Raw genomic sequence first — 144,179 nt, 5'->3', positions numbered from 1 at the left:
TAAGGGGAATACCATCCCTTGTTCCTCTCCGCTACAGGCAGCAGTTCTATGGCGCCTTTCTCCAGCAGGGCTTGAATTTCCTGCGCAAGGAGCGGATCCGGACTCTTCAAAGAGAGGTTCCCTGGTGGATTGTCGTGAGGCCTCTGCCGAAAAGGAAGACAGTAGCCATGGGTTTTGATCTCCAGAACCCACACATCCGAAGTAATGGCTTGCCACTCTACAAGATGCTGCGCCAGCCTTCCCCCAACCGGCGAACCATGGGACCTGGCCTCATGACTGAGTGGTAGCGGCTGCGGCGTTGCCTGAGGGCAAAGAGGCAACTGCCCGAGCGGCCTTGGCACCTCGAGTACCCTGTTTTCCACCTCTGGCACTCTTACGATGGCCTCTGACTGCTAGCTCCTCTCGCTTTACTGAAGTACGAGTAATAGCGAAAGGAACCTCCCCTCCATTGCTGTACCCTAGGACGAAAAGGCGGAGGTTGGCGAACTGCAGCGCCCAATGACTTCGCTGCAGCTTTGGAGGTCTGCAACCTCTCAAGGCTCTCGTCAGCCTTGCTGCCAAAAAGGTGTTCACCGTCAAAGGGCATGTTGAGGAACTGGGACTGCACATCAGGAGCGAACCCAGACTTCCTCAACCACGCAAACCTGCGCATTACGGTGCTCGCCATCATGGATCGGCTGACACAATCCGCCAAGTTCAAACCCGACTGAACGGCCTCACACATGGCATCCTTGCCATGCTGAACCATAGCAATGAAACCATCCTGTTCGTCCCCTTCGGGAATATGATCAGCCGCTAATGCAACACAGTTCCACAGAGTGTGTGTTAAACGAGACAAGGCACATATGGAGTTGGCCGCCAGAAGCGCCATACCCCCAGAAGAAAACACTTTCTTCGCCCAGCCGTCAAAACGTTTGTCGTCCCTATCCGGAGGGATGGTAGGATACAATGCCTGCTTTGCCGGGGCCATTGCCGCCTGCACCACCAAACTCTCCGGGGTGGGGTGCCTAGACAAGTAGCAGGGGCGCTACTGGCTGGACGGTATTTTCGCGACAAAGACTTGCCCACTGCCGGGAGACTCTCCGGAGCAGTCCAAGCCGCCGCCACCCTTCTCTGCAGAGCCATATGAAAAGGCAAATTCGGGTCAGTAGATCAAGGATGTCCGTGAGATCATACTGAACAAACTCCCCTGGGGGAGCTGACCAACCTAAGTACTCGGTAACCCGAGACATAAGGCGACGATATGACGAATCGGCATGAGTGCCAGGCTCCGGCCGACAAAACTCCACCTCTGGAGAGGTGTCCAGTCCACTGGCATCATGCAGTGCCTGCCCAGGCCGCCATCAGAGCCTTCATCAACCTCTGAAATGTACTCCAGGCAGGGAGAGGAAGACCTCTGCGGACCAAAGCAGTGCCGGACCTTAGCCATAGCCTTTTTAGGGGCAAACCCTGTGCCACGGGGCCCCTCCGACACCACCGCCTTGAAAGGCGCCGAGGGCGCCAAGCGAGTCGGCGCCGAAAGAAAAGGCGCCGAGCGAATCGGCGTCATCGTCAGCTGTAACGCCTCCAGCATCTGCGGCGTCGACACAGTCCTCGAAGCCGGAGCTCCGAGTGTGTCTCGACAACCTGGGCGCCAACAGCGTCGACGACCCCCTCGAAGACGGAACCTCGAGAGAAATCGTCGACGACCTCGGCGCTACAGGCGTCGGCGTCTTCTTCGAAGACGGCACAGGATCACACGGTCTCGAGCACGTCGAGGACCGGGACCTGGAACGGGCATGGCGAGAATGGCTACCCTTGTTTGTCCGAGCGGGACCTCTCCCGCGAGCCGTGCTGACCACTCGAGCCCGAAGGCGTATGGCCCGTGTCTCTCGACCTGTGCCGTCCGACCCCACTCGGAGGCGCAGACGGACCGGTGCCCTGCGATTCCAGAATCACTAGCATCTGCTTCCCGAAGGAGGCCCATTCCTCCGGTGTTGCTTGCATGGAGGGATAAGCGACCTGCCGGCGGGCGGAGTCCTCGGAAGAAGACGGGGAAGGTGACCTATGCCGGCGCTTCCTGGAATGCCTAAAAGAGGCGGAGGAGTGGCGAGACCGACTGCTGGAAGGAGACCCACCGGACTTACGACGACGACGCGGAGAGTCATCGGTCGAAAGCCCTGCAGACCTCGACTTCCGGGGCTTAGACACCCGACCTACCGACAATTTCTTCTTGCGTTCTCGCAAGGCCTTCGCAGTGAGCGACTGGCAGTCGACACAGTCGTCCGTATCGTGGGCCTCCCCGAGGCAGGCGTCGTGCGAATCCGTGACCGACAACTTGGACCCACAGTCCCCGCAGTTCTTGAAGCCCGGACGCGGGGTCGAAGATGAGAAAGACATCGCCACGAACAGGTCTTCACACCAACCGAACTGAGAAAGAAAACAGCAACTCCAACCAGGGTCGGACTGGCCCTTTCGGTCTTTCGGCCCGTGGCCGAACGACTTTGGGGTCCCCTGGGGCCGGTTTTCCGGCAGCCACCTCTGGGCCGTTTTTTTTTAAAAAAAAAATGTCTTTTTTTTTTATTGGCAGGCCGGGCCAGTGGCCCCCCGGGCCCGGCCTAGGGTGTGTGTGGGTGCGCGCTGCAGTGTGCCGAGCCGCGGCGTCGCGAGTATTCGCGGCCTGCGGCCAAATCAGGGGATGGCCGGATGGGGGGGGGCCCTGGGCTGGAGGAGTGAGTCGCCTCGCCTGCCCTGGGCTGGGCGAGCCAGCCAGTCAGTGGAGGGCGGGAGGCGGGAGCCAGGAGGGGGGAGTGAGAGTCTGCTCTGCACAATCATCATAGCAAGGTAACACTAGTCAGTTACCTTGCTTTGATGAGTGCATCTGCAATGCATGTGCATAATTCACAGGCCGGTGGGCCTGGGGCCTGGCCAGGCCGGCGGCATGCCGCCGCCCGCCCAGTGCCACTCCAGGGGGCCGGTGCGCCTGTCGTCAGCTCACGAGCCTCTGGCCTGCGGCGGGCGCGGCCACAGAGAGAACAACTTGTTTAGTTGTTTAATCTGTGGTGGGACTCGGGAGCCGGAGGGAGGCAGGCTGAAGCAATTGCAAACACAAAGCAATTGTAACACCTGCCTCCCTCCTCCCCTCCTAGTCCTCCTGACCCTGGGGGGTGCAGCCTGCCTGCAGGCTGACTGAGGGCTCCGCTGAGCTGGGGCCGAGCCTGGCACTGTAAAACACAGTGACACATTTCACATTGCTTTCAACTTTGCTGCAGGAAGTAAGTAACACTTCTTTGCAAAGTTGAAAGCAACTGTCTTCAAATTGTGCGCCTGGGGGCTGGCTGGCCTGGGCCCCCCCGGCCGCCGGCGCCGTGGACGGATCGGACCCATTGACCAATGAAAATTCGGCTGGGCAGGCCGTGCCTGCCCACCCAATTTGCCGCCAAATCGGCGAAATCGCCAATGCATACATTATGCTTCTGGCTGGGCTGCTGCTATATGAGCCCCAGTGCCCCACAAGCACACACCGTCTGCAGTGGACCTCAAGACCGACAGTGCCAGTGCCCACAGCCACAGCCCACGCAGGACAGGAGGACCACAGCAGCACTGAGGCGGCCGGCCAGCAGACAGACAGTGGAGTGCCCAGTGCCGGCCACGCAGGCAGCAGCCCAGCCAACAGCCAGCCAACTGAGGTAAGGACTGGACTGGAGTGGGACTACTGTGAGCATTGAGCAACGTAAACATTAGGGCAGAGTCTAACAAGTGCCTGTGTGTCTCAGCCACACCGTCCCTTTTCAGGGGCTTTCCCTGCCATGCCATGCCATGTGAGTGTGCCTGGGGTGGGGGTGGGGGGTGCATGCAGGTCTGCTGTGAAGTGATATCCATTTCATACAAGAATGGATCACCATATGTATCATTAATATCAGCGCATATGGGCCAATTTACCAAATGACTGTGAATGCAAGCAGATGTCCAAGGCCAAATGATAATGTTGTGTTATTATATAGCACTTACTTGTAAGAGCTTCATATAGACCAAATATACCTACAAAGTCACCCAACCTGTGTTGGTACTCACTTATCAACCTCAGGAGGATAAAAGGCTGAGTTGACCTGACCTCTCTCTCTGGGAGCTGAACCTGCAGAGCACACGCACATTGCAGCAGTGAGCGCTGAACCCACTGAGCTATCTTACCGGCTATAGCTATCAGAAAACTAGCCACTTAAGAAACACAGAGCCACATGCTGCTGACCACAGCCCAGGAGCCCCAATTTTAAATTAGGGGTAGCAAGGGAGACCACAGGGGTAGCAAGGGAGGCTTCAGGGGTCACCAGGCAGACCCCTGGCAACCCCTACATGAGTTGACATCCCTGCCAGATGTGGTTTGATGTACAAATACCCGTTTCATAAAATGTGTATGCAATGGTCACCATATGTGCAGTGAGATAAATAATTGTGTCGGCTGACGCCTCACGTTCGGTTTAGCTATATTTTATTTTGCACAATGTTTAATTCCAGTGTCCTCCATAATACAAATAGAGTTCGGTTGTGCCGTTGACCAGGGCAATGATGTGTATTATTACATAGCACTTAATGCCGGACACCTCCCTGCTAAGGTGAGAGGCACTGCTGCTGCCCACTTGCTGCCTCTGATCCTCTGATCCTGGGTTTACCGTGCAGGTCTGCTGTGCCAGTGATGCGCACACACACTCGGCACTCGCACATCCCGCAGACCCATCCCTCTTCATTACCCTCGTGCCACGGAGATTAATGCATAATAGCGGCCTCCGGTTTGGACACAGAGAATCAAAGCAATTGGAGAACCAATTCATGACTTCCAACATGTTGGTCAATGGTCAGATGCCAATCCCTGGCAAAATGGCACTCTAGTAGGCTACTAGCACTCCCTAAAAGATGTGCATCTACGCTGTTTAATAATTATTAGATACTGATGTGCATTATGACAGACAGTGAAGCCCTCTGCAGAAAGGCAACTAACCTCTCTGTGGCACCAAAGGCAAACGTTATCATGCGATCACATGGATCCCATTAACTCAGTAGAACAAGACATAACACAGGTTTCTGATTGGCTTATGAATCCCAAATGCAGGAATGATGTGATGCACCCCCGCTTGAGCAGCTCGTACTGCCCCAGTGTGGTGTGGTCGTGCGGCTGCATCTGCTTGCTGGGTGCCAGCTCCAAGCAACTTGTTTTTCAAACACATTGCAACGCATAACGGCCAGATCTATAGCTTAATATTTAGCCTGGGATTCGCAAACCTTTCTTTAGTCACCATTCCATTATATGTGTAGGCGTAAGCAGCGCATTCCTTTCAATGGTGCATGACGTTACCTGAAGTGCCGGATGGGGCTCCCCAAGACCCTTGGGCTCGCCCCATACTCTGAGCCCCCTTTCTCAAACCCTTTCCTTCCCTCGGTTCATGCGTGTATACCTTCTGTAGACAGTAGACCCCTGCAGCCTGACACGGGGTGGTACCTCTGCCCCAGGGGCTCTCCCCGACACCGGAGCCCCCCTTTCCTCCTTGTTCCCTTCCCCCTCCCTCTCTCTCTATTACCCTCTCACCGAACAAACGAGTCGAATCTTCCCGAGTCGGGTAATTCCCCAGTCCTGGTCCCAATTCCAGCTCAAGTCTTTCCATCTTTCCTTCTTCTTTGACCAAAGGCTTTCTGTCCATTTGTTTTAAAATGTTCAATATTCTTCCTTTTCTCTCATCAAATGTTACTCCGTTTCCTCTGCACACCTGCCTTTTATAGTTTCCATCGTCTTTTAATTTCTCTCTCTTCAGACTCACTTTTTTTGTCCTTAAGCTATCTTGCAAACTTCTGTTTCAGTTTATTTTTCGAATTTTACCTTCTCTTTTGTGTTAATATTTATCAATTTCAAACTATTTTCCTACCCTGCTAAGTCACCAAGTGTTTGTTTATGATTTCATTTTCCTTTCATTGTGTATATCCCTACTCCATAGTCCAAACTTATTTTTCTTATTTTCCTCTGCCTGCATACACCCACTCTCTTTTTGCCTCCTGCCTGAGTACCAAAAGCATACCTGTGTTCTTCCCCAGCCCCCACCAGGGCCCATCAATCGCTCTTTTTGCACTTGTTTGCCCATCTAGAACTTGCCCTCCTCCCTAGGCTGCATCTCAGGTTCTGCCCTTATTGGCCTGCCTTGCCCCAGCCCAACTCCCCAGGCTCCATCTCTCCTCCTGCCCTTGTTGGTCTCTCCCGTGCCCCAGGGCAGGCTCTATCTCTGTGCACCTCAAATGTTGTGTATGTTTGTGTGTGTCCAGCATGGACTCTGCTATGTTTACACTCTGTTTCCATCATGTGACAAGCTGTTTCTGTAATTCTGCGCCACATTGTAAGTTTGGCGGTATCAACTATGGTAATACCGCTCAACTGAATTCCTCTTACTGCATGCAGCTACGATAATACTACAACTGATCTAGGGTTGGTGCAGTACAAGTTATTGCCCGCTTTTGAGGCCAATTGAACTGCATTGGGGACATGTGGTAATACTGCATGGGGCAAGACCTCCATTGAAGATGAGGCAACAAGCAGGCAGCATATGCATGGGCTGCAAAGGCCATTATTGTGTGTTTCGGCAAGATAGGCGCTACTCTGGAATGCCACCTGTTACCACCATACTTATAGTGAGGCCGACAGTGGCAGACTGGCCCATAAGTAACTTGGGAACACTCCAGAGGGGCCTATGCCTCTGGGGACCTGTCTGGGGCTGATCCAGTTACAAGCTTTATTTTTCCACCATCCGACAAGTATGTCATAATTTTTTCACTGGTCTATTGCAAGACTGAGCTCAGCTGTTCTTGGTGAGGGCAGCAGTCATGGGCCAATGTATTGCCCTACTGCCATGCTTTCATGCTTAGTCTCCCTACCTTTCCGCATCATTTTCCAGTGTTACATGCCTTTCGAAACGGAGCCTATAGTATGGACATTGTGAGCTAAGGGGGGTGGGGCTGGGCATGTTGAAGGCTATAGCTGTACCAGTTCCGGTGATGAGTGCGAGGAGTTTGGGTTGTAAAAGCTACTGGACGTGAGCAGTAGCTTGCTGTCCCTGTTAATGGAAATGGTGTTACCTTGCGCTATCTATTGCCTGACATATGTGGGAATTTGCTCCTCTACCTGTTACTAAATGGGTGCAGCAACGTTCACAGAGAATGATCAGGAGCCGATTGTGTTTGAACTAGCTTTACCATAGCTAGAGCAGGCTGTACCAGTTATGCTGTATGGCTCCTTGGGCATCAGAGCTGGTTGTATTTGTTGGGCAATGTGGGCATGAGCGAAATGTAACCGTATCCGTTTTGGAAGCTGGCTGTACCTGTTCATTGGCATGAATAGTTAGGTAAAGAGTATTGCATGCTGCTACATTGCTCTCAAAGCATTTAGGCTTCCTTGATAGAGATGGATTGTGGCCCTGCCCATGGTAAAACATGACTTTTTTTTCTGTGGGTAGGGGCTGCAACTGGGGGAAAGGATGAGGGAAAAAGTGTCAGTACTGAAAAGTCAGTTGAGCTGGGAGCAGACTGGGACTGGCCTGTAGGACTGTAGGCCCAGGGCCAACCAAAACACAAAATGCTGGTGTGGGACCGTTTTATTGGCCAAAGTGGGACCCTTGTTGGCCCATGTGGGCCAGTTTGATGAGTTAATTCACACTGCGACTAGTAGTTTTGACCAGTGTTGCTTGCTGAATAAATATTCTTTAAAATATACAATTTGCATGTCACTTTATCAAAAAGCTCCGCCTGGGTACTATTCAAACAGTATCACAAAAGGAATGAAAAGCCATTTGCAACTGCGGGCCACTTTATCTTTGGTGCCTGAGATAATTGCATGGCCCAGTCTGACCCCGGATGATAGCTAGCCTTTGTTGCTGACTGTGTGCAGTTCGGAAGCACCCCACAGTGTCTTTGTCGAGGGCATAGGGGCACTGGTATCCCGAAAGGGTCCACTTTTTTTGAGGCGAGGGGTGGGCCACTTTTTTTTTGTTGTCCGGGCCTATTTCTTGTCCCAGTCCGACCCTGACTCCAACGAGTCGAGGCGTACCGAGATTCACGAAGTGAACACGTTCGCGAAAAAAACGGAACTGAGGCTATGGGCGTCGTGCGTCCTACTTATCACATAGGGTGACGTCGGCTGTCGGAGGAGGTCCTCAGGGACGGCGCATCGACGCAGGACACCAAAGATTTTCCGAAGCAGCACAGCTGTGGACATTACCTGTCAGATATGGAATACGTCGGAGGACCCAATCCCCTCGAATGGGTTACCAAACGCATACAGTTCAGAAATAAGTGGGAAGTTGAAAACAGATTTCAGTCAAATAACGCGTTTAAAATTTACACTTTTGCAATTCCCGCCTAAAATTACCCAAACTGTTTTAAATCAAAACGGGTGAAATACACGGATTTTGAGTGCATTTTTTATGTTGGGGCATAGATATAGATCCCAGGTACCAAATGGAATTGAAAGTAAGTCTCTAGCTGGTAAATTGAAAGTTATGCAATATAGAAGGAGGCACGCTTTGAGTAAAATGAAGGGTGAAATTGGAAAGGAAATCAGTTTGTGAAAAGACGATTTACTTTAACTACATTTAAGGACTAAAAAGACGAACGCCACCCGTGAATTCTCTAGCTTACGTTGCAGATGTAACCCTTCACGCAGTGTACCTCTTTTCCTTAAGGAAAATTACTTTATTTAATCAAAATATCGCTAATGACATACGCTCTATGTAAGACAGAAATGGAAAGAAAAGTAGCGCTAATGCATGGAGATTAATGACAAATTGCACAAAGAATTCTGACAGTTGGACAAGTTATCAGGATAAGGATAGGATGACTTAAAGCAGGGAATACTGACAAGGCAAGGTATACTATAGATTTCTATGGGTTGATGAAATATACACAATCCACTCTTCAGTTTTGGGCTTTTGGACAGTCAACCGGGTCTGGTCACTACACGGCCGGGCAGCTGGCAAACAGCTGTGTGGTTCTGGTCGCCGGCTGGCAAGGACTGGACAGGAAATTCGGGTCGCTGGATACTAATATCAGGGTAGCAGGATGGCAGCAGCATGCAGTGAGTCGCAGCAAGCCAGGCTGGATCAGGATGCCAAAAGGTACCACAGCTTTCCCCTTGTTAATGGGAGATTTAGTGGGGATTTTAGATTTGAGGCCTTGCTGGGAATGGGACCAGCACTGCTTGGGTTTTACAGTAGACCCAGGATCAGCAATGCTTTGGCCTTGTAGTTGGAGTCTGGAAGATGACGGGAACAGGAAGGCAGCACAGGAAATCAGGAAGAGTGGGTGTCTAGTGTCTTGTCGGGGACCCTTATTTATAGTGCATAATGACATCATCAATGTATAGGCTGGGCAGGGTTAACTAAGCACACCTCCAAACTACTTGGATTGGACAGGGGTGCTAATATCCGCCTCACTCTCAACTGGTTGGATTTCCAAGGGAATGATGTCAGATGTATAATTCACAATGTCCAAAAACTCTTACATTTACTTTACTTAAAATCCGATTTTGCCAAAAACATACATTTAGACCATTGCAATCTCTTAGCAAATTATATAGGCAGGTTACATATTTTGTGCAGCACATATCAGTCCGGAGTTCATGCGCAGAGTTCAGTCTGCAGCAGTGGTGTTGCTGAGAGGAGCTGCAGCTACTGGGCTACTGGGCTTTTCGGAACTTTGAAACTTTATCCTTCTGTGCCTTTAAGGAATACAAGCTCTGCTGCCTTTAAATGCTCAAGGCAAGCGCGGAGCGCGTGCGCAGAGTTCAGTCTGCAGCGAAAGCAGAGGTAAGCCCTAATACATGGCCGAAAGTGGGCCGTTGACTCGCTCGAAACTAAAACTGCAACTGTTGCATTTCCGTGACAGTCCTTTGACTGAAACCGTGTTGTATTTACAAGATGAAGAACCGGAAGAAACAAATCCTATCTGTAATCTGTGGGTTGGGGGGGTTACGATTTGTCAAAAGGACAGGTCGTGCAGCGAGAGATGTCGCAGCACAACATTGAAAGTAGCTGTTTTTGTGAATTTACCATCCTGTCCCTTGCTCGATTAGCTCGACTGGTCCACATGCGACCAAGCTGTTGTTGAAGCAAATAACACCGAAAGCCCCATTTAACGTTGACATGCCTGCTGAAGATCATGCAGCAAATGTTATGGCGAACCCTCCGTGTGCAGAGGCCGCTGAGCACGGGGGTCCGACGCCGCCCACAAAACAGTTGCAAAAGTTAACACTGATACAAATGAGGACGGGAGATCAATAGTGATTGAAATTGACATTGCAGCAGTCTAATCTCCGTTTGATGTAACTGACATCAAGCTCTTGGAGATGGAAGCGCCGCCGTCACTAATGGATGCAAAACTTCTTAAATTTAACTTCCCTGACAAGGCGAGCCGTGAAGCTAATGCCACTATGGCGCCGGCTGGCGCACGAAACCGATCGAAAATCGAGTACCTTAAGACCTGTGCTAAAACGGTCTCCCTGAATGTCGACAAGGAGGCAACAGCATTATTGGAGAAAACTACTGGAAGAACAAATGGCGAGGCAGTTATAGGTGCCTCAGAGCTCATTGGAAAAATGGCACATGTAACTCCAAGTGTTTCAATGACTGAAATCATTGGGCTGGACTTGGCTGGGCGGGAAGCTAGATTAACGGAGCGCTTAAAATCTGACTTCGAGAAAATGAGAGAGAAACTGACCGAGAGCTTCTATAAATCTACTAAAAAAATGTCACACAGACAAGTGCGAGGCTGGATGCTGACCTCGGTCAATCGCCTGAAGGAGATAACTCACTGCAATGTTTACAAAAACACAGATATTCACAAGGACAAAATGGAGCGGGTATACATGCTTTAGAGCTTGTGCCCGACTGTTTATTTACACAAGATGCTAAAACAAAATCACAGTACAACAGAATAAATTTGCCCTCACAATGTACTTTGGAAAAGCACTTACCGACAAAACCCTTGGCACACTGTTCTACTCCGAAAATTAGGACAGCCGTGAATGAAGTGGGGCAGCGGTCTATGGGCTCTGCTGGGCTCGAATTTCAAGACGCCAGTGAGCCGAAAAGTGTGCATAAAGAAAACCCACGAACACGGGCTGAACAAGAGGCCTCTTTAAAATCGAATCTGTCAACTGCTGCAGCAACACAGATCCATAATAATGTATTGGCGGCGACGTCACTGGTGTTAATTCCTTTCACCAAGCTCTATGAAAATCTAAATGAAGCAACTGTCAACAATGGAGCAATTCTGGGTCGATTAAATGAAAAAATAACAAAAATGGAACTGATAATTACACTGCTGCAAGCACGATTGGAAAATGAGGCGGCAAATTCTGCAACTTGGCAAAATAGCAAAAATGATGCTGCTATGCAGGATAGTACTGAAAAAAAAATCTTAATGGAGGCAGTATTAAGATGCTTGGAACAAATGACGGCCGACAAATTGAACAGGCCCACGACGGAGTCGTGAGGGAGGCGCAACGAAATAAATGTTTCAATACAAGCAAACCTGCAAGAAGAGGTGCCGCTGAGTAATCTTTACCCGAAAGCTCAAGGAAGTGCGGCTCGATGCGCAAGTGTTTTACCGAAGTCAAAGAGAGGATTCAGCTCCGTGTATGCATGTAAATCTTGCCAGCGCCGGTAGTGCACGACCTGGGGAAAGTGTTGATAAAGTGATCATTGACATAACCGGCGAAAACCCTAAAATGGTGAATTTAGAAAAAGAAAACCTGCCAACGTCCCCTGCAGTAGCACACTGTTCAACCTCAAAAATGACATTTGGAATATTCAGTGGCGCAGCAAAAACTCTTAACAGCAAAAGCCAAGTCCAAAAAGGTGGACGCTGAGCTAGTTAAAAAAAAAAAATGTTGTCAAATAAGGAAACGAGCAGTTTAAGAAAGTTTATAAGAAAATTATCAACACCTGCAAAACCATGTCTGTTTGAGCGAGTCAAAACTGCGGCGCCTATCAAGTCTGGGAAAATGGATGGGTCGAAAAAGGATGCTGACGCTTCAACGAAAATTATCGCTTCAAACCCCAAGAAAAGAATGAGATTGTACTCAGAGACCCCCTCAACTCAGTCAATGACATCATCTGAAGACCTATGTAATTTATCAACTTACTCTGACGAGTGCGAGGGTGGCGGTAGTCCAGAGTGTCACGAGTTGAGCACTGCTTGTCATACTGAAAAGGATAGCCGAAAGACAGGCTTTGAAAAGTCAACAGCAAATCAAGTCTCTCATAAATACCAAATAGACCAGAAACTTAGGGAGCTACACCTTTGGCAGCACTGCAAGTAAGACCTGCAGCAAGACAAGTAATCGCACCTATGGCAGACGTTCAAAGAAGACCTGCCGAAAGCCAAGGAAATGCTGCTGCAGATCAGAAAAAGATGTCTCAAGAGAGATTAAATCCAAAATTAACAGCAGCACAACGACCGAAAGAAATAAAACAATCAGTGTATCAAATTCCAGTGGACTCTAATAATTTGGCCTGGAAAATCCGAATTGTGAATGTATTTGCAGATGAAAATGACATCAATCTAAATGGAGGAAACGTTATTAGTCTCCTGCACTCAGTACCTGCCCTGAGGACAGTGTCTTCTGCGGACATAAGCATTGTCGAATATATCTCTGAAGAACGTGCAGAGTCTATTTGCATATTAAATCGCATGCACTAAGAAAGACTATAATGGCTGCAAAAGAAGAATTGCTGTTCTTGGGTTTTGAGATCTTGGAAGAAATGTGTGAACCACACAAAGAAATTCAAGACAAATAACAATGAGCAGGATGCAGCCTCAAATGAGCAGCGCAGAAAAGAGCTAAGGCAGCACTTGAATACTGCGCAAAATACAAAAAACGCACCTGGTAGAAGTGACATCACAATGAGGAATCAATAGCTAAATCATATTGCCACCGAATCACTGTTCACTTTGATATCCTGGAATACACGAGGGTTTCGACATTTATACAAGGATTTTCCAGTGGATTTGAGCAACAATCTGTTAATATGCCTACAGGAAATGTGGCGGAGGACTCCACCGGTGAAAGACGGTTATACGATCCTCTTAAATCCTGCAGAAAAAAACACCCAGGGATGGCCGTTCTCAGGGCTATTAACAATGATAAACATCGGGACAAACTGGGAAGTGGTGGAATCAGAATACCCCAACAGTTTCGTTCAAAGTACATTGTTGCAACACACTAACAGAAAATCCACGAAAGAGAAACACTTGCTGTTACTTAACGTATACTGGAATCCAGTGAAGATAAATGCGGAAAAGTTTATATCATCTATAATGGCGATTATAGATAAACAATCCATCACAACCTTTATATCATTGTATGCGGGGATATGAATATCACATGGTTTGACGAAAATAAAGCCCCCATAAAAGAAAGTAAAAACGAGATGCAAAAACTCCAGTGCCGAAGAACAAGATGGGAGGCCGAAATGGAGGCACGAGATTGTGACATGGCCAATGGACAGGTAAATGGTGATATACCTGCGAATTACACCTGGCACAATATGGGATATGAAAAGACAGTGGACTACATTTGGGCTTCTAAAAACCTCTGGAATAAAATTGAGAGTCTGAATATAACAGCAACTACTGAAAGCGACCATGACGCTTTGGTGTTGTACATAAAGTCGCCTCGTAAATTCGATTTCGAGCCAAATACTTGAGGTAAATAATGGGCGAAGCAGGCTCAGAGTAAGTGAAGCACAAATAAAAAAAATTGACCATGGTCTTTCAAAGCCTCGATAAATCCGACCATGAATCGGTAAACTATATGGCACTTCTACCGTGCCAAAAGGTGAGGTCACTTCTAAAGATACAAACTACAAAAATACATACGCTTGAGGTTAAACGTGGAAAACAAAAAAATGCTCAAGGACATAAGAAACCTTAAAGCTAAAGGAGGCACTGGCATGCAAGGGTAGATCAAACAACGGAAGCAAAAATATCGAAACTGGGTTAAAGCTTTCTCCTCTTTGCGAGATCAAGAACGGGGAGAGACGATGATGTCTTTAATAAAATCAAATGATTCCAGGGAAATTTGGTGCATCTTGAACAGAGGATTCAGAAACCAAGAGGATACGATGGCAAATGGTGTCTCCGAAGGTTATTGGAAAAAACACTTCAATTAAGTGTTCTCAAAGGGAAAAGAAATAATCCTGACAGTTCCAGCAGAAGCTGCTGTAAGGTGGGACATAGTTGAGACTTCTGAGGACATAAGCGATGCAATTACCCGATTAAAAAATTCAAGAGCCGCTGGGCCTGATGGCATATCCAATGTGATGCTTAAAGGACATAAATCTGAGTGGTCCATATTCGTTGCAAAGTTGTTCTGTAGAATTGCTGACCTTGGCATAATACCATCTTCTTGGACAACGGCGATAGTTGTTCCGATTTTCAAGAAGGGTAATCGGGCTGATCCAGCAAATTATCGCCCGATTGCCCTTCTTGATACAATCGGTAAGATATTTGCTACTTTCCTGCAGCAGAAGCTGACGAAATGGGTAGACGAGAGGAATATCAGACTGCCGTCAGACTGGTTTTACAAAGGGCATTGGGACTGAAATCAACTTGATGCTGGTAAACCCTTTGAAACTAGACGCTTTGGAAAAGAAGAGCAATCTCTTTGTGGCATTTATCGACATGCACCAAGCCTTCGATACCATAAATCGGGAGATGCTGTGGCAGAAATTAAAAAAAATGGAAATGCCCAGAAAATCTTTTACAGCCGATCAAAGCTCTCCACACTACGACATCAATCAGAATAAGGTTAGATGAAAAAGGCGAACTATCTGATGAAATTAAGACCTATTAAAGGGGTAAAACAGGGTTGCCCCATTGCTGCATGCCCGTTTAAGTTGTTCATTGCAGATGTACTGGTGGCTTTAAATGAAGTAAAGTGTTTCCCTCCAAAGATTAATGGACATCATATCAGCTGTCTAAGCTATACTGATGATTTAGTTCTGGTTGATTCCACTCAGATAGGGCTGCAACGTTTGCTCCTAAAACTGCAGTCTTACATGATTGACAACAAACTAAAAATAAACATAAAAAAACACAATTCATGAGAATTGGCCCAACAAAAGGAAGAAAAAGAATTTCGCTGGAGGATCGATAATGAAGTGATCGATGAGATCGTGGAAATTCGATATTTAGGGGTAATGATCAACAAATCGATAAGAGAATGGAGCTGGGTGCAAGACATCGTTCGAAGAATGAAAACTTTTGCATTACAAGGGGCCAGAATTCATAGTCTATATGGAAAATGTACCTTGCACCCAGTACGGATCTTTTACCGATAAAAGTGAATACCTGCAATTACGTTTGGAGCTGAAGCAGGATGGAATCTAGACTATAGTATCTGGTCCCAGTTAGAGGGGGCGTTTTGGAAAAAAGTATTAAGGCTGCCAAAATGTATTTCAATGACAATTATAAGACATGAGTTGGCTTTGGATGAGCTGTATGTAACTTATGTGGAAATCTACATATGCTGGCCTAATAATGCAATGGTTCCAAGGGTTAAATGTGATCCTGCAAGAAGCTGATATACCAATGGACACTCTGCTGATGCAGCCACAAATTGCAAAGAGAAAGCTTAAACAGTGGGCATGGATTCAAAATGTAGCAAAGTTTGAAGAATTGGCAACCGCCCCAAAGCTTGGTCTAACAATGAACAAACTGAACATAATGCCTTTGTATCTACAACAATTTCCATCGCAACATCATCGTGATGGATTCCTCCGATTGCGATTGAATGCCGTAAAATCCAAGGAAATGCTGATAAGACATGACCAGGATACAAATGATGGTTGTAGATTCTGTTTGGTCGAAACGGAATCCATAAAACATCTTATAACAGAATGTCGGGTGCTCAAAGATCTTAGAACAATCCATCTTGGTAAATTTGTACCTATAAATATGAACATGGACGATTGGTGGAGTCGTATTTTAAGTGGGAGTTCGGTGCATCTAACATGTTCAGTTATACATTTTATGGACAAAATTCTGAACTGAAAATGGAAAAAGAAAGAAAATTGTTAGACCTATAGTGATGGAATGTGAACGCAATGTAAGGAAAAAGTTGTAATAAAAGTTTGTAATAAACTATATGTTACAATAAAAAAAAGAAAAAAAAATAGTCCAATCCTCCAGTCTGTGGGGGCTTGAGTTACATTTTGGTAATTTTGAGCATTAAAGATTCGGCCTAAAATTCCATATCTTTATACACAGATGCGAATTACCCCAAGGGATCTATGTACAAAAATATATGTTTGAAACATTGATACTTTTCGATTTATCCTCAATACTTTGCCCTTTCTGTCCCCAAGGTGTCAGTGATTTCCATCACGTCTCAAAAGAAAGCACAAAAATATCACTTTTAAACTGCAAAGTTTTTACAATTTTCAAAGTCTTGCTGCAGAGACAGAAGTCTTTAAAGTTTATTCCTGAAATAGTCTTTGGGAACAAATGGCAGTCCCTTTGTCCCTGGGTCATCATTTTTTTTCTTTCCTTCAACTGCTGCCAACTGCTATTTCCTTCAGAGCACGGTGGGGGTTTCTTCCCTGATTGAAGTTACATTGCCCCTTCACACTTCAGACTTTAGCTTCATTGTCAGGGTCCCAGCAGAGACGAAAGTCTGTTCAATCCCGTAATTATCAGGGGGCTATTAGTATCTGCTGAGAGCGAGCCCTCCTTTTGGTACCACCCATCAAAGCAGAAAACCTGTTTTTCAACTTGCAGCTCCAGCCACCATAGTTTTAACCTTTATTTTCTGGTCTTAGATCCAGAATAAAAATAGGCCTGTTGCACAAAACAACCCATGTTATATGGTCTCACCAGCAACAAACCTCTTCATATTGCTAAAGACTGGCAGGCTTTCATTCACCAGTGGACTATTCCAAAACACAGGCATTTGTTTTTCTTTACTTTGCGAAGGCCCATTTTTAAAAATTTATTTTTACACGTGGTGCAGCTGGCCTTCCGTCTTAAATTCAACTTTCCATCTCCAGCAGGTTCACACACTGTCTTGCAGCTATAGTTATTCTCTTGAAATGCTGGAGTTGGTCTTAAGCATGGATACTTTGAAACAGGGATGGCTCAGCTAGTTAGAGTCTCTCTCTGAGCAGCTGAGTTTTGGATACTTTAGCAAGGAAAATTAACGTGTTTCCCGTGTCAGTAAAAATAAAGTTCCTGGTTGATTTTTTTAGAGTTGGTTTGACAGGGCTTGTCAATTAAGCGTCATGCCTGGTTTTGCTGAGGCACAGTACGACACACATGGCTTGGTAGGGCTTATTAATCACAGTGGCTTTAAGGAACAGAGAGAATCAGCATCACAGCAGACTTTTTTTGTTAATGGTGAAAAAGGGTCTCTTTTCAATGGAGATTTCGGCTTTGCAGCACAGCAACACTGCTTTTTCCACTTTCTTCCTTTTGTTTCTGTTGGAACCCACTGGCAATCTCCTTCAATGGGCCTCCTTGTTCCATCCTGCCCGATGTGTGCTTTGGCAGGACGGTGCGGCCATTTTTGGTTGTTGTTGCAAAATGCAGTTTGGAGCCATTGCGCTCACAGTAGCCGATGCAGCCATTTGGCTGTTTCTGCGCAAATGCAGCTTGGTGATGTGGGGAAATGCTATTGAGTGGGTCTATACATCCCACACTACGGGTAGAAAAGAGGATTCCCTCCTGGCCGGCAGGAAAACTCTTGCTCTGGAGGCCGTTTCCTGTGAACCTGCATCAACGGCCTTCGCCAGGGATGCCACCACGCCTTCAATGGACGTTTTCGCCGGGTGAACCTGGTCCTTCACGACCTTGGTCGTGCCTTCGGCCTTCACCGTGGGGGGAGGGTCAGCGCCACGCTCCCCTTTGGCCTTCTGCATCGGAGCCGGTTGCTCCGACGACTTCTTCGCCGAGCCGGACCATTGGCTCTTGGTCTAAGGTGCCGGAGATGCTGCGCCCGCCCTGGCTGCCGAGGAGCCGGCCCCAACGGTGCTCCCGGTGCCCGCAGACTCACGGTGCTTTGCCTTCTGTTGGACCCCAGCCGCCGTAGCGCCCTCAAAGGTCATAGAAGACTGCTTGGATTTCTTCTTGCGGCTGGGTGACCGGGGCTCACCCGACTGGAGCCACTTTTTAAGCCGCTCGCACCGGTCCTTCATGGTGCGGGGCGCCATATCCTTGCAGCACGCACAGGCCTCCTCTACATGCGTCTGGTCAGTATGCAGGCAGTAGAGGCACAGGGAATGCCCATCATCCAGGAAAATGTTCCATAGTCCGCATCCAGCACAAATCCTGAACACAGGCGTCGAGTCTCCTATCTTCAGCCATGTCCACGCGGCGTAGGCCTCCAAGAATCTTCTGGAATCCCCCAATAAGTGAACTCGACGAAAAATCCCCCCTTGAGGGGTGTAGAAAGTTCTGAAAACGGGTCCACGTTAGTCGGATGATGGAACGATGGACCTTGAGGCTCGATTGACCGAAAAAAATAGAGCAAACTAAGAAAAATCACAAACGCAGTAAAAGCTCGAGAGTTATAGCACGAGGACTCCCAACACTTGAACGTGCGGTAAAAATCTGAATATGGCTGCCAGAGGAGGGGCTTAGGTAGCAAGCAGTCATTGGCTGGGCGCAGTAGGAGTCAGAGACCAGTGATTGGTTGTTAGGTGAAAGACAGTTCAGAAGTGAAAGTGATTTTTTCTTTACTGAGGATTCCCAGCCTGACAACACGGAAATATTCATGAGCATGTGAATACATGCCAGACCCCATGCTGGAGAATAGTGAGACCCTCAGGAGATAAAGAATGGGCCAGGAAAAACTGGTAAGTCTTCAGCAAGCAACATAAAAGCTTACCGCTCTTTTAGGGTCAAGACAGTGGAACCGCTCTTCCTCTTTCAAGGAATGTGGTGGAGGGTAAAAGACAGACAAATCAATAGATTGAGAGAGGTGAAACTCCGAAACTACTTTAGGAAGGAAGCCAGGTCTGACATTGAGAGAAACTTTCTCTAAAAAAAAAACGTAGAAACCGAGGTTTGCAGCACGATGCTTGCAACTCACTAACTCTCCTGGCTGATGTCAATGCAACTAAGAAGGCTGTTTTAGGAAACAACAGCCCTAAGAGCCACCATCAAATAAGTCAAAACCAGATTAAGATCCCAAACTGGGAAAACAAAGGAAATTGGCGAAAACGTATTGCGAAGGCTCTTCAGGAATTGGAACATGCCCGGAATAGTGAAGGAAGAACGTTGATCAAGGGACCTTTTGAACACAGACAAGGATGCCAAATATCCTTTGACTGTGGTAACCTGAAGGTCTGCTGAGGCCAGTGACAGAAAGAACTCCATCATTGTAGTGCTGGGTCAAGAGATGGAGTCAATCTTGCGTTCCCTGCACCACGCCTCAAATCTTCTCCACCTGCACGCGTACAGTGATCTTGTAGAAGGTCTGCGTGCAGCCAGCAACACCTCAAGTACCTCCTCAGAGAGGTCCCAGTCATCATACCTCATCCTCTCAAGAGCCACTCATCTAGGTTGAGGGAATCTGGGGTCGGGTGAAGCACTCGACCCTCCGTCTGGGTCAGGAGATCCAGACGCTGAGGCAACCAGTGAAGTGGACAGATGGTTAGATCCAAGAGATCGGAGTACCATGTTCTCCTTGCCCAGTCCTGGACGATCAGGATCGCTCGAAATTTCTTCAACCTCTTGAAAACCCAAGGAATGATGGGAGTTGGGGGGTGGGGCGGGTCAGGGCAGTGGAGAGGGAAAGTCCAGTCCCCCAGAAATGCGTCCTCCACTGCGCCGCTCCCTGGGAATTACCTTGAGCAAAACTGGGGTACTCCAGAGCGAGAAGACCTCTTCTAGGACTTCCTATCACACTTCCCACTCATGTGAGACCGTGCTTTGTCTGCTCCGAGCATCCGCCAAACCGTTCGCTTTTCCCGCCAGGTGAAATGCAGACCGAGATCCAGTTCTCCAGTAACCAGAACCATAGCAGCATCGCTGCTGTGCAGAGAACGGGAGCGCACGCCACCTTGTTTGTTCAGTTAGTGCATGGCCACTGTGTTGTCCGTTAGAATCTGGACATGCTTCCCCTAGATAGACAGGGTCGAAGGCCCCGAGGGCTAGCCTGATGGCTCACAACTCCAACCTGTTGAGGCGGAGGAAGGAAGGCGCTGGTAAAGTGGCGTGGTTCAGGAATAAATGTACCATCTGTTTTATGCTTTCGGCTATCTCTTTGGGAAGGAAAGTGTTAGGCAGAATCCTGTGCAGTGCCCTTAGGGACCACTACACACAAATAGGACTACAGGTGGCAATACAAGTTTTACCTTTGGTACAAGCCTGTACTACTAAGTTAAAGTGGAAGCAGTAGCGGAGCAGCCAGGCTCATCTCAAGAGTATATGAGCAGTAGCAGAGATTACACAAAGGGACCACAATTACTATGACTCAAGCAAACACTGACTCAAGGTTTCAGGTAAAAAATATAAGTACATTTATTTTTAAACCGTTTGTTATAAACACGTAAAATACACTACAACTAATTCACTTTGTACGGTATAACTCAATGTTTTAACGGACCCGTATTGTGAAACAAGAAAAGTTACCGTGAATACATATTCAATCACTTTTTAACAGTTCGATCTTACTAAATAAACGCGTATCCGCAGCAGGAAATGTTACCGGGGCAAAAACACACTTAGCACCTGAGATACCGAGAGAGAGTTGGGGGCAAAAATCATAGGCAATACTTTTGTCAAGGCAGACAGAATCAGAGAACACTCATGGACAGAAATTGAAGAGTCAATAGGCCGGAGCCAGTGTCAAGTGGAACCGGGTTCCTGTTGTCAAGGATCACACAGTCGGACAGTTCACGATTCAACGTAGCCAGGAGTACTTAGATATTGTCAATGGTGGAAGCAAAAGTTATAAGAAGGAGGGAAGAGGAGGACAAGCCTTGTAGTAGGAGAAAAAGGGATTCACCCGAATTCCTCAAGCAGAACACGGTACCTTATTCAATGAAGAAGCTGGTTCCACGGCAGTTGTTCCTGGTAGTTTCCTGCAGACCCACGGTTCTTGGAGCTTCGGCAAGAAGGAGGACGTCGAGAGGGGTCTGCACCACACAGGGCTGAAGCCGGCAGAAGCAACGGTGAATAAAAGGTGCGCTCCTTAAAAACAGGAGAGGCTCTTCAGATGGCTATCCGGACCACTACAGCAGTGTGCAGCGATTTCGACCACGAATAGGATCCTCTGGCTGTAGAGGATGAGCTGGTTATCCCCACCAGGCTCAAGGGAAGAAGACTCCAGACTTGATCTTCTCTTAGTCGTTGAAGAGTAGATAGCTCAAGACTGCAGTAGGGCTTCATCGGGACGGGATAGTTGCAGCAGCCGACTTCTTCTCCACTCCTCTTCGGTTCCTTGTAGTTCCAGTGGCGAATCTGACTTCTAGCCCAAGAGTCCTGCCTTTTATGCGAAAATCCCCCATTCACACAGCCTGGCTGTCAATCACTCCAGCCTGGACAACCACCTCAACCAATCACGGCAAAGTGCAACTTGGGTTTCCTAGGATACCCTGTGCAGGGGGTGACTACAGCCCTCCCTCACATTCAGCCCACCTAGACACCCAGGCGCCTAGATGAGGGCTTCTTTGCAGAAGCCCGCCAAAAGACAGTGAACAATGAAGGCAAACCTGGTTTGTCGCGCAAAGTAAAACACAAGAAATGGCGAATAAACCCGACCGGAGCCAAAAAAGTATTTGGTCAAGCGGGTTTAAGTTCGAGGCTAATATAATAGCCTACAACAATACCACGTTTATATAATATAATCGCGGTAGAAAAGTTAGGGTAGATACCACTGCCACCAGCCAAGTCTGAATGTTAAAAGAGTGAAACAATTCTCTAGGAGGTACAGATAAGGAACAAGTTACTTACCTGTAACTGTTGTTCTCCAGCATGGGTCTGGCATGGATTCACATGCTCATGAATATTCCCCGTCGTCAGGCTGGGAATCCTCGGTAAAGAAAAAACCAGTATCAGTTTCGTTTCTGATCTGTCTTTCGTAGTAATAACCAATCACTGGTCTCTGCGTCATACTGACCACAGCCAATGACTGCCCTCTACCTAAGCACCGCCTCTGGCAGCCATCTTCAGATTTGGAAGCACGTGAAGTGGCAGTATGACCAAGTGAAGAGCCGCAGAGGGGTAGGTGGGAGGGTTCGCATGTGAATCCATGCCAGACCCATGCTGGAGAACAACAGTTACAGGTAAGTAACTTGTTCCTTCTCCAGCATGGGGTCTGGCATGGATTCACATGCTCATGAATAACGAATACATAGCAGTACACACATGCACAACCACGGGAGGTGGCAAAGGCTCAACATTAAGCATTGCATCAAACTCTACATTAAGCATCTTACCTCCTCACCAGGCTCACCTCAGGCGAACAGGTTGCGCAGCACTGCTTGGCCGACCCTGGACTCCTCCCTGGAATCCCGATTGACGCAGTAGAATTTCGTGAAGGTGTGCGTCGACCTCCACGTAGCAGCCCTGCATATGTCCAGCAGGGGCACACCAGAAAGGAACGCTGTGGTAGCTGCGATCGCTCTGGTGGAATGGGCTCTCGGACGGCCAGGCAGCGGTCGGTTTGCCAACCGATGACAGTACATGATACAGCCGGAGAGCCATCTGGAAATGGAAGCCTTCGAGAGAGCCTTCCCCTGATTGACAGGTCCAAAGTTCACAAAGAGTTGTGACGTCTTCCGAAAACACTTTGTGCGGTCCACGTAGAACTTCAGCGCTCTAGCCACATCCAGCGAGTGCAAAGTCCTCTCAGCCGGCGACGAAGGCGACGGGAAGAATACAGGCAACACCAAGGGTTCGTTGAGGTGGAAGTCCGACGGTACCTTGGGCATGAAGGAGGGGTGCGTCCTGAGCACTACCCTCGTGTCGTGAAAAGTCAAGTACGGGGCCTTGCAGGAAAGGGCCTGGATCTCTCCCACCCGTCGTGCGGAGGTGATGGCCACAAGAAACGCTGTTTTCCACGACAGAAACTTCAACGGGGCCGAGTGCAGAGGCTCGAACGGAGGTCCCATGAGCTTGGTCAGCACCACGTTGAGCTCCCACGCCGGGGCCGGAGCCTTCACCGGCGGGAACGATCTGAACAGTCCCTTCATGAACTCTTTCACCAGACGATGAGACCACAAGGACGTCCGCCTCGTGGTTCTGGTGTATCGGGAGATCGCAGCAAGATGAATCTTGATGGACGCGTGTGCCAGTCCAGCTTTGGCCAGCGTCAGCAGGTACGGCAGTACTTGGGGAGCCGTAATCCGTAGAGGGTAAATCTTCTGTGCGTGGCACCAGACAGAGAACCTCTTCCATTTGTGTCCGTAGCATTTAAGAGTCGAGGACGCCCTGGCCTTTGCAAGAACCTCTCTGCAGTCGGCCGGTATGTCGTATCCTCCAAACTCTAGCGCTGCAGGAGCCAGGCCTGCAAGTTCAGCGATTTCGGGTCGTGGTGGAGGATGGCGCCTCCTTCCCTGGAGAGCAGATCCGCGTCCACCGGCAGCTTGAATGGCGGGGACGCTGACAAGTCCAGAAGGTCCGGGAACCATATCTGCCTCGGCCACGCAGGTGCGACGAGGATCATCCTGCACCGTGACCTCTTGAGCTGGTTGACAAGCCGGATTAGCAGTGGCAAAGGAGGGAACGCGTAGAGGAACAGGCCCTCCCAGGGGAACGAGAAAGCATCGCCCATGCTCCTCGCCTGGGGAAACCTGCTGGCGAACCTCCGGCACTTGGAGTTCGTCGCCGTCGCGAACAGGTCGATCTGGGTTGTGCCCCACCGTCGGAAGAGGCCATCCACTAGATCCTGCCGTAGTTCCCACTCGTGGCACGAGCGCAGCTCCCTGCTGAGTGAGTCGGCGATGGTGTTTTTTATCCCTGCCAGATGAAACGGCACCAGAAACATCCCTTGGGCGACTGCCCAATGCCACAGGTCCTGCGCCTCCTTGGACAGTGCTGGGGACCTTGTTCCGCCCTGTTTCCTGATGTAAAACATGGTGGTGGTGTTGTCGGTGAAGATCCTCACCACCTTGCCCTTGAGGGACGGAAGGAAGGACCGGAGGGCCCAAAACACTGCACGGAGCTCCAGGACGTTGATATGTAGGGATTTCTCCGTCGGGAGCCAAAGGCCTCTTGCGTGCAGATTTTCGGTGTGCGCTCCCCACCCTTCCAGGGAGGCATCCGTGGTCACTGTCTCCTGGTGGGCTGGGGTCTGGAAGTCCATGCCCGCCGTCAGATGCGCGCGGGTGCCCCAACACCGGATCGCTCGTCGGAAACTCTCGTCGAGTGTGATCCTTTCCTCGAAGCTGCCCGTCGTTTGGATCCAGCGCGCGTCCAGGAACTCCTGCAACGGGCGCATCCGGAGCCTGCACATGGGAATGAGGTAGATGCAGGAAGACATCATTCCGAGGAGGGACTTGATGGACCTCACCTTGGCCGCGTCGGCCACCAACATCCGCTGCACCTTGCCCAGGATGGTCCTGGTCCTCTCCTCCGACGGGGAGGCCAGAAGGGACACTGTGTTGAGCCTCGCTCCCAGAAACAGAGCTTCTTGCGCGGGCACCAGGTGGGATTTGGCGTAGTTCACGGAGAATCCCCGGTCCGTGAGAAGTTGGACGGTCCTTGCCGTGTGAACCACGGCGAGCTCCCTTGTCTTGGCTCGGATGAGCCAGTCGTCCAGGTAGGGGTAGACGTGGATCCCTTTGCGGCGCAGCTGAGCCGCCACCGGTGCGAGACACTTGGTGAACACTCTGGGTGCCGACCGTAGACCGAAGGGGAGGGCTTTGAACTGGTAATGACGCCCTTGGACCACAAACCTGAGGAATTTTCGGTGCCCCTTCAAGATGGGAATATGGAAGTAGGCATCCTCCAAATCCAACGACGACAGGAAGTCTCCTTCCTCAAGCTGACCCAGGACGTTCTGGAGGGTGACCATCCGGAACTTTTGCGCCTTGATGAACTTGTTCAGACGTCGCAGGTCCAGGATGGGGGCCATCCCCCCGTCTTCTTCTTCACGAGGAAGTATCTCGAGTAGACTCCGGAGCCCCGAAGCCTCTTTGGGACGAGTTCGATGGCGCCCTTCTTGAGCATCGCCTTCACCTCCAGGAGAAGTTGAGGGACGTGAAGTTCTTTCCTGGCCACGGGGGGGACGCGCGGACACTTTCTTTGAAACTCGAGCACGTGGCCCCGGGCCAAGGCGTCCAGCACCCAACGGTCGGTGGAGATGGACTCCCACACGCTGACGAAGCTCGCCAGCCGGCCTCCCACCGGGGTGCTTCGGTGGGGGCCCGACCCCCCGGCCGGTTCAATCCTGCTTCGACGAGGCTTTAGCGCCTTGTCCTTGGCGACGAAGGCGGGGTCCGCCAGACTTGCCTCGTCCTCTGTAGGCCTCCTGAGACGACGAGCAGGCTGCTTGACGGTAGGAGGAGAAACCGCCGCCGGAACCTTTGGAGGCGCCCTTGCCTCCGCTGCTCCGAAAGGGCGTTCGTCGTTGTTGCAGAACTCCAAGGGCCCGGGCCGTCTCGGTGTCCGCTTTAATGGCCTGAAGGGAATCGTCCACTGTTTTCCCAAACAGGTTGTTCCCATCGAAGGGCATGTCCAGGACTCTGGTCTGAACGTCTTGACGGAAGTCCGTAGCCTTGAGCCATCCACGCCGCCTAAGGCAAACGCCGTTGCCCAACTGGCGGAACCCAGTGCCGGCGATGTCCGTCGCAACGGTAATGGCGTGGTCCGAAGCCACCTCACCTTCCTGCAGGATCTCCAGGGCCTCTGCCCTCTTGTCGTCCGGCAAGAAGTCCAGCAGGGGAGCCAGTTTGTACCAGAGCTCCCTGTCGTATCGGGCCACGATAGCCAAGGCGTTGGCAGCTTTAATCGTCGTCGCTGCAGACAAGATGACTCTGCGTCCCATAGCGTCCAATTTCTTTCCCTCGCTGTCCGGTGGGGAAGTCGATGTGGAGGCCGCACCCCCCCCCGCTTTTTTCCTGGCCGCCGCGGAGACGACGGAGTCCGGGGTAGGCTGCGCCCGGAGGCACAGGGGGGCCGTGTCCGGGACCCGGTACTTTTTCTCGTACCGGTCTCTTCTAGCTGGCGTCGTGGAAGGGTTCTTGAGGAGGGTGAGGCCCTCATCCCAAATGTCGTCCAATAGAGGCACCGCGAGGGCCGTCTTCCTCTTGGCCTCGCGCTGCTGATAAAGGAAACCTTCCTTCTTCTTCTCCTCAGGGCAGAGTTGGAAAAGCTCGGATGCCCTGGCGATCATAGAGTGGAACGATCCAATCTCGTTGGGCGGAGAAGCCCTGGTGGGAGGCAACGACGGTACATCCTCGTCGTAAACCTCGTTGTCCGTACCCGTCGCTGCCGTGTCAGTCCCCGTATCATCCCCTCGGGTGGACGGGGAGGAGGGCTGGAAGGGGCGCGACGGCTGAAAAGGAGGTGGAGGGTGGATCCTTCTTTTCTTGGTAGGGGGAACACCAGAAGGTCCCAGTTCTGGGTCCTCCGACGGGAGAGGTTCCGTCGGCAACGGTAGTCTCGTCCTTATCTCTGAGCATAAGGACTGTATAGCCAACAAAATGGCCGCCGAGTTGTCTCGCGGCACTGGCAGAGGGGAATCCGACGGGCGATCAGGGGCCCCGTCGGTACCCTCGACGATGTCGTCCCCTGCGTCGGGATCCATCCCGACGGGCCGGTCTTCTTCCACGCCGAGGCCGTGGCTTAAGACCTCGACCAGCTCCTCCTCCGAGGTTGAGGCCGAATCTACGACGACGCCCTGCCCCCCCTTTTTCTTCCCCACGGGGGATTTCACGGGGGTCCTATCGATGGGCACAAAAGAGGACTCCCTCCGAGGTGGCAGGGAGACTCTGAGCCCCGAGGTCGCCACCACTGGTGTAGCCTCCACAGGCTGAGCCAGGGCCGCCGCGACAGTTTCGATAGAGGGCTTGGCCGGATGGATTAAGGCCTTCACCACCTTAGGTGCGCTCACCGCCTTATCCTTGAGGGGGGGGACACTGCCTCGCTCCCCCTCCGCCTTCGAGCTCGACCGGGGCCTCTCCAGGAGCTTCGCCGGGTGCTCGGCCTTCCTCTTACCCGACCCAGAGCGTTGGCTCGTGGTTGATGGTGCCGGGGAGGGTGCGCCCTGCCTGGCGCCCGTAGAGCCCGACCGTTCGGCGCTCCCGGTGCCAGCGGACTCGCGGTGCTTGGCCTTATGTTGGACCCCCGTCGCCGGGGCGTCCTCAAAGGTCTTAGAAGACCGCTCGGATTTCTTCCTCTTCTTCTCGCCGGACGGGCTCTTCCCTTCTAGCCAGCTGGAGAGACGTTGATGGCGGTCCTTCATGGTCCGCTCCGACATGTTGCCGCAAAACGCACAGTCCTTCTCCACGTGCGTCTTGTCCTCATGTAGGCAGTAAAGACAAAAAGAGTGTTCGTCCTCCTTGAAGACGTTCTGCAGCTGGCATCCAGGGCAGACCCTGAACAGCTTTCCGGGCGTCGAGCTTCCCTTCTCCTGGGCCATGACCGGGCCTGAGAAACTTCTGGAGTCCTCCAAAAGCGTAGCTCGACGAGATCTTCACCCTTGAGGGGCGCAGACGAATCCGAAACGGGTCCCCGTTGATCGGATGGAGAGTCGGTGGAGCTTGAGGCTCTTTTGACCGAAAAAACGAAGTTTTTGAGAAAAAACGTGAAAAAAAAAATAGCACTAACGCTCGAGAGCAATAGCACGAGGATCCCAACACATGAACGTGCGGTAAAAATCTGAAGATGGCTGCCAGAGGCGGTGCTTAGGTAGAGGGCAGTCATTTGCTGTGGTCAGTATGACGCAGAGACCAGTGATTGGTTATTACTACGAAAGACAGATCAGAAACGAAACGGATACTGGTTTTTTCTTTACCGAGGATTCCCAGCCTGACGACGGGGAATATTCATGAGCATGTGAATCCATGCCAGACCCCATGCTGGAGAACCTGGGTGGCGACTTTAATCCGAACGGCAGGGCTCTGAATTGGTAGTGGCGTCCCTGAACCACGAACCTGAGAAACTTTGTGTCCTTTTAGAACGGGGATGTGGAAGTAAGTATCCTCCAGGTCCAACGACGATAGGAAGTCGCCCTCCTCCAGCTGTCCCAGCACGTGCTGAAGGTTAACCATTCTGAATTTCTGCGCCTTGATGTACTTGTTTAACCGACGCAGGTCCAGGATGGGGCGCCAACCGCCTGTCTTCTTTCTGACGAGGAAGTACCTTGAGTACACTCCGGAGCCCCGGAGCATCCTGGGGACGAGCTCGATGGCATTTTTCTTGAGCATCGCCCTTCCCTCCAACAGCAGTTGAGGGACGTGATTCTCCTTCCTGGCAATGGGAGGAATGCGGGGACACTTCTTTTGGAATTCCAGCGAGTGCCCGTTGGCCAGGGTGTCCAGCACCCAACGGTCGGTGGAGATGGACTCCCACACGCTGACGAACTTCGTCAGCCGGCCTCCCACCGGGGTGCTTCGGTGGGGACCTGATGCCACGGCCGGTTCAGTCTTGCTTGGAGGAGGCCTTGCCGCTTTGGCCTCCTTGACGATGGCGGCAGGAACCCCCTGCTTGCCGCGACCTCTGTAGGCCTCCTAGGATGAGGAGCGGGCCGCCTGGCAGTATGTAGAAGAGCCACCGCTGGATCCCTTGGAGGCACCCTGTCTGCCTCTGGAGCTCCGAAAGGGCCGTTGTCGTTTAAGTACCCCTAGGGCCTGGGCCGTCTCCGAAAGTCCGTCGCCTTGAGCCATCCTCGACGTCGGAGGCAAACCCCGTTGCCCAGTTGGCGAAATCCGGTATCGGCAATGTCCGTTGCCACCGTTATGCCGTGATCCGACGCCACCTCTCCTTCCTGCAGAATTTGTAGTGCCTCCGCCCTCTTGTCGTCCAGTAGGAAGTCTAACAGGGGAGCTATCTTGAACCAAAGCTCCCTGTCGTAGCGGGCCACGATCACTAAGCCATTGGCCGCCTTAATCGTCGTCGCCGCCGACGAGATGACTCATTGTCCCATGGAGTTCAACTTCTTGCCCTCGCTGTCCGGTGGGGAAGTGGAAGTTGAAGCCGCCGCACCCGCTGCTTTCTTCTTGGCCGCTGCCGAGATGACAGAGTCCGGCGTGGGCCGGGCAGTGAGGCACCAGGGGGCAGCGCCGGGGACTCGGTACTTCTTCTCGTACCTGTCCCTCTTGGCGGGTGTCGTGGAAGGGTTCTTGAGGATAGCCAGCCCCTCGTCCCAGATGTTGTCGAGCAACGGCACCATGAGGACAGTCTTCCTCTTGGCCTCTCGTTGTTGGTAAAGAAACCCTTCCCTTTTCTGTTCCTCAGGGCAGAGCTGAAAGAGCTCGGATGCCCTGGTTATGACGTGAAAGGAGCCAATTTCGTCGGGTGGACAAGCCAGAGTGGAGGGCCAGGGGGGCGGTATGGGGTGGGGTTGATGACGGGATGTCCGTTGTGTCATCGCCGCCGTCCGTCCCCGTATCCGTCGCCGTATCCCCTCTAGGGTCCGGCGAGGGGGATGAGGGGTCCACAGGCCTCGCAGGCACGAAGGAAGGAGCGGGGTGGACTCTCCTCCGCTTGTTCGGAGGCCTTCCCGACGGGCCTGGTTCTGGATACTCCGTCGTGGTCCGTGGTAACCTCGTTCTTATCTCAGTACATAAGGATTAGATCACCCAAAAAATGGCCGCCAAGCTATCCTGGCGCTCGGGTAATGGCCGCGACGGACGGGATGGCTGCTCCACTGGGCCCTCTTTGTCGCCATTGTCGCTATCTTCGATTACATCAGCGGGAACCGTCCCCTGGGATCGAACCTTCTCGTTGAGGTCTATGAACGTTTCGTTGAGGCCATTCCCGGTTTCCATCAGATACTCCTCAAAGGCTGATTCCGAGACTATAATGGCCACTGGCCCCCCCTCTTTTTCCGCCGGGGTCTTAACGATGGGCTGGAAAGAGGATACCCTTCGCGGTGGCAGGGATACTCTGGGCCCAGAGGCCGTTTCCACTGGCATAGTCTCAGCCGGCTTCGCCAGGGTCGCAGCGACCATTTCGATAGAGGCCTTTGCCGGCTGGATCAAAGCCCTCACCACCTCAGGGGCGCCCTGGGCCTTCGCCTTGGGGGGGAGGGTCAGCGCCTCGCTCCCCCTTGTGTCCCTTCGAGATTGACCGGGCCCGCTCCAGCAGCTTACCCGGGTTCTCTGACTTCCTCTTCCCCGAACCAGAGCGCTGGCTCGTGGTTGAACGTGCCGGGGAAGTCGCGCCCTGCCTGGCAGCCTAAGAGCCCGACCTTTCGGCGCTCCAGGTGCCCGCAGACCAGCGGTGCTTGGCCTTCTGTTGGGCCCCCGTCGCCAGGGCGCGCTCACAGGACTTAGAAGCCCGCTCAGACTTTTTGTTCGCCTTCTCACCTGCTGTGCCCTTCTCCAGCCAGGCGGCGAGGTGGGAACGACGATCTTGTTTGGTCCGTTCTGAAAGGTTCTTGCAGAATGCACAGTCCTTCTCCACGTGCGTCCTGTCCTCATGAAGGCAGTAGAGACATTGCGAATGCTCGTCCTCCTTGAAAACATTTTGTAATCCGCATCCAGGGCAGCACCTGAACAGCTTGGACCCGGACGTCAAGCTTCCCATGTCCTGGGCCATGTCTGTTGAGGTAGGCCGCAGATCTTCCATAATCCTCCAAGAAGCGTAAACTCGACGAAACTTTACCCTTGAGGGGCGTAGAAGAATTCCGAATCTGGTGGCGATTTGGAAGTGGCTAACAGCGTACCGGCTCTCTTGCATATGGTAGTCACTAACTGGTAATCAGGTTTTAAGTGACCCATAGTAAACAGAGGGTCTGTGGGTGCCTATGCACAGGTTAACTTCTCTAGTTAGGGCAGATGTAGAAAGGGAAGGAAAGAGGTGCCTTTTGACGGACTATAGTAATGGTATGTTATGGACCTATTTGCTTCTTCTCGTTGAGGAAGTTGTCAATGAAGTCAGAGTCCTCCTCTGACTCATGTGTGTCTATTTAAAACAAAGAAAAAAAACTGCTGCTTTCTTAAGAAGGTCATTAAAGGACCAGCTGGTCGTCAATCGGCTAGGTTGACACAGGGTCTTGTATCAAATCTGGGGATGGTACAGTGTCATTATCTGGGTCATCAGGGTCTGTGCCAGGGTTTTCAACTAGTTCAATTTCAGACTCCCCATAGGTGTCAGTTTGTTGTAACCTAGGAAACAGAGTCTCCCCTGTGCTCTGTGAAATAGGCTTACTCTTGATGGGTTGATTATTTAAAAAGTCCATAAATGAAGCAATTCTTGTCCATGGTAATTTCAAACCCATCTCTAGTCCAGGGGCCAGGAGAGGGAAAGACTATTTCCTCATGTTGCACTGCATTAGATTTTCTCTGAAGCGCCTCCAGTGTATCCTGACCTTAGGGCAGAGGTCTTCAAACTGTGGGGCATGTCCCCCCAGGGGGGCGCGACCGCATCCCAGAGGGGGCGCCAGAGCCCAGCATGAAATAATAAAAAAAAAAATAAAATAATATATTTTTTTTTAGATTGGAAAACACGACAGAACACACGATAAAAAGTAGTAAAGGATACGGAGGCCCTGTCCCTCCGATGCATTTCCAGCATCACAGTCGCCCACCCCCAGACTGAGGTGGAGGGTGCCTAATCTCCCACGGGATAGACACCCTCATCCACACGGTCAACATACCTTCTGGAAAGGCCATCTGCATTATCGTGACTCTTCCCTGGTCTGTGCTCTATGGTGAAGTCTAGCCCTTGCAGGCTAATGGACCACCTGAGCAGTTTCGGGTTCTCACCCTTCATTTGCATAAGCCACTTCAGGGGCTTATGATCTGTTTGGATCTTGAAGGTAGACCCCGTAAGGTAGGGCCTAAACCGCCTAAGGCTCCAAACTATACTAAAACATTCCTTTTCAACAGTAGCCCACCTAGATTCTCTACCCTCGAGTTGTCTACTGATGAATATGATAGGATGTTCGCTCCCTTTGTCATCTAACTGGGACAAGACAGCTCCAATTCCGGTGTCGCAGGCATCCATCTGGACGATAAAGGGTCGGCTGTAGTCAGGCGCACACAACACGGGTGCCCTACACAGACTTTCTTTCAAGCCATCAAAGGCCCTCTGACACTCTTCAGTCCAATTAACCTTCCTAGGCTGCTTGAGTGAAGTCAGAACTGTCAGTAGTGCAGCTATGGTTCCATAGTCCACCATGAAATTGCGATAATACCCGGTGAGGCCCAAAAAGGCTCTCACCTGGGTTTGAGTAGTGGGAGTCTCCCAGTCCTGTGCATCCTGTACCTCATGACCAAGATATGTGACTTTCCCCTGAGCTACGTGACTTTCCCCCGAGCTATCGGGCACTTGGTGGCCTTGATAGTGAGGTTAGCCCTTTTTAAGGCCTGCAACACTCTACGCAGATGTGTCAAGTGCTCTTCCCAAGTGGAACTGTAGATGGCAATGTCGTCTAAATAAGCCACACAAAAGGCTCCCAGCCCACTGAGAGCATGATTGACCAATCTCTGGATGGTGGTAGGGGCATTCTTTACCCCAAAAGGCATGACCCTAAACTGATAGAGTTCCTCTGGTATTGAGAACGCCGTCTTTTCCTTGGCATGGTCCGTCAGAGCTATTTGCCAATAGCCTGAGGTGAGGTCAAAGGTGCTAACAAATTTGGCAGCACCTATGGTGTCCACGAGCTCATCAGCCCTGGGCAATGGGTGCGCGTCAGTTTTGGTGATGGCATTGACTCCTCGGTAGTCCACACAGAACCTCCAAGCCTTGGTACCGGCCTGGGAACTTGCCTTGGGAACAAGGACCACGGGACTGGGCCAGGGACTGGTTGAGGGTTCAATAACACCCAGATCCAACATCTTGGCGACCTCATCCTGGAGGTGGTTCTGAACCGTATCTGACATTCGGTAGCTCCTGCTCTTGACAGGCACGCTGTCACCAGTGTCAATCTCGTGCTTACACCACGGTGTAAGGCCTGGCATCAGCGAAAACAGAGAGGCATACTGTTGGAGCAAAGTCCTGCAGGCCATCTGCTGCTCGGTTGTCAAATCTGGAGAGCTGCACTCCCTCAACGGAGCCATCCTTAGGGTTGCTATGCAGCAAATCAGGAAGGGGCTCACTCTCATCCTCTTCTTGCTCTGAAGCTAGCAAGAGATTTGAGACTTCTGCTCGCCTGTGGAAAGGCTTGAGCCTATTGACATGGAATACCTGAGGGACTACCCCTGGGACTCCCATGTCAACCAGGTAGTTGACCTTGCCCATCTTGGAGATTATCCGGTAGGGTCCACGCCATTTATCTGCCAATGCCCGAGGCTTGGTAGGCTCCATCACGAAGACCTCCTGTCCCGGAGTCCAATCCACTTGCGATGCTTTAAAGTCATGCCAGTATTTGTTCAATTCCTGGCTGGCCTTGAGATTCGCTGTTGCTTGACCCATCATCTGTGTCATCCTCCGTCTGAGGCCTAACACATAGTCCCCCACTTGCTTGGCGGGACCGGGAAGGGTGGCTTCCAAACCTTCTCTGATCAAGGCGAAGGGCTCCCTCACGGGATGTCCAAAGAGTAACTCAAAGGGGCTGAAACCAACACCCTCTTGAGGTACCTCTCTGTAAGCAAACAGCAGGCATGGCAGGAGGAGATCCCATTTCCTCCTTAGGGGCTCTTCCAAAGCACCTAGCATGCCCTTGAGAGTTTTATTAAATTTCTCAACCAGACCATTGGTCTGGGGGTGGTAAGAGGTGGAGAACTTGTAGGTTACCCTACACTCTTTCCACATGGATCCTCGGTCAGAGACAACCTCCTTGGGGAATCCAACATGGGTGAAAATGCCCAGGAGGGCCCGGGCAACCACCTTGGCAGTAACAGTCCGAAGGGGTATAGCCTCAGGGTACCTGGTGGCATGATCGACCAAAACCAGGATGAACCGATGTCCACTTGACGTGGGAGGGTCAAGGGAACCGACAATGTCGATGCCCACCCTCTCAAATGGTGTGCCAACCACTGGCAATGGCTGCAGTGGGGCGATGACACTGCCTCCAGTCTTGCCAGACAACTGACAAGTTGGGCAGGTCCTGCAGTGGGACTCCACTTCTACTCCCATCCGAGGCCAGTAGAAATGGGCAGAGAGCCTCTGCTTAGTCTTCTTGGTACCAAGATGACCAGCCAAGGGCACCTCATGCGCCAACTGCAGTAGGAAGGGCCTTTAAACCTGGGGTACCACCAACCTCGTGAGGGCACCAGGTTCAGGCTTAGTGGGCTCACCCTCCCAATAAATCCGGAAAGTCCTAGGCACTTCTCCTCGTGCCTGGGACAGGGCCTGTTTCCTCAGACCCTCGAGAGAGAGGGACACTCTCTCTGTCCTTTACAGAAGTCCGCCCGGGAGGGTACCCCTTCAGCTAACAAGCATTGAAGATCGGGATGATCCTCCGGGTTGAAAACCTCTCCCATAGGAGAGCCTTCTGGCTCTTCTCCCACAGGAGTTGAGATGGGGTTTACCACTGGACTCAGCCCGTCCGGAGCATGGATCCCAATGGGGACTGTAGGAACAGCAGGAAGAGAAGGAGCTCCCTCCACAGATGTGGCCTTCTTGATCTTCCTTCGTCTTGCCTTAGGCCGCGCCTTCGGCTCGGGTACCTGACTCACAGCCAGACCCGGTGTCACCTGTGATCTAGTGACCGAAGCAGCAGTCATGGGAAGACCATCCGCGAGAGGACACTTCTCAAAAATCTACGGGTGTTCTGTGGGATAGTCGCCAGTACTTCCGCGCACTGGTCCCAGGCCCCAAGGGACACTAAGGAAATCTCTACGGGAGCACCAAAAGTGATTCCGGTAGAGGAGGGGAGGACAGTGCTTCCACCTCAGACATGGGGTAAGGGTAGGTCAGGCTGACAGCCTGTACTCCGAGTGCCTTACCTTGTGATCCAGAGCCCCACAGTCCCAACAAGTGCCGGGAGTGCGGGGTACGGTACTGGAACCACCGGGAGCCTGCTTTGCAGCAGGTGGACCACTACTCTTATTCCCACCCACAGATGACTTATGCCCACTAGATTTTTGGGTCTTAGGAGAGGAGGTTTTAGGTTTATTCGACTGACTGCTTTTGAGACTCCTCAGCTTTCTGAGAGGCCCCCTTTTCTTTGTCCTTGTCCTTCCCACTGGAGTCCTTACTGGACACCCGGTGGGAGACCCACTTGTCAGCCAACCTAGCCAGCTTAAAGGGATCCAAAATGTTCTGGTCAGCAACATACTGACGCAGCTCTGGCGAACAGGCTTCAGAAAAATGCTCAAAAAACAACAGGTGGGATAATTCAACAAAAGTTTTCACCTTGTAACCATCAATCCACCCCATCATATTCATGTGCGCAGCACTCACCCAGTCAACCCAAGACACATTCTCTCTTTTCTTAAAATCCCTGAACCCCTTAAGGTATTGGGTAGGTGTCTTGCCAAACTTGGCATCTGCCTAGCAAACACTTAGCCCAATCTCTTTTGTCAACATCATGAATTGCACAAGCCATTTCAAACGCTTCAATCCATTGGAGGATATCAGAACCCCCCGAAAAACAAACCAACCAAATCCTTCATAAATTTAGTTGCTGGGGACCTGACACTCTCACTGGGTTTCGTTGAAGTCTCCACTCAAGCTTTCTCTAGCTGGATTCTCTGACATTCAGTGTCCTTGTCTTTGAGTTCAAGATCCCTATTCTTGAGTTCAACTTGTTGAGCCAGCTCCTCTTTCTTAAGCTCAGCATCTATTTCCAACTTGCATCCTTAATAAGTCAAGTTCCAAGGAATTGCTGGGGTTCGGAACAGAGGCAGCAGGAATGGTGGCATTCCCATAAACAGATGCAGTAGAAACCCCAGGGGCAGAGGCCTCATTGGTTGCATCCCCCCCCTCATCAAGAGTTTCACCATCGGTCTGGTAGTCCACCTGGGCAGCTATCAGCTCAGCCCTAGACTTATCCACAAAGTCTAACTCCCTGGCTTCACAAGCACTCTGGAGAGCCTCTAAGCTCATCCGAGTCAATTTACCATTCGCAATAGACTCCATTGCATGTAATGCAGTTATTTTGTACACACCCAAACCTTAATCTAATAAAGTGCAGATATTTTGTAAGTGGCACGGTTATACACAGTCTTAAAACCATAAGCATCCCACCGCTGCCACCAGTGTAAAGACTGGTAAGGGGTGTCTGTACTTCTGCTCTCTATATGGTAGAGGAGAGGCACAGAGGACCCCAGCCAAGATTCTCTATAAGGTAACAATGGACGAGCAATCAAGGCCTAGCTTCTCAGGAGGTGATGCAGGCTGGTTCTTAAGTACAGTGTAGTCCCCGAACCCCCACAAAGGAATGTCCACATACTGTATTAGTGAAAACACAGTCTTTATATAATTAATATTCAAAGGTATGTACACGATCACAATAACGCACTTTGTACTCGGAAGTCAATAATGATAAATATATACAATTCTAAAGTGGTACCACCAATGTTATCGAATCTCATTAAAGTGCATCAACTGTACGGTTAAAATGTCACACAGATTAATAATGAGAACGCAAGATGGTTATAACAGTAGGCAGAATACTGACCCCTACCACGAGGCACAGTTCTGAGTGGAGATCCCCCCCCACCTGGGCAACCTGTAAAATAAGGATATATCGCACAAGCCCAGTCCATATGTTCAATAGTCTCACTTCTTCCTATTAAGGTTTTATCCCCCAATGTACCTGGTGGAGTAGAGTTCTCCGACGCTGCGTCGACCGATCCTTCTGGAGTGCCTCCCTTTCAGGCGAGAGCCACGGATCGTCGAGAGGTGTCGGGGAACTTGGCGTTTGGTGTCGGGGAATCGACGGCCCTTCTTGAGTGCCCTCCCTTTAAGGCAGGGCAGTGGCAGCTTCGTTCCTAGCGGTGCTCGTCGACGACAGAGCGTTGGCGTCCTGCAAGGAAGAGGCGTGCGGGGCACCTCGGTGGCGATAGTTCTGGACCGCAAAGAGATGATGAATAACTGTGGCCCAGCAAGGGCGTCAAGTCGTCAGCGTCTCTGTGGTCTTTAGGAGGCGGGAAACCCACCGGTGGATGCTCCTCAGCGCGTCGACGGTCGGGCCTTCTCAAGCGGGAGACAAGCGGATGACGATGCAGACGAGAGCGTCTGATGATCAATGGAAGTTCTTAGGCAAACGGGAGCATGGCGGCTCCGGTTGGCAACGGCGGTCGTCGACAGTGGCGGACAACAGTCCGAGTGCTTCTCCTTGGAGTTCTGCAGCAGTCCCCGTATCGGGTCAGCAGCCTGTCCAAGGTCTGTTTACCAGGGAGCGTTGGCAAAGATCAGCTGTGCACGATGGTCCCTCGTAACTCGGGAAGAAGGCGCCTTACCAGGTCCTCTCTGGGTCAGTCCTTGGAAACACAGCGATTGCGAGGGAGAACCACAGCACTCCTTCTCGTCCATCGGGGGTTTCAAGATCAAGCGTCAGTTACTCCAGTTACTCGGTGTAGTGGACTTCAGCTTCTGAACACGATCCCTAGCAGTTAGAGGTCCCCAGATATACTGTTGATCTCCCATTCATTCCGCTGGGTCACACTCAAGCATCCAATCACGACTACGGGCATTCATGCAGGCAGGCTGCCAATCAGGCACACAAGGTATTCAGGCCATTCACTTCTCTCCAGACACTCACAACAAGTTATGTGTATTGGGACAAGTACCGAGCCATTCAACACTCCAAGCTGCATTCATACCAGTTTCGGGCAGGGCTGTCTCAGTCATTGTGTCAACCACCAGATATCCACAAAACAGAATGCATATTCGTCACACACTCTATTCACCCAGGTCCCACCCACAGGAGGTACCCACAACATACATCACCGGGAAGGCTCCAGCTAGTCTGGCCGGGCATTCACAACACCACCATATATGGCATTTCCACCCAACAGCCAGTCAGGGGGAAGGGACAGAGTCAGGGCTTCCCAGGACTTTGGGAAAACAAGGTAATGGGTAATAGAAAGCAAGAGGCCACCGGGGCCATCTTGTTTTCCATCAGGAAACAACTGATCCCAATGGCAGGGCCGGGGTATCCCAAAATGGAGGATACTCCGCGCACCTGTCAAATTCAGCATGGAGCTGCCACCAGCCCATACCCTGCTCTGTGGGCCACCCACAGGTGCCCAAAAACATACACTAGGGGCACAGGGTAGTACCCCCACCCAGGAGTGCCATAAGGGTATCCCACGGGTCCGTTCACCAAACCAAAAGAGAAAGAGCTGCACCGCCAGGAGTCCCACTTGAACTCCTGTACGGAAAACACGACAGAACACACGATAAAAAGCAGTAAAGGACAAGGATACAGAGGCCCTGTCCCTTCGATGCATTTCCAGCATCACAACCACAGAGTATTGCAGCTTGTCTTTCGGGGACGGAAAGGGGACGTCGGCATAGGCATGTCTGTAACACTATCCCTATCGTGACGTGTAGTGTACCCAAAATCTCTTACGCGCCGCGGTCCCTCTGATTGTATTTTTTCTGCTAAGAGGGAGCCGAAGGCTATTCTGAGTGAGTACATGAAGAGAGAAAGTAATAAAACGTCTATGTTCCTTCCACACCGAGCGGGGAGGTAGGGAGGGCTCATTGTGAATCTAAGCAGATATAATCATCAGAAATGCTATTACGGTGAGTAATGCAGGTCTTCTCATGCTTGTTAATCTGCTTTGAATCACATGCTGTGCATAGACTAGCGAGCAGTACCCGGAGTTGGAGGTGGGTTGTGAAAAGGAACAGTAGTGAAAAGATGTCTTAATACTGCTTGTCCCACCTGAGAATCAGATCTAGAATGTGGGTCTAGGCAATAGTGTTTTGTAAAGGTGTGTACAGAACTCCAGGTTGCCACTTTGCAAATGGACTCAAGGGGAAAATTTGCAATGAAAGCTAGGGAAGCCCCAGTGCCCAGAGTAGAGTGTGCTCTAGGCTTGAAGGGCAGTTCTCTCTTAGCTAGAGTGTAACATAGTGTGATGCATTTGACAATCCACCTTGAGAGAGCTGCTTTAGAAACAGGATCCCCTTCTCTACCAGCAGCCACTGTAACGAAAAACTGGTTTGTGTTCCTCAGTGGTTGTTCTTTCTAGGTAAAACATGACTTCCCTGCGCTCATCTAGTGTGTGAAGGCTTCTTTCTGCCATGCTAGTGGGATTCTGGAAGAAAGTGGGTAGTTCAATTGATTGGTTCACATGGAAATTTTAAATGTACTTAGGCGCAAACCTGGGATGAGTGCGCAGAACCACCTTATCCCTGTGGACTGTAACAAAAGGGTCTAGGACTGAGAGGGCCTGTAGTTCGCTAACCCTTCTAATAGAAGTGATAGCCACTAGGAAGGCCGTTTTATGAGTAAGGTCTTTTAGACTTGCTTTATGCATTGGCTCAAAGGGAGATCCCATGAGCCTGGTTAAAACCACATTTAGGTCCCATCCGGGAGCTGGGTGAGAAATGGGGGGGATGAATTCTCTTAACCCCTTCCATAAAAGCCTTAATAACAGGCATATTCCACCACAACACATTCTGTTGTGACGTAGTGTAGGCTGAGAGAGCAGCTAGATGGACCTTTAAAGAATTAAAAACCAGTCCTGAGTCTAACAAATGAGTTAGGTACAACACTGTGTGTAGGCGAGCAGTCAATGGGATTGACGCCCTTGGCATTACACCAGACGACAAAGCGTTTCCACTTACTGGAATAGCAATAACAAGTGTTAGGTTTTCTAGCTTCCCCGATATGTCCATGCATCTCCGAGGGAGCTGAAGGTGTCCAAACTATGACCTTAAGAACCAGGCCACTAAATTCAGGGTTTGCGGGCATGGGTGTAGCGTCCCCCCCCCCCCGTGCCTGAGACAACATGTTGTACGGGCAGGGTAGTCTCACAGGCGGGGAGAGGGACATTTCCATTAGATGAGCGAACCAGGGTTGGTGGGCCCACATGGGGGCCACCAATATCATGGTGACTGGTTCCTGGTGGATCTTGTGCACTATCTTGTTGAGTAGGGGAGGGGAGGTGCGGGGGGGTAGCGTAAACAAATTTCCCTGACCATGCTATCCAGAGTCTGTTCCACTTGGAGCGGTTCTGGGGATACCTGGAGGCGTAGTCTTGGCATTGGGCGTTCTCCTGAGTTGTGAACAGGTTGATCTCTGGGAAGCCCCATTCTGCGAAGACGTTGAAGACGATGTCTTTGTGTAGACGCCATTTTGGCATATTCTAAGTGCAGTGGGAAATCTCTGCTGAGCGCGTCCGCTAGAAGATTGAGTTCTCCTGGAAAGTGTTGGGACAGCAGGAACATCTTGTGTTTGAGAGCCCACATCCAAATATTCTGGGACAGCTTGGATAGCCCTGAAGAGTGTGTGCCCCCCTGTTTGTTTAGGTAATACATGTCTGTGGTGCTGTGTCTGTCTGTTTGTCAGGACCAGAACTGTTTTCCCCTGTAGCTGAGTCTGAAAGGCCTTCAGTGCTTTGAATACTGCTAATAGCTCTAACAGATTTATATGGTTGGATGCTACTTGAGTGGACCACACTCCATGCGCTGTCTGCTGAAGCAGGTGAACATCCCACCCCGTGAGAGATTCGTCTGTCACGAGAGTGGCTTCTACTGCGGGGGTGGTGAGGTTTTCCCTCGACCACAACTGCAGAGAGAGAACGACGGCTGGCGAGACAACTAGCAGATCTTCCCATTGTCAGTTGAGCCATTCTTGCATGGGATGCATGCGCAGCCGAGCGTGGGGAACTAAGTAAATGCATGACGCCATCATACCTAGCAAGTGCATGGCCTTGCGTACCGTCACTTCCCGACTAGCTATATACTGAAGGATCTGAGAAAGCATGTTCTGAACCCTCTCGTCGAGACCGTCCTTTGTCCGAATCGGAGCCCCTAGAAATTGCTTGACTTGACTGGGGTCTAAGCTGGATTTCTTCACGTTGATGGAGAATCACAGAATGAACAGGAGGTCTATTGTTTTCTGAATATTCCCTAGGCATGTTTCGTAAGAGTCCTCTGTTATGAGCCAGTCGTCGAGGTAAGGGTAAACAGGGACGGATAGTCTGCACAGGTGGGCTGCTGCCACTGCCAGGACCTTCGTAAACACCCTTGGCGCCGAGACAATGCCGAAGTGGAGTACTTTGAATTGATAGTGCTTGTCCTCTATCATGAACCTTAGATATTGTCTGTGCGCTGGCAACATTGAAATATGAAAATATGCATCGTTCATGTCCAATGTTGCCATGTAATCCCCCTGTTTCAACAGTGGGATTACTTCCTGTAGGGTTACCATACAAAACTTGAGGTTTGACAAATTTGTTCGCTGGGCGTAAGTCTAACACAGAGCGCATGGTGAGGTCCTTTTTGGGTACAAGGAAGGACACTGAATACCCTCGTTTACCTGAAGAATAGGGACGGTTTCTATGGCGTCCTTTCACAGAAGTGCCTCTACTTCTTGTATTAGGATTCGCAGATGGTCTGGCGTCGTGCTCTGGGCGGTCAGAATTGTGGGGGTCGGGCGAATTCCACACAGTACCCATGGGCGACCATTTTTAGAACCCACTGGTCTGATGTAATCCCCTCCCATGCCGAAAGGAAAGGTAAGGTGTTAAGTGCCCCCCGACCGGGGTGACATGGGAGGGGACCTGGATCCGTAGGTCATTTCTGACCAGAGGCTGTGGCTCCCCTGGAGTTGGGGTCTCTGCCTTTCCTGCGCCTCTGACCCCTAGGTGGATAGTTGGCCGGGGTGCTTGATGCTTGTCCTGAGTTACAGTTGTTTCCTGTGTTGTACATGTTTTGGGCAGAACAGGATTGGCCTTGAAAGGACTGGCGGGATTTGTGTGATTTGCTGCAGGGACTTAAGAGTCTTGTGCTCTTTTTGGCAGTACAGAGCATCGTCGACTGCTTTACCAAAAAGATTCGACTCCTCGATAGGTTTGCTAATAAGATCTGCTTGGGTTTCCGACTTGAAGCCCGAGTTTCGGAGCCAGGCGTGCCGTTTAAGCAGTGTGCCCTGAGCTATGGATCTTCCTGCCGTCTCTGCAGTATCCAGAGTGTTTTTTAATACATTTTTGTTGACCTGCCTACCCTCGGCCACGATGGGGGGTAATTTGGTTGTATAAGGTTACATTGTGCATCAGCGTAACTGGCAAGCAACGTAGTGTTGTTTGCTATGCGCGTGGTAAAAGCAGCTGCCGTGGTAATACGCTTACCCAAGGCATACAATCTTTTTGACTCCTTATCGGGAGGTGCCTCTACCGTAGCAAGGGGTACTCCAACCCGTTTCTGGGTGGTGGTAACCACTAGGGAATCAGGGGTGGCGTGGCTTTTAATATATTGAGGGTCAGTAGGCGATGGCCGAAATCATTTCTCCGCCCTTGGATTTACTGCCCTGGTCTGGGGCTGGTGTGAGCCAACCTCTTTTTAATGGAATTTAGGAGAGGAATGGCTTGACTAGAGAGGGGAAGGGGGGGGGGGGGTTCTTTAAGAATGTCCTCCACGAAATCTTGTTCAGGAATGGCCTCTTGGGTAGCGATCTGAAAATGATCAGCTGCCTTCCTTAAGATGGCATTAAAAGCCATCTGATCTACTGGGCAAGCTTGGCGGGCCGGGGTGGAAGGAGGGGAATCCAAACATAGGACATCTGTGTCCTGATCATGAGTAGGGAGCGCTCATGGCTCCGTCTCAACCTGATGAGTGTCCTCCCAGTTGTTCATGGCATCCGCCTGGTCATCTTCAGTGTAGTCCTGTAGGAAGGTAGCATCTTCTTCCTCATCATAGATGTCTTGATAAGTGTCCATCTGAATTTCATCTTCAGGGTGGATAGAAGTGAAATGTTCCTGAGAAGATTCTAAATTTCAAGGAAATCTAAGTTGACTCAGAGAGACGGTCCTCCCGAGGTCACTCGGTGGTATGGTGCTCTGAAAGCGAGACAATCCTTTCCAAGCGGTGCATGCACCCTTTGAATTTTTCCCTGGTCCATTTAGACGAACCAGAAGGGGCAAAAGGTGGAAAATCTTAATTGTCTTCCCTTTGGTGCCGAAATTTGTTACTAATAGTGCTAGACAAAGGCTCACGACTGTCTTCGTAGTCTTCGCGAGCATCGGTGTGCTGTGGCGCGTCTTTAGACCTGTCAGCGGCACTCTCCCTGTGTTCGTCGACTCGTTAGGATCCGCCCCACTGCCAAGTAATCCTTGCAATGCTTTCGGCGATGACCGGCGAATCGGGGCATGCCGTACGACTAGGAGGCCTAGCGGTAGATTTTTCGCCTACCGGGGATTTAGGGGGCATCGGGAGCGGCAGCTGAGAGCGCTTTGCTGGCCAAATGTGATTTTGAAGTAGCGCCCTTAGATTTCGAAGGCGCAGTCGCAAGACGCTGATGTGGATGCGGAGAAGGCTGTTGATCTTCAAGATCAGATGATTCCGTCAAAATCTTCGGCGGTCCTGTTGGCGCTTTCACCCGTTTCGGCGGAACCGTCAAAACCGGAGATGGGATTGTGTGCTTAGTGTGGGTGTTTGTACGAGCCTGTCGCCGGGTGTTGTCTCCGTAGCGTGGCCTGTGTCAGGCCTAGAGGGGTCGGGGATGGGCGTGGCAGACCTAGAAGTGTCCATCGTAAGGTCGATGGCATCCGATACGGATGCTTGGTCATCACTAGTGCTCCCGTCACTTTCGGCAGGGGCAGGGGAAGAAGATCCAGCCCGCGACATGCCGTAGGCGGCCGACTGCTTAACGCGGCGCCCCTTAAGTGTTTCAGGTCAAAGGAGTCTACATCCCATGCACCGCGCTTCGTCGTGGTCAAGGGGTAGACAATTATTGCACTTATCGTGCTTGTCCTTCCACGGGTATCTGACCCTGCAAGAGGGGCAAAACCTAAATGGTGTCCTTTCCATAGCGAAAGGTAATGAAAATAATGATCAGCCCTTGAGGGGAAAGAGGAGAGACCTAGCGGAAGATATGACCACCCCGACCCCACTCCTCTTACTGTATAGGCCTGTCAGAGGGCCCGGCCACGTGGATGGCTCTGCCGCCGGATCACAGGTGTCGAGGTCCACCGCTGTCGAAAGTTCCTGCAGTCTTCGCCGTAGTATTTGAAACACCGTCGAAGTAACTTTAGGGGAAATAACCGACAAAGTCGGTAAACAAGGATAAACAATGTCTCTTATGAAGAGCTCTGCAATGGGGCGACCAGTTATCTGGGCGGAAAAAACCAATCTGAGGGACCTTGGCGCATGAGGGATTTTGGGTACACTACACGTCACGATAGGGATAGTGTTACAGACACGCCTATGCCGACGTCCCCTTTCGGTCCCCGAAAGACAAGATGCAATACTCCGCGGTTACCACTGGATGTCGGACCATATGCACAGCATGTGAATCTAAGCAGATTAACAAGCATCAGAAATATATATATTAAAAAGACTGCAGAGAATTTGGATCTGCGTATGCACACCACAGTGGAGTCTGGCTCTTATTCCAAACTGCAAATAAAATGGTTTAAGTCAGACCTATTCCCACTCACTGATTTCACTCTTTGCCCTTGGTAAGTTTGGTGAATATTTGTAGTCCCTGACACCATGACCAATCTGAGTGAAACAGTTGTTGAAGCCATTGTACTTATTTCAGAACATTCTTGTTTGGAGCCATTCAGGAATTCTTTAAGCTATTTTTAAGTTATAATCTGGTCATAATGTTTGGAGTTATAATTTTGGATGCTTTACCCCCTCAATGGAGGAGGTGAGCATCTCTTCTAGAGAGGATCATGGTAACAGCAATAGGGGAGCCGTGGGTATTTAGATCGGCTTGCATCCCCCCTAATCACCCCCCCCCCACTGCAGGACATTCTTGGTCCAGGCATTGTTTTTCACAAGAGGAAGATGAACTCATCAGCAATTATGTTGCAATGCTGAAATAAAGAAGTACGAGGAGTGACAAGAAGGTACGTCAACAAAAAGGTGCTTCATTACGAGGAATCCAGGTAGAAGGCTAGATATATGGGCGATGTGACCCATCAGTGCCTAAAACCCAGGCTAACTGCTCACACTCAACGTTGGTAGCTTAGCATACAGGACATTCCACTCGTGCAACAAAACAAAACATCCGGCAAGAGACGAACAAGTTACTTTCTTACCTGGTAACGTTCTTCCGAGTTCTTTCAATGGGATGGTCTGACGACGTATTCCATATCTATGACAGTAATCACACCACAGCTGTGCTGCTTCGGAAAATCTTTCGGCGTCTGCATCCTGCGTAGATGACTTTGATACGCCGTCCTCGAGGACCTCCTCCGACGGCCGACGTCACCGGATGTTATAAGTAGGACGCATGACGCCCGTAGCCTCAGTTGTAGTTTTTTCCCCAGAACGTGTGGCACCAATCTTCTGCCAGTATGAAAACAGAAAGCCTTGCGGAAACGTAAGCTGCAATCGCATAAGAAATTCTGTAGCGGGGTAGGCAGGGAGGGAGCGATATGGAATACGTCGTCGGACCATCCCATCGAAAGAACGTTACCATGTAAGAGAGTAACTTGTTCTTCGAGGGGATTGGTTCCTCCGACGTATTCCATATCTATGACAGACTCCCAAAGCAGTACCAACGTAAGGAGGTGGGAAAAGAATTTAGAAAATACAAATTTAGAATGCCCAATCAAATTGCAGTGTAAAGGACCGCCTTGCCAAAGGCTAGATTCTGCCCCCGGATAGAATCGAGGGAGTAGTGACGTACATAAGTATGGACCGAAGCCCAGGTGGCTGCATCACAGATGTTACGAATAGGAACACCCCTCTGCAGGGCAGTAGAGGCAGCCATACCCCTGGTAGAATGGGCCCGTAAGCCTACCGGAGGGTCCTTACCCACCAAGCGGTTTCATTTGGAAATTGCCAAGATGATCCATCGAGACAAAGTCTGCTTAGTAACAGCTTGTCCCAAACGCCTTCCAGCGTAACCAATAAAGAGTTGATTGTCCACTCTGACCCGGGACATGCGTGAAATATAAAAGCTTAAAGCTCTCCTAGGATCCAGCCTATGGAGCCTCTCCTCTTCCTTACCAGGATGCAGAGGAGGATAAAATGCCTGAAGAATAACCTTCTGGCTTAAATGAAATTCCAACACCACCTTCGGAAGAAAGGAAGGACGAACTCTAAGGACAACCCTGTCCTTGTGAAACACAGTGAAGGGTGGCTTTACTGAAAGTGCCTGTAACTCACTGCAACTAAAAATACAGTTTTAAGAGTTAACAGTCTCAAAGGGCAGGAATGCAGAGGCTCAAACGGAGCACCCATTAGAAACTTGAGAATAAGGTTCAAATCCCAACCGGGCACCTGGAAAGGTGACAGCGGGAACACATTAGTGAGCCCTTTTAGAAACTGAGAAATTAAAGGAATTTTAAGATGAGAACACTCTTCAGATGAGAGCTTAAATATGGACAGCGCCGCCAGGTAAACTTTAACGGTACCCACTTGCAGGCCTTTGTGGGCCAAAGAAAGCAAAAAAGACAGGCCCACAGGAATGTCACATGAAAAAGTATCCACATTCTTAACCCTGCACCAGTCGCAGAACTTTCTCCAACGTCAACGGTACAGGGACTTTGTTGCCGGCCGTCTGGCCGAAAGCAACACCTCCATCACGTCTTCAGGGAGGTCCCAATGCTTCTACCTCAACCTTTCAGAAGCCAAGCGTGAAGGTTGAGGGATCTGACCTCTGGATGGAGAACCTGAACCCCCCTCCCATGAGAGCAGATCGTCTCGGTAGGGAAGACGACGTGGAGGGCAGATGGACAAGTGGAGAAGGTCCGGGTACCACGTCCTCCTGGCCCATGCCGGAGCAATGAGGATCATCCGGGAACTGAACCTCTGTAACGTCTGCAGCACTTGCGGAATGACGGGGACTGGAGGAAACGCGTACAGCAGTGGGAATGACCACTCCACCACGAACGCGCCTCCTAAGGCTCCTCTTGGAGGAAATTCCTGCGAGCAGAACCTTTCGCACTTCCGGTTGACACTGGAGGCGAAGAGATCCACTTGAGGGGTCCCCCAAAGGGCGATGATCTCCAGGAGAATCTATTGAGCCAACTCCCACTCGTGAGAGATCGTGCTCTGCCTGTTCAGAGCGTCTGCCGTCTCGTTTTCTTCTCCGGCCAGATGAACTTCTGAGACCGAAATTTCCTGCTGGATTGCCCAGAACCAGAGCTGCATCGCCTCCCTACACAGAGGAAGTGACCCTGCCCCCCCCTTTTTGTTGAGGTAGTGCATGGCCACTGTGTTGTCCGTCAGAATCAGGACATTCTTCTCTCGCACAGTCGGCAGAAAAGCCTTCAGGGCAAGCCTGACGCCCTTCAGCTCCAACAGATTGATATGGAGTCTGGACTCTGACGGAGACCAACGACCGCTGACTGTCAACTCGTTGGCATGAGCTCCCCATCCTGTGAGGGATGCGTCCGTCACGATCGTCACCTCCGGCCAGGGTAGCCAAAATGGAGCCCCCTTCATCAGATTGCCTTTGACGGCCCACCACAGAAGGTCCTGGGCGACCGAGGGCAGCACCTGAACGGGGTCCGACATCCTGCCGGAGGACTGAGACCACTGGAGCTTGAGTGCCCATTGCAAAGATCTCATCCGCAACCCGGCCTCTGGCATCAGAAGAATGCAGGATGCCATGAGGCCGAGCAATCTCAAGAACTCGAACGAAGGGAGACTCCGGGCATGTTGGAACTTTTGCACCATCTGCTGAATGTGATGAGCCCTCACCTGGGGAGGAAAACACTGCCCCCGGGACGTGTCGAGCACTGCTCCGATGTACTGGAGCCTCTGAGTTGGAGTCAAGTGGGACTTCTTTAAGTTGAGGGAGAAGCCCAGCTTGTGAAGGGAGTGGCAGGTGACGGACAGATGATCCAGGACTTGCTCGGGAGAACGCGCCCTGATCAACCAATCGTCCAGGTAGGGGTAGACGTGAATCCCCCCTTTCCTGATATACGCTGCCACCACCACCATGAGCTTGGTGAAAACCATCGGCCGGAGGTCAATCCGAACGGCAGGACCCGAAACTGAAAGTGCGAGTCGCCAACCGCGAACCTCAGGTACTTCTTGTGCTTGGGATGGATCGGCACATGAAAATAAGCGTCCTTGAGGTCGAGAGACACCAACCAGTCCTGAAGTTGAAGGGCCTGGAGGACTTGAGAGAGAGTAACCATCTTTAACTTGTCCTTCCTGAGGAGTTTGTTCAAACCGCGCAAGTCCATGATGGGTCTCAATCCCCAGTCTTTCTTCGAAATCAAAAAATAAGGGGAATACCATCCCTTGTGCCTCTCCGCTACAGGCATCAGTTCTATGGCGCCTTTCTCCAGCAGGGATTGAATTTCCTGCATAGGGAGCAGATCCGGACTCTCCAAAGAGAGATTACCTGGTGGATTGTCGCGAGGCCTCTGCCGGAAAGGAAGACAGTAGCCGTGGGCTATGATCTCCAGAACCCACACATCTGAAGTAATGGCACGCCATTCTACAAGATGCTGCGCCAGCCTTCCCCCAACCGGCGAAGCATGGGCCTCATGACTGAGCAGAAGCGGCTGCGGCGTTGCCTGAGGGCAAAGAGGCAACTGCTCGCGCGGCCTTGGAACCTCGAGTACCTTGTTTTCCACCTCTGGCACTCCTATGGTTGCCCCTTTGACTTGCAGCTCCTCTCGCTTTACTTAAGGATGAGTAATAACGAAAGGAACCTCCCCTCCATTGCTGTCCCCTAGGACGAAAAGGCCGAGGTTGGCGGACTGCAGCGCCCAACGACTTCGCTGCAACTTTGGAGGTCTGCAACGAACAACTTACTTTCTTACCTGGTAACGTTCTTTCGACGGGATGTTCCTCTGACGTATTCCTTATCTTTGATATATGTTTCCAGCTTGCTGGCCTCGGAAATTTTTTCTGTAGAGGGCACTGCGCGTCGACGTCCGCCGAGTCGATGTCCTTCGACGGCCACCGTATCGGCGCCGACGTCACCATGCCCATAAATAGACATGCGTCCGTTGCTCAGTTCCGTTTTGTAGTATAAGAAAAGACATGCCTGAATTGGTTAGTAACCTTGAAGGAGCAAAAGCTGCAACCACAAGGGAAGTTATCACTGTGGGGATGGATGGGAGGGGCGATAAGGAATACGTCGGAGGAACATCCCGTCGAAAGAACGTTACCAGGTAAGAAAGTAACTTGTTCTTCGAAGGGATTGTGTCCTCCGACGTATTACTCACCTTTGATAGACTCCCATAGCAGTGGTATGTAATTGGAGGAGGGAGTGATAGTGTTATGTATCCCTTTAGGGATGGACCGAGTGTAATACGGCTTTGCCAAATCTGGTCTCTTGAGCAGTGGAGGAATCCAGATTGTAAAATTTTGTGAATGTATGTGCGGACGACCATGTGGCAGCCGCACATATGTCCCGGACCGGTAAACCTCTCTGGAGAGCCGAAGAAGCTGCGATACCCCTGGTTGAATGAGCCCTGAGGTTTTGGGGTGGCTCTTTCCCTGCTAGTCTATAACATTCCAGGATGGCCAAGATAATCCACCTGGAGATGGTTTGTTTTGTTATGGGTAGTCCCAACTTGTTGCCTGAGTATCCCACAAACAGCTGGTCTGCTTGCCTGATTCTAGCCATTCTGCTGATGTAAAAGCTGAGAGCTCGCCTAGGGTCCAGCTTGTGTAGCCTTTCCTCCTCTTTCCCCGGATGGGGAGGAGGGTAGAATGAAGGAAAGGTCATTTTCTGAGTAATATGGAATTCAGAAACCACCTTTGGGAGAAAATTAGGGTTCACCTGGAGGACAACATTGTCCTTGTGGAAGATTGTATGTGGGGGTTTACAGGAGAGAGCTTGTAGCTCACTCACCCTCCTAGCAGATGTTAGTGCTACAAGTAGGACAGTTTTGTGTGAGAAATCTTAATGCGCAAGAGTGAAGTGGCTCGAATGGAGTGCCCATTAAGAAGTTTAAGACTAAATTTAAGTCCCATAATGGAACCTGGAATGGTTTTGGAGGGTAAACAGTCAGACCCTTGAGAAATTGTACCACTAGAGGAATTTTGAAATACGATGGTTCCTCCGCAGTGCGCTTGAAGATAGAAAGCGCTGCAATAGCCTTTTACAGTGCCAACTTGAAGGCCTGAGTTTGCCAAGTAGAGTAGAAACGATAGCACCGTTGGTGTATCACATGAAAAAGGGTTGATATTCTCTTCCCTACACCAGCTGCAAAACTTGTTCCAACGGCAGCGGTATAAAGACTTTGTTGCTGGTCTTCTGGCCGAAAGCAACACCTCCATGACGTCATCAGGGAGATCCCACTCCTTGTACCTCAACCTTTCAGAAGCCAAGCGTGAAGGTTGAGGGTTTGGATGTCTGGATGGAGAACCTGACCTCCCTTCTGCGAGAGAAGATTCTCTTTGAGTGGAAGACGGATTGGAGTACAGATGGACATATCTAGAAGGTCCGGGTACCACGTTCTCCTGGCCCAGTCCGGGGCAATAAGAATCATGGTTTTACAGAATCTTCTCAACCTCCTGATCATTTGAGGAATAACAGGGACTGGTGGAAACGCGTAGCGGAGTGGAAACTCCCAGTCCACTACGAACGCGTCTCCCAGAGCTCCTCTCGGGGGAAATTCCCTTGAACAGAACAGATCGCACTTCCTGTTGACACTGGTGGCGAACAGATCCACCTGAGGGGTTCCCCAAAGGGCGAAGATCTCTTGAAGGACTTCCTGAGCTAGCTCCCATTCGTGGGAGACTGCTCTGCCTGCTCAGAGCGTCCGCTGCCAAATTCTTCTCTCCAGCTAGTTGGACTGCTGATAGAGAGATTCCTTCCCGAATTTCCCAAAACCAGAGCTGCATTGCCTCTCTGCACAGTGGCAGGGATCCTACGCCTCCTCTTTTGTTGAGGTAGTGCATGGCCACCGTGTTGTCCGTCATTATCAGGACATTTCTCCCCTGTACTGATGGCAGGAAAGCTTTCAGCGCTAGTCTGATCGCTCTCAGCTCTAATAGGTTGATATGTAGTCTGGACTCCGATGGAGACCAACGACCGCTGATGGTCAAGTCGTTGGCATGGGCTCCCAACCCTGTGAGCGAGGCGTCTGTGACTACTGTTATCTCCGGCCATGGTTGCCAAAACAGTTCTCCTTTCAAGATGTAATCTGAATAGGCCCACCATTGAAGGTCGTGGGCTACCTTGTCCGGAATCCGGAGGAGGTCTGGCATTCTCCCTGAGAATTGTGACCACTGACTTGTCAGTGCCCACTGAAGAGATCTCATTCTCAGGCGAGCCTCTGGCACAAGGAAGATGCAGGATGCCACGAGGCCTAGCAACCTCAAAAAGTCGAAGGCTGGGAGACGTTGGGCATTTTGAAACTTGGTGACCATCTGTAGAATATCTTGAGCCCTCACCTCTGGTGGCGAGGCTTTTCCCAGGGAAGTGTCCAGGACCGATCCAATGAACTGGAGTCTCTGAGATGGTATCATCTGTGACTTCTTTAAATTGAGGGAGAAGCCCAGTCTGTGAAGGAAGAGGCAGACATAATCTAGTTGGGTCCGGGCCTGTTCCGAAGATTCCAGCCAATCGTCCAGGTAGGGATAGACGTGGATCCCTTCCCTCCTTAGGCTCGCCGCCACTACCGACATCAGCTTAGCGAAGACCCTCGGGCGGAGGTCAGCCCAAATGGAGGAACTCGAAATTGATAATGAGAGTTGCCAATTGTGAACCTCACGTATTTCCTGTGCTTGAGATGGATTGGCACATGGAAATAAGCATCCTGAAGGTCCAGAGATACCAGACAGTCCTGGAGCTGGAGGGCCTGAAGGATCTGAGAGAGAGTTACCATCTTGAACTTGTCCTTCCTGAGGAACTTGCTCAATTCTCTTAAGTCCAGGATGGGTCTCAGTCCTCCGTCCTTCTTTGGTATGAGAAAGTAGGGGGAGTAGCAGCCCTTGTTCCTGTCCGCTACAGGTACCGGTTCTATGGCACCTTTCTCTAGCAGGTCCATAATTTCCTGCAAGAGGAGCGGATCTGGAACTTTTAGGGAGCTGTTCCCCGGTGGATGACTCTGAGGGATGTGTAGAAAGGGTAGGCAGTAACCTTGGGCAACTGTCTCCAACGCCCAAGCATCTGACGTTATAGCCTGCCATTCCGTCAGATGGCGAGTTAACCTGCCCCCTACAGGTGTCTTGTGTGCGAAGGCTTCAGAGTGGTTTGGGGGCGGCTGATGCAGATGCCAAGGGTAAAGAGGCACCTGCTGCTGCTGCAGTCTTAGTACCTTTGACCTGTCCACCTCGGGTGGATCTTCTTTGGCCTCTTTGAGCCGGCTGTCCTCTGCCTTTTCCAAATGCGGAATAATAGCGAAAGGACTTTCCTCTCCCAGAGGTTCCTGAGGGGCGAAAAGGAGTTTGGCGGATATCAGCTCCTAAGGATTTTGCTGCTGCTTTAGAAGTCTGTAACTTTTCCAGACTGTCATCAGCCTTTTTTCCGAATAACGAAGAGCCGTCAAAGGGCATATTCAAAAGTCTGGCCTGTACATCTGGAGCAAAGCCAGACTTTCGCAACCACGCATGCCTGCGGATTGTTGTACTAGCCGCCAAGGCCCTGCAGATACTGTCAGCGGAATCGATGCCAGTTTGAAGAGACTCGCACATGGCATCTTTGCCATCTTGAATGATGTTAAGGAAGGCTTCCTTCTCCTCTCCATCGGGCATGCAGTCAGCCGCTGATGAAGCACACTCCCATAATGTGTGACTGAACCTGGTGAGCGTACAGGGGGCGTTGATGGACTTCAACGCCATACTACAGACAGAGAAGACTTTCTTTGCGAGAGTCGTACCTCTTGTCATCCCTGTCCTGTGGGACAGTAGGGTAAGCAGTCCTACTGCTGGATGAAGTTGCCGCTTGAACCACCAGGCTCTCTGGGGTCGGGTGTTTTGACAGGTATTCAGGGTCAGCAGCCGCTACCCTATACTTTGTCGACAGTCTTTTATTGACTGCTGGGATGACTTCGGGAGTCTCCCGATTGGATGTAATTTTTCTTTGTAGGGCTGCATGGAAGGGGACCACCGGGTCCTCCTGTGGGCCTTTGTCCAATATATCCGTTAGATCATCCTGTTGGAAAACAGGTGAAGGCGCAGACCAACCCATAAACTCAATTATATGGTGTTTCGACATGTTCCCCGGGGTCTGGCTTTACAAATTCCACTTCTGGGGAAGTGTCAAGTCCACTGGCCTCATGAAGTGAGTCCTGTAGTTCCTTCAGCCTCCTTTCTTCAGAGGTGAAATCCTCTGCAGTAGGCAGTGAGGATCTCTGTAAACCAAAAGTTTCTTGGTCAAAGTCTTCTCTCTCTTCATAAGTTGAAGAAAGACCAGGGTATTCTGATCTCTGAAATGGAGTAAAGCCCATCTCTAGGGCCGAAGGAGCCAAACTCGTCGTTATTGGACGAGAAAATGTCAAAGTCGTCGACGCCGATGTAAACGGCCTCGAAGGCGCCGAAAATGGCGTCAAAAAACTGGAAGGGGCCTCGAAGAATTCGAGAGGATCGGGATCCTACTCGAGGGCATCGACAACGGTCTCAGCGTCGTGCCGGAGGCCCTTGAAAACACTGTTGGCTGTAGAGCCTTGGTCCTCTCTTTCATCGGCGTCGAGTCGATCGACCGATGCGTCGAGGAACCCTTCAACAACGGCGCTGATGGCGCCGACCCGTGCGAAGACGATGCCTTCTTACCCAAAGGCTCATGGCGCTCTCGGGTGGAATGTTTTGCCGGGTGCTGCGACTCGCAGCGTTTTGATTTTTTGGGTTTTTCACCCGGGGTATCACCCTCAGCTGTCTTCGAGGGGGTCGAGGCCGCGTTCTCGAAGACGCTTAACATTTTCTTTCTTAATTCCTCCCACTCAGCTTGAGAACTGCGTTTGGTGGGACAGTAAACTCTTTCTGGGGACACCAAAGACGACAAGGAACGGGACCTTCGACGTCTCTTTTTTGAGTGTCTAGATCTCGACGAATGGTGGGAGCTGCTTCGAGATCTAGAGTGGGAGCGTTTTCGACAGCAAGGAGACGAATGTCTCGACCGACGAAACCTTCGAGGAGGATTTGGCTGACTAACCTCTATCTCGAGCTTCCCCTTTCGCTCCTTCAGGGCTTTCGCCGTCATGGACATGCAGTCCTCACACTCCGAACAATGGTGCTCGGACCCCAAGCACCATAAACAGACCCTGTGTGGATCCGTTATTGACTTTTTTTTTACCGCAGTCTCAACATTTCTTGAAGCCGGATCGCGGCGTCGTCGGTTCTGATGAAGAAGCCATCGAGAACGATAAGGAATATTAGTTGAAATAGATTTAGATAAACCTGACTGAACTGAGCAACGACGTTCCGAGGCCCCACGAAGCGCGGAAAAACGGAACTGAGCAACGGACGCAGGGCGTGTCTATTTATGGGCATGGTGATGTCGGCGCCGATACGGTGGCCGTCGAAGGACATCGACTCGGCGGACGTCGACGCGCTGTGCCCTCTACAGAAAAAATTTCCGAGGCCAGCAAGCTGGAAACGTGTATCAAAGATAAGGAATACGTCGGAGGACACAATCCCTTCGAACTCAAGGCTCTCCTCAGCCTTGCTGCCAAAAAAAATGTTCACCATCAAAGGGCATGTTGAGGAGCCTGGTTTGCACATCAGGAGCAAACCCCGAATTCCTCAATCATGCAAACCTAAGTATTACGGTGCTCGCCGCCATGGACCGCCCGACACAGTCTGCCATGTCCAAACCCGACTGAACGGACTCGCACATGGCATCCTTGCCATCCTGAATAATAGCAAGAAAACCATCCCGTTCATCCCCTTCGGGAATATGTTCAGCCGCGAAGGAAATACAGTTCCACAGAGTGTGCGTGAAACGTAACAAGGCACATACAGAGTTGGCCGCCTGAAGAGCCATACCCCCTGAAGAAAACACTTTCTTCGCCCAGCCATCAAAACGCTTGTCGTCCCTATCAAGAGGGATGGTAGGATACGACGCCTGCTTGTTGGGGCCGTAGCCGCCTGCACCACCAAACTCTCTGGAGCGGGGTGCGTGGTCAAGTAGCAGGGGTCACTACTGGCTGAGCGGTATTTTCACGGCAAAGACTTGCCCACTGCCGGGAGACTCTCCGGAGCAGTCCAAGCCGCTGCCACCCTTATTTGCAGAGCCATATGGAATGGCAGTAACGGGTCAGTGGGTGGACCTTGGTCGAGGATATCCGCCAGGTCATCCTGCACAAAATCAACTGGGGGCGCCGACCACCCCAAGTAGTCCGTGACCCTCGACATAAGGCGCCGGTACGATGACTCAGCATGGGTGCCAGGCTCAGGCCTACAGAACTCCACTTCCGAAGAGGTGTCCAGGCCACTGGCGTCATGCAGTGACTGATGCAGGTCCTCAATCTGGCTATGACCAGAAAGAATCTCATCTGGTACTGTGTCAGGTACCAACCCATCTTCAGAACCCTCTTCCACCTCGGAAATATACTCCATAGGCTGAAAAGTGGGCATTGAATAAGGGAGAAAGACATGTTTTGCCTTGGCCAGAGCCTTTCTAGGGGGTTACCCCGTGCCACGGTGTTCCTACGACACCACAGCCTCGAAAGGCGTCGAGGAAGTAGACGGAATCGGCGTCGGGCACGGCGCCTACAGCATCGACGGCTTCGACACAGGCCTCGAGGGTGCAGCCCAGAGCGCGTCCTTCAACAGCCTGGGCGCCGACGACTTCCTCGGAGACGTAGCCTCGAGAGTCCGTCGATCTCGGCGTAGACGTCTTCTTCGAAGACTTCACAGGTGCATACGGACTCGAGCGCGTCGAGGACCGGGAACGGGCATGACTAGAACGATTCCCCTTGTCCGAGCGGGACCTCTCCCGCGAATCGTGCTGACCACCTGAGCCCGAAGGCCTACGAGCGGTGTCTCTAGTATGGTCACGGCCGATCCCTCTCGGAGGCGCGGACAGACCGGAGCCCTGCGATTCAAGAATCGCCAACATTTTCTTCCCGAAGGAAACGGGATAAGAAACCCGCCGACAGGAGGAGTCCTCGGATGAGGATGGCGACCTATATAGGCGCTTCCGCGAGTGCCTCGAAGAGGCAGGAGTGGTGGGACCCACTCCAGCACCAAAACCCCTAGACTTACGACACTGATGCGGAGAGTCACCCCTCGAATCGTCCATCGAAAGCCCATTGAACCTCGCCTTCCGGGGCTTGGACACCTTACCGACCGACAGCTTCTTCTTACGTTCCCGCAAGGCCTTGGACGTAAGCGACTGGCAGTCGACACAATCATCCGTGTTGCGGGCCTCCCCGAGGCACCAGAGGCAGGCGTTGTGCGAGTCCGTCACCGACATCTTGGACCCGCAGTCCCCACACTTCTTGAAGGCCGAACGCGGGATGGAAGAAGAAGACATCCCGATAATACTTCACAAACGAACAGGTTCGAAGAACCAAAAGAACAGAAACTCCAAAGAGTCGAAGCGCGCCGAGATCTCCGAAGCGAACACGTTCGCGGAATAAACGGAACTGAGGCTACGGGCGTCGTGCGTCCTACTTATAACATCCGGTGATGTCGGCCGTCGGAGGAGGTCCTCGAGGACGGCGTATCGACGTCATCAACGCAGAAAGATTTTCCGAAGTAGCACAGCTGTGGTGATTACTGTCATAGATATGGACTACGTCGGAGGACCCAATCCCCTCGAATGACACTAATTCACCCATACCAGCATTTCGGAGACACACACAGAGGAAAAGACAGAGAAGACTCCCGCAGCTTTCTCTTGTGGGTCAGACTTTGAGAGGGGTTAATCGCTCTCCTGGCTGCTATAAGGCTTTGAGTGAGTGGTCTACAACCAACGTATAAGTCATCTACTTTGTTTTTCAGTGTTACATCACCTCATGTCACCCGATGTTGCATGCCAATAGACTTGTGAGCTTCTACCAATTGTTTTTTTCCCTGCCTGCTTCTTATTTCCAAAACAAAATTGCCATTGGAATCAAGTGATTAAAAAGTAAGGAAATGATCTCTGGATACTTCCAAGTGCAGCACAAATCTACGTGGTGCTGAGTTAGATCTTCTTAAAAAAGTGACACGAAACATTAGCACTGAGAATTTGGACTGTACCTTGTACTGCTAGAGCTTCTGGGTTACATATTTACACTTGCCTATAACAGCATAACAAACAGAGCTACTGAATACAACAATGGAGTAGGAGATCACATTAAAATAACAGAAAAAAAGATAAAAAAATTGAGAGGTATTAAAGTAGGGCAGAAGAGGCGGGCAAATACGGATAAAAAAAACAAAAAACTAACACAAATAAAATCCAAATTGTGATATTATTTTAATGGACATGCTGAAGGACTATATTATTATTTATTGGAGAATAATTTGAGATCTGTTTAGCCCAGACAATGCAGCAATCTCACCTGTTCATCTGTGAAGTAAACCCCCATCTTTTTTAATGTGTTTCTCCCTCTCAGCAGGTCAACCTCCCGTAACCAGGCTGTGGCCTGCTGCTTTGCAGATATGAATTTGATAAGTGTGCGGAAGGACAAGGAGTCAGCAGGCACTTCCAATACAATTAGGACCTTACTGTTTAAATCTGATGAGATGGAACAAGAGAAGGACAGTTCACAAACACTTCCACAAGTAAATCCACATAGCCACAGTCGGCAAGTGAATTATAGCCATCACAGAATCTTTATATTAATATTCACAAGCAACGAATAGCTCTCAGTATAACAGAACACTTAACAATATAAACTAAATTTAAAATGCCTTTACAGTTAACATTGGTCTTAATTTACTGATGAAAGGTGGCGTACACCACGACAACCTTTAATTTCTGAATATAGCTACTTGGCTGCTTGGTGAGGTTTAAGTTACTTACCTGTAACTCTTGTTCTCCAGCACAGGTCTGGCATGGATTCACATGCTCATGATATTCCCTATTGCCAAGCTTGGAATACTCAGTAAAAGAAAAAAGTTTCACTTTAGCTTTAAAACTGTATTTCTCCTCTAAACCAGTCACTGTCCTCTCCCTAAGCTCCACCCCTGGTGGCCATCTTCAGATTTGTTAAGCACATAAAGTGGAATATGAACCAATAAGAGCCACATAGGGGAAGGAGGGAGAGTTTGCATGTGAATCCATGTTAGACCCATGCTGGAGAACAAGAGTTACAGTTAATTAACTTAAACCTTCTCCGGCATGGGGGTCTAGCATGGATTCACATGCTTATGAATAACGATTGCATAGCAGTACATATATACATCCCCGGGAGGTGGCAAGGCTCAACAGAAGCAATACACTCATCCCTGGAACAGACTTACCTCAAATGTACATGTTGCGTAATACTGCTTGGCCGACCCGGGACTCCTCCCTGTAATCCGTGTCGATGCAGTAGAACCTCGTGAAGGTGTGCATGGACTTCCACGTAGCTGCCCTGCAAATGTCGAGTAGGGGTATACTAGAGAGAAACGCTGTTGTTGCTGCAATCGCTCTGGTGGAGTGGGCTCTCGGTCGGCCTGGAAGAGGCCTGCTAGCCAGCCGATGACAGTGCACGATGCAGCCAGAGAGCCACCTGGAGATGGAAGGCTTCGACATAGTCTTACCATGATTCACAGGTCCAAAACTGACAAACAATTGAGAAGTCTTTGAAAACTCTGTGCGTGCCACGTAGAACTTCCAAAGCATGAGCAACGTCCAGCAAATGCTAGGCCCTCTTCTCAAGCGACAACAGAGTTGGGAAGAAGACAGGCAACACCAAAGGCTTGTTGAGGTGGAACTCAGACGGAACCTTGGGCATAAATGTGGGGTGTGTGAGCAGTACCACCTGTGTAGCGTGGAAGGATAAGTACGACTGCTTGCAGGACAGAGGCCTGTATCTCCCCAACCCACTTCGCCGAGGTGATCACCAACAGGAAATCTGTCTTCCACAAAAGGAACTTCAGGGGGGCCTGATGCATCGGTTCAATGGGTGCCCCCATAAGTTTAGTCAATACCACATTGAGTTCCCAAGCTGGAGCCTTCCCTGGCGGAAAGTTATGGAGAGGCCCCTGATGAACTCTTTAACAAGCCTGTAAGACCACAGAGAAGGCCTATCCGGAGTCCTGGTGTAATGGGATATGGAGGCCAAGTGCACTTTGATAGAAGCACGCGTCAGTCCAACCTTGGCCAAGGAAAGCAGATGTAGCAGGAGCTGCGGGGCCGTGACACGCAGGGGAGTCATCCTCTGCGCCTGGCATCACACAGAGAATTGCTTCCATTTATGGCTGTAGTACTTTAACCTGGCACAGGCCCAGGCCAGGAAGTCCTTACATTCCGCTGGAAAAGAATAATGTCCAAATTCTAAGGCTGCAGGTGCCAGGCCCTGAGGTTCAGAGAGGCTGGGACGTGATGTAGAATCGCTACTCCTCTAACGAGAAAATCGTTCAGTAGGGGCGACCTGATGGATGGCGCCGCCGACAAATGTATCAGGTCCTAATACCATATCTGTCGTGGCCACACCGGAGCGTCAAGAATCATCCTGCAGTGACATTGTCTGAGTGAGTTGATCACTTGTATGAGTGGGAATGGAGGAAAGGCGTAAAGAAAGAGTCCCTCCCACGGGAACGAGAAAGCATCCCCCATGCTTTTCGGGTGCTGCAAACTGCTGGCGAACCTCTGACACTTGGGAGTTCATCACCGTCGCAAAGAGGTCGATCTGGGGCTGACACAACTCTTGGAACAGAAGATCCACCTGGTCCTGGCAAAGCTCCCACTTGTGGCCAGAACGTAGCTCCCTGCTAAGGGAGTCTGCAATGGTATTCTTGGTGCCCACCACGTGGAAAGGGACGAGAAACATGTCCTGACGAAAGGCCCAGCGCCACAGCACCTGCAGTGTGGCCCACAGAGCAGGGTATGGCTGGTGGCGGCTCCATGCTGAATTTGACAGGTGCTCCGAGTATCCTCCATTTTGGAATACCCAGGCCCTGCCATTGGAATCAGTTGATTCCTAATAGGAAACAAGATGGCCCCAGTGGCCTCTTGCTTTCTATTGCCCGTTACCTTGTTTTCCCAAAGACCTGGGAAGCCCCGACTCTGACCCTTCCCCGACTGGCTGTTGGGTGGAAGTTCCATATATGGTATTGTAGTGAAGCCCAGGCCAGACTGGCTGGAGCCTTCGAAGTGACTGTATGTTGTGGGTACACCCTGTGGATGGGACCTGGGTGAATGGAGTGTGTGACCAATATGCACTTCTTGTTGCGGATGTCTGGTTTCTGGTAGGAAACGCAATGAATGAGACAGCCATGGCCGAAACTGGTATGAATGCAGCATTTAGTGTTGAATGGCTGGGTTCTTGTCCCAATACACATTCCTTGTTGCGATTGAATGAGAGGGAGGAGAATGGCCTGAATGCACTGTATGCCTGATTGACTGACAGACTGCTGAATGCAGGTCTGAGTGATTGATTGCCTGAGTGTGACCCAGTAGAATGAATGGCAGATCAACAGTATATCAGGGGGCCTCTCACTGATAGAATTAGTTCAGAAGCTGAAGTCGAAACTGATGCTTGATCTCGAAGCCGAGCCCGAAGAAGGTGGTTGACTGCAGTTACCTTCATCGCAATCTGGAAGCCGCTGTGATGTCAAGACTGATCCGAGAGAGGACCTGGTAAGGGGCCCTCTTCCCGAGCTCCAAGGGATCATCGAGCACTGCCAACCTTTGCAGAAGCTCCCTGGAAATCAGACCCTCGACAGGCTGCCGACTGGAGACGGGGACCGCCGAGGAGAACGAAGAGAAGCACCGTACATTCCGTCCACTGTCGTCGACCAGGGTTTGCTATAACCACCGGAGGCCCGTCAAAGCCGTGTTGCCCAGAAGCAGGGACCGCTTGATGCTGTGACGTCGGCGACCAGAGCCGCAACACTTCATTGGTTAAGACACTCGAATCGAAGGAATCTCTCGACCACCCTGCCGACTGCTTTGAACCGCCGAAGAAAGTCAAGGCCGCTGACGTGCCAAGGAGAATCCGCCGGTGGGTTTCCTGCCACCCGAAGAGACGCCGGATGACTCGATGCCCTTGCTCTAGACATCGAGGTGCCCTGCGCGCCTTATCCTCGCAGAACATCTTCGACTCGTCGTCGACGAGCACCGCCGGAACCGAAGCTGCTGCCTCGACACCACCGAAGTTTCCATCAAGGATCATCGACGCCAAGTTCACTTTCTTCTAGGCCACTCGATCCGTGGCTCCTGCTTAAAAGGGAGTCACTCAAGAAGGATACCTCGACGCCTCCGCGAGGAACTCTGCTATTCCTGGTACATTGGGGTGGTAGAAACACTTTAGAAGGAAATAAGACTAATTGAACAATATATGGACTGGGCTTGTAGTATATCTTTATTTTACAGGTTGCCCAGGTGTGGGGGATCTCCACACAGAACTGTGTCTAGGTAACGGGCCAGTATTCTGCCAATTGTTCTAACCAACAGCTTTCCTCCTATGTCTATTGTTGGTTACCTTTATTAATTGATTGGTGTGACATTTGATCAGAGTACAGGTGATGCACTTTAATGAAATCTCATAATAATTGTGTTACCACTTAGAACTGTATATATTTGCCATTGTAGATTAACTGAGCACAAAGTGAGTTATTGTGATTGTGTATATAACTTGAGGGAACAAGTTACTTACCTGTAACTGTTGTTCTCCAGCATGGGGTCTGGCATGGATTCACATGCTCATGAATAAAGAATACATAGCAGTACACACATGCACAACCACGGGAGGTGGCAAAGGCTCAACATTAAGCATTACATCAAACCCAACATTAAGCACCTTACCTCCTCACCAGGCTCACCTCAGGCGAACAGGTTGCGCAGCACTGCTTGGCCGACCCTGGACTCCTCCCTGGAATCCCGATCGACGCAGTAGAATTTCGTGAAGGTGTGCGTCGACCTCCACGTAGCAGCCCTGCATATGTCCAGCAGGGGCACACCAGAAAGGAACGCCGTGGTGGCTGCGATCGCTCTGGTGGAATGGGCTCTCGGACGGCCAGGCAGCGGTCGGTTTGCCAACCGATGACAGTACATGATACAGCCGGAGAGCCATCTGGAAATGGAAGCCTTCGAGAGAGCCTTCCCCTGATTGACAGGTCCAAAATTCACAAAGAGTTGTGACGTCTTCCGAAAACACTTTGTGCGGTCCACGTAGAACTTCAGCGCTCTAGCCACATCCAGCGAGTGCAAAGTCCTCTCAGCCGGCGACGAAGGCGACGGGAAGAACACAGGCAACACCAAGGGTTCGTTGAGATGGAAGTCCGACGGTACCTTGGGTGCGTCCTGAGCACTACCCTCGTGTCGTGAAAAGTCAAGTACGGGGCCTTGCAGGAAAGGGCCTGGATCTCTCCCACCCGTCGTGCGGAGGTGATGCCACAAGAAACGCTGTTTTCCACGACAGAAACTTCAACGGGGCCGAGTGCAGAGGCTCGAACGGAGGTCCCATGAGCTTGGTCAGCACCACGTTGAGCTCCCACGCCGGGGCCGGAGCCTTCACCGGCGGGAACGATCTGAACAGTCCCTTCATGAACTCTTTCACCAGACGATGAGACCACAAGGACGTCCGGCCCGTGGTTCTGGTGTATCGGGAGATCGCAGCAAGATGAATCTTGATGGACGCATGTGCCAGTCCAGCTTTGGCCAGCGTCAGCAGGTACGGCAGTACCTGGGGAGCCGTAATCCGTAGAGGGTTAATCTTCTGTGCGTGGCACCAGACAGAACCTCTTCCATTTGTGTCCGTAGCATTTAAGAGTCGAGGACGCCCTGGCCTTTGCAAGAACCTCTCTGCAGTCGGCCGGTATGTCGTATCCTCCAAACTCTAGCGCTGCAGGAGCCAGGCCTGCAAGTTCAGCGATTTCGGGTCGTGGTGGAGGATGGCGCCTCCTTCCCTGGAGAGTAGATCCGTGTCCATCGGCAGCTTGATTGGCGGGGACGCTGACAAGTCCAGAAGGTCCGGGAACCATATCTGCCTCGGCCACGCAGGTGCGACGAGGATCATCCTGCACCGTGACCTCTTGAGCTGGTTGACGAGCCGGATTAGCAGTGGCAAAGGAGGGAACGCGTAGAGGAACATGCCCTCCCAGGGGAACGAGAAAGCATCGCCCATGCTCCTCGCCTGGGGAAACCTGCTGGCGAACCTCCGGCACTTGGAGTTCGTCACCGTCGCGAACAGGTCGATCTGGGGTGTGCCCCACCGTCGGAAGAGGCGATCCACTAGATCCTGCCGTAGTTCCCACTCGTGGCACGAGCGCAGCTCCCTGCTGAGTGAGTCGGCGATGGTGTTTTTTTATCCCTGCCAGATGAAACGGCACCAGAAACATCCTTTGGGCGATAGCCCAATGCCACAGGTCCTGCGCCTCCTTGGACAGTGCTGGGGACCTGGTTCCGCCCTGTTTCCTGATGTAAAACATGGTGGTGGTATTGTCGGTGAAGATCCTCACCACCTTGCCCTTGAGGGACGGAAGGAAGGACCTGAGGGCCCAGAACACTGCACGGAGCTCCAGGACGTTGATATGGAGGGACTTCTCCGTCGGGAGCCAAAGGCCTCTCGCGTGCAGATTTTCGGTGTGCGCTCCCCACCCTTCCAGGGAGGCATCCGTGGTCACTGTCTCCTGGTGGTCTGGGGTCTGGAAGTCCATGCCCGCCGTCAGATGCGCGCGGGTGCCCCACCACCGGACCGCTCGGCGGAAACTCTCGTCGAGTGTGATCCTCTCCTCGAAGCCGCCCGTCGTTTGGATCCAGCGCGCGTCCAGGAACTCCTGCAACGGGCACATCCGGAGCCTGCACATGGGAATGAGGTAGATGCAAGAAGACATCATTCCGAGGAGGGACTTGATGGACCTCACCTTGGCCGCGTCGGAAACCAACATCCGCTGTACCTTGCCCAGGATGGAGCTGGTCCTTTCCTCCGACGGGGAGGCCAGAAGGGACACTGTGTCGAGCTTCGCTCCCAGAAACAGTGCGTTTTGCGCGGGTACCAGGTGGGACTTGGCGTAGTTCACGGAGAATCCCAGGTCCGTGAGAAGTTGGACGGTCCTTGCCGTGTGCTCCACGGCGAGCTCCCTCGTCTTGGCTCAGATGAGCCAGTCGTCCAGGTAGGGGTAGACGTGGATCCCCTCGCGGCGCAGCTGCGCCGCCACCGGTGCAAGGCACTTGGTAAATACCCTGGGTGCCGACCGTAGTCCGAAGGGGAGGGCTTTGAACTGGTAGTGACGCCCTTGGACCACAAACCTGAGGAATTTTCGGTGCCCCTTTAGGATGGGAATATGGAAGTAGGCATCCTCCAAATCCAACGACGACAGGAAGTCTCCTTCCTCCAGCTGACCCAGGACGTGCTGGAGGGTGACCATCCGGAACTTCTGCGTCTTGATGAATTTGTTCAGACGTCGCAGGTCTAGGATGGGGCGCCATCCTCCCGTCTTCTTCTTCACGAGGAAGTATCTCGAGTAAACTCCGGAGCCCCGAAGCCTCTTTGGGACGAGTTCGATGACGCCCTTCCTGAGCATCGCCTTTACCTCCAGGAGAAGCTGAGGGACGTGAAGCTCTTTCCTGGCCACGGGGGGGGGACGCGCGGGCACCTTCTTTGAAACTCGAGCGCGTGGTCCCGGGCTAAGGCGTCCAGCACCCAACTGTCGGTGGAGATGGACTCCCACACGCTGACGAAGCTCGCCAGCCGGCCTCCCACCGGGGTGCTTCGGTGGGGGCCCGACCCCACGGCCGGTTCAATCCTGTTTCGACGAGGCTTTAGCGCCTTGTCCTTGGCGACGACGGCGGGGTCCGCCAGACTTGCCTCGTCCTCTGTAGGCCTCCTGAGACGACGAGCGGGCTGCTTGACGGTAGGAGGAGAAACCGCCGCCGGAACCTTTGGAGGCGCCCTTGCCTCCGCTGCTCCGAAAGGGCGTCTGTCGTTGTTGCAGAACTCCAAGGGCCCGGGCCGTCTCGGTGTCCGCTTTAATGGCCTGAAGGGAATCGTGCGCTGTTTTCCCAAACAGGTTGTTCCCATCGAAGGGCATGTCCAGGACTCTGGTCTGAACGTCTTGACGGAAGTCCGTAGCCTTGAGCCATCCACGCCGCCTAAGGCAAACGCCGTTGCCCAACCGGCGGAACCCAGTGTCGGCGATGTCCGTCGCAACGGTAATGGCGTGGTCCGAAGCCACCTCACCTTCCTGCAGGATCTCCAGGGCCTCTGCCCTCTTGTCGTCCGGCAAGAAGTCCAGCAGGGGAGCCAGTTTGTACCAGAGCTCCCTGTCGTATCGGGCCACGATAGCCAAGGCGTTGGCAGCTTTAATCGTCGTCGCTGCAGACGAGATGACTCTGCGTCCCATAGTGTCCAATTTCTTTCCCTCGCCGTCCGGTGGGGAAGTCTATGTGGAGGCCGCCCCCCCCCCCCCGCTTTTTTCCTGGCCGCCGCGGAGACGACGGAGTCCGGGGTAGGCTGCGCCCGGAGGCACAGGGGGGCCGTGTCCGGGACCCGGTACTTTTTCTCGTACCGGTCTCTTCTAGCTGGCGTCGTGGAAGGGTTCTTGAGGAGGGTGAGGCCCTCATCCCAAATGTCGTCCAATAGAGGCACCGCGAGGACCGTCTTCCTCTTGGCCTCGCGCCGCTGATAAAGGAAACCTTCCTTCTTCTTCTCCTCAGGGCAGAGTTGGAAAAGCTCGGATGCCCTGGCGATCATAGAGTGGAACGATCCAATCTCGTCGGGCGGAGAAGCCCTGGTGGGAGGCGACGACGGTACATCCTCGTCGTAAACCTCGTCGTCCGTACCCGTCGCTGCCGGGTCAGTCCCACTATCATCCCCTCGGGTGGACGGGGAGGAGGGCTGGAAGGGGCGCGACGGCTGAAAAGGAGGTGGAGGGTGGATCCTTCTTTTCTTGGCAGGGGGAACACCAGAAGGTCCCGGTTCTGGGTCCCCCGACGGGAGAGGTTCCGTCGGCAACGGTAGTCTCGTCCTTATCTCTGAGCATAAGGACTGTATAGCCAACAAAATGGCCGCCGAGTTGTCTTGCGGCGCTGGCAGAGGGGAATCTGACGGGCAATCAGGGGCCCCGTCGGTACCCTCGACGATGTCGTCGTCCACTGCGTCGGGATCCATCCCGACGGGCCGGTCTTCTTCCACGCCGAGGCCGTGGCTTAAGACCTCGACCAGCTCCTCCCCCGAGGTTGAGGCTGAATCTACGACGACGCCCTGCCCCCCCCCTTTTCTTCCCCACGGGGGATTTCAAGGGGGTCCTATCGATGGGCACAAAAGAGGACTCCCTCCGAGGTGGCAGGGAGACTCTGAGCCCCGAGGTCGCCACCACTGGTGTAGCCTCCACAGGCTGAGCCAGGGCCGCCGCGACAGTTTCGATAGAGGGCTTGGCCGGATGGATTAAGGCCTTCACCACCTTAGGTGCGCTCACCGCCTTATCCTTGAGGGGGGGGGACACTGCCTCGCTCCCCCTCCGCCTTCGAGCTCGAACAGGGCCTCTCCAGGAGCTTCGCCGGGTGCTCGGCCTTCCTCTTACCCGACCCAGAGCGTTGGCTCGTGGTTGATGGGCCGGGGAGGGTGCGCCCTGCCTGGCACCCGTAGAGCCCGACCGTTCAGCGCTCCCGGTGCCAGCGGACTCGCGGTGCTTGGCCTTATGTTGGACCCCCGTCGCCGGGGCGTCCTCAAAGGTCTTAGAAGACCGCTCGGATTTCTTCCTCTTCTTCTCGCCGGACGGGCTCTTCCCTTCTAGCCAGTTGGCGAGACGTTGACGGCGGTCCTTCATGGTCCGCTCCGACATGTTGCCGCAAAACGCACAGTCCTTCTCCACGTGCGTCTTGTCCTCATGTAGGCAGTAAAGACAAAAAGAGTGTTCGTCCTCCTTGAAGACGTTCTGCAGCTGGCATCCAGGGCAGACCCTGAACAGCTTTCCGGGCGTCGAGCTTCCCTTCTCCTGGGCCATGACCGGGCCTGAGAAACTTCTGGAGTCCTCCAAAAGCGTAGCTCGACGAAATAATCACCCTTGAGGGGCGCAGACGAATCCGAAACGGGTCCCCGTTGATCGGATGGAGAGTCGGTGGAGCTTGAGGCTCTTTTGACCGAAAAAACGAAGTTTTTGAGAAAAAACGTGAAAAAAATAGCACTAACGCTCGAGAGCAATAGCACGAGGATCCCAACACATGAACGTGCGGTAAAAATCTGAAGATGGCTGCCAGAGGCGGTGCTTAGGTAGAGGGCAGTCATTGGCTGTGGTCAGTATGACGCAGAGACCAGTGATTGGTTACTACTACGAAAGACAGATCAGAAACGAAACTGATACTGGTTTTTTCTTTACCGAGGATTCCCAGCCTGACGACGGGGAATATTCATGAGCATGTGAATCCATGCCAGACCCCATGCTGGAGAATGGCCTGAATGCACTGTATACCTGATTGGCTGACTGACTGCTGAATGCCCTTCAGAGTGAGGGATTGCCTGAGTGTGACCCAGCAGAATGAATGGGAGATCAACAGTATATCTGGGGGCCTCTAACTGCTAGATTTCGTTCAGAAGCTGAAGTCTAAACTGATGCTTGATCTCGAAGCCGAGCCCGAAGAAGGTGGTTGAGTGCTGTTACCTTCACTGCAATCTGAAAGCTGCCGTGACGTCGAGACTGATCCGAGAGAGCACCTTTTTAGGCGACCTCTTCCCCGAGCTCCGAGGGACCAGCACCGCTAACCTTCGCCAAAGCTCCCTGGAAGTCAGACCCTCGACAGGCTGCCAACTGGAGACGGGGACCGGCGAGGAGAACGAAGAGAAGCACTGGACATTCCGTCCACCGTCATCGACCAGGGTTCGCAGGTTTGTTATAACCGCTGGAGGCCCGTTGAAGCCGTGTTGCCCAGAAGCGGGGACCGCTTGACGCTGTGCCACCGACGACTGGAGCTGCAAGGCTCCATTGATTAAGATATTCGAATCAAAGGAATCTCCGCCTGCTTTGTCCCGCCAGAGAATGTCGAGGCCGCCGATGCGCTGAGGAGAATCCGCCGGTGGGTTTCCTGCCACCCGAAGACCGCAGAGACGCCGGACGACTCGACGCCCTTGCTGGGCCAAAGTTCTTCTGTTAGGGAGAATTCTCGTAAATGGCTAGTTTCCCTTACCTACTGAGTCCCTCAGCAGCTTTGCTGGATTTCTAGGATTTATTTTTTTCACCTGGTAAGAGTGTGAGCCCTTTTCCCACTCTTACACGTGTTTTGTTGAGTGTATTTCTACTTTTTGTGTGATCTTGGGCACTGGAGCCTCACCTACTCCAGAGCACCATTTTCTTCATGTTTGTTACACAGCACCTTCAGTGCAGTGACATAAGTTGCCATTAACTTTATTTAGTCACTTTTACCATAGATCCAGTACACCCCATCTTAAATGGAGTATTGGAAAGGGTTAATTCTTATCCCTTTTTATCTGTGTCTCTTGGAGCATTGTTTCGCTCCCTTTACACTAAGACTTGGCTGGTGGCAGTGGTATCTACCCTATTTTTTCTACTGCGGTTATCTTAAATAACCATGGTATTGTTTTAGGCTATTATATTAGCCTCAAACATAAACCCGCTTGACCATATATATTTTACTCAGGTTCCGGCTGGGTTTATTTGCCATTTCTTTTTGTAAATGTCTTTCTTGTGTTTTACTCTGCGCGCCAAACCAGGTTTGGTCCCTTTGTTCATCGCCTTTTCGCGGGCTTCCACGCAGAAGCCCTCCTTTAGGCGCCAGAAAGTATGGGTAGGCAGGATTCGAGGGAGGGGTTTTAGGATCCCTGCCATGGGTTCCCTTGGCAACCCAAGTCGCACTCCTGTTTGATTGGCTGGGTGACTGTCCTTGCCAGTCTACGGGCTCAGCCCTGCGGGAGGTTTGTCCTCTGCCGCCGGATGCCTGTGAGCGACCTCTGTAGGCCTCTTGCATCTTGGAGTGGGAAGGTTGTCGATAAGGGGTGTGTGAGAAACCTGAAGGTGTCCCCAGAGATCTGTCATCCAGGTGGCCATGACACGGCCATCACTATTGGACCCAGTTCCTGGGGCTGAACCAGTGGGGGAGGATCACCTGGGCAAGGGGTCTTCGGGGAGTGGAAGCAGGACACAAAGGGTGGAGACGCGGTATTCCCTTCCCTCTAACACTTTTTCCATATCCTACGCTGTAGGATATTTAGAAGCTCTACCCCCCCTTTCCCACACAAGCAGTTTCTTACACTGTAACAGACAACGGACTAACACTAGAGCCATTTACCTAACATGTCCCAGCAGTCAGGCAATTTATAATAACCACGCACACCTGACGGCCCTTTACCTTCCTCACAGGGATAAAAGCAGAGCACGAAAGCACACTTCGAGCAAGGCCGAACACACAAGGAGACAGCAACACCAAACCAGCGGTTAAAACGAGATGAAAGGCGGTGATACCTGCTAGGACGACAAAGGGGAATTGCCCTTGCCAACTCATGCCTGCGAAACCTCAGAAAGGGAAATCATAAAACCGGGAGTTACAGCTGGCGTGTGGAGCAGAAGATGTCAACGGTACACAGGGGCCTCCTGCATTGATAACGCAGGCGGAGAGGCAAGCTGGCTACCGTGGTACTATCCTTGGCTCCAGAGATCAGAGAAACCAACGGGTTCAGCACAGCCGGTGAGTCGGAGGATACTGATAGCAAACCGAACTGTGTTGAGCCTAAGGTTGCAAATAGCAACATTTTGAACGCCAGGAATTCGCAAGACAAAAGAACCTGTGTGTGTGTTGAATTTTAAAGAAAGCTCAGTCAAGGTCCAGGTACAGAGGAGTCCGGCGCCATGTGGGCACTCATTCGTAAGGCTCTGATCGGGACCTGTTTTGAAACCACAAAAACCAGAAGGCCCTAGGAAAGGGTGGCGTCAGGCGTCAGAGTGGTCCTACAAGGGTTACGTCAAATCCCTTGTACAATCCAAAGTCTCTGACCCGTTGCCAAAAGGAAAGCTAGGGGAAGGGAATCCTGCTTTCCAATAAAGTTGTGAACTGTGGAATGTGGCAAGTGTGAACCAGACAGAGGGATGCCGAAAAAAAGCTAGACAAAGAATAACCTTGCTTTCTAATGAAAATGAGCAATGCATGAACTGTGTTAAAAGTACATGAACTGTGTTAAAGAAAGTCTGTATGAACCCAACGGAGGGAGGCCCAAACTGCGGGGAGGATCTGACCCCGACGGAGGGAGATCCTGGGGCGAAGAGCAATCGACCAAGGTGCAAGATCACTGAGAGAAGATTTTGTTTGTTTGTCAGTGTGAAACACCACAGGCCTTCTAAGGGAAGAGACTTTTGCAAGAAGGAGACTTGGAATTTCCCCCACGAATTCCCCCCCCCCCCTCCGGCACCTCACCTCAGTCCCCTTTTAACACACTGGACGCTTAAATATATTAGCTCCTGGCATACAAGCGGGGGAAGGTGGATGGGACGTTTGGAAGAAAGGGGACTATTAGGATTACTGTAGTCACTACAGTGAGTAACTTTAATTACTCATACGTCCCATTCCCTTTCCTCCATCCTTGTGGATGATTCCACCGAACAAGACCAAAGGTTGGAGCTGTGACAACCTGCCTCATATCTAGGGCGAGGCCCTGACCCGACAGTCATCTAGATAAGGGTATAAGTGATGGCCCTCCAAGCGGAGGAGACCAGCATTCATCAGCTTTGTGAACACAAGAGGAGCCAAATTGAGGCTGAAAGGCAGCACCTTGTACTGGACGTGGTACGACAATTGTGGACCGCAGACATTTCCGATGCCGCTGGTAGATGGAGACATGAAGGTACGCAGAAGTAATCATCTTGAAACGTTTGAGCGTTAAAGACAGGTTGAGAAATGACAGGTCCAGGACTACCCTCAGGCTAGCCTGGTTGTTCTTGGGTACTGCAAAAATCATGGAGTAGAAGCTGAAGCCCCTGCCTGACTGAGCAACTGGTTCCACTGCCTGCATCTCCAGAAGAGAAAGGATCTCCTGTAAAAGGGCCGGAGAGCCTATCTGACGTAGAGGAGGGGTGGATGGTAGAGGAAAAGGAAGAGGAACACTGAAGCCTGTGTAGACTGTAGAAAGGATCCAAGGACTCTCGAAAGAACGCTTCCAGCTGTTCTGGAATAGAGCCAGCCGTCCCCTACATGCAATCCGTGTTCCCTGAACGTGACATCACTGCTTCTTGGCATCTGAGGCGGGAAGTCACAGCTTCTGGTTTGCCGTGGCCAACAGGGCGTCAGCATTCGCCTGCTGCAAATGCAGCCATGAGATGCCATTGCACTGTTAAAAGACTCAAGAACCTTGTACTCTTTGGACAGGTAACTGGAGGTGGCTCCTGTGGAGGAAGACAACGAAGACAATGGTTTATAATACAGCGAGGCCGCGGGCACCCATCCAGCACCCTGAATCTGCTGTCTAACTTCTAGTTCATCTGGGCGTTGGCCATGGACTTCTCCAAGACCTTCCTCACCCACTGCAGGACATCCTTTTGGAGAGGAATGTCTGAACGGCTCGTGGTGCGCTTGCCCAAAACCTCTGATAGCACTCCCAATTCCTGGGCAGCCTCCTCTGACTCGGAGACCGCCCAAGAACTCTGTCATGAAAGGCCTTTACAGAGGCTGAGGGTTTGTCGTCATCATTGCCGTCAACGTCCCACCCCCTGTTTTTCCAGACAGAGGGGAGTCCGGGCTCTGGAACAGAGGGGCCTCTGAATGGTCGAGGGGGAGGCATTGGTGGCACAGGAGGAGGAGGTGGTGTCTGGATTACCGGAAGGGCCAGGACTGGAGGAGGGACAGGCACAGGTAGCGTCTGAGGAACCGGCGAGGGGAACCCAGAGGTGGAGGCACAAGGGGGCCGGCCCTCAGAGGCACTAGGCCTTTGTTCCTGATCGAAGCGCCGCTGTACCATAAAGTCCACTGCCACTGCCAGAGGGAGTGGGACTGGGACCTTTATGCATGGCCCATTCAATGGGTGAAAGGAGAGGAGGGCCCCGATCCGAATCCACGATGGCCCGGGTCTAGCAGGGTCAGCCACGTGCTTATCTGCCATCTTGGGGTCTTGCACCACGTCCTGGGTGGGAGGAAACGAATGCCACGTGCAGGTTCAGACACGGAGAACACGCCTTGGGACTTGAACCTGAATCAGAAGCCTCAACCTCAGACTGCTCAGGTAGGCCTCAAGCCCTCGGCCTCCTGGTCAGCAGTTGAATGACCCTGGGTCACAACCTCGGAGGTGGCTCCGGTAGGCTGTGCACACTCAGAAACAGCATTGGTAGTCGTGCTGAATCGTGCCAAGGACTGACACTTGGAGGTAAAATTCGACACTCCCATGCCCACATGGGCCAAAGAGAACGACAAACTTGATCGCCCCTCTGTGGACTGCCCGGCAGAGCTCCTCGACTTGGGAGCCGGTAGCCTTAGCGGCCTCAGCTTTGGCCACGGATCACCGGTAGAGCCCTGGGCCCCTCGGCTTGGGTGCCTGTAGCCATAGCGGCCTCAGGTCTTCCAGAACCAGAATCTAAGGTACCCTTGCCCGTGGGAACCTCTGGGAAGGAGTCTCTGTGCTGAGGATCCGTACTAAACAAAGGGCCTACTTTGTCTTGTCGTGGGGTCCTGGAAACAAACTCTTTCAGATGACCTGGAGGAGAAGTGTGGAAGATCTCCCTCCAGCATGACAAACGATTCTTCAATGCCTGGGGACCGAGAGCTCTGCAAGACGTGCACGCTTCCCAGTGGTGGTCGGGCCCCAGGCACTAAAGAGAGTGCATGGTAGTCGGAAGCCGGGAACAAGCAGTCGCAGGAAGCACATCTCCTGAATCCTCCAGTAGCCGACATGCACGGGTGGAGGCCGATGCACCGAAGGGAGGTGAAGAGGATTAAAAAATAAAATAATGGAAGCAAGTGGAAAGTTAAAGTAATCTCTGCGCCTAGCAGCCAGGTCCGAGAGCGTCCCTGTGGAAAAAGGGACTGAGGTGGAGTGCCAGAGGCTCACAAGGTGGCGCAAAGGCGTTCCCACGTCCAGGGCCGCACCCTTGCGCGCTTTACTAAATTTTCAACGGAAGCTCAATTTTTTGCTGCCAAAGGTTCCGGTACCGTCCCCATGTTGGGGTACGCCCAAACCGATGGAGGAAAGGGGACAGGACGTATGAGTACATTGCCTACCCTCAAAACCCATCTGATATGGAAGCAAGGTGTACCTTGATTAAGGAATATGCCAATACGTCATGAGCCAAAGATAGAAGGTAACACAAAACGTACTGATCTTGCAAGCGGAAGGGGTTGATTCCTTGGACAGCACACCAAACAGTGATGCGTTTCCACTTGCTCTTGTAGCAGGAAACCGTGCAGGAACCTTGGGCTTGGTGAAGATATCCCGACCGCCTGAATGCTGGACATATTCATTGAATGCTGGAAACGGGCCGTCAGGGTTGAGAGAGGCAGTGTTGCGTTGCAGCACTGCTCTGCTGTCACTGGACAGCAGTTTCAAGATTGGGGGCAGCTTGATGGAGACACCAAGGAGGGACTGAGGATTTCTGCGCACCAGAATTGTCTTGGCCAGACCACCGCCCAGCAAGATAAGTCTGGACCAATGCTGTGTGAAAACGTTGAGGACTCGCATAACGAGAGGAAACGGGGTGGGGCACATAAAGAACCTTCCCGTCCTGCAAGAACGTGTCCCCCCCAGGCATCCCGCATGATGGAAACTATTGACAAATGTTGTGCATTTCCCGTTGGCTACGGCAGCAAAAAGGTCTATTCTCAAAAACTGCAGGACTGGGCTTACCTTTTGCATGAAGAGCACCTATGATCGGCTCGTCTTGAACGCCCTTCTCTTTTATACTTGAGCGATTGGTGCTCCTTGAAGAGACGTGGTCTGTTCCTCTCAGCAGCCACAATGCCAGCCTAATGAAACAGGCTAGACACAATGGTCCACTTTAGGAACAGCCTTCTGGAGGAAAAAACGTTTCTGGATGTAAAAACCTCAAAATGACTACTTTGGCAGTGGGTAATTGATTCAAAACTGTGTTGCAGTAAGTCCAAGCTGACAGGCAGTATGCACAGAGAGTGTGAAAAAAGGTAAACAACTGGAGGTTTAAAGAATAACAGAAAGGCAGCTTTGATGCGGACAGTGAAGAGGAAGGCAGCGGGCATCTGAGAGGACCTAAGAAGGAGGCAATGCAAGGTGTTAGGGAGAATTCTCTGTTTAGGCTGAATTTCCCTACCTAGTGAGTCCCCCAGCAGCTTTGCTGGATTACTGGGGTTTATTTTTTTCTCCTGCCAAGAGTGAGACTCTTTTACCCTCACTCTTGGGCATGTTGAAGTGTGTTTTCTTGGGTAAACCTTGTGTTGAATGGGCTATGGGGTCTTTTACTCCATAGGGCCTCATATATTTTTGTGATGTGGGTTACACAGCACCCTCTGTGCCGTAACCCAGGGGTGTCCTAGGGACTCCCCAACATAGACTCCATACCCTGGGACTGACTACTGTCTCCCAGGGCATGTAAAGTCACCAAAGACTTTACTAGTCTTAAATCCTGAACAGAACCAGTACAAACCATCATATTGTGGACGTACTGGCTGGGGCAATTCGATTGCCCCAGGGTCTGTTAGTCGAGGGGGCACGTCTCCGTCCCCCCTGATCGAGTTTTGGCTGGTGGCAGTGGAAACTACGTTTTATATTCGACCGCGAATATTTTCCTATGGGATTTCCCATTGTTTTAGGCTAACACATTTAATTATTTATTTACGGTAGCCTTAAACATACCGCCGGTTTATATATTTATTATTGTAACTCCGGTTGGGATTTTTTGCCAAAACTTGATGCTAAAATGGCGTTGGCATTCGCCTCTGTAACTCTGATCCAAAGTGGAGCCCTTTGTCCCACTTTTGGCGGGCTTCTCCACAGAAGCCCTCCAAAGTGGTGCCACTCTGTCTGGGGTACTTAGGAGGGGTGGAGGGGGATTTAGGCACCCTGGACTGAGTTACCTAGGTAACTCAAGTCGCACTCCGTCCTGATTGGCCCAAGTGGTGAGCCGGCCGGCTCACCACTTAGCATGTTTGAGTGACAGCTAGGCTGGGTGAATGGGGGTTTGCTGCATAAAAGCAGGGGTTTGGGGACTGGAACTTCAGAAGTCGCCACAGGACCTAAGAATCCAACGAGGGACGAGCTGAGCTGATCTGCTACGACGACACCGCCGGTGGAGCCCTGCTGAACCATCTCACCACTTTTCCCGACGACCGAGGAGAACTCTTAACGGAGTGGCTCCTTCCCTTGACTGGTGGGGACAACCAGTTTTCACCTTCTTTCCGCTCTTCGAGGTATCTCGTGGCCGCCTTGCCAGTGCCAAGCACCCCGGCAACCGGAATACCCACCACTTTTACCCCAACCGCGAAAGTCGGTACGACCCTTTAACCGGAGGACTCCGCGGCTGGTTTTTTCCCGGGCAGTGCAACGACCTTCTTCTTCTGCTCTTCAGCGAGATCTTCTTCTCCCCTGACCGACGTCGAGCCTTGCTGCCACTGCCTGGAACAACTGCCCCCGCTGGAGGATCCTTTCCGTTAAGGTATCGTGTTCCGCCTGGCTTCCCTTGCCACCGACTGTACGGGGTAGTTTTAGCCCCCGGCTTTCGATCCTGGGATTGCCTGGGACACTTTGGCTAGACTTTCTAAGCCTCTCTAACTCTTTTCCGAACTCTTTTGCAAGACTCTGAATCCCTACCAACTGTGTGATCTTGGGCACGTTTTCGCTCTGTCTGCTCTAAGAGTGGGCCCTGCTTAGTGACTTTTGCTCACCTGTGACTTTGTGCTTCTTTGAGCTTACAAAAAGTGTTCTTAACCTTAGAGTGGTGTGTTTATCCTAATTCTGCTCCTTCTCCCTTCTTTTTACCTACTAGAGTGTCATCTAACGTTAAGCGCTCACCTCTGTTTGAATTATGTGGTGTTAACCTAGAATTGTCTAGATAGGAATAAGGATTGGGACTGCTTTCCATATAACTGTGTTTAGAGTGTTTTACTATATTTTGCTAGAGTGTTTTCAACTTATGTGTTCTTGAAAATAAATAACTATATACTTTTGAAACCAAGCTCTGGTCAGTGTTTGCTTGTGCTATTGTGTCTGAGTACATATTGTGTATACTTTGCATACTGCCTAACTCTTCTTGAGGGAAGTCTGACTGCTCAGCCACAGCTACCAGGTAAATCTGGGTGGTGCAGACTGCTACCAAGTGGGTTTACTGCTATACCTGTAGTCTTAAATCTTTTGCAGTGTTCCCCAAGGGAACTGCACAGGTTTCTGCCTAACACAAGGCAACGCGTGCCAAAACGGAAGGGCAGCAGAACAAAGAAACCAAGGAGGAAGGAAGGCAGGGTGACCAAAAAGGGGAGCGGAAAAACTAGCGTCTTACCTAAAGCAGGAACTAACAGGGTTGCAACGCTGTGGCACTGCACAGACTCAGTGAACAAATAGGACGCGAGCGCTGTGTCAACTTACAGAAAAAATAAATAGCCCGACCAAAGCCAAGTTGGAACAAATGTGACGGAACAGAAGTGTGTATCTATTTCCATCGCCACGCCATGACAGTATAACCCTTTCCCCTCCAGGGGGGTCCAGGGTTCCAAGAATGGGCAAGATGGAAACGCTGAAGCAGACGAGGAGCACCAATGTGTGAATATGGTTCTCATGATCTCTCTGATTGAGAGTAACCCTTCCCATGGACTAGGTACTGTAGAGTACCTCGAAAGTAGCTGAAGTCACAGATCCTGGACACATCATATTTATCAGGCTCATCAGGAGGTGGTGTAGTGTGTTTGGATATTCTTCTACCATACCTACCAGGAAGGTAAGATTTAAGAAGCGAAGAGTGGAACACCGGGTGACTACGTTTCCAACTTATAGGGCGACACAATTTGAAGACCGCAGGATTGATCTTGAAGACTTCCTCAAAACGACTGACATACTGAAGTGCCAGTTTAAAGGGACGCATCCAGTGAGCTAAGTATTTGGTAGATATCCAAAACGTGGATCCCACCTTTGAATCAGGGTCTCCTCTTCTATGCTTGCCAGTGTACGTCTGGTTAGCCCTCTTGCTCTGCTTGAGATTGTCATAGGCGCTGCAGTGGTTCTGAATAATACTGACAAGGAGGCAGTCCACAGAAGGCAATTTTGTGGGGGGCAAGGCATGGACGGTCTCTCGGATGAACACTAGTAGTACAAAAAAAGGACTAATATTGGTGGCTGAGCGAATGGTGTTATTATATGCAAACTCAGCTGTGGGCAATAAGTATACCGAATTATTTTGACTGAAAATAGAAAAACACTGAAGATATCGCTCCATAGAACGGTTAACCCTCTCCATCTGGCCGTTGGACTGCGGATGGTAGACACAGGCGCATCCAAAAGCAGGATGTATATTTTGACCCCCTATCAGAGAATATGGTCTGGGGTAACCCATGTAATCGGAATAATTCCTTCAGGAAAATGTTAGCAATTTGTGGAGCAGTTGGAACAACTGGTAATGGAGTAAAATGGGCCATCTACCTAAAAGAAACAATGGTAACCATGATGGCCTGAGAGGGCGGAAGCTCAACAACAGTCGGTGGAAATGTGTAACCAATGTGCCAATCCTCCTCAGTGAGCCAGAGGCATCTGGCGTGAGTTTGTCCTGTGTGAGCCCCCAACCCCCCAGAGAGGTGTTGGTAGTGACCGTGGCCTGGTATGGAGAGATCTGGAAAGAAGCTCCTTGAGTCAGATGTGGAAGAGCCGAACGCCAATGAAGAGCTTGACGGAACGTCTGATTGAGGCTGATTTGGTCTGTGCATGCACCTGTGGCTTGCAGCAACCTGGTGTCTAAGAATTCCAGAAGAGCCACATCTGGAGCCTGCAAAAGGGCACCAGATGGATGCAGGAGGACATCATTCCCAGCAGGGATTTGATGGACAGAAATGTTGCGATGGATGCTGTCGACCGTCACTGAATCTTCCCTAGGATGGCTTTCACACTCTGCTCCGAGGGGGTCGCTAGACACACGACCGGTATCAGCCAAGTCAGAATGTGTATGGTGTTCGGCGTGTGCTGTGTCGCCAGTGTGTGAGAGCGGGAATGAATGAGCCAGTCGTCCAGATAAGTGTAGATGTGTATTCCCTTGCGCCGTAGGTGCGCCTCTATCGGGGCCAAGCACCTTGTGAACACCCTTGGAGTTGATTTCAGGCCCAAGGGCAGGGCCTTGAATTGTGTTTGCGATGAATGGGGATGTGGAAGTAAGCCTCCTCGAGGTCATTAGTGGTTTAGAAAATTCCCTTCCACCAGCTGGTCGAGCATGTGGTGCAACGCGACCATCCTGAACTTTTGGAACTTTAGGTACTTAAGTTCAGGATCGGAAGCCACCCTCCTTTACCAGAAAGTATCTGGAGTACACTCTGGAGAGTCGGGGGGTGCTGAGGGACTGGTTCTATTGCCCCTTTTCACAACATAGCCTGAACCTCCAACAGTAGTTGGGCCATGTGAAGTTCGTGACGTGCGACCGGAGGAATGCAGGGTCACCCGTCTTGAAATTCTAAAGCGGGCCCCTGCCCAAGAACACCCATTTGTCTGTGGCGAGCTTTCACCACTGCTTGACAAATCTCAAAAGCCGGCCCCCACTGGTGTGTGAAAGTGGGGGTGCGCGTCTACGGCCGGTCCAGGCCTCCTTGGGAGTCTGCATCCAGAATAGAGGACTGCAACAACGTTGGCCTCCACTGCCACAGGCATGGTAGCGGCCCCTGTAGGCTTCCTGGGAGGTGGAGCGAGAGGTCTGATGAAGAGGGGTAGTGTACCCCAACCTGGAAACTCTCCCTCTCTGGGAGTGAAAGGACGACATCCTTTGCTGCAGTGTCGCCAGTGGGCATGCTGTTTCTGTATCCGTCTTGATGGCCTGGATAGTGTCATCCACGGCCTTCTCAAACAAGTTGTCACCGTCAAAATGGCATGTTGAAAATGTGTGGCCTTCAGCCAACCTTGGTGCCGAAGGGCCACACCAAGCATTCCCCATCTGGCAGAACCCTGAGTCTGCTATGTCAAGCGCGATTGTAATGGCATGATTCGATGTCACCTCCCCTCCCCCTTAAGGTTGTGGCGTAAATGACGCACTTGCCAGCCGCATCCAGCTTCTTGCCCTCCTGGTCCGGAGGCACCATGGAAGATGACGAGGGGTTGGATGATCACTTCCAGTTTGCGGCCGACGCCACTGAGTCCGGCAAAAGGCTGAAACCGGAGACACCCGAGGGTCAAATCCGTGACCCGGTACTACTTCATTCTGCCAGGCTTCGAGCCTTCATGATAGCCAAACTGTCTTCCCAAAGGGGGCTGACACAACGGTTTTCTTGGAGGACTCTGTTGAAAAAGGAGGGCTTCCTTCTTTTTCTCTTCTGGCACCAGATTGAAGATCGAGATGATGGAATGGAATGAGCCAAACTCGTCTGGTGGTGAAGCCCTGGCGGGCCAGTCAACATCTGACGGTTCCCCATCACCAGGAAAATAATCCTCATAATCAGCAGTGTGTGTTGTGGTAGTATCAGTGTCAATGCCAGTGTCTGCGCAAACTGGCTCCTCATTCACAGGGGACAAGCCCCCAAGCAAAGGTCCAGGAGTGACAGGCGCCCTACGGGGTGGTGTTGGCTGACGCAGAATCAGCATTGGAGGACTTCTGGAAGGGCCAGGTACAGGAGCAACAGGCAGCCACTGTTGAATCTCCACCACCAAAGTACGCAGGGTGGTCAGGATGTCCAGTGACATATGCCTTGGTGCAGGAGAGGATGCAAATGGTGCAGCCTGGTTAGGTAGGAGCCGGGCTGCAATACCTTGGAAGGTCAAACGGGTGGTAGGGCGCATGAGACGAATATCCCCCTTCAGACACAAATCCGTGGCCCCCTTCATAATCTGGGTACAAGTCTTCTGGAAGAGCGTCGTCAAAACTTGTATAGATGTGCAGAGATTTCCTTGGAGATCCCACGGGAGCCAGAGGGGACAGCTTGGCAGGCCTGGGCAGGTAATCCATAGGTGGAAGCAAGTCCCTCACTCGAACCGCGTCCTGCGGGAAGGAGGTTACGATGGGGATCTGCAGAACAGGCACTGCCGCTGTGACCGTTGAAGAAGGTATCGGAGGGAGAGAGACCCTTGGAGTAGTCGACGGTGTGAAGGTTAAGACAACAGTCGCTGCGAAACCATTCATTCATCGACAAAGGAAGAGCTTGTTACCTCGATTTCATCGAGTGGAAGCTCGTTGACGAAGCGATCGTGGCCTGTGATGCTGGAAATGCCTTTTGGAGGGACAGGGCCTCCTAGTCCTACCACTTCTCTGTGTCCGTTTTCCTTATGTTTTCTGCCACTCGGGTTCAGCCTGGACCTCTGGCAGTGCAGCTCTTCAGTTTTCCTTTTGGTGATCAACACCCATGGGATACCCTTATGGCACCCATCTCTCCCCATGAGTGTTTTTAGGGCACATGTGTGTTTCCCACAGACCTGGGTATGGGCTGGTGGCAGCTACATGCTGACTTGGCAATGGCTCTTGAGTGTCCTCCATTTTCGGGAATAGGGTGAAGAGTGGTATGGTTTTAGATGGCTGTGGTAGGGAAGAGAGAAGTGGGGGCAGATCCTTGTGCGCACTTGTGCTAATAGAAAATGAAGCGAGCAGTGGTGCTTGTGAAGTCGACAGCGGTGCCGTAGATGCCAATGCCGCTGATGCTGGCCTTGGATGCAGAGCAATCCTGGATACTGTCGCCGACGAAGCAATGTGGACAGAGTGGTTGTCGACAAGGTGTTGGACATTAGTCTACGGGACTGCCCATGAAGTAACTGGAATCATCAACGATGTTCGCCTGTGGCTCGTAGATGGGGTAGACGATGTGATCGTTGATGGACCCCTTGTCTCAGAAGAGTGAGATGGATGACTGTTTTGTCGTCCCTGTAGTTGTGATTGTAGAAGACTGGCCGGAGATTGGGCCACTGGTGATGTCGAAGGGGATGAGGGGGCGGTAGTTGAAACCTATGTCCCCCTTTTAAATTTCTTCCCACCGGAAGTGTTCTCATGGAAACTCAACCTCTTTGTAGAGGGAGTCTGATCTACGGGTCGGCAGAGGCATGACTCCAAACGGAGGCAGAGTAAGGCCCTGGCAACTGCTTCCAGCTAAGCCACGTGGCTTATATGGTAATCCTTCCGAGTCTTCGTGGAGAGGCTTGGCAAATGGGGCAGTTGCCCGCTCCGTGCGGGTGCAGGCAGTAGATGCATTTCTCGTGTTGATCACCCACCAAAATGTTCTTGAGGCGAAACTTAGAGCAGGGCCTGCGTGGAGAGGGTCTGAAAATGGAGAAGAGGGCTTCTTCGAGAAGAACGTTGAATGTTCAGAAAATCGGATGTTCAGATCTTTACCGGCAATAGATCCCTGCCACCGGAAATTTCAAGGAGCGAAATAACGAGGACTTGCAACATGTAAACGTGCGGGCAAGATCTGAAGATGGCCACCAGGGGTGGAGCTAAAGAGGTCCACTGCCATTGGCTGGGACAGTCTGACCCAAAGTGACAGCAATAGGCTATACAAGTACCAAGCAGTTTTCAAGTTGAAAGCAAAACGGCTTTATTACTGAGGATTTCCAGCCTGAAAACAAGGAATATTCATGTGCATGTGAATCCATGAAAGATCCAATGCAATAGACCGTTGTCGTCAGGCAGTGAAAAACGAATCCTAACTGACCCTACCACTATTCTAACACAATAAGGACAGGAGGATGTCTCCCTTCTCCATATTGTCTTTCCTCACAAGGTTTCTCCTTGGCTTCAAACTTATTAGTAGGTTCATTTCAAATAGTCTCTTGCCCTCTTCTGTACAAGTTCTTGTAACACTTTCACAAGCTCTTTGTGTTTTCCTCCTCCTTAGGGATAGTTTTCCAGGAATCCCTTTAAACGGTCTTCTCTTTTGCTCCACAGTGATGTGCCTTTTGTATTTCTGTAACATATACTTTCTTAGCTGTGATATGCTTTCATGGTAGTTAAAGTTCCCCCTTTCCTGGGGTGGATTGGTTTGTGCATCTTTTCTCTAATGGGCCTCACTTGGCTTCCCTTCCTACAATAATTCTTCTGGTTTACAGTCTTTGACTCTTATAATATGCTGTAATTTCCCCTCTTCCGAGGGTATCTGTGTCCCAGTCTTCGTCTCTTTTTGAGCTTTTATCATGATTCGCTTCTTTTTACAGTTCCATCTCATGGACTTTAATTCCACTGTCTCATCAATTCCACAGAGACAAGTTTCTCCTATTTAATAATGATTTTCTGGTGGCCTCCAGGTCCCCACGTTACCTCGGATTCTGAGGGGGAATGTCTCAGGTGCCTGTGTTCACTCAAGTTATATTCGGTCATTCGCCTTCTCCAGTGTCCCGCTCGCGATGCCCTCTGTGTTGCGGGCATCCGGACGGTTTGCTGATTTCACAGCGTAGTGGATTTCCACGGAATCGTCGTGGTCATGTCACAACCGCCTTCTCCTAAGTTTCTCTCACCATATGGACACTCAGGATCTGGCATTTTGCTCTCAGAGTAGTTCCAAAAGTGCAAGCTCCACAGCTCTCCTTGTGTCACAGAGGGTAGCCGCCGGTTTAAATTAGTACATACTCTTAAATGTATGTGTTCTTGTTCAACAAGATTGTAATAGTGGTGATAAAGTCATCAATGACCCATACTTTAATTAGGAGTATTAAGGTACAGTGATAGTGAAGGTTATTGGTAGTTCTATTGACTGGTTTACGTGGAATTTCGAGATGAATTTCGGTGCAAACCTTGGGTGTGTGCGTAGAACCACCTTATCCTTGTGAACTGTTACGAAGGGGTCTAGAACAGAAAGAGCCTGTAGTTCACTTACTCTCCTAATGGAGGTGATAGCTATTAGAAAAACAGTCTTAAGAGTGAGGTCCTAGAGAGTTGCCATGTGCATGGGTTCAAATGGCGAGCCCATGAGTTTGGTAAGTACCACATTTAAGTCCCATCCGGGAGCTGGGTTAGCTATCGGAGGGTGTATTCTCTTTACCCCTTCCATGAAGGCCTTGATAACTGGTATCTTCCACCACGACACTAAATTGGGAAGTGGTGTATGCAGAAAGTGCCACCAGGTGGACTTTAATGGAATTGAACACTAGACCTGAATCCAATAAATGGGTCAGGTACAGAACAATTTGTGTGGGAGAGCAGTCAACCGGGTTGATGCTCTTTCCTCTACACCAGATGACAAATCTTCTCCACTTGCTAGAATAGCAGTGGCGATTATTAGGTTTTCTGGCTTCCTGAGGATGTCCATACATCTCTGCGGGAGTTGTAGATGTCCAAATTCTATGATCTCAGGAGCCAGGCTGCTAATTAATTTCGGTGCAAACCTTGGGTGCGTGCGTAGAACCACTTTATCTTTGTGAACTGCTACAAAGGGGTCTAAAACAGAGAGAGCCTGTAGTTCACTTACTCTCCTAATGGAGGTGATAGCTATTAGGAAAGCGGTCTTAAGAGTGAGGTCTTTAAGAGTTGCTTTGTGCATGGGTTCAAAGGGTGAGCCCATGAGTCTGGTAAGTACCACATTCAGGTCCCAGCCAGGAGCTGGGTTTGCTATCGGAGGGTGTATTCTCTTTACTCCCTTCATGAAGGCTTTGATAACTGGGACTTTCCACCACGACACTTTAAGCTGGGAAGTGGTGTATGCAGAAAGTGGCGCTAGATGGACTTTAATGGAATTGAACACTAGACCCGAGTCCAGTAAATGGGTCAGGTACAGGACAAAGTGCGTGGGGGAGCATTCAACTGGGTCGATGCTTCTTCCTCTACACCAGATGACACATCTCTTCCATTTGCTAGAATAACAGTGACGAGTGCTAGGCCTTCTAGCCTCCCTGAGGATGTCCATGCATCTCTGCGGGAGTTGTAAGTGTCCAAATTCTATGATCTCAGGAGCCAGGCTGCTAAATTCATGGTCTGAGGGCATGGATGCAGTGTCCTGCCCTTGTCCTGGGACAGCATGTTGTGTGGGCAGGGAAGTTTCACTGGGGGAGATAGGGACATCTGCATCAGGTAAGCGAACCATGGCTGCCGGGCCCACATAGAGGCCACTGTTATCATGGTAACTTGTTCCTGGTGCATCTTGTGCACAATCTTGTTGAGAAGGGGAGCCGGGGAAAGGCGTAAGCAAATTTCCCTGACCATGGAATCGATAGACCGTTCCCCTTGGATTGGTTCTGGGGGTACCTGGAGGCGTAATCTTGGCATTGTGAGTTCTCCAGAGTTGCGAACAGGTCTATTTCTGGGAATCCCCATTGTGTGAAGACGTCGAAGACTATGTCTTCGTGCAACTGCCATTCGTACTCTGAGGCAGATTGAGTTCCCCTGGTACATGTTGCGACAGTAGGAACATGTGTTTGAGAGCCCACTTCCAGATATTCAGGGCCAGCTTGGACAGTCCTGGAGAGTGGGTGCCCCCTTGCTTGTTGAGGTAGTACATGGCTGTGGTGCTGTCCGTAAGGACCATCACTGTCTTCCCTTATAGGGGTTTCTGGAAGGCTTTTAGTGCCTTGAACACGGCCAGTAGCTCCAGTAGGTTATGTGCTTGGATGCTACGCTCGGAGTCCACACTCCGTGAGCAGTCTGATGGGATAAGTGAGCCCCCCATCCTGTGAGGGATGCGTCTGTGGTTAGAGTGGCTTCCACTGCGGGTGTGGCAAAGGGTTTCCCTTTTACCAGGTTTTCCTTTGTCCACCACCGTAGCAAGAGAACCAAGGCCTGCAAGACCACCACTAGATCTTCCCATTGTCCGCTGGCCTGACACCACTGGCTGTTGAGCCACTCTTGCATTGGGCATGCGCGCGTGAGGTACCAAATAAATACATGACGCCATCATTCCTAGCAAGCGCATCGCTTTGCGCACCGTCACCTCTCGACCGGTCACATATTGAGGGATCTGAAACAGCATGTTTTGGACCCTCTCGGAGGGGAAGATGAGGCCGTCCTTTGTTTGAATTAGAGCCCCTAGGAATTGTTTGATTTGGCTGGGGTCTAGGCTGGACTTCTTTTCGTTGATGGAGAAGCCCAACTGGAACAAAAGGTCTACAGTCTTTTGGGTATTGGAGAAGCATGTTTCGTAAGAATCCCCTGTTATGAGCCAGTCGTCGAGGTAAGGGTAAACTGGGATGGACAACCTGCGCAGGTGGGCCGCTGCCACTGCCAGTACCTTCGTGAATACCCTTGGTGCCGATGCTATGCCGAAGGGTAGCACTCTGAACTGGTAGTGTTTGCCCTCAATCATGAACCTGAGGTATCTTCTGTGCGCTGGCAACATTAAAATATGAAAGTATGCATCTTTCATGTCCAATGTTGTCATGTAATCTCCCTGTGATAGCAGTGGGATCCCTTCCTGTAAGGTCACCATACGAAACTTCTGGGGTTTGATAAACTTGTTCGCTGGGCGCAGATCTAATACAGGGCGCATGGTTAGATCCTTTTTGGGTACAAGGAAGTACACTGAATAAATACCTTCCGTTGAGGCACGACCTCTATGGCTCCTTTTTCCAGCAGTTGTTGTACTTCTTGGAGAAGGATGGCAAGGTGTTCCGGTGTCATGCGTCGTCCCCTCGGGGGTCTATGTTGGGGAACTGTTGAATTCGATGCAGTATCCGTGGGTTACGGTGGCAAGTACCCAGCGGTCTGACGTTATGCCCTCCCATGCTGGAAGAAAGGATGTTATCCGGCCCCCGACCGGTGTTGCATGGGAGGGGACGCGAATCTTCGCGTCACTTGGTGTTGTTGGGGGCTTGGGAGCCTCTGGGGGTGGACCCCCGACCTCTCCCTTTGCCCCGGCGCTGGCCTCTTTGGCTGTACTGCCCACTATTGGTCTGGTAATTGGTGGCAGGGTACTGTTGCTGCTGATTCTGCTGTTGGCGTTGGCCACGAAAAAAGCGTTTGTTGCCATAGCCGCGTCTGGTAGTGGGCTTAGAGATCTGGTCAAGAGTTTTGATAGTATCAAACTCTTTTTTAGCCATCTCCAGAGCCTCATCCACCGCGTTCCCGAAGAGGTTAGAGTCTTCAACAGGTTTATTTATTAAAGACGCCTGTGTCTCCGGTTTGAACCCTGAGTTGCGCAGCCATACATGGCGTTTTAGGAGTATTCCCTGAACCAGGGAACGTCCCGCTGTCTCTGCAGCATCCAGAGAGTTCTTTACAATACTCTGGTTGACCTGGGTTCCTTCGCCAATAGTTGATAGCAGGCGTGTACGTAGTGGTTCCAGCGCTTCTTCGGCGTCTTTGCGCAGTTTGGCCCACTGCGCGTCCGCGTAGCTAGCTAGCAAAGAATTGTTGTTCGCAATTCTTGCCGAAAGGCAGCCGAGGATGTGACTCTCTTTGCAAGGGCATATAACCTCTTGCCCTCCTTTTCAGGTGGTGCCTCGCTGGTGGACAGCGGAACCCCTGCCCTCAACCTTGTATTAGTTACCACAAGGGAATCCGGAATGGAATGTCCCCTGATGTACAGCGGGTCTGAGGGTGAAGGAGTGAAAAGTTTTTCAATTCTTGGATTAACTCCTCTGATTAGTGCGGGTGTGGATAGCGAAGGGATGATTCTTCTCTTCACTGAAGCGAGGAGGGGAATGGTCTGGCTGACCGGGGGTTTCTCCTTAATTACTCTTTCCACAAAGTCTATTTCAGGAGAGATCTCCCCAGTGTCCAGTTCGAAATGTGCTGCTGCTCTGCGCAACAGGGCATTGAATGTGGGCTGATCGTCAATGAAAGACGTGTTTCTAACAGGTGAATTGTCAGGAGGATTTAGGTTTAAGACATCAGTGTCCGAATATACTGATGGGGATTGCCAGGGATGAGAAGGTCCTTCTTCTGGATTTTCTCCGAAGTCTTCTCCTACCATGTCTGGGCTGTCTTCCAGACCTTCCTCCTGGTTCTGTCCCTCTTCATTGTCCACAAATTCATCCTCCTCCTCCAAGTATTGTTCCTCACCAGTGAGGTCATACACATTATGGAAATCTGAGGCTGTGTCTTGCTGGGGATTGACTAGCCTCGGATATTTGGCCCTGGGGTCCTCCTGAGGCCCTTCTCTTGTTCTCTTGGGAGTGGGAGGGTTCTGGGTCTTCATAAACCTCTCCACGCAGAGATGGAGCCTTTCCATGGTTTCATGGGGTACCCCTGAGCGGTCAAGCGGGGGAAAATTAATGTCATCTAGCTGAAAACGGCTCGACCTCTCCCATAGCGTTGAGGAAAGTGTCCCGTCACCTTCCGAAAAGCCTTCCGGTGTGCTGGGGTTCCCCCGACTGAATGGGGTAGTCCCTGTCTTTCTTTGGGCTTTTTCGGCGTGTCTTTCGACCTTTGCGTAGCGCTCGACGAGTCCTTCGGCGTACGCTTCTGGGCGTCGGCTACAGCGATCCTCGCCAAGCTCTCTGCGACTTGTTTGTCAGCGGAGGGCTGTGGTTTCGACGTTACGGGTGTCGATCGTTCTACGGCGGCGTGCGCTCTCTGCTGGTGCGCGCCGGCCGATGGTTTGGGGCCCTTATTTGCCGAAAGCCCAGTCGCTGGTCGCGGCTGCGAGAGCGGCTTCGAAGCTGAACGGTCCGAGGAGGCCGCCGGTGGAACCTGCGTCTCCTTGGGCGCTGATGCTTTCTTCGTCTTCGACGAAGAAGAGCCATGGGTTGTGTGCTTATGTGTGGTATCGTGTGCGTCAGTGTCGCCGGGGTGTTCATCCCCATAAGCAGGGCGTGAGCCGAGCCCGTCGGGGCCGGGGACAGACGACGAAGAGCGCAAGCGCTCTTTGGAGGGGTCTACGACTTCCGTAGCGGAGGTAGTGTTATCACGTTCCTCGTCACTGTCGGTGGTAGCAGCGGCGGGTGAAGAATCGGCCTTCGACATAGCGTAGGCCGCCCACCTCTTGACCCTACGGTCTTTTAGAGTCTTTGGCTTAAGAAGCCGACAAGCCGTGCAACTCTCCTCTTTGTGATCGAGGGGCAAGCACCGGTTACACCGTGAATGCTTGTCCTTCCAAGTAAACTGCCCTTGCAACGCGGGCAAAACCTAAATGGTGTCCTCTCCATAGCCGAGGCAATAAATCGTGAAAACGACCCCAAGGGAAAGGAAGAGGAAAAGGAAAGGCATTCTCAGAAAAGAACCAGAGATCTTCCACGACCCCACTCTCCCTACTGTATTTGGCCTGCGAGGCCAGGCCACGTGTCCGGCAACGCCGAAGGATCTCCTCCGCTCGTCCCCTCCGTCGAAGATCTTGCTCGGCGGAGACTGCTTCATAACTGCGTCGAGGGAGGGATCGATATGTTATATTTTAAATAGGAAAACGACCAAAGGTCGAGGAGATGAAATCTGCAATGTCTCTCGAGGAGCTCCGCGTAAAGGCGACCAGTAGCTGGGCGGAAAAAAACAATCTGAAAAAAAAACAAGCGTGAGGGATTGTGGGTACAACGCACGTCACTATAGGGATAGTATTTCAGACACGCCTTGTCGACGTCCCTTTTCGACTACGAAAAACAAAATGCAATACTCTGCAGTGACCACTGGATGTCGGACCTATGCACAGCATGTAATTCTAAGCAGATTAACAAACATCAGAAAATGAATTACGAAGTAACCCCTTGAACCCTAGCCTGATGATGTCTGGACAAAGGGGCCGGGCAATGCCTTCTAATGCTGTGAAGTTTGCTATATATGTGCCTGTTATACTTGTGCTCGGGCTCTCTCTCCTCACAGTGTCCGCTTCTTACACATCATGGGGCGCTCTAATCCATTTGATGAAATGCTATTATTGAATAAATATATTTGACTTTGGATCCTCGTGACTCGTGTGTCATTAGTATATGGTTGGATGCCTTAATTCCGGTCTTTGATCCGTCATCCTGATCTCAAGAAAGCCCTCATCGGTACTTCGACCCCTTGACCAGTTGGAACAACCAGCCTCAACAGCCTTGAGGATCTATGCCTACTGAGTCATGGGAAGTGTTGATGGACCAAGCAATGCACTGATCAGGGCTCTCCGGGACTACCGTGCTGCAGCAGTCGCTGTTCTGAATACATCTTTGGAACTGCAGGATCTTCAGCTTGTACTACAAGACTTGTCTCGTATCCAAACATCCACAAAATCTAGATGAACATTCTTGGTTGTCATCACAACAGAACGGGCATACACTTGTGCCTGTGTCGAGATTTAGTCAGTTTAAGTTCACGATTAAAGTTTGAGGAAGCTCAGTGTTGGATGATTGAAGGCAGTAGGTCAAATAACAAGATAAAGACTTCCCCAAAGAAGAATTTAAGTTTTGTGGTGGACAAGCAGGCGAGAGTAAGTTAGCCTTTGGGGCACCCTCAGCATATGGCCGTTTCACTCCTTTATTAACCTTTAAATGCTTACCTTAAATGGAAGTCCTCTAAATGCTGGTAAATTATTGGTGGGTAGTAATTCAAATACAGATTTTTATTAATTGAAATGACACCAGATTTAAGCATATACATAGAGTAAGGTTAGCATAGAAGAAGAAATTGGAAAGTAAAAAAGGTGAATTTATGTTATAGAGCAGATTAGGAAGAAGATGCAGCACCTCACCTGTGCACTTCTCATGCATCCATAGGCTAAAGAGGCTGCGGGAGACTTCAGCGGAGATGTGGAGGATCAGATAATACAGCGGCAGGCAAACCTCGCAGTGAAGCACACTGCTGAACAGAAGGGAGAGAGCTGTACCATCTGTGAAAAAACATCCAAGCAATAAAGAATAATCACAAACTCAAGAACATTTAATTGAAACTAAAACCCTAGTGTTTTGTTTGATAACTTTAAAAGGTAAACAGCAGTTTACATGACTGTCTTCGACATCATAATATAGATGATTTTCTGACTATCTTTTTAATCAAAAGTTCACTAGTAAAACTTAACACCAAGAAGTGGTAGGTCAGTCACAGACTCTCCTGTTCATAAATAAGTAACGTTATACATTTCATAGCATCCTAGATTTCCATTTGTCCAATGTGCCCCATCTAAATCATTTCTGGCTAAAAAAAAGATCAAGTTTTGATTCAATCTTATTGTTTTAAACGTGATTACTGCAAAATGGACGGGTAACATTTCAAAGGACAATGTGTAGGGCAGATGTGGAGGATTTACTCTACTTGATTTTTTTCTGTCCTGCAAACATCGTAGCCCGCCATCACTTCTTGATCCGACTCCTCAGGCCCCAGGCTTTCAGACAATGTCGACCAGCTTTATTATATCTTCTAAAAGCAAGTTCCCCATTAACAGCTTGGTCAATTTTAATGTATCTGAGGTCATCACTGTATATGAGAGCCGGCATGCTAAAAATGAGATAAATAAACACATGCCGTGGTGAAGACCTAAGTACATATTAGGAATAAAGATGGGTCTTCAATTAATAAAAGATTGTATAACGACTGGCATAAGGAACAAGTTACCTACCTGTAACTGTTGTTCTCCAGCATGGGTCTGGATTGGATTCACATCCTCATGAATATTCCCCGTCGTCAGACTGGGAATCCTCGGTAAAGAAAAAATCAGTTTCACTTCTGAACTGTCTTCCTCCTATCAATCACTGGCCTCTGGTTCATACTGCCCCCAGCCAATGACTGCCCTCTACCTAAGCCCCTCCTCTGGCAGCCATCTTCAGATTTGGTAGCACGTTAAGTGGCAGTAGGACCAAGAGAAGAGCCGCAGAGGGGTAGGCGGGAGGGTTCACATGTGAATCCATGCCAGACCCATGCTGGAGAAACACAGTTACTGGTAATTAACTTGTTCCTTCTCCAGCATGGGGTCTGGCATGGATTCACATGCTCATGAATAAAGAATATATACTAGTACACACATGCACAACCACGGGAGGTGGCAAGGCTCAACATTAATCATCTCTTACCCCCTCACCAGGCTAACCTTCAGGCGAACAAGTTGCTCAGCACTGCTTGGCAGACTCTGGACTCCTCCCTGGAATCCTGGTCGACGCAGTAGAATCTCGTGAAGGTGTGCAGTGACCTCCACGTAGCAGCCCTGCAGATGTCCAGCAGGGGCACACCAGACAGGAACGGCGTGGTTGCAGCGATTGCTCTGGTCGAGTGGGCTCTCGGACGGCCAGGCAACGGTCGGTTTGCCAACCAGTGACAATGGGTGATTCAGCCGGAAAGCCACCTGGAAATGGAAGCTTTGGAGAGGGGCCTTCCCATGGTTCACAGGGCCAAAGTTCACAAAAAGTTGTAACGTCTTACGAAAACTCTTTGTGCGGTCCACATAGAATGTCAGCGCTCTAGCCACGTCCAGTGCATAGTCCTCTCAGCCGGCAACGAAGGTGTCGGGAAGAATACAGGTCACACCAAGGGCTTGTTTAGATGAAAGTCCGACGGCAACTTGGGCATGAAGGAGGGGTGAGTCCGTAGCACCACCCTCGTCTCATGGAATGTCAAGTAAGGTGGTTTACAAGAGAGGGGCTAGATCTCTCCCACTCGTCGTACAGAGGTGATGGCCACAAGAAGAACAAGTTACTTTCTTACCTGGTAACGTTCTTTCGATGGGATGTTCGGACGACGTATTCCATATCTACGATAGGTGATCACCACAGCTGTGCTGCTTTGGAAAATGTTCGGCTCCTGCGTCGATACGCTGTCCTTGAGGGCCTCCATTGAGCCGACGTCACCGGATGTTATAAGTAGGACGCACGACGCCCGTAGCCTCAGTTATAGTTTTTTCCTCAGAATGTGTGGCACCAATCTTCTGCCAGTATGACCACAGAAAGCCTTGTGGAAACGTAAGCTGCAATCGCATAAGAAATTCTGTAGCGGCGCAGGCAAGGAGGGACCAATATGGAATATGTCGTCGGAACATCCCATCGAAAGAACGTTACCAGGTAAGAAAGTAACTTGTTCTTCGAGGGGATTGGTTCCTCCGAAGTAATCCATATCTATGACAGACTCCCAAAGCAGTACCCACGTATGGAGGAGGGAAAATAATTTAGAATGTAGAATGTATACATTTAGAATGCCCTATTAAATTGCAGAGTAAAGGACCGCCTTGCCAAAGGCCAGATCCTGCCCATGGATAGAATCTAGGAAGTAGTGTCTTACCAAAGTATGGACCGAAGCCCATGTGGCTGCTTCACAAATGTTACGAATGGGAACACCCCTCTGCAGAGCAGTAGAGGCAGCCACACCCCTAGTAGAATGGGCCCATAAGCCTACCGGAGTGTCCTTACCCGCCAAGTGGTAACATTCAGAAATTGCCAAGATAATCCATCTAGACAAAGTCTGCTTAGTAACAGCTTGTCCCAAACGCCTTCCAGCGTATCCAATAAAGAGCTGATCGTCCACTCTGACCCGGGACATGCGTGAAATGTAGAAACTTAAAGCTCTCCTAGGATCCAACCTATGGAACCTCTCCTCTTCCTTACCAGGATGTGGAGGATAGAACGACGGAACAATGACCTCCTGGCTTAAATGAAATTCTGATACAACTTTCGGAAGAAAGGAAGGACGAACCCTAAGGACAACCCTGTCCTTATGAAACACTGTGAAGGGTGGCTTAACAGAAAGTGCCTGCAACTCACTAACTCTGCGAGTGGAAGTGACTGCAACAAACAATACAGTTCTAAGGGTGAACAGTCTCAAAGGACAAGAATGTAAAGGCTCAAATGGAGCACCCATGAGGAATTTTAGAACTAGGTTCAAATCCCAACAGGGCACCTGGAAAGGCGACGGTGGAAATACATTAGTGAGCCATTTCAGAAACTGAGAAATTAAAGGAATTTTGAAATAAGAACACTCCTCAGACGAGCGATTAAATATGGACAGCGCCGCCATGTAACCTTTAATGGTACCCACTTGCAGGCCTTTGTGGGCTAAGGAAAGCAAAAAAGACAGAACCACAGGAATGTCACATGAAAAAGGATTCACATTCTTAACCCTGCACCATTCGCAGAACTTTCTCCAACGGCAACGGTACAGGGACTTTGTTGCAGGCCGCCTGGCCGAAAGCAATACCTCCATCACGTCTTCAGGGAGGTCCCAATCCTTATACCTCAATATTTCAGAAGCCAAGCGTGAAGGTTGTGGGACCTGACCTCTGGATGGAGAACCTGACCCCCCTCCCGTGAGAGCAGATTGTCTCGGTAGGGAAGACGGCGTGGAGGGCAGATGGACAAGTCGAGAAGGTCTGGATACCACGTTCTGTGGGCCCATGCTGGAGCAATGAGGATCACCCGGGAACAGAACCTCCGAAGCACTTGCGGAATGACGGGGACTGAAGGAAACGCATACAGCAGTAGGAAGGGCCACTCCACCAAGAACGGGTCCCCTAAGGCTCCTCTTGGAGTAAATTCCCACGAGCAGAGCCTTTCGCACTTCCGGTTGAAACTGGAGGTAAAGAGATCCACTTGTGGGGTCCCCCAAAGGGCGAAGATCTCCAGGAGAAACTACAGAGCCAGCTCCCACTCGCGAGAGATCGCACTCTGCCTGCTCAGAGCGTCCGCTGTCTCGTTTTCATCTCTGGCCAGATGAAATGCTGAGATCAAAATTTCCTGCTGGAAGGCCCAGAACCAGAGCTGCATCGCCTCCCTGCACAGAGGAAGTGACCCTGCCCCCCCCTTTTGTTGAGGTAGTGCATGGCCACTGTGTTGTCCGTCAGAATCAGGACATTCTTCCCTCGCACAGTCGGCAGAAAAGCCTTCAGGGCAAGCCTGACAGCCCTCAGCTCCAACAGATTGATATGGAGTCTGGACTCCGATGGAGACCAACGACCGCTGACTGTCAATTCGTTGGCATGAGCTCCACATCCAGTGTCCGTCACGATCGTCACCCCCGGCCAGGGTAGCCAAAATGGAGCCCCCTTCATCAGATTGCTTTCGACGGCCCACCACAGGAGATCCTGGGCGACCGAAGGCGGCACCTGAACCGGAGGATTGAGACCACTGCATCTTGAGAGCCCACTGCAGAGATATCATCCGCAGCCTGGCCTCTGGCACCAGTAGAATGCATGATGCCATGAGGCCTAGCAACCACAAGAACTCGAACGCCGGGAGACTTTGGGCATGAGGGAAACACTGCCCCAGGGATGTGTCGAGCACTGCTCCGATGTACTGGAGCCGCTGGGTTGGTGTCAAGTGAGACTTCAAGTTGAGGGAGAAGCCCAGCCTGTGAAGGGAGTGGCAGGTGACGGACAGATGATCCAGGACTTGGTCGGGGGAGCGCGCCCTGATCAACCAATCGTCCAGGTAGGGGTAGACGTGAATCCCCCCTTTCCAGAGGTACGCTGCCACCACCACCATGAGCTTGGTGAAAACCCTCAGGGCGGAGGTCAATCTGAACGGCGGGACCCGAAACTGAAAGTGCGAGTCGCCAACCGCAAACCTCAGGTACTTCTTGTGCTTGGGATGAATCGGCACATGAAAGTAAGCGTCCTTGAGGTCGAGAGATACCAACCAGTCCTGAAGTTGAAGGGCCTGGAGGACTTGAGAGAGAGTAACCATCTTTAACTTGTCCTTCCTGAGGAGCTTGTTCAAGCCATGCAAGTCCATGATGGGTCTCAATCCCCCATCTTTCTTTGAAATCAAAAAATAAAGGGAATACCATCCCTTGATCCTCTCCGCTACAGGCACCAGTTGTATGGCGCCTTTCTCCAGCAGGGATTTCATTTCCTGCGCAAGGAGCAGATCCGGACTCTTCAAAGAGAGATTCCCTGGTGGATTTTCATGAGGCCCCTGCCGGAAAGGAAGACAGTAGCCGTGGTCTATGATCTCCAGAACCTACACATCTGAAGTAATGGCACGCCATTCTACAAGATGCTGCGCCAGCCTTCCCCCAATCGGCAAACCATGGGACATGGCTTCATGACTGAGCTGAAGGGGCAGTGCCCGAGGGCATAGAGGCAACTGCTCGAGCGGACTTGGCACCTTGAGTACCTTGTTTTCCATCTCTGGTACTCCTACGTTGGCCCCTTTGACTTGCAGCTCCCCTCGATCTACCAAAGGAAGAGTAGTATCAAAAGGAACCTCCCCTCCATTGCTGTACCCTAGGATGAAAAGGCGGAGGTTGGCGAACTGCAGCGCTCAACGACTTTGCTGCAGCTTTGGAGGTCTGAAACCTCTCAAAGCTTTCGTCAGCCTTGCTGTCAAAAAGCAATACCCCCTGAAGAAAAGACTTTCTTCGCCCAACCATCAAAACGTTTGTCGTCCCTATCAGGAGGGATGGGAGGGTATGATGCCTGTTTTACTGGGGCCGTAGCCGCCTGCACCGCCAAACTCTCCGGAGTAGGGTGCATGGACAAGTAGCCGGGGTCGCCACTGGCTGGGCGGTACTTCTTCGGCAACGACTTCCCCACTGCCGGGAGACTCTCCAGAGCTGTCCAAGCCGCTCCCACCCTTTGTTGCCGAAGCCATATGGAATGGCAGTACCGGGTCAGTTGGTGGACCTTGGTCCAAGATATTTGTCAGGTCGTCCTGCAGAAAATCTACTGGTGGCGCAGACCACACCAAGTACTCTGTTACCCTTGGCATCAGCCGCCTGTACGAAGAGTCAGCATGCGTACCGGCTCGGTATGAACCATGCGTGCCAAACTCAACCTCCGGGGAGGTATCAAGACCACTGGCGTCGTGCAAAGACTGACACAAGTCTTCAATCTGGCTATGATCAGACAATATCTCGTCAGGAACCTCATCCGGAACCAAACCTTCCTCAGACACTTCCTCCACCTCAGAAATATAATCCAGAGGCTGGAATTAATCCCTGGAGGAGGGCACAGAAAAAGGTTCAAAGATAGGTGTTAGGGCGAATTCTCATTTCATGGCTAATTTCCCGTACCTAGTGAGTCCCTCAGCAGCTTTGCTGGATCTCTGGAGTTATTTCTTTCCACTTGGTAAGAGTGAGAGCTTTTCCCCCACTCTTACTTAAGTTTTGCTATGTGTTTCTACCCGTTTTTTTGGGATTTTGGGCTCTGGAGCACACCACTTTAGTAGCCCCCTTCTTTGTGTGCGTCACAAAGCACCTTTTGTGCAGTGGCACAGGGTTGTCGTTCAGACTTCCACCGACTCCATTTCTGAGGCAACTACTGTCCCCCAGAAAAGGGTAAAGTTGCCATTAACTTTACTTAGTCAAATTTAACCACAGATCCAGTACACACCATCTTACATGGAGTGCTGGAAGGGTTAACTATTAACTCTTTATCTGTACCTCCTAGAGCATTGTTTACCTCTTTTAACATTTAGACATGGCTGGTGGCAGTGGTATCTACCCTGATTTTATCTTATATAACCGTGGTAAAATCATAGGCTATTGTGTTAGCCTCAAACTTAAACCCGCTTGACCAAATGCTTTTTCTTTTGGCTCTGGTGCGGTTTATTCGCCATTTCTTTTTGTTAAAATCCTTCTTGTATTTTACTTTGCGCGACAAACCGGGTTTGCCTTATTTGTTTGCTGTCTTTTGGCGGGCTTCTACCTAGAAGCCCTCCTCAAGGCGCCTGGGTATCTAGTTGGGCTGAATGTGAGGGAGGGTTGTAGTCACCCCCTGCACAGGGTATCCTAGGAAACTCAGGTCGCACTTTGTCACGATTGGTCAAGGTGGTTGTCTGGGCTGACAACCCCCCTGCTGGGGGATTGACAGCCAGGCTGTGTGAATGGGGGTTTTGCGCATAAACGGCAGGTCTCGTGGGCTGGAAGTCAGAGAGTCACCACTGGAACTACAAGGAACCGACGAGAAGTGGAGGAAAGGTCGACTGCTGCAACTACCCCGTACCGGTGAAGCCCTGCTGCAGTCCTGAGCTATCTACCCTTCAACGACTAAGAGGAGATCCAGTCTGGAGTCTTCTTCCCTGGAGCCTGGTGGGGATAACCAGCCCATCTTCTTCAGCCAGAGGGTGCCTTTGTGGTCAAAATCGCTGCACACTGCTTAGTGGTCCAGATAGCCACCTGAAGAGCATCTCCTGTTTTTAAGGAGCACACCTTTTATTCTTTGTCGCTGCTGCCGGCCTCATCCCTGTGTGGTGCAGACTCCCTCATCATCGTCCTTGCTGAAGCTGCAGGAAAGCATGGGTCTGCGGGAAACGAACAGGAACAACTGCCGTGGCACCAGCTTCGTTCTTTGAGAAAGGTACTGTGTCCTAATCGAGGAATCTTGGGTGAAATCCCTATTTCTCTACACTAAGGCTTGCCCTTACTTTTCCCTCCTTCTTATAACTTTTGCTTCCGAACATTGACAATATCAAAGTACTCTCGGCAACGTTGAATCTCGAACTGTCCGACTGTGATCCTCGACAACAGGCACCCGGTGTCACTTGACTTTGGCTCCGGCCCTTTGACTCTTGAATTTCTATGTGTGTTCTGAGATTCTGTCTGCCTAACCAACATATTGCCTGCGATTTTTGCCCCCAATTCTCCCTGGGTATCTCGGGTGCTAAGTGTGTTTTTACCCCGGTAGCATTTTTTGCCCCGGATACGCGTTTATCTAGTAGACCGAACTGTCAAAAGTGATCACAATTGTATTCACGGTAATGAGTTCTGTTTCGTAACACCGGTCCATTCAAACACAGGGTACTTACCTCAAATAATACTGTACAAAGTGAATTGGTTAGTTGTAGTACGTTTTACGTGTGGTTTTCGAATTAATAGAAGTGTTGTGTTAATAACAAATGGTTTAAAAATAAATGTACTTATATTTTTTACCTGAAACCTTGAGTCAGTGTTTGCTTGAGTCACAGTAATTGTGGTCCCTTTGTGCAATCTCTGCTACTGCTCATATACTCTTGAGATAAGCCTGGCTGCTCCGCTACTGCTACCACTCTAACTTAGTAGTACAGGCTTGTACCAAAGTTAAAACTTGTATTGCCACCTATAGTCTTAATTGTGTGTAGTGCTCCCTAAGGGCACTGCACAGGATTCTGCCTAACAATAGGTCTCACCGACTTCTTCAGGGCCTTCCTCAGGGTTTCCACCGATGTACGGGGTACCTCCGATAAAGCGGCATCGAGCGTGGCGCCGATGGCTTCAACACAGGCCTCGAGGGCGGAGCCCCGAGAGTGGCCTTCGCCGGCCTCAGCGCCGATGATTTCCTCAGAGGCGGAGCCTCGAGAGTCCCTCGACGGACATGGCGCCGATGGTGTTGACGTCTTCTTTGAAGACCTCACAAGCTCCGACGGTCTCGGGAGTGTGGAGGACCGGGACCTGGAGCAGGCATGACTAGAGCGATCTACCTTGTCCGATCAGGACCTCGAAGGCGTGCGAGCGGTGGCCCTAGAACATTCCCTGCCGGTTTCTTTCGAAGGCACGGACGGAACGGAGCCCTGCGATTGAAAAATCACCAACATCTCCATGCGAAAGGCATCCCATTCCGCAGGAGTAGAGTGCTTGTTAGGACAAGCAACCCGCGAAGTCCTCGGACGAGGAAGGCGACCAGTGACGGCACTTTCGCGAGTGCCTCGAAGAGGCAAAGGAATGGCAGGAACCACTCCGGGACCGAGACCCCCTGGATTTACGCCTACAACGCAGAGAGTCGCCTCTCGAGTTGTCGGTCGAAAGCCCAGCAGATTTCGACTTTCAGGGGCTTGGAAACCCTACAGACAGAAAGCTGCTTCTTCCGCTCCCGCAAGGCCTTCGATGTTAACGACTGGCAATCGTCACAATCATCTGTGGCGTGGTCCTCACCGAGGCACCAGAGGCAGGCTTTGTGCGGGTCCGTAAGCGACATCTTGGAACTGCAGTCCCGAAAACTTCTTGAAGCCCGGACGCGGGGTAGAAGAAGATGAAGACATGATGATCTTCACAAACTAACAAGTTCGAAAAACCGATAGAATATAATTCAGAAGAACCGAGGCGCGCCGAGATCTCCGAAGCGAACACATTCGCGAAAAAAACTGAACTGAGGCTATGGGCGTCGTGCGTCCTACTTATAACATCCGGTGACGTCAGCTCGACGGAGGCCTTCAAGGACAGCATTTCGACAGCATCGACGCAGGAGCTAAAAATTTTCCGAAGCAGCACAGCTGTGGTGATCACCTGTCATAGATATGGAATACGTCCGAGGAACCAATCCCCTCGAAAAGCTGTTTTCCACGACAAAAAGTTTAGCGGCGCTGAATGCAGAGGCACGAACGGAGGACCCATGAGCCTAGTCAGCACCACGTTGGGCTCCCACGCCGGGGCCGGAGCCTTCACTGGCAAGAACGAGCCAAATAGTCCTTTGACAAACTCCTTGACCAATCGAGTAAGGTGGTTTACAAGAGAGGGCTTGGATCTCTCCCACTCGTCGTGCGGAGGTGATGGCCACAGGAAAAGCTGTTTTCCACCTTGACCAATCGATGCGACCATAAGGATAATCGTTCAGGAGATCTGGTGTAGCGGGAGATAGCCGCCAGATGAACTTTGATGGAAGTGTGGGCCAATCCTGCCTTGGCCAACGACAACAAATACGGAAGCACCTGCGGAGCAGTGACTCATAGAGGGTCAATCTTCTGAGCACGGCACCAAACGGGAACCCCTTCCATGTGTGCCCTTAGCATTTCAGAGTAGACAAAGCTCTGGCCTTGGCGAGCACCTCCTTACAATCCCGCTGGGAGAGTGTAGCCCCCAAACTCTAGTGCTGCAGGAGCCAGGCCTTCAGGTTCAGTGATCCTGGGTCGTGGTGCAGTATCGCGCCTCCTTCTCTGGCAAGATGATGTGCGTCCGCCGGACGCCTGACTGGAGGGGACGCCGACATGTCCAGAAGATCCGGGTACCATATCTGTCTCAGCCACACCGGTGCCACGAGGATCATCCTGCACTGGGACCGTCTGAGTTGATTGACTAGTCGAAGAAGCAACAGCAGCAGAGGGAATGCATGCAGAAACAGGCAGTCCCAGGGACAGAGAACGCATCCCCCATGCTCCCTGGCTGGAGAAACCTGCCGGCGAACCTCCGGCACTTGGTGTTCGTCGTGAACAGATCGACCTGGGGATTGCACCATCAGCGGAACAGGTGATCCACTTGGTCCTGCCGAAGTTCCCACTTGTAGCAAGTGCGCAGCTCCCTGCTGAGAGAGTCGGCAATGGTGTTCTTCACTACTGCTAGATGAAAAGGGATGAGGATCATCCTCTTGGCTACGGCCCAGTGCCAAAGGTCCTGCGCCTCTCTGGAGAGTGCAGGGGATCTGGTTCCCCCCTGCTTCCGGATGTAGAACATAGTGGTGGTGGTGTCCGTGAAGACCTGTAGCATTTTGCCCTTGAGGGACGGAAGGAAGGACTTGAGGGCTCAAAACACTGCTCGCAGCTCCAGCACAATGATGTGCAACGACTTCTCCTCCGGCAGCCACAGGCCTCTTGCATGAAGACTTCCGGAATGCGCTCCCCATTCTTCCAGGGAGGCGTCCGCCGTGTCCGTCTCCTGATGAGGTGGGGTCTGGAAATCCACGCCTACAGACAGCGGGCGTTGAGGAACTCCTGCAGCTGATGCATACGAAGACTGCACAGCCGAATGAGGTATATGCATGACAACATCATGCTGAGTAGGGACTTGATGGATCTCACACTTTGCGACCTTCAGGGCCAACTGATGGAGATGCCAGGCACGACACTGTGTTGAGTCGGGCTCCCAGAAACAGTGCGTCCTGCGATGGAGCCAAGCAGGACTTTGCAGAGTTTATCGAGAACCCCAGGTCCTGCGTGTGTTCGACGGCAATGTCCTTTGAGTTCGCCCGGATGAGCCAGTCGTCCAGATAAGGGTAGACATGGATCCCTCATAGCCGCAGCTGCGACGCCACCAGAGCCAAGCACTTGGTTAAAACCCTTGGCGCCGACTCCCCGAAGGAGAGGGCCTTGAACTGGTAGTGTTGCCCTTGAACCACGAAGCACAGGTACTTGCGGTGTCCCGTGTATATGGGGATGTGAAAGTAGGCGTCTTCCAAGTCCAGCGAGGAAAGGAAATCCCCTTCTTCTAGCCGTCCCAACATCTGTTGAAGAGTCACCATCCAAAACTTTTGAGACCTGATGTGCTTTTTCAGACGGCAGAGGTCTAGGATGGGCTTCCTCCCGGCGGTCTTTCTGACGAAGAAGTAACAAGAGTACACGCCCAAGTCTCTTGGGGACTGTGATGCTGGAAATGCATTGGCGGGACAAGGCCCTCCCTGTCCTTGTCCTGTAGTCCTTTTTCATTTGTGTTCTGTATGGTTTTCTGCTCAGGAGTCTATGTGGGAATCCTGGCAGTGCAGTTCTTCCTATTTTTGGCTTGGTGTACAGACCCATGGGATACCCTTATGACACCCATGGGTGGGTTACAGCCCTGTGCCCCTACTGTATGTTTCTGGGCACCTGTGTGTGGCCCACAGAGCAGGGTATGCGCTGGTGGCAGCTCCATGCTGAATTTGACAGGTGCTCTGAGTATCCTCCATTTTGGGATACCTAGGGCCCTGCCATTGGAATCAGTTGATTCCTGATAGGAAACCAGATTGCCCCTGTGGCCTCTTGCTTTCTACTGCATGTTACCTTGTTTTCCCAAAGACCTGGGAAGCCCTGACTCTGTCCTTTCCCCCTGACTGGCTGTTGGGTGGAAGGTCCATATATAGTATTGTAGTGAAGTCCAAGCCAGACAGGCTGGAGCCTTCCCAGTGACTGAATGTTATGGATAAACCATGTGGGTGGGAACTGGGTGAATGGAGTGTGTGACCAATATGCACTTCTTGTTGTGGATGTCTGGTTTCTGGCATGAAACACAATGACTGCGACAGCTCTCCCCGAAACTGGTATGAATGCAGTGTGTAGTGTTGAATGGCTGGATACTTGTCTGTTAGGGAGAATTCTCATTCTATGGCTAATTTCCCTTACCTATAGAGTCCCCCAGCAGCTTTGCTGGATTTGAAGGGGTTGTTTCTTTTCACCTGCTAATAGTGAGACTCTTTTTCCCACTCTTAGGCATGTTTGCTATGTGTGTTCTAGGCTATTTTTGTGTTTAATGTCTATGGGATTTTCTCAACCCCATAGGAGCCATCTTTATTCACATGTCTTACAGAGCACCCTCCGTGCAGTAACACAGGGGTGTCGCAGCGACCCCCTAACAGACTCCATACCTTGGGACTGACTACTGTCTCCCAGGGCATGTAAAGTCTCAATTGACTTTATGTTCATTTTCGAGGGGGTACCGTACAGTCCCTCTCTCTAAAGTGTCTGGCTGGTGGCAGTGGTTACTATCGTAAATATTCGACAGCGAATATTTCCCTATGGGATTTTCCCATTGTTCGAGGCTACCACATTTTCTGACAGCCTCTAACATACCACCGGTTTATTTTATTATTAACTTTACTCCGGTAGGTTTTATTTGCCAGAACTTTAATATAAATTCTTTCTCGTGTCTTTCTCTAAAACTCCTAACCCAGGTCGGGGATCCTTTGTTCGTCTTGGTCAAATCGCCAGTACCCAGTACTCGGAGGCCGGATAGTAAGCACCAGTCCACCCGGACCGCGATTTAAAGGAGTACCTTTTATTTGTCGGGCAGCACAGCGGCTGGTTTCATCCCTGGGTAGTGCAGTAACGCGAACCTTCCTCCACGACGAGAGCGCCTCTTCCTCTGCTGGATCCACGAACTGCAGGAACTACCAGAGACAACCGCCACCACAGGAGCCACTTCTTCATTTTAAAGGTACGTTGTTCCGCCAGGCCGCCCTTTCTTCGCGGTAGCACTAAAGGTGTTTTAAATCCTTTACCTACCTGTTGGGTTAGCCACCCCTCTCTCTTAACATTGTCTTTGCCTTTCTGTATCCACCTTTTCGAAATCATTAGCCAAAGACTTGACTGCAGCTACAAGAACATTTTGCTCCTGAGCCCTTGCCCTGTACCACTGATGCCGGCACAGGCCTTTTGACTCTGGCTACATTTGCTAGAACTGCCTTCTTTAGATGGCTTCTCATCTAGAACTGTGTTGGTGCACCTGTTTCTTATAACTAACTTTTCCTTCCCCTTTTTAAACCTTGTGAAATGCCATTTTGCTCAGTTTTCATTCAAGTATTTTCTATACTGATGCACTGTCTTGCTTAATCTGGTTCACAAACCTATGGGAAGTGTTGCTAGGGTGTGTAAGAAGCTATAACTTGTGCTTTCCCTCCCTTGTGAGAAATTGCTAGAGGATCCCTTGTGTGTGGTTTCTACTGTGCCGTTTTGCTCAGTTTTCACTCTGGTTCACTTGGTCTACAATTTAAATAGGGAGTGTGTATATTTTTCATTGGCTTATTTTAACTTGCTTGATGACTGTGATAAATGTGTTTTACTAGAAGTGTATAAATAAATATATCTACTTTTTAATACAAAGCTTTGGTCAGTGTTTCCTTGTGCCATAGCACTGTAGGCCTATTGTGTAAACCCTGAATACTGCTCATCTCTTCTTGAGATAGGTCTGACTGCTCAGTCACAGCTACCAACTAAATCTTTGTGGTACAGACAGATATCAAAGGGGATTTATTGCTCTCACCTGTAGTCTTAATCTTCTGCAGTGCTCCCTAAGGGAACTGCACAGGATTCTGCCCAACATTGTCCCAATACACATTCCTTGTTGTGCGTGTCTTGAGAAGGAGAATGGCCTGAATGCACTGTATGCCCGATTGGCTGACTGACTGCTGAAAGCCCTTCTGAGTGATTGGTTGCCCGAGTGTGACCCAGCATAACGAATGAGTGACAGAACAGTATATCGGGGGCCTGAGCTGCTAAAATTCGTTCAGAAGCTGAAGTTGATATTTGGAGCTTATCCTTGAAAGCCCAGTTGGAAGAAGATTTGCTGCTGCATTTGCTTCGACACGATCCGAGAGCTGTCGAGTTCATCAATGACTGATCCGAGAGAGGACCTGGTTAGGCGCCCTCTTCCCGAGCTCAGACGGACCATCGAGTACCGCTAACCTTCACAGAAGCTCCCTGGAAGTCAGACCCTCGACAGGCTGCAGGCTGCCGACCGGAGACGGGGACCGCCGAGTAGAACAAAGAGAAGCACCAGACATTCTATCCACCGTCGTTGACCAGGGTTTGCAGGTTTGCTATAACCGCCGGAGGCCCGTCGAAGCCGTGTTGCCCAGAAGCGGGGACCGCTTGACGCCGAGGACCGGAGCCACAATGCTCCATTGATTAAGATATTCGAATCGAAGGAATCTTTCGACCGCACCGCTGACCGCTTTGTCCCTCCGGAGAAAGTCGAGGCAGTTGACGCGCAGAGGAGAATCCGCCGGTGGGTTTCCCTCAACGCAAAGACCGCACAGACGCCGGATGACTCGACGCCCTTGCTGGGCCAAAGTTCTTCATAGACTCTTTGCGGTCCCGAACATCGACATTGAGGTGCCCCGCACGCCTCATCCTTGCAGGACGTCTTCGACACATCTTCGACGAGCACCGCCAGTACCGAATCTGCTGCTTCGACGTCACCAAACTTTCCATCGAGGAACATCGACGCCAAGTTCACTTTCTTCGAGGCCCATCGATGATCCGTGGCTCCGGCTTTAAAGGGAGTCACTCAAGAAGGATCCATCGACGCCTACTCGAGGAAATCTACTATTCCAGGTACGCTGGGGTGGTAGAAAATTTTTAGAAGGAAATAAGGCTTATTGAACAATATATGGACTGGGCTTGTAGTATATCTTATTTTACAGGTTGCCCAGGTGGGGGGTTCACCACACAGAACTGTCTAGTGGTAGGGGCCAGTACTCTGCCAATTGTTCTATCTACCCAACTGCTTTCCTCCTATGTCTATTGTTGGTTACCCTTATTAATTGATTTGTGTGACATTTGACCAGAGTACAGTTGATGCACTTTAATGAAATCTGATGATTGTGGTACCACTTAGAACTGTATATATTTGCCATTGTAGATTAACTGAGCACACAGTGAGTTATTGTGATTGTGTAGATAACTTGAACCTTAATTTTATAAAGACTGTTTTCACTAATACAGTGTGTGGACATTCCTTTGTGGGTGCTTGGGGACTACACTGTACTTTCTTCACACTGGTGGCAGCGGTGGGATGCTTATGGTTTTAAGAATTAGTGTAAACCTTCACACTTAGTCTAGGGCTGAACTGATAGCTGCCCCGGTGATTGTGAAGCTCTCGAAGATGGCGGGGGGGAGGGGGGGGGAGACCTTTGAGGCAATGCTTGTGCTATTCATGTTGTTGATAGGAGAGATTGGGCTAAGTGTTTGTTAAGCAGAGTGCCTCAGACATGGTATGACTGTATTCTGAAACTGAGTGTGGAAGAAAGGGGTCAGTATGAGTGCATGAAGTCTGCTTTGATTGGCAAGACCCCAACCCAATACCTTGGTTCAGGGATTTTAAGAAAAGAGAGAATGGGTATTGAGTTGACTGGCTGAGTGCTGCACATATGAACATGATGGGGTGGATTGATGGATACAAGGTGAAAACTTTTGTTGACTTGTTCCACCTCTTGTTTTTTGAGCATTTTTCTAAAGCCTGTTCACCAGAGTTGCGTCAGTATGTTGCTGACCAGAACATTTTGGATCCCTTTAAGCTGGCCAGGCTGGCTGACAAGTGGGTCTCCCACCGGGTGTCCCTTAAGGAGTCCAGTGGGAAGGACAAGGACAAAGAAAAGGGGACCTCTCAGAAAACTGAGGAGTCTCAAAAGCAATCACAGTCGGTTAAACCAAAACCTTCCTCTCCTAAAACCCAAAAATCTAGTGGGGATAAATCCTGTGTGGATGGGAATAAGAGAGGGGGTCCACCTGCTGCAAAGGAGGCTGCCAGTGGTTCCAGTTCCGTGCCTCGCACTCCTGGCACTTGTTGGGAATGTGAGGCTTTGGATCACAAGAAAAGTGACCCCAAGTGAAAAGGTAAGGCACTTGAGTCCAGGCTGTCAGCCTGAGCTACCCTTAACCCATGCCTGAGGTGGAGGCCACTGTCCTCCCCTCCTCTACAGAGATCACATTCGGTGCTCCCGTAGATATTTCCCTAGTGCCCCTTGGGGCCTGGGACCAGCACACAGACATACTGGCTACAATCCCACAGAACACCCGTAGGTTTTTGATAAGTATCCTCTTGAATGGCCAGCCTTCTACTGGTTTGAGAGACACTGTGGCAAGCAGGACAGTGGTGGACAGGACCCTGCTCAAGCCGGAGGACTATGTAAGTGCTCCTCTGAGAACCACCAGGTTAGCTGGTGGGCCTCCCAAATTATCACCTGTAGCCTTAGTCACACTCATGATTGGAGACAAGACAGCAAAGCTTCCTGTCCTAGTTCAGGACAATGGCCCTGCTAACATTCTGTTAGGAAATGATCTAGTGGAGTTGAGGTTGATCTCTGATGGTCTCCCCATGACTGCTGCTGCAGTCACTAGGTCACAGGTGACACGGGGTCTGGCTGTGAGTCAGGTACCCGAGCCAAAGGCGAGGCCTAAGGCGAGAAGACGGAAAAACAAGAAGGCCACCTCTGTGAAGGGGGCTCCTTCTCTTCCTGCTGTTCCTACAGCACCCATTGGGATCCATGCTCCAGAAGGGCTGGGTCCAGTGGAAAAAACAAACTCAACTCCTGAGGGAGAAGAGGCAGAAGACCCTCCTGTGGGAGAGGTGCTCAACCCAGAGGACCACCCCGACCTTCAATGCCTGTTGGCTGAAGGGGGACCCTCCCGGGCGGACTTCTGTAAGGGTCAGAGAGAGTGCCACTCTCTCGAGGGTCTGAGGAAACCGGCCCTGCCCTAAGCACAAGGAGAAGTGGCTAGGACTTTCTGGATTTATTGGGAGGGCGAGCTCCTTGTTAGTGAGCCCACCAAGCCTGAACCTGGTGCCTTCAAGAGGTTGGTGGTACCCCAGGGTTACCGGCCCTTCCTGCTGCAGTTGGTGCATGAGGTGCCCTTAGCTGGTCATCTTGGTAAAAAGAAGACTAAGCAGAGGCTCTATGCCCATTTCTACTGGCCTCAGATGGGAGTAGAAGTGGAGTCCCACTGCAGGACCTGTCCAACTTGTCAGTTGTCTGGCAAGACTGGAGGCGGTGTCACTGCCCACTGCAGCCTTTGCCAGTGGTTGGCACACGGTTTGAGAAGGTTGGCATTGACATTGTCAGTCCCCTTGACCCTCCCACTTCAGGTGGACATCGGTTCATCCTGGTCTTGGTTGATCATGCCACCACGTATCCTGAGGCTATACCCCTTCGGACTGTCACTGCGAAGGTGGTTGCTAGGGCTCTCCTGGGCATTTTCACCCGGGTTGGATTCCCTAAGGAGGTTGTCTCTGACAGAGGATCCAACTTCATGTCTAGTTACATGAAAACCATGAGGAAAGAGTGCGGGGTAACCTACAGGTTCTCCACCTCTTACCATCCCCAGACCAATGGTCTTGTTGAGAGATTTCATAAATCTCTCAAGGGCATGCAAGGTGCTTTGGAAGAGCACCTAAGGAGGAAATGCGATCTTCTCCTGCCATGTCTGCTGTTCGCTTACAGAGAGGTACCTCAAGAGGATGTTGGTTTCAGCCCCTTTGAGTTACTCTTTGGATATCCCGTGAGGGGGCCCCTTGCCTTGATCAGAGAAGGTTTGGAAGCCACCCCTCCAGGTCCTGCCAAGCAAGTGGGGGACTATGTGTTAGGCTTCATATGGAGGATGACACAGATGATGGGCCAGTCGACAGCCAGCCAGGAATTGAATAAGTACTGGCATGACCTTAAAGCCTTGTGTTAGGCAGAATGATATGCAGTACCCTTTGGGAACACCACACACAATTAAGACTAAAGGTGACAGTACAAATTCACCTTTGGTACACGCATGTACTACACAGTTAAAGTGGTAGCAGTGGCTGAGCAGCCAGATTTATCTCAAGAGTAAGTGAGCAGTATCAAATAGTTATACAAAGGACAGCAATTACTATGATTCAGGCAAACACTGACTCAAGGTTTTCAAGTAAAAGAAGGGAATAGTTTCTTACCTGTAACTCCATTTCTCCAGCATTGGTATCTTTCATGGATTCACATGCTTAGAATATTCCCCGTCGTCAGACTGGGACCCCTCGGTACACATATATAGCCTTTTCCAATAAGAAAACTTCCGACACTTTTGTGTCCTATCTACGTCCTTTTAGGACCCGCCTACGCATGCTCCGTAGGCCGTCACAGTATAAGAGGCCCGCCCCCGCGGCTCCCCTTCAGATTTTTGCCCCTCCAAAGTAGGAAGGGTTAGACTTATCAATCAAATACATTACATTCCGGGGAGGTTGGCGGGCGCATGTGAATCCATGAAAGATACCAATGCTGGAGAAATGGAGTTACAGGTAAGAAACTATTCCCTTCTCCAGCATTGGATCTTTCATGGATTCACATGCTTAGAATAGATTGTATAGCAGTAACACTTGAGACGGCGGTGAGAATGTAATGTAATATACCCTCAAAATACTACACAATGCATATGTACAGTAGGAATAAGTTACCTCAAATAACCTAACCCACATAAAATAAACTGTCATTAAAAGGTAGACCACATATTCTCCACAGCGTGGAGCTTACCTTACTGAAACAGATGGCGCAGGACAGCTCTTCCCATCTGCACCTCGTCCGCATGCTGCCTGGCAAGGCAGTAGTGGCGGGTAAACGTGTGGGGCACTGACCATGCCGCAGCTTGGCATATGTCCGTCATCGGAATTCCTGCCCATAAAGCTGTTGAGGAGGACATCGATCTTGTAGAATGGGCTCTAGGATGTCCTTGCAGTGGCCTTCCGGCCTTAGAGTGACAAAACGCAATCGTCGATGAGACCCATTGAGCCAATCCTTGTTTTGAGATTGCTTTTCCTCTCGTCGACGGACCATACGCGACGAACAGTTGTCTAGTAGACCTGAATTCCTGTGTACTATGTAGGTAAAATGTCAGAGCCCTCTTAACGTCCAGGGTATGAAGAGCTTTTTCTGCTGCCGATGATGGTGTGGCGAAGAAAGTAGGGAGAACAATGGACAAGTGTTTGTGATACACTGACGGAACTTTTGGGACGAACATAGGATTAGTTGCCAGGACTACTTTGTCCTTAAAGAATCTTAGGTATGGCGGGTCTACGACCAGCGCTTGCAGTTCCGAGATTCTTCTAGCTGATGTGATAGCAATCAAGAATGCCAACTTCCACGAAATGAATTTTATGTCGGACGTGGCCATAGGCTCAAAAGGCGGTTTCATTAAGCCTGCCAACACTGTGTTGAGACTCCAAGTCGGGGGGAAACGTTTTTCCGGGGGAAAAGCTTGAAATAAACCCCTCATGAAGTGTTTTACAAGTCTGTCGCTAAATAGAGGAGACAACTGCCTTTTCCTTGTGAATCTCGAGATGGCCGCCAGGTGCACCTTTATCGATGTGAAGGATAATCCCCTCTCCGCTAAGAGGAGCAGGTAAGGTAGAACTTGTTCCGGCGTCACTGACAACGGTTGTAGGCCCTGTTGTCCCCTACACCATTCACAGAACCTCCGCCACTTATAGGAGTAGGATTTGTTTGTAGAAGGGGCTCTAGCCGCTTGCAGAATTTTTTGACAATCCTCCGAAACGTCTAAGGCACCGAACTCCGAAAAGTCAGGAGCCAGGCTGTAAGGTTGAGACTGTCCGGGTCGTGATGCCACACCATGCCATTTTCCCTGGATAGTAGGTTCGGGGCTTTGGGAAACCCTATGGGATGTTCCAGCGACAGGTGAAGCAGGTCGGAGAACCACGGTTGCCTTGGCCAGTATGGTGTCACTAGAATTACCCGGCAATTGTATCTGCGTATCCACTGTATTGTCCTCCGTATGACGGGGAACGGGGGAAAAGCATAGAGGAACATGTCCGTCCATGGGAAGGAGAATGCCTCCCCCCTGGAGCCCTCTTGAGGCCATCTGCTTGCGAATTGCTCGCATTTCTTGTTGTCTTCGGTCGCGAAGGCGTCCAGAGGGGGGTGACCTCATTTCTCGAACACTTTCATCAGGTGAACTGTGTCCATTTCCCACTCGTGTATCTGGGCCATGCTTCTGCTGAGGCAGTCTGCTTGGAAGGTGATGAGCCACGATGGAAATTTCGTGCTTTAGTGCCCAATGCCATGTTTTCTGGGCTTCTATGGAAAGAGTTCTTGATCGCGTCCCTCCTTGTTTCCTCAGATAAAACATGGCCGTTGTATTGTCGGTCAGTATTCGTACTCGCGAGCCCCTGATGTGTGGTAGGAATGCCTTCAAGGCCCATCGTACTGCTCTGAGCTCTAACACGTTTATGTGTAGGAGTGACTCCGTTGGAGACCAGCGACCTTACGTTTGGGGAGCACCCATGTGAGCTCCCCATCCGGTTAGGGACGCATCCGTGACTATGGTTCGCTGAAACTCCGGCTCCTGTAGGGGTACGCCGTTGTTCAGATTGTGGAAACTCTGCCACCACTGAAGGGGCCGAAGCAGCTTGTCGTCGTCGATGGTTATCTTGTCTGACCACGATCCTTGAGCCTGCGTCCATCGGTCCGCGAGGAATTCCTGGACTGGCCTCATGAAAAGGTGACAGTTTTCCACCAGATGGATGCAGGATGCCATGGCCCCTAGGACCGAAACGCATTTTCTCACTGAGATCTTGGTGTTTCGCCGTAGTCGGCATGCTTGTTGATTGAGTCTTGAGGTTCTGTCGAGAGAAGGTTTGACTAGACCTAACTGGGTCTCGAATTGTGCCCCCAGGAATACCAGCGATCTCGATGGCTGCAGAGAGGATTTTTCGAAGTTTATGGCGAATCCCAGCTGTTGTAGAAGCTGCATGGTGGCTTGTAAACTTGTGTTGGTCGACGTCGGGGAGGATCCCCTTACCAGCCAGTCGTCGAGGTATGGGTATACATGGTGGCCTTGCTTCCTTAGCCAGGCCGCTACAGGAGCCAGGCAATTCGTGAACGCTCTGGGGGAGGTCTTGAGCCCAAAAGGAAGAACCGTGAATTGGTACTGAGTCCGCCCTATTACAAATCTTAGGAATTTCCTGTGTTTCCGACACATTGGAATATGGAAATACGCGTCCTGTAAATCCAGGGACGCTAGAAAATCCCCCTCTTGAACGGCGCGGATCACTTCCTGCAGAGTGAGCATCTTGAATTTCAGGCTCTTTAAAGACTTGTTGAGATCGCGTAAGTCTAAAATGGGACGCCATTTGCCGTTCGGCTTTTTTACGACAAAATATCTTGAGTAGACTCCTTGACCTCTCTGTGATGTTGGAACTAATTCTATCACGCCCTTTGCTATCATGAGTGTTACCTCTTGTTGCAGTATCTTCAGATGGGAATGAGCGGTGAACGCAGGTGGAATTTGCGGAGGGCTGTGTTTGAATTGTAGAGAGTGTCCGTTTCTTATAGTATCCAGCACCCATTGATCCGTCGTTATTCGTTCCCATTCGTCGACATATGCTGAAACTCTTCCCCCCAGAACGGTGTGTTGTATGTCACTGCTGATCTTTATTTTGCTTGTCTCTCGACGACGACGGATATGATGGTCTTTTCCTGGAAGTCTGGAAGTTCTGGCGACGGTTTGCCGTTTGGGAGGCACGTCTGTATCCCTGGGAGGGGTAAGCTGATCTGCCAAAGGATCTGTCTCCAGATGCAGAGAATCTTGAATTACCTGAAGCCCCTCTAAAGGGACGAAAATACTTGTAGTTTCTGCCACTCTGGAGGGCACCCAAAGAACGCGCCGTGTCCGAGTCCTCTTTCATTCCCTTTAGGGCTTCGTCCACCTTCTCACCGAAAAGAAGGTCTCCCTCAAAGGGCATATCTAAAACTTTGTATTGTACTTCTGGTCTGAAGTAGGTACACTTAAGCCATGACTGTCGACGTAATACGACCCCATTATTGACTTGCTTGAAGCCTGACTCTGCGAGGTCCACCGCGATGTTTATTGCGTGATTTGAGGCTTCCTCACCTTCTCGGATGAGTAACATCGCTGCCTTCCTATGCTCTTCCGGAAGATGATCAAGCAACGGAGCTAGCCTGTGCCACATCTCCCTATCGTATCTGGCAACAATTGCCAGAGAGTTTGCGGCCTTTACTGTGGTCGCTCCCACGGATAGCACTTTTTTGCCAAAGGCATCTTGGCATCTCGCTTCGTTCTCAGGAGTCGCCGCGCACTTGTGCTGGGCCTTCGCCTTCCTCGCCGCCGACACCGCCGAGTCTGGCGTTGGTTGGGAGGATAAACACTTGGGGGTAGACTCTGGAGCCTTAAACTTTTTTTCCAGGCGTCCTTTCACTGCCGGTTCTGAAAACAGGTGACGCATTGTCTGCAACCCCTCTTTCCATACATGGTCTAGTATTGGTATCGAGAACACAGACCTCCTTCTCTTACCCATGTGGTCGAACAAAAAACAGTCCCTTTTCTGTTCTTCCTGGGACAAACCAAATTCTTTGCATGCCTTCTCCATCATAGAATGGAATGACGCAATGTCGTCCGGAGGGGACGGGTGAGCTGGGCTTCTAGGGGTTTCGAACTCCACTCTGACTCACAGGTTGGATCCCTGGAAGGGGATGATGAGATATCCGACATGGCTCCCCTGTCTGACTCCGAATCTGGCAGCTCACCTTCCTCTTGTGCCAGCGCTGAGATTGGCGTGCGTAGGTGCGTCGGTTGACGGGACGGGCCCGGCTCGTCGACGGGTGCCTGTGGTAGGTTTGCCTGAGGTAGTCTCTGGTCCAACGACTAACGACGACTGAAGCGTGGACAGAATTTCCAACTACAAAACAGATTGAGGATTGAGAAGAGGGGCAGATACCGGTATAACGGATCCCCTCGTCGACGACTTGTCGGCCACTCGTAGCCCTAGGTCTGCTGGGCCAGCTATTCTCTCATTCTCGTCCTCCGAGGACAGCAACACAGCCTGTTCTTGTAGTAAAGTATCCGGGGGGATCGGATCAAAAATTTCAGGCCTCCTGTAGAACCACCGTCGACGAGGCCATCGTCAACGTCGTTGTTGGTGCGGTGGATGCCACCTGCGTAAGTGGCAGGATGGAGGCCGATGACTGGGCCGCCGTAGACAACGGTGAGTTAGCAGGTGGTTTTGGCGGTCCCGCCTTTTCCACACTTTGCTTGCTTTTACTCGACTCTCGACTCGTGGTCGATCTATGATGATCGCCCGAGGAGGATTTCCTTTCCTTTTCATGCTTTTTTGATGAAGATGATTTCTTTGACGAGGAGTCTCTCGTTGAGTGACTTCCAGACGACTCTTTTTCCGTCGGTCGAGATTTCTTCGCCGGTGGTTCCGACGAGGTAGCGCAGCGTGATGTTTTCGCCGATTGTGTGTAGCCTACCTCCGAAGGGGGGTATGCCCCCGCTCCATCATTCAGCCATGCCACCAGTCGTCGACTGCGGTCTTTTAGGGTTTTTTGAGAAAACCCTTTGCATATGTCGCAGTTATCCGCCGAATGATGAGGGTGGAGGCAATATATACAATCCATATGTCCGTCCCCCTCGTAAACTTTTTTCAAGCCGCACGTCGCGCATGGGCAGAACAGCGCTTTTCCTGAAACGGATGACATTTTCTGTACTCAAATTCCAGTAATGCAACCTTGTACAAAATAGTAAGACAACGCGAGGAGATCCCACTACTTTGGAGACGGTTGAAATCTGAAGGGGAGCCGCGGGGGCGGGCCTCTTATACTGGGACGGCCTACGGAGCATGCGTAGGCGGGTCCTAAAAGGACGTAGATAGGACACAAAAGTGTCGGAAGTTTTCCTATTGGAAAAGGCTATATGTGTGTACCGAGGGGTCCCAGTCTGACGACGGGGAATATTCTAAGCATGTAAATCCATGAAAGATCCAATGCTGGAGAATATACATTTATTTTACTCTTCAGTTGTATAACATTTCACTATTCCAAGCAGTTTAAAAATCACACTCTTAATACACCACACAACTTCAAATAAGTTCCAGACAAGTTATGCTCACAAAATGAAGTGGGAGCAAAATGGCTCTCCAGCAATTTAAAAGGGAAGGAAAGACAAAGTTAATAGAAAAGGAACCACACCAACCAGTCAGTACTCAGGGCAATTGAACAAAAAGAACTACAGAGTTATAATCAGGTAGAAAAGACTTCGGGCCAAAGTCAATAGGACAAAAGTCTTTTGCTCAAGATCACATGTTTCAGGGTAGTTCGCGGTAAAGTTTGTGTCACGGATTCCGGACAAGGTTGGTTGGCAGAAAAGTTAGTTCAAAGAGAAGAGAAGGACAAGCCATCAGATTGGAGAAAGATTTCAAACACTGTCACTGCGGTTGAACGAAAACGAACAACCGGATTTGCACAGTACCTTAAAACTGAGAAGAAGCTGTAGCTGAGGCGGACGTTCCTGGTAGTTCCTGCAGGTGCATAGTTCCTGAAGCGACTGTCGGACTGACAAGAAGTAGGAAGACTGGAGGGTCATGCGCTACCCACGGAAGAAACCAGCAGCAGAGCAAAGCAACAAATAAAAGGTGTGCTCCTTAAAACCCAAGCAGGGTCCGACCTTCCTGGCTATCCGGCCCATTGTAGCTCTGTACAGTGAATTCGACCAGAAGATGGGTCCTGGCTTGCAGTTTGGGCGAACTGGTTGGTCCCACCAGCTCAAGGGAAGAAGTTTCCTGGAGGATCTTCTCTGTCGTCGGATTCTGAAGATTCCGACCTGCAGCAGGGCTTCACCGGGCGGTTCAGTCGTCGTAGGGTTCCTCTTCTCTCAGCTCCTCGTTGGTTCTTTCGTTCCAGTTGCGACTCTGCCTTTCCAGTCCCAGAGACCTGCTTTTTATGCAGTTTTTCCCCATTCACACAGCCTGGCTGTTAATCACACAGCAGGATGGCTGTCCTGGCAAGGACAGTCCCCCAGCCATTCAAACAGGAGTGCGACTTGGGTTACCAAGGGAACCCATGGCAGAGGTCCTAAAACCCCTCCCTCACATCCTGCCTACCCAGACTTTCAGGCGCCTTAAGGAGGGCTTCTGTGTAGAAGCCCGCGAAAAGACGGCGAACAAAGGGACCAAACCTGGTTTGGCGCGCAGAGAAAAACACGAGAAAGACTTTTACAAAAAGAAATGGCGAATAAACCCAGCTGGAACCGTAATAAAATATATATGGTCAAGTGGGTTTATGTTTGAGGCTAATATAATAGCCTAAAACAATACCATGGTTATTTAAGATAAACGCGGTATAAAAAATAGGGTAGATACCACTGCCACCAGCCAAGTCTTGATGTAAAGGGAGCGAAACGATGCTCCAAGAGACAGACAAAAAGGGATAAGAATTAACCCTTTCCAATACTCCATGTAAGAAGGGGTGTACTGGGTCTGTGGTTTAAAGTGACTATGATAAAGTTAATGGCAACTTTACCTTTTCTGGGGGACATTAGTGAGCCCCAGAGAATGGAGTCGGTGGGAAGTCTCAAAGACAACCCTGTGTCACTGCACTGCACTGAAGGTGCTGTGTAACACACATGGAAAAATGAGGCTATGGAGTAGGTGAGGCTCCATTGCCCAAGATCACACAAAAAGTAGAAATACACTCAGCAAAACACATGTAAGAGTGAGAAAAAGGCTCACACTCTTACCAGGTGAAAAATAAATAAACCTTAGAAATCCAGCAAAGCTGCTGAGGGACGCATTAGGTAAGGGAAAACAACCATTTAGGAGAATTCTCCCTAAAACCTTGCAGGTGAATTGGACTCCAGGCCAGGAGATCCTTGCTTTGGAACCTACCAAGCCTCGAGCTTTGGCAGACAAATGGACTGGACCCTTCAGGATAATCTCCAAGATGGGCAAAGTCAATTATCTGGTTGACATGAGAGTCTCTGGGGTAGCCCCACAAATGTTCAATGTCAAGCTTTTCCATAGGCGAGCCGAGGTCTCATGTCTCTTGCTAGCTTCAGTGCAAAAAGAGGAGAGTGTGCCCCTTCCTGATTTGCTGCATAGCAAACCTCAGGACGGCTCAGTGGAGGGAGTACCTCTCTCCAGATCTGATGACAGAGCAGCAGAGGGCCTGCAGGGCTTTGCTCCGGCAGTAGACCTCTCTGTTCTCACTGACACCAGGCCTTAACCTGTGGCATAGGCACGAAATTGACACTGGTGACAGTGTGCCTGTCAAAAGCAGGTGCTACCGTATGTCAGATACCGTTAAGAACCACATCCAGGCTGAGGTCGCCAAGATGTTGGATCTGGGTGCAATTGAACCCTCAACCAGTCCCTGGTCCAGTCCAGTGGTCCTTGTCCCTATGGCAAGTTCCCAGGCAGGTACCAAGGAGTGGAGGTTCTGTGTGGACTACCGAGGAGTCAATTCCATCACCAAAACTGACGCGCACCCATTGCCCAGGGCTGATGAGCTTGTGGACACCATAGGTGCTGCCAAATTTGTGAGCACCTTTGACCTTACCTCAGGCTGTTGGCAAATAGCTCTGACGGACCATGCCAAGGAAAAGACAGCGTTCTCAACACCTGAGGGACTCTAGTACTTTAGGGTCATGCCTTTTGGGTTGAAGAATGCCCCTGCCACCTTCCAGATATTGGTCAATGATGCGCTCAGTGGGCTGGAGGCCTTTTGTGTGGACTACTTAGAAGACATTACCTTCTACAGTTCCATCTGGGAAGAGCATTTGACACATCTAGGTAAGGTGCTGCAGGCTTTGAAAAGGGCTAACCTCACTATCAAAGCCACCAGGTGCCAGACAGCTCAGGGGATAGTCGCGTATCTTGGTCATGAGGTAGGAGGGGGTCAAATCCAACCTCTCCCCAGTAAAGTATACGATATACATGACTGGGAGACTCCCACTACTGAAACCCAGGCGATAGCCTTTTTGGGCCCCACTGGGTATTATCACAATTTCATCGCGGACTATGGGACCATAGCTGCACCTCTGACAGCTCTGACTTCACCTAAACAACCTAGGAAGGTTAACTGGACTGAAGACTGTCAGAGGGCCTTTGATGGCTTGAAAGAAAGTCTGTGCAGGGCACCCGTGTTGTGTGCACCTGGCTATAGCAAACCCTTCATCGTCCAGACGGATGCCTGCGACACCGGAATTGGAGCCTCTTGTCCCAGTTAAAGGACAAAGGGAGGGAACATCTGATCATATTCACCAGTAGAGGTGGGCTACTGTTGAAAAAGAATATTTTAGCATAGTTTGGAGTCTTAGGCGTTTTATGCCCTACCTTACGGGGTCTACCTTCAAGGTCCAAACAGATCATAAGCCCCTGAAGTGGCTTATGCAGATGAAGGGTGACAACCCAAAAATGCTCAGGTGGTCCATTAGCCAGCAAGGGCTAGACGTCGCCATAGAGCATAGACCAGGGAAGAGTCACGATAATGCAGATGGCCTTTCCAGAAGGTATGTTGACCGTCTGGATGATGGTGTCTTATCTCGTGGGAGATTAGGCACCCTAACCTCAGTCTGAGGTGGGGGGTCGGAGGGGGGCGACTGTGATGCTGGAAATGTATTGGAGGGTCAGGACCTCCCTGTCCTTGTCCTGTAGTCCTTTTTCATTTGGATTGTTTTCTGCCCAGGAGTCAATGTGGGACTCTTCCTATTTTTGGTTTGGTGTACAGACCCATGGGATACCCTTAAGGCACCCATGGGTGGGGGTACAACCCTGTTCCCCTAGTGTATGTTTTTGGGTACCTGTGTGTGGCCCAAAGAGCAGGGTATGGGCTGGTGGCAGCTCCGTGCTGAATTTGACAGGTGCTCTGAATATCCTCCATTTTGGAGATACCCAGGCCCTGCCATTGGAATCAGTTGATTCCTGATAGGAAACAAGATGGCTCCTGTGGCCTCTTGCTTTCTATTGCCCGTTACCTTGTTTTCCCAAAGACCTGCGAAGCCCTGACACTGTCCCTTCCCCGGACTGGCTGTTGGGTGGAAGTTCCATATATGGTATTGTAGCGAAGTCCAGGCCAGACTGGATGGAGCCTTCCCAGTGACTGTATGTGTTGGGGAGAATTCTCATTTCATGGCTAATTTCCCTTACCTAGTGAGTCCCTCAGCAGCTTTGCTGGATCACGGGAGTTCTTTCTTTCCACATGGTAAGAGTGTGAGCTTTTCCCCCACTCTTACCCATGTTTTGCTATGTGTCTTTTACCTGTTTTTAGAATTGTGGGCTCTGGAGTACACCACTTCAGAGGCCCCGTCTTTTGTGTGTTACACAGCACCTTCAGTGCAGTGACATAGGGTTGTCCTGCAGACTTCCCACCGTCTCCATTTCTGAGGCTGACTACCGTCCTGCAGAAAAGGGTAAAGTTGCCATAAACTTTACTTAGTCAATTTAACCACAGATCCAGTACACCCCATCTTACATGGAGTACTGGAAGGGTTAACTCTTAGCCCCTTTATCTGTACCTCCTAGAGCACTGTTTCGCACTTTTAACATTCAGAATTGGCTGGTGGCAGTGGTATCTACCCTAAACTTTTCTACCTTTCTACCGCGGTTATCTTATATATAAATGTGGTAATATTGTAGGCTATTTTATTAGCCTCGAACTTAAACCCGCTTGACCAAATCCTTTTTCTTATGGCTCTGGTGCGTTTTATTCACCATTTCTTTTTGTTAAACTCCTTGTGTTTTACTTTGCGAGGCAAACCAGGTTTGCCTTCTTTGTTCACTGTCTTTTGGCGGGCTTCTGCCAAGAAGCCCTCCTCTAGGCACCTGGGTGTCTAGGTGGGCTGAATGTGAGGGAGGGGTGTAGTCACCCCCTGCACATGGTATCCTAGGAAACCCAAGTCGCACTTTTCCATCATTGGCTGAGGTGGTTGTCCGGTATGGACAACCCCCCTTGCTGTGTGATTGACAGCCAGGCTGTGTGAATGGGGGATTTTTGCATAAAAGGCAGGTCTCTTGGGCTGGAAGTCAGAGAGTCACCACTGGAATTACAAGGAACCAAAGAGAAGCGGAGGAGAAGTCGACTGCTGCAACTATCCCGTACCGGTGAAGCCCTGCTGCAGTCCTGAGCTATCGACACTTCAATGACTAAGAGAAGATCCAGTCCGGAGTCTTCTTCCCTGGAGCCTGGTGGGGATAACCAGCTCGTGTTCTTCAGTCAGAGGAATCCCTTCGTGGTCGAAATCGCTGCACACTGCTGTAGTGGTCCGGAAAGCCACCTGAAGAGCCTCTCCTGTTTTTAAGGAGCGCACCTTTTATTCATTGTCGCTGCTGCCGGCCTCATCCCTGTGTGGTGCAGACCCCCTCATCGTCCTTCGTGTCGAAGCTCCAGGAATCGTGGGTCTGCAGGAAACTACCAGGAACAACAACTGCCGTGGCACCAGCTTCATCCTTTGAGAAAGGTACTGTGTCCTGCTTGAAGAATTTGGGTGAATCCCTATTTCTGTTCCGTAAGGCTTGTCCTTACTTTTCCCTCCTTCTTATAACTTTTGCTTCCGAACATTGACAATGTCAAAGTACTCTTGGCTACGTCGAATCCTGAACTGTCCGTTGTGTGATCCTCGACAACAGGCACCCGGTGTCAATTGATCCTGGCTCCGGCCCTTTGACACTTGAATTCCTGTCTAAGAGTGTTCTTCGATTCTGTCTGCCTAACTAAAATATTGCCTATGATTTTTGCCCCCAACTCCCTCTGGGTATCTCAGGTGCTAAGTGTGTTTTTCACCCGGTAGCATTTCTTGCCACGGATACGCGTTTATTTAATAGACCGAACTGTCAAAAAGTGATCACAATCGTATTCACGGTAACGTGTCTTGTTTCATAACACCGGTCCGTTCAAACACAGGGTACTTACCTTGATTTATACCGTACAAAGTGAATTGGTTAGTTGTAGTGTATTTTACGTGTGGTTTATAACAAATGGCACAGTAATTGTGGTCCCTTTGTGTAATCTCTGCTACTGCTCATATACTCTTGAGATAAGCCTGGCTGCTCCGCTACTGCTACCACTTTAACAGTGTAGTACAGCTTGCACCAAAGGTAAAACTTGTAGTGCCACCTCTAGTCTTAATTGTGTGTAGTGGCCCCTAAGGGCACTGCACAGGATTCTGCCTAACAGTATGTTGTGGGTGGGACCTGGGTGAATGGAGTGTGTGACAAATACGCATTCTGTGTTGTGGATGTCTAGTATCTGGTGTTTGACACAATGACTGAGACAGCCCTGCCCGAAACTGGTATGAATGCAGTGTGTAGTGTTGAATGGCGTGGTACTTGTTCGAATCCACATTCTGTGTTGTGAGTGTCTGGATGGAGAAGAATGGCCTGAATGCACCGTGCGCCCGATTGGCTGACTGACTGCATGAATGCCCTTTTGAGTGATTGGTTGCATGAGTGTGACCCAGCAGATTGAATGGGAGATCAACAGTATATCTGGGGGCCTCTTACTGCTAGAATTCGTTCAGAAGCTCAAGTTGATACTTGAAGCTTATCCTTGAAAGCCCCGCTGGAAGACGAAGATTTGCTGCTGCATTTGCTTCGACCAAGAGCTGTCGAGTTAATCGAGGACTGATCTGAGAGAGGACCTGGTTAGGCACCCTCTTCCCGAGCTCCGAGGGACCATCGAGCACCGCTATCCTTCACCGAAGCTCCCTCAAGTCAGACCCTCGACAGGCTGCCGACCGGAGCCGGGGACTGCCGAGGAGAACGAAGAGAAGCTTCGGACATTCCATCCACCGTCGTCGACCAGGGTTCGCAGGTTTGCTATAATGGCTGGAGGCCCGTCGAAGCCGTGTTGCCCAGAAGCGGGGACCGCTTGACGATGTGCCGTCGACGACTGGAGCCGCAATGCTCCATTGATTAAGACATTTGAATCGAAGGAATCTCTCGACCGCACCGCAGACCACTTTGTCCCGCCGGAGAAAGTCGAGGCCGTTGACGCACCGAAGAGAATCCATTGGTGGGGTTTTCGCCACCCGAAGACCGCAGACACGGCGGACGACTCGACGCCCTTGCTGGGCCAAAGTTCTTCATAGACTCTTTGCGGTCCCAAACTATCGACATCAAGGTGCCCCGCATGCCTCATCCTTGCAGGATGTCTTCGACTCATCGTCGACGAGCACCTCCGGGACCAAAGCTACTGCCTCAACGCCACAAAACTTTCCATCGAAGATCATCAACGCCAAGTTCACTTTCTTAGAGGCCCATCGACGATCCGTGGCTGCTGCTTTAAAGGGAGTCACTCAAGAAGGATCCATCGATGCCTCCTCGAGAAACTCTGCTATTCCAGGTACATTGGGGTGGTAGAAACATTTTAGAAGGAAATAAGGCTTATTGAACAATATATGGACTGGGCTTGTAGTATATCTTATTTTACAGGTTGCACAGGTGGGGGGGATCTCCACACAGAACTGTGTCTTGTGGTAGGGGCCAGTATTCTGCCAATTGTTCTAATCAACTGCTTTCCTCCTATATCTATTGTTGGTTACTCTTATTAATTGATTTGTGTGACATTTGACAAGAGTACAGTTGATGCACTTTAATGAAATCTGATAATAATTGTGGTACCACTTAGAACTGTATATTTTTGCCATTATAGATTAACTGAGCACACAGCGAGTTATTGTGATTGTGTATATAACTTGAACCTTAATTATATAAAGACTGTGTTTTCACTAACACAGTGTGTGGACATTCCTTTGTGGGAGCTTGGGGACTACACTGTACTTAAGAACCAGCCTGAATCACCTCCTGAGAAGCTAGGCCTCGATTGCTCGACTACTTTACCAATAATAGAGAATCTTGGCTGGGGTCCTCAGTGCCTCTCCTCTGCCATATAGAGCGCAGGAATACAGACACCCCCCTGTAGTCTTTACAGGGACGATCTCTATAGCCTCTTTCCGTAGCATGGCCCGCACTTCCAGCAGAAGCTGAGGTCGTGGTTTTCCTGTCTGGCCACTGGTGGGATACGCAGACACTTCTGTTGGAACTCCAGAGTGTGTCCGTGGGCTAGAGCGTCTAGCACCCAACGGTCAGTGGAGATGGTCTGCCACACGCTGACTAAGTTCGCCAGCTGGCCTCCCACCGGGGTACTTGGTTGGGGGCCCAAAGCTACGGCCGGTTCAATCCTGCTTTGCCGGCAGAGTGCCGCCTTGGCGACAACGGCAACCTTCTCCAGACTTGGCACAGCCTCTGTATGACTCTTGGGCCACCGGGCAGGACGGTTGACGGTAGGCCGAAGTACCGCCACTGAATCTTTTGGAAGATCCTGGCATTTGCCGCCAGAGGTCCAAAAGGACAGCCGTCGTTGTTTAAGCGTGCCCAAGGCATGAGCCATCTCAGTGTCCGCCTTGATGGCCTGAAGAGACTAGTCCATGGTCTTCCAAACAAATTGCCCCCGTTGAAGGGCATGTCCAACACCCTCGACTAAACCTCTTGGCGGAAATTCGTGGCCCTCAACCACCCCCGTTGACGAAGGCACACGCTGTTGCCCATTTGGCGGAACCCTGTGTCGGCGATGTCCGTGGCCACAGTGATGGCATGGTCCGATGCCACCTCGCCTTCATGCAGGATCTCCAACGCTTCTGCCCTCTTGTTGTTGGGGAGAAAGTCCAGAAGGGGAGCGATCTTGAAGCAAAGCTCCCTGAAGTAAAGCGCCCCAATGGCGAGGGCGTTGGCAGCCTTGATGGTAGTTGCGCCGGAGTGATAACTGGCCGTCCCATTGTGTCCAGCTTCTTACCCTCACTTTCTGGGGTGGGGGGGAGTAACGTGGTTGAAGAGAACTAGCCCGAAGACTTCTTCCTTGCTGCCGCTGAGACCAGAGTCCGGAGATGGCTGGGACCTCAAACACTTGGGCACAGAGTCCGGAACCCTGTATTTCTTCTCGTACCGGTCCCTCTTCGCCGGGGCCGAGGAAGGGTTCTTCATGAGGGACAGCCCTTCGTCTCAAATGTCGTCCAGGAGCGGGACCGAAAGCTCGGTTTTCCTCTTAGCTTCGTGGCACTGGTATAGGAAACCCTCTTTCTTTGTCTCTTCCGGGACCAGTTGAAACATCTCTGAGGCCCTGGAGATCATGATGTGAAACGATCCAATTTCATCGGGCGGTGAAGCTCTGGGTGGTGGAGACGGGAGATCCCCCAGTCTGCCGCCGTCGTCCGTACCTGTCGCCGCCATGTCCGGATCCGTCTCATCCCTCGAGGGAAGGGGAGGGAGGTGAAGGGTGGCAAGGAGGGAGAGAGTGATCCCTCTTCTTGGCTGGAGGTTCCTCCGACGAACCAGGCGCCCCGGCCGGGACCGCTGGCGCAAGGGGCATCCTCATCCGGATCTCCGAGCACAACGTGTGTAGTGCTGTGAAAATGTCCACCGAGATGTCCGCTGGTAGTTGTGGAGGTGGTCGCTGATGCATGCAGTTGAGGTGGAGACGGCGATGGCATTTGCGGCTTAGGCTGGTCCAAGCCAACGTGCTGCTCCTTGTCGGTCTCGTCGTCCCCCTCGTTGGGATCCTCGTACCGCTCCTCCTGGGTGGTCCGGAGATTGCGAGCTCCTCCTCAGAGGAGATATCAGTGCCCTGAAGGGCTACCATGCCCCCCCCCCCTCTGCGAAAGGGGAGACTGTTACGGTGAAATGATAGGCATCATCTTATCCGGCGTCTTTTCGATGGGCTGGAGAGAGGACTCCCTCCTGGCCGGCAGTGATATTCTAGCCTTCGGGGTCGTGCCCTGCAGAACCGCCTCTGCGGCTTTCACGAGGGACGCCACCACGCCTTCGATGGAAGACTGGGCCTTCGCTGGATGAATCTGGGCCTTCACGTCCTTGGTCGAGCTTGAGGCCTTCACTTTCGGGGGAGGGTCCAAGCCCCGCTCCCCCTTTGTCTTCTCCGTAGTGCCTGTCTGGGGCTTCTCCAAGAGCTTGCATGGATAGTCTGACTTCCTCTTCTTTGAAGATCCAAGTGCTGGCTCGTGGACTAAGGTGCCGGTGATGTCATACTCGCCCTGGCCGCCGGTCGCAACGGCGCTCCAGGTGGCAGTGGACTTGCGGTGCTTAGCCTTATGTTGGGCCCCCGTGGGAGATGCGCCCTTAAAGGTCTTAGAAGACTACTCCGCTTTCTTCTTGGGGCCAGGGGAGGCATGCTGTCAGGACTCACCCGGAGCACGGGCCTTGGCTTGTAGCCACTCCTTTAGCCGCCTGTGCCGATCGTTCATCGTGCGGGGCATCATTTCCTGACAGAACGCACAGTCATCCTCCACGTGCGTCTGGTCCGAATGTGGGCAGTAGAGGCACAGAGGGTAACTGTCGTCCGAAAAGATGTTCCGCAAGCCGCAGCCTGGGCAGATCTTGAACAGGGATGTCAAGTCCTTCCCCTCCGCCATGTCCACGCAGTGTAGGCATTTAAGCTGCTTCTGGAATCCTCCAAGAAGAAACTCGACGAAATTTGCCCTTGAGGGGCGCTGAAGAATTCAAAAACGGGTCCCCATTAGTCGGATGGTAGATCCGTGGAAAATAGAGTAAAACTCTTAGAAAAAGCGTGAAACGCAGTAAAAAGCCTGAGAGCTAATCACGAGGACTCTCACCACTTGAACGTGTGGTAAAAATCTGAAAACGGCTGCCAGAGGAGGGGCTTAGGTAGAGGGCAGTCATTGGCTGGGGGCAGTATGACCCAGAGGCCAGTGATTGGTTGTTAGGAGAAAGGGAGTTCAGTAGTGAAACTGATTTTTTCTTTACCGAGGATTCCCAGCCTGATGACGGGGAATATTCATGAGCATGTGAATCCATGCCAGACCCCATGCTGGAGAAGAACAAGTTACTTCTTACCTTGTAACGTTCTTTCGACGGGATGTTCCTCCGACGTATTCCTTATCGTAGATATCTCTTTCCAGCTTTGCTGGCCTCGGAAAAATATTTCTCTAGAGGGCGCTGCGCGTCGACGTCCGCCGAGTCGATGTCCCTCGACAGCCGCCGTATCGACGTCAACGTCATCCTGCCTATAAAGGCCGCGCGCAGCGTCCGTTGCTCAGTTCCGTTTTGTAGCCCACAATAATTCTTTCTGGACTAGACTAATCACCCTGAAGGAGCGTAAACTGCAACAACAAGGGAAGTAGTACTGCGGGGATCGATAAGGAATACGTCGGAGGAACATCCCATCGAAAGAACGTTACAAGGTAAGAAGTAACTTGTTCTTCAAAGGTATTGTGTCCTCCGACGTATTCCTGATCTTGGATAGGCTCCCATAGCAGTATTCTGTTATTGGAGGTGGGAGTACTGACTTCATGCTTCCTCTTATTGATGAATAGAGTGCAATACTGCCCCTTCCAAACCTAGTCTCTTGACTGGAGGAGGAATCCAAGTTGTAAAACCGTGTAAAGGTATGGACGGACGACCATGTGGCAGCCGCACATATGTCTCTAACCGGCACTCCTCTTTTGAGGGCCGATGAAGCTGCGATACCTCTGGTCGAATGAGCCCTAAGATTTTGAGGGGGCTCTTTTCCTGCCAGTTTATAACATTCCAAAATGGCTAGAATGATCCATCTGGAAATGGTCTGCTTAGTTATCGGTAACCCCAGCTTGTGACCTGCGTAGCCTACAAACAGCTGGTCTGCTTGTCTTATGCTAGCCAGTCTACTGATGTAAAAACTTAAAGCCCTTCTTGGGTCCAGCCTGTGTAACCTCTCTTCCCCTTTCCCCGAATGAGGAGGAGGATAGAAAGATGGAAGGGTAATCTTCTGAGTGATATGAAATTCAGAAACCACCTTTGGGAGGAAATTAGGCTTCACTTGCAGTGCAACTTTGTCTTTGTGAAAGATTGTATGAGGGGGTTTACAAGAAAGAGCTTGTAACTCGCTCATCCTTCTAGCAGATGTAAGTGCTATTCATAAAACAGTCTTAAGGGTAAGAAATCTTAACGAACAAGAGTGGAGTGGTTCGAAAGGTGTGCCCATCAGGAAAGTTAGGACTAAGTTTAAATCCCATAGTGGAACCTGGAATGGTCTTGGGGGATAAACGTTAGTTAACCCCTTTAAAAACTGTATTACCAAGGGTAACTTGAAATAGGATGGTTTTTCCGCAGTGCGCTTAAAGATGGATAGCGCTGCGAGATAGCCCTTGATGGTGCCAGCTCGAAGGCCTGAATTTGCTAAATAGAGTAGGAAGGACAAAACCATTGGTGTACCACATGAAAAGGGGTCGATATTCTTTTCTCTACACCAGCTGCAAAATCTGTTCCAACGTCAGCGGTATAAAGATTTTGTTGCTGGCCTTCTTGCTGAAAGCAACACCTCCATATCATCATCAGGGAGGTCCCAAACCTTGTACCTCAGCCTTTCAGAAGCCAAGCGTGAAGGTTGAGGGTTTTGATGTCTCTATGGAGAACCTGACCTCCCTTCTGTGAGAGCAGATTCTCTCTGAGTGGAAGTCGAATTGGAGGGCAGATGGACAAGTCTAGAAGGTCCGGGTACCACGTTCTCCTGGCCCAATCCGGGGCAATTAGGATCATGGTTTTCCGGAATCTTCTCAACCTCCTGATCATTTGAGGAATGACAGGGACCGGTGGAAACGCGTACAGAAGCGGAAACTCCCAGTCCACTATGAACGCGTCTCCCAGAGCTCCTCTCGGGGGAAATTCCCTTGAACAGAACAGATCGCACTTCCTGTTGACACTGGTGGCGAATAGATCCACCTGAGGAGTTCCCCAAAGGGCGAAGATCTCTTGAAGGACTTCCTGAGCTAGTTCCCACTCGTGGGAGACTGTGCTCTGCCTGCTCAGAGCGTCCGCTGTCAAGTTCTTCTCTCCGGCTAGGTGAACTGCCGATAGAGAGATTCCTTCTTGGATTGCCCAAAACCAGAGCTGCATCGCCTCTCTGCACAGAGGTAGTGATCCTACGCCTCCTCTTTTGTTGAGGTAATGCATGGCCACTGTGTTGTCCGTCATTATCAGGACATTCTTTCCTTGTACAGATGGCAGAAAAGCCTTCAGCGCAAGTCTGATGGCCCTCAGCTCTAACAGGTTGATATGTAGTCTGGACTCCGATGGAGACCAACGACCGCTGATGGTCAAGTCGTTGGCGTGGGCTCCCCACCCTGTGAGTGAGGCATCCGTAACTACTGTTATCTGCGGGAAGGGTTGCCAAAATTGTTCTCCTTTCAGAATGTTCTCCTGACAGGCCCACCACTGAAGGTCTCGAGCCACCTTGTCGGGAACCTGAAGAAGATCTGTCAGTCTCCCTGAGAATTGTGACCACTGAGTTCTCAGTGCCCACTGGAGGGATCTCATTCTCAGGCGAGCCTCTGGCACTAGGAAAATGCAGGATGCCATGAGGCCTAGCAACCTCAAAAGGTCGAAGGCTGGGAGACGTTGGGCATTTTGGAACTTGGTAACCATCTGTAGAATATCTTGAGCCCTCACCTCTGGTGGCGAGGCTTTTCCCAGGGAAGTGTCCAAGATCGCTCCGATGAACTGGAGTCTCTGCGATGGTATCATTTGTGACTTCTTTAAATTGAGGGAGAAGCCCAGTCTGTGAAGGGAGTGGCAAACGTGATTTAGCTGGATCTGAGCTTGTTCCGAAGATACAGCCCTGATCAACCAATCGTCCAGGTAGGGGTAGACATGAATCCCTTCCCTCCTTAGACTTGCAGCCACTACCGACATTAACTTGGTGAAGACCCTCGGGGCGGAGGTCAGCCCAAATGGCAGCACTCGAAATTGATAATGAGAGTTGCCAATTGCGAACCTCAGGTATTTCCTGTGTTTGAGATGGATTGGCACATGGAAATAAGCGTCCTGAAGGTCCAGAGATACCAACCAGTCCTGGAACTGAAGGGCCTGAAGGATCTGAGAAAGAGTTACCATCTTGAATTTGTCTTTCCTGAGGAATTTGTTCAATTCTCGCAAGTCCAAGATGGGTCTCAGTCCTCCGTCTTTCTTTGGAATGAGAAAGTAAGGGGAGTACCAGCCCCTGTTCCTCTCCGCTACAGGTACCGGTTCTATGGTACCTTTCTCTAGCAGGTCTAAAATTTCCTGCAAGAGGAGCGGATCTGGAGCTTTTTGAGAGCTGATCCCCGGTGGATGGCTGAGGTATGCGTAGGAGAGGCAGGCAGTAACCTTGTGCAACTGTCTCCAATGCCCAAGCATCTGACGTGATAGCCTGCCATTCCGCCAGATGTTGAGTTAACCTACCTCCTACAGGTGTCTTGTGAGGGAAGTCCTCAGAGTGGTTTTGGGGCGGCTGATGCAGATGCCGATGGTAAAGAGGCACCTGCTGTTGCTGTGGCTTTTGAATATCTACCCCATCCACCTCGGGTAGTTCTTCTTTGTCCCCTTTGAGCCGGTCGTCCTCTACCTCTTCCGAATGCGGAGTAGAAGCGAAAGGACTTGCCTCTCGCAGAGGATCCTGTGGAACAAAAAGGTGTCCGACGGATTGCAGCGCCTAGGGATTTTGCTGCTGCCTTTGATGTTTGCAGTTTTTCTAAACTGTCATCCGCCTTTTTCCCAAACAAAGAAGAGCCATCGAATGGCATGTTCAAGAGCCTGGCTTGCACATCTGGGGCAAAACCAGACTTTCTCAACCAAGCAAATCTCCTGGTTGTTGTACTTGCCGCCATTGCTCTGCTGATACTGTCAGCCGAATCAATGCCCGTCTGGAGGGATTCGCACATAGCGTCTTTACCGTCCTGTATGATATTTAGGAACGCCTCCCTTTCATCTCCCTCCGGGATGCAGGCAGCCGATGTAGAAGCACACTCCCAAAGTGTATGGCTGAATCTAGCAAGGGTGCAAGTAGCATTAATAGATTTTAACGCCATGCTACATGCCGAAAAAACTTTCTTAGCCATAGCATCATATTTTTTATCGTCCCTGTCCTGTGGGACGGTAGGGTAAGCAGTCTTGATGTCAGTAGAAGATGCTGCCTGTACCACCAGACTTTCTGGGGATGGGTGTTTGAACAAAAACTCGAGGTCTGCAGGAGATACCCTGTATTTAGTAGACAGTTTTTTATTTACTGCCGGGACGACATCTGGGGTTTCCCCGTTCGTCATGATTTTCCTTTGAAGAGCTTTATGAAAAGGCACTACAGGATCCTCCAGTGGACCTTTATCAAGAATATCCGTGAGTTCATCTTGTTGGAAAGCCTGTGAAGGTGTTGACCATCCCATAAATTCTGTGATCCTGGCCATTAAGGCTCTATAGGGGGTTTCAGCATGCTCCCCCGGGTCTGGCCTAGCGAACTCCACTTCAGGGGAAGTGTCTAAACCACTTGCCTCATGTAAGGAATCATGGAGTTCCTTTAATCTGCGTTCCTCTGAGGATAACTCCTCTTGAACTGGGGTTGCAGATCCCTGCAACTCAAATGTCTCTCCTTGGTCAGATAGTTCTCCCTCTTCCATAATTGAGGACATAGTTCTCAATTGGTCTGAACTCACAAAGGGCGTGAAACCCATCTCCAAGGCAGAGGGTGCCAAACTTGTTGTAATCGGCCTCGAAAACGTCGAAGGCTTCGAACGTGGCGTTGAAAACAAAGGCGGAGGCCTCGAGGTCCTGAATAGAATTGGGATTCTGCTTGAGGATGTCGACAATCTCGACGACATCGTCATCGAAGACCTGGGGATAGCCACCGGATGCGCCGCAACCGTGACTTTCCTTGGCGTCGACGCCAGTGTCGAAGATGGCGTCGAGTCGACAGACCCGTGTGTCGAAGAAGGTCCCTTCGACAACGGCGTCGAAGACACCGACTTCGGCGTCAACGGAACCTTCGAAAAAGGATTCGAGGTCTTAGCTTTACTCGAGGGTTTGTGACGCGCTCGAGAAGCTTCCTTCGCCGGGTACTGCGACTCGCGGCTTTTCGGACCTTCGGGTCTTTCGACCAGAGCATCGCTCTCGGCAGTCTTCGAGGGGGTCGAGGCCGCTTTCTCGAAGACGCTCATCATATTTTTGCGGAATTCCTCCCATTCAGCCCGGGAACTATGTTTCGTGGGGCAAGGGATTCTCTTAGGTGAAACAGAGGAAGAGGAGGACGAAGAAGGGGATCTTCGACATCTCCTCTTCGAGTGCTTAGATCTCGAGGAGTGATGGGACCCGCTTCGAGACCTGGAGCACGAATGGTGACGAGACGAATGTCTCGACTTCGTCGAGGAAGAAGAAGCTTTAGAAGTCTTACCTTTTTCCAGCTTCCCCCTACGCTCCTTCAGGGCCTTAGCGGTCATGGACATACAGTCCTTGCACTCCGAACAATGGTGTTCAGCTCCCAAACACCACAGACAAACTCTGTGAGGGTCAGTCAGCGACATCTTTTTCCCACAGTCTCGGCATTTTTTAAAGCCGGACCGAGGGGTCGTCGGTTCCGACTAGGAAGCCATCGAGTATGGATCGAATATCTCGAGGAAATTGGATTAATTCTCTACGAAAACTGAGCAACGATATTCCGAGGCACTGAGTAAGCGCGGAAAAACGGAACTGAGCAACGGACGCTGCGCGCGGCCTTTATAGGCAGGATGACGTCGACACGGCGGCTGTCGAGGGACATCGACTCGGCGGCGACGCGCAGCGCCCTCTACAGAAAAAAATGTCAGAGGCCAGCAAAGCTGGAAAGAGATATCTAAGATAAGGAATACGTTGGAGGACACAATCCCTTCGAAGAACAAGTTACTTACCCTATCTGGTAACGTTCTTTCGATGGGATGTTCCTCCGACGTATTCCACATATGACAGAATGACCGCAGCACAGCTGCGGTCATTACCTGTCAGAGATGTGGAATATGTCGGAGGACACAATCCCCCTCAAACTCCAGGTTTCTGCTTTACAAATTGACACAAGAGGAACATTTGCAATGACCAGTGACCCGAGTAGAGTGTGCTCTAGGCTTGAAGGGCAGATCTCTCTTGGCAAATGTATAACACTGTGTGATGCAGTTTACGATCCACTTAGAAATGGCTGATTTAGAGACATGGCCCCCTTCTCTACCAGCTGCCACTAAAATTAAAAACTGATTTGTCTCCCTTAGTGGTTTAGTTTTTTCCAGATAGTATATCACTGCTCTCCTCACATCCAGTGTGTGGAGGCTTCTTTCTGCCACGTTAGTGGGGTTCTGGGTGAAGGTAGGTAGTTCAATTGATTGGTACACATGGAACTTTGAAATAAATTTAGGCGCAAACCGTGGGTGAGTGCGCAGGACCACCTAATCTTTGTTAAATGTGACAAATGGGTTTTGAACTGAAAGGAATGCAGTTCACGAACTCTCCTTATTGATGTAACTGCCACCAGGAAGGCGGTTTTGTGAGTGCTTTAAGGCTAGACTTAAGCATAGGTTCAAAGGGAGGTCCCATTAGTCTAGTCAGGCCCCATCCGGGAGCGGGGTTGGAAATAGGGGGATTAAGTCTTTTAACCGCCTCCATAAAAGCCTTGATTACTGGTATTTTCCACCGCTAAACCTTCTGGGACGTGGTGTAGGCTGAAAGTGCAGCTAAGTGTACTTTTAGGGAATTGAAAACTAAACTTGAGGAGAGCAATCAATAGGGTTGATGCTCTTGGCATTGCACCAGATACAAAGCGTTTCCATTTATTGGCGTAGCAATGTCTGGTGTTGGGTTAACGTGCTTCCCTAAGTATGTCCATGCATCTCTGAGGGAGGTGTCCGAACTCTATGACCTTAGAAGCCAGGCTGCTAAGTTGAGAGTTTGCGGTCATGGATGCAGTGTCTCTCCCCAGTCTTGCGACAGCATGTTGTACAAGCATGGCAGTTTATTTGCAGGAGCAACTGATATTGCCATCAATTGAGTGAACCAGGGTAGGCGGGCCCACATTGGGGCCACCAGAATCTTTGTGACTGGTTCCTGGTGCATATTGTGCATTATCTTGTTAAGTAGGGGAGTCCGGAGAAAAGCGTAGACAAATTTCCCTGACCATGTTATCCAGAGATCGCTCCCCTTGGAACGGTTCTGCTGGTACCTGGAGGCATAATCTGTGCATTGTGCGTTCTCCAGAGTTGCGAACAGGTCGATCTCTGGGAAGCCCCAGTCTGCGAAGACGTTGAACAGAAGGAACATCTTGCGTTTGAGAGCCCACTTAAAAATGTTCTGGGACAGTTTGGATAGCCCTGCAGAGTGAGTGCCCCCTGTTTGTTCAGGTAATACATGGCTGTGGTTCTGTCCCCGAGGACTAGGACGGTCTTCCCCTGGAGGTTTGTTTGGAATGCCTTCAGGGCCTTGAATACTGCTAGCAGTTCCAAAAGGCTTATGTGGTTGCTTGCTACCGCTAGGGACCACACGCCTGCACCGTCTGGTGAAGGAGGTTGAGCCCCCCCACCCAGTCAGAGATGAGTCCGTGGTGAGAGTGGCTTCTACTGAGGGGGTGAAGGTTCCCCCCTGCAAGAGATTCTCCCTTGACCACTACTGCAGCAACTGAGTGAGGGCTGCCGAGTGTTAGGGCGAATTCTCTTGTAAGGCTTATTTCCCAAACCTAGTGAGTCCCCCAGCAGCTTTGCTGGATTTTCGGGGTTTGTTTTTTTCTCCTGCTAAGAGTGAGACTCTTTTACTCCCACTCTTAGGCATGATTTGAGATATGTTTCTGACTATTTGTGTGATTTTGGGCTATGGGGTTTTCTTTTTACTCCATAGGGTATCATCTATTTTTTACGTGTGTTACATAGCACCCTCAGTGCAGTAACACAGGGGTCTCCAAACATAGACTCCATACCCTGGGACTGACTATTGTCTCCCAGGGCATGTAGAGTCACCATTGACTTTACTAGTCCTAAATTGTGAACAGAACCAGTACAAACCATCATATTGTGGAAAAACTGGAAGGGGTTAATTATATTGCCCCTGGGTCTGTTTTTAAGGGGGCACTGTTCAGCCCCCCCTTGTCGAGTTTCTGGCTGGTGGCAGTGGTTACCATGCAAAATATTCCACCAGAATATTCTCTATGGGATTTTCCCATTGATTTTAAACGCACCACTTTTTGGTGCAATGTTAAAGATACCCCAGGTTTAGTTATTTAATATTAAATTCACGGTTGGGTCTTTTTGCCAGAACTCTTTTCTAAAATGGCGTTTGTGTCCGTCTCTGTAACTCTGACCAAGGTCGAGCCCTTTGTTCTACTTTTTGGCGGGCTTCTCCACAGAAGCCCTCCAAATGGTGCCTCTCTGTCTGGGTTCCACAGGATGGGTGGGGAGGGGAATTGGCACCCTGGACTGCGTTGCCTTAGCAACTCAAGTCGCACTCTGTTCTGATTGGGCCAGTGGCGAGCCGCCCGGCTCACCACTTAGCATGTTTGAGTGACAGCTAGGCTGTTGAATGGGGGTTTTTCTGCATAAAAGCAGGGCCTTTGGGACTGGAACTTCAGAAGTTGCCACAGGACCTAAGAATCCGAAGAGGGAAGAAGCTGAGCCATCTGCCACGACGACACCACCGGTGAAGCCCTGCTGCAACTACCTCACCACTTTCCCGACGACAAGAGAAGATCTTCTGCTGGACGAGTCTTCTTCCTCTGAGCTGGTGGGACCAACCAGTTCACCTTTTTCGCCTTCCAAAGACGTCTCTTGGTCGAAACGCCTGTGCGAAGCACCCCGGCGGCCGGATAGCCAAGCTTCACCACTTTGACCGCGAATAAAAGGAACGCACCTTTTATTGACGAACTCTGCGGATGGTTTCATCCCTGTGCAGTGCAACGACTCCATGTTTCCTCCTCGACGAGATCCTCTCTTCCCCTGGTTGAAACAACAAACTGTAACCACTGCCAGGAACAACTGCCGCCGCTGGAGCTTCCTCCCCCTTAAGGTACTGTGTCCTGCCTGGCCTCCCTTTCTTCGGTTTGCTCAAGGTGACCCTTAAATCCTTGGCTTGCCAACTGGGTTGGCCCTAGACCTTTTAACTTTACCTTCTTGAATAACCCCAACCTCTTTCGAACATTCTGCAAAGACTTTTAGTGCATTTTAAACCGTGTGATCCTGGGCACATTTCGCTTTGCTCCCTTTAAAGTGGGCCTGGCCTATGAACTTTGGCTCTACAGTCTATACTGCCTTTTTTCCCTGGCTGAGAACTCCTAAAAGTGTTGGGACCTGTTTTATTTCAATGCTCTGCCTTTTTCTCTCCCTTTAACTGAACTATTGGAGTGCATTCAGGTTATGCGCTCACATCTGTTTAACAAATCATGGTGTTTTAATTCTGACTTGTCTAATAGTTATTAAGGGAGGTGTGTATACTTTACTTGACTGTGTTTTAACTTGCTTTTGATTTAGAGTGCTAGTATATTGCCTAAAGTGTGTTTTAAATAAATAATTATATACTTTTTATACAAAGCTCTTGTCAGTGTTTGTTTGCTATACTGTATTTTTTAGCCCTATTGTGTATGCTCTGTATACTGCCCTACTCTTCTTGAGAGAAGTCTGACTGCTCAGCCACAGCTACCAGGTAACATTGGGTGGTGCAGACTGCTACCAATTGGGTTTACTGCTTACTCCTGTAATCTTAATCTTTTTGCAGTGTTCCCTAAGGGAACTGCACAGGATTCTGCCTAACACCGAGACAACCAGTAGATCGTCCCATTGTCCTCTGGCCTGACACCATTGGCTCGAGAGCCACTCTAGCATGCGTTGTATGCGCAGACACGCGCGTGGGACTAGATTACTGCAGGAGGCCATCATCCCCCAACAGTTGCATGGCTCTGCGCACGGTCACCTCGCGATTGCCTATATAGTGAGTGATCTGGAACAGCATATTCTGAACCCTCTCGTTGGAGTGAAAGACGAGCCAGTCTTTGGTCCGAATTAGAGCCCACAGAAATTGGTTGACTTGGTTCTAGGCTGGACTTTCTTTTTTTGTTGATCGAGAACCCCAGACTGAATAGGAGATCTACCGTCTTCTGGGTACTTGATAGGCAAGCTCAGTACAAATCCTGTTATTAGCCAATCGTTGAGGTAGAGATATACTGGAATGGACTGCCTGCACAGGAGTGCCGCTACTACGGCCAGCACCTTTGTAAAGACCCTTGGGGCTGAGGCAATGCTGAAGGGAAGGACCTTGAATTGATAGTGTTTGTCTTCTATCATTAACCCTAGGTACTTTCTAATTTCAATGCTGCCAGCGCACAGAAAGTATGCATCTTTCATGTCCAATGTTGCCACGTAATCCCACTGTGTTAGCAGAGGGATTACTTCCTGTAATGTTGTCATTCTGAACTTTTGAGGCTTGACAAACTTGTTTGCTGGGCGCAAGTCTAACACAGGGCGCATGGTGAGATCCTTTTTGGGTTCAAGGAAGTACACTGAATAAATACCCTTGTTTACCTGTAGAACGGGGACGATTTCTATCGTGCCCTTTTCTAGAAGGATCTCCACCTCTTTCAGCAGAATTTTCAGGTGTTCTGGCGATAGGCGCCTGGATGTTGGTGGTTGGTATCGAGGTGGCCGGCTGAACTCAATGCAGTAACTGTGGGTGACAGTCTTGAGCACCCATTGGTTATCTTAGGGGTTATCTTCAACTCCACACTCTCCTTCTCTCCTCATATATCTGACGTCTCTAAGAAGTCACACTACCAGCTGCACATCCTCAGAGGTGTTCTTCCCTTCCTCTCCTTCCCCCAGAAGCTCACTGTCTCACGAGCCCTGGTTCTCTCAAAGCTGGACTACTGTAACAGCCTCTATCTTAATCTGCCTGCCTCGACTCTCCGCCCTCTGCAACTCATCCAAAACAGAACTGCGAGACTTGTCCTTGGCCTCAAGCCCAGGGACCGTATCTCTCCAGGACTGAAGTCTCTACACTGGCTCCCAGTGGCTGCGAGGATAAAGTTCAAAACCCTCTGCATTGTCCACAAGGCCTTCTGGGGCCTGGGGCCTAAATACCTTCAACTCTCTCTTCCTAAATATCTTCCTTCCCGAGCCCTTTGCTCATCCGTCTCCAACTCCCTCAGGATCAGCCGCTTCTCGAAGCAACGAGCTGGGGGTAGATCTCTCTCCTCGGCAGGGGCCTCCCTCTGGAACAGCCTTCCTGCCTCCCTGAAACTTGAGGAGATCCATCTCCGGTTCCGGAAGCACCTCAAAACCTTCCTCTTTGCTTCTGCTTTTTCTCTCCCTCTCCCCTGCTAATTCTTCGCTGAATCTGCACCGAATCTGCAACTAGGCCACTCTCGCCGACCTCGGTCCTGGGCCCAGCCACTCTCCACTTGCACTGCCTTCCTGGCAACCCCTGCACTGCGGGACTGTCTCTGTATCCCTACAGCCCCCGTTCCCAGTGTCAAAACTACCCAAATCCTTCCTCCCTTCCTCCTCACCTTTGCCTTCGTGGGCGTCTTCCTGTAGAGTAGCCCTTCTTCTCCTGCGTGTTTCCTTAGGCTCTTTAGTTTTCTTTTTCTCGTGTAAATAAGGTCGGTCTCCACTGGAAGCCACGCTGTTGGGGAGAGAATCCCCCAGAGAGCGAGGCTCCGCAGGGAGACCGTCCTCCAACAGGGAAAAAAGCCTCCCGGCAAAAACCCTGTGCTGAATTGCTGGATTTCTGGATTGCCGGCTTGCTGGTTTGCGGGATTGCTGGCTTGCTGGTTTGCGGGATTGCTGGCTTGCTGGTTTGCGGGATTGCTGGATTGCGGGATTTGGAAGGAGACCTACTTCCCTCTTTGTGTAGTGCCTGGGTTCCGGACGAGAAGCCTCGAGGAATCAGAAGCACTCCTTTGCCGACAACGAGGTAGCAGCCGGGGGATATAACCAACGGAATAGTCAGGGGAGGCAAGAAGGTAAGAAGCGAGGAAGCTGGAGCTGAAGAGGAAGTTCCGATACACGGGGTGTACGGACGAAGGAGAGCGGAACAGGAGAAAAACAGGTAAGAACAAGGTAGTTGAAAGTAATGAAGACAGAGCAGCAACCGAAGGGACGGTCGCGGGAGGGAAAGTCAGAAGCAAATAACGCGGAGCGTTAGCTCACAGAATGAAAATACACTAGCGTTGGCAGCACGGAGAAAGAACCGAAGGTGCAACGCGAAGAACGCCAGCACCGTCTCCAGTATAAGGAGTGGGCGGCCATCTTGAAAAAGCACTAGACCACGCACTGCGGAACGTTGCAAGAACGTAACGACCCATTCAATGGCGTCTCCATGAATGCCACAATTTCCATTGGGGAAGCATGACACCCAGCACTTGTCTGAATTTACCTTGCACTTGCCACCAGTTGGCCCTTTATTTATTTTCTTCCACTTACCTTGTACTGCACTTCCCCCCTCCCCTCCCACTTCTCCCTTCCCCCTACTCCTGCACTTGCACGATCTGAATGACACCAGGCCTAGTAGGATCGTTGTCTGTCTTCCCCTTGTTCCCCCCTCCCTGCCTCGTCGCGCCTTGAAACACTTGGAACACTTGTGTATAGGCGCGTTACGAATGCCATATCATATTGTTAGGAAGAATTCTCTGTTTAGGCTGAATTTCCTAACCTAGTGAGTCCCCCAGCAGCTCTGCTGGATTTTGTGGGGTTTACTTTTTTCTCCTGCCAAGAGTGAGACTCTTTTATCCTCACTCTTGGACATTACTTGAGAGTGTTCTCTGTGACTTGCTATGTGCTTATGGGCTGGGGGGGTAATTTTCCCCCTAGGCCATCATTGGTTTTTGAATGCGTGTTACACAGCACCCTCAGTGCAGTAGCACAGGGGTGTCTTAGAGACCCCCAAACATAGACTCCACACTCTGGGACTGACTACTGTCTCCCTGGGTCTGTAAAGTTACCATTGACTTTACTAGTCTTCACTTAGGAACTTAACCAGTACAAACCATCTTACTGTGGAAGTACTGGTAGGGGCAATTAGATTGCCCCTGGGTCTGTTGTCGAGGGGGTACTGTCCCGTCCCCCCTCGCCGAGTTCTGGCTGGTGGCAGTGGATACCACGGAAATATTCCACCGGAATATTTCCCAATGGGATTTCCCATTGGTTTTTGATGCACCACTTTTTGGTGCAATGTTAAAGATACCGCCGGTTTATTTATTTAATATAAATTCACCGGTTGGGATTTTTTGCCGGAACTCGCCGCTAAAATGGCGTCTAGGTTCACTTCAGTAACCCTGAACCCGAGTCGAGCCTTTGTTCCACTTTTGGCGGGCTTCTGCACAGAAGCCCTCCAAAGTGGTGCCATTCTGTCTGGGTACCACAGGGGGTGTGGGAGGGGGTTTAGGCACCCTGGGCCGAGTTGCCTTGCCAACTCAGGTCGCACTCTAGTGTGATTGGCCCAAGTGGTGAGCCACCCCGCTCACCACTTAGCATGTTTGAGTGACAGCTAGGCTGTATGAATGGGGGTTTGCTGCATAAAAGCAGGGTTTTTGGGACTGGTTCTTCAGAAGTCGCCACAGGACCTAAGAAGCCGAAGAGGGAGAAGCCGAGCCGACCTGCCAAGACGACACCACCGGTGAAGCCCTGCAGAATCGTCTCACCACTTTTCCCGACGACAGAGGAGATCTCCCGCCGGAGAGTCTTCTTCCCTTAACTGGTGGGGACAACCAGTTGCTGCCTTCTTTTCGCCGTCCCGAAGCATCTCGTGGCCGCCTTGCCTGTGCCAAGCACCCCGGCAACCGGGATACCACTTTTTACCTCAACCGCGAAAGAGGGGTAAAAATCCTTTGTGACCGGAGAACTCCACGGCTGGCCTCATCCCTGGTAGTGCAACGACCTGCAGCCTTCCTCCCCGTCGAGATCACCTCTTCCTCGGGACGACGCCGCGACTTGCACCCACTACCAGGAACGACTACCACCGCTGGAGGAATCTTTCCACTTTTAAAGGTACTGTGATCCGCCCGGCCTCCCTTGCCACCGATTGTACGGGGTAGATTTAGCCCTCGGCTCTCGAACCTGGATAGGCCTGGGACACCCTAACTAAACTTTTCAGAACCGTAGTAAAACCGTTTTCTACTCACCTGCAAAGACTTGTGACATTGTGTGATCTTGGGCACATTTTCGCCTGGCTCCCTCTAACGCGGGCCCCGAACTAATTCCCCTTGTTCCACTCTTGACTGTCTTTGCCAACCTTATGTGAAAAGTGTTTTACCTAACTGCTCTCTTTATTCCTGCCTTTTCCCTCCCTTTTGGTAATACTTGTTGGAGTACCATCTAACGTTAAGCGCTCACCTCTGGTTGGAAATAAGTGGTGTTAACTTAGAATTGTCCAACAAACGATTAGGGATGTACATATGAGTAATAGTAACTGTGTTTGACTTTCTTATCTTTTCTAATGTGCCAGTGTAATTTATGAGTGTACCTTTAATAAATAAGTTTATACTTTGACACCTAGCGCTGGTCAGTGTTTGCTTGTGCTATTGTACCTCTGTACCTATTATGTATCCTCTGTATACTGCCTAACTCTTCTTGAGGGAAGTCTGACTGCTCAGCCACAGCTACCACAGTGAATCTGTGCGGTGCAGACTGCTACCAAGTGGGTTTACTGCCAACACCTGTAGTCTTAAATCTTTTGCAGTGGTCCCAGAAGGAACTGCACAGGTTTCTGCCTAACACTGTTGTACAGCGGTGGGGTCTGTATTGAGCATACACTTTAGAGTACTTTTGAGATACCTTAGTACAACTAACCACAAAACCTAAGCACAAGAAAGAAAAAGTCATGTTTAACCTGTCTACTATGGAAAGTTATAGTCAAGAGTCCCTTGCTGCAAAAACTGCTGATTGTCTAAGACTTCTCTGTAAGCATAAGAATCTCATGACTAAAGGAAAGAAAATAGAGCTAATAGAAAGGTTGTTAGAAAACCAAAGTCTGGAGGATGGTCCAGAGGAACCTATCACTCCAGCAAATGTAGAAAGCAGCAATGATCTCGATATGGAACAAGGTATTGATGATCTTGGGTCAGAACCAGAAGAGGAGGATGAAACTGTTGTAGATAGTCCCTCTAGGCCTCTGTCTGCTCTACCAGCTGTACCTACTGGACCTTTGCCAGGTCCCACATTTAGCCCTCAATACTTTGAACTGGAGAAAATGAAACTTGAATTAGAGTACAAGAAACATAATGCTCAAACTGACAAAGAACTAAGGCTAAGGGAAATGGAGTTCAAGTATGAGCTAGAAATGAAGAAATTGTCTGTTGAGAATGCTTCTCTCTCTGGCTCCTCTAGAAGTTCCAGTCCTAAAAGACCCCGGATGCCCAAGGAATTGATTGGTATGCATGAGCCTAAGTTGGATGTGTTGGATTGGTTGTCTATGTTTGAGTATAATCATGGGCTCCAGAACATCACAGGTAATGAGTTACTCACCTGGTTGTTCTCTAGGCTTCCCCCTGTTGCAACTGATGTGGTAATGGAGTTGGGGGAGGAGGATAGGAAAGAGTATGAATGTGTGAAACTAGCTTTGATAGCTAGGTTTGGGAAGACCCCTTCCCAGTATCTTAAGAGGTTTAGGAGCCTCAAAAAGCATGATGGTACCCCTTGGGCTACCTGGGTGTGTGAAGGGTTGAAAAACTTAGAGGGATGGATTAAGGGTTACAAGGTGAACACTTATGAAGGAATGAGAAATCTTGTAATGATGGAGTCAATTTATGATGCCTGCTCTCCTGAGCTCAGACAGCACTTGGCTGATTCACAGGAATTAGATCCTAGGAAACTAGCTAAGGCTGCTGACTTGTGGGTTGCCAACAGGGCTACCCACAAGGATTCTGGGGTAACTCAGAAGAAGGATGAGGGAAGACAGCCTAAGAAAGACTCCAAAGAGAATTCTAATAATCCTAATTCCAAAGAGGGCCCCAAACAAAACCATAAGGGTAAGCCACCTGGGAAACCACAGCAGAGTAGTATACCTTCTGGTGCTAAACCATAAGGAGGTCAGAACAAGCCTCCATTCCAAAGGACCTTTGGGGCCTGTTATGTTTGTAAGGCTACTGACCATGTGAAAGGAGATCCCAGATGTAAGGGTAAACCTTCCGGGGTCCAACTTGTCTCCTTAGCCTTCGCTCCAGAGGAGGAAGTCACTATGGCAAGTGGAAACTTTCTACTACTGGCTGATGAACCCACTGGAGTCTCAGCCAGTGTTTCTTTAGTCTCTCTGGGGTTGTGGGAACAGCAAAATTTAGATGTGTATAATTCTATCCCAGATAACACTAAAGAGTATTATAAGGACAGTGTCCACGTGAATGGTCAGGAGACCCCTGCCATCAGGGACACTGGGGCCAGCGTAACTGTGGTGGATGAATCATTTTTCAAGGCAGAGGATGTTGCTAAGGCACCCAAATGCCTCACCAAGTTAGCTGGAGGGCCTGTGCAGATGTGTCCCCAGTTACTAGTCCTCATCCAGTGTAATGATATGGCTGTGAAGATACCTGTCAGTATACAATGTGAAGTGCCAGGAAGAGTTCTGCTGGGAAATTACCTGAAAGCTTTTGGAGTTGTGTCACATACCCCCAGACCACCTAGTAAAAGGTTACGGGAGCTCACCAAGTCTGCAAGAGAGAAAACCCTGCGAGGTTTATCTCAGGAGATGATGACAGAAATCACTCCTCTCCCACTGGAGCAACTTACTGCAGTAACTACCAGATCAGGAGCAAAGGGGCAACCCAAGACTCCTAGAAAAAAACCTACAGCAAGCACTCCAGTGCTTCCAACAATTACTTCCCCGAGGTTGTCCAAAGTTACACCTGTAACTCCACCTCCAGCTGAGGCTGAGAGGGAGGTACAACCCTGTTTGGTTGAACTAGACTCTGAAGAAGAGCTAGAAGGAGGTCCAGAACTTATTGGAGACCTGGACCCGGCTGACCATCCTGAGCTGCAGTCTTTACTGGCAGAAGGTGGACCCAGCAGGACAGCTTTCCGTAAGGGACAAAGAGAATGTCCAACTCTGGAGGGTCTCTGCCAGCAGGCAGCTTCTCAGGCTGATGGGCAAGAGCCTGGGAAGTATAGGTTACACTGGGAAGATGGCCTCCTCTACAGTGAACCAACCGAATCTGAACCTGGAGCATACCAACGCCTGGTAGTGCCCCAAGAGAACAGACAACAGTTCTTGCAACTAGCCCACGAGATTCCTTTGGCTGGTCACTTGAGTTTCAAGAAGACCAAGGAAAGGCTCTCTCTCTACTTCTATTGGCCAAAAATGGGGGCTGAAGTAGATAGGTATTGCAGGAGCTGCCATACCTGCCAGACTACTGGTAAGGTTGGTTCCAAGAATGTGGCACCTTTAGTGCCTCTCCCAGTTGTGGGAGTCCCATTTGAGAGGGTAGGGATTGACATTGTTGGTCCCCTTGATCCCCCAACCTCCTCAGGCAACAGGTTTATCCTTGTTGTAGTAGACCATGCTACTAGGTACCCTGAGACAATTCCTATGAGGACTGTTACGGCTCAGGCTGTGGCTAAGGCCCTCCTTGGTATCTTTACCAGGGTTGGGTTTCCTAAGGAGTGATCTCTGACAGGGGGACAAATTTTATGTCCAACTACATGAAAGCCATGTGGAAAACCTGCGGAGTTACCTACAAGTTCTCAACCGCCTACCACCCTCAGACCAACGGGTTGGTAGAAAGATTTAACAGAACCATGAAGAGCATGATAGGTGCCTTAGAAGAACCCCTTAAGAAGAAGTGGGACCTTCTACTGCCATGCCTTCTATTTGCTTATAGGGAAGTCCCTCAGGAGGGAGTAGGTTATTCTCCCTTTGAACTTCTCTATGGCCATCCCGTCAGAGGCCCCTTGGCCCTGATTAAGGAGGGGATGGAGAGTGCTCCTTCCCCCAAGCCAGTCAGAGTGACTGACTATGTGATAGGTCTCCGAAGGAGAATGTCACACATGATGGCAGAAGCAAGTGATAACTTGAAAGCTGGCCAAGCTCTGATCAAACATTGGCATGATCAGAAGGCTAACATGGTTGAGTTTACTCAAGACCAGCTAGTTCTAGTTATGCTCCCAACAAGGCAGAGGGCCTTGCAAGACAAATGGATGGGACCCTTCAAGGTTGTGTGAAAACTTGGAGAGGTCAACTATCTGGTGGATCTGGGCAAACCCAGGGAAGCTCCCAGAGTCTTCCACACCAACCGCCTCAAAGCCTATGTCTCTAGACCAGAAGTAGGAGCATTGCTTCTAGCTTCATCGGAAGAGGAGGAGGAGAGTGACGCTCTACCTGACCTCCTGAGAGGCTTACCTTTGGACGAAAAGGTTGAAGGAGTTAATCTCTCTTGAGATATGACCCCTGAGCAACAGGAGGAGTGCGAAGCGATGTTAAATCAGTTTGCCCCCCTGTTCTCACTTTCACCAGGCTTGACCCCTTGGGGACAGCATGAGATACGCACTGGTGACTGTCTGCCAGTCAAAAGCAGAGGATATAGAATGTCAGAACATGTCAGAACCCACATCAAAGGTGAGGTCAAGAAGATGCTTGATCTCGGGGTAATAGAGCCCTCTACTAGTCCATGGTCTAGCCCAGTGGTGTTAGTACCAAAGGCAGGATCCAAAGAGTTGAGATTCTGTGTGGACTATAGAGCTCTTAATGCAGTCACCAAGACTGATGCCCACCCTTTGCCAAGGACAGATGAGTTGGTGGATAAACTTGGTGCAGCCAAGTACCTCAGCACACTGGACCTTACGTCAGGCTATTGGCAAATAGCCCTGACAGACCATGCCAAGGAGAAAACTGCATTTTCTACCCCAGTTGGCCTATACCAATTCAAGGTTATGCCTTTTGGACTGAAAAATGCACCTGCAACATTCCAAAGGATGGTGAACCAAGTTCTGGCTGGGATGGAGGACTTCTGCATGGCATACTTGGATGACATTGCAGTCTTCAGCCACTCCTGGGCAGAACATGTGACCCACTTAGGACATGTTTTGCAGGCTCTTGAGCAGGCCAATCTGACCATAAAGGCAAGCAAGTGCCAAATTGGTCAGAGTAAAGTGGTCTACCTTGGACATGAGGTAGGAGGTGGAGAAATAAGGCCTTTGCTCAGCAAGATTGAAGCTGTGCAAAATTGGACAACACCTACTACTCAGACCCAGGTGAGAGCCTTCTTAGGCCTCACTGGGTATTACAGGAATTTCATTGAGAACTATGGGACCATAGCTTCTCCTCTGAATCTGATCTCCTCTCCAAAATTCCCTAAGAAGGTCAAATGGACTGAGGAATGCAATCAGGCCTTTGAAAACCTGAAGAAAGCTCTCTGCCAAGCTCCAGTACTCAGAGCTCCTGACTACCACCAAACTTTCATTGTACAAACTGATGCTTCCAATGTAGGTATAGGTGCAGTTCTTAGCCAACTGGATGAGAAGGGTAGGGAACACCCCATTTGCTTCATCAGTAGAAAACTGAAGGACCCTGAAACAAGGTGGGCA

The sequence above is a fragment of the Ambystoma mexicanum genome, chromosome 5q (genome assembly GCF_040938575.1).
Source record: "Ambystoma mexicanum isolate Mex_15411 chromosome 5q, UKY_AmexF1_1, whole genome shotgun sequence".
Lineage (NCBI taxonomy): Eukaryota > Metazoa > Chordata > Amphibia > Caudata > Ambystomatidae > Ambystoma > Ambystoma mexicanum.
The sequence above is the reverse complement of the archived record's forward strand: the minus strand, read 5'-3'. Positions refer to the sequence as shown.